This window comes from Felis catus, chromosome B2 (assembly GCF_018350175.1).
Source record: "Felis catus isolate Fca126 chromosome B2, F.catus_Fca126_mat1.0, whole genome shotgun sequence".
Taxonomy (NCBI): domain Eukaryota; kingdom Metazoa; phylum Chordata; class Mammalia; order Carnivora; family Felidae; genus Felis; species Felis catus.
In genome coordinates, this window is record NC_058372.1 from 151,785,973 (window position 1) to 151,910,000 (window position 124,028).

Sequence of the window (124,028 nt, forward strand, 5' to 3'; positions counted from 1 at the left end):
GAACAGGCCACAAGAAGAGAAAACAGCACAGGAACCAGGCACAAGGAGCTGCTTCTGGGGGGGCGCTGGGTCTCTGACCACCCTCCTGAGGGTCACCTGACTGCCAGGGCTAAGGCCACGACACCCTCCCTGGGACGACTGTCTTCCTCCCTTCCCTGAACCCTTATAATCCGAAGGCTGCCTCTTTCCCTGGTGATCTGAATGAGCCCCAGTGGTACAGGTGAGAGGTTCAGACCACCTCATGTGCTGAGGTTTTGTTTTCTCTTCACCCAGGCGTTCGAAGCTCCAGCCTCACACTGATCTGCTGACACACTCTCCTCTGTGCGATCTTTGGCACCCGGAACGAGTCTCCTTCGAAGCAGCCGAACAAATCAGCTCGAGGAGAGAAGGCCAAAACTTGAAAAAAATGAAACGCCTTTGAAAAGAAGTCAGAGAGGCTTGACTCATATAAATAACTTGCCTTTTCTTCTCCACTCAGAGGCTAGTGCGCGGGGGGCGCCTAGGCGGCTTAGTCGTTAAGGATCTGACTTAGGCTCAGGTCATGATCTCACAGTTCGTGAGGTCTAGCCCCGTGTCGGGTGAGCACGAGCCCCAGGTGAGCCCTGCTTCTCTCTCTCTCTCTCTCTCTCTCTCTCTCTCTCTCTCTCTCTCACCCCTCTCCCTTTCTCCCTTTCTCTGCTCCTTCCTCACTTGTACCTCAAAAAACAAAAAAGGCTGGTGCTTGGGGACCTCAGGAATGTTTAGGTGAACAGCATTGTTTGGGTGAACCCTGCTGTCCAAGCACTTCCTCCTCACAGATCTCTAATCTGGAACAGAATTAGAGAAAACATCAAGATACCTCTCTGACCCCAACAGCAAAGGCAACATAATTATCCATATCCTTCAACACCACTCTGAACTTAAGGTCTTTCTTTCTAAGTAGAGAGTCCCCAAATACACATGCACTGTCGGGAATTTTATGCCATTTGTTAAGATGTGACATTGGTGGTTGCCTCTCACTGCCAGAGTAGATGCATAATCTTCAGACAGCATTCCCACCATCAGGAGGGGGGATAAAGACCCTCAGGGCCTTTCCAACATCAGGAGGTGGGCGGTGGCTAAGCACACACACTTTGACACCCCTTAGCTCTTTGTCCCTTGGTCAATAACCCAAAGAAATGATGGAAGGTCCCCTCCAGAAACACCCTGAATGCCTTTCTTGCTGCTGGCTGTCCCTGTGGCTCCTGACTTCCCACCCAGGCTGTCTTGCCTCTTGCCTTTTTGCAAAATTTCTCATGAATTTCTGGACCTCCTTACAGCCTTACAATATATCTTTGTGTAAATTGCCAGACTCTGTTTCTTGGCTCACAAACTAAAGAATGGAATCAAATCACTCTCCACCCTTCTTGCTCAGGGCATCGTGCATGCTGTTTATCAGCTCCATTTATAAGTAGAAACTTCGAGAAGAACATCCTTGGCAGGTGCTGCTGGCCTTTGTTCATTTGCTGGTGCAGCCACTGCCCCACGTGAGTGGCGCCTCCTCCAAGCAGCCTGCGGCAAGGGTGTGCTTACACTTGTCTCTCAGGGCCCTGCTGTTTGAGGCCAACAATGGTCATGTGGTCAGGACTTTCAGCTGGGCTGGTATGTGGACGCTTTGATATCACAGGTGAAGACTTGTCTGGGCTCTTCCTCTGCCATACTCTCCACATCCCTGAAAGGGCATCTGCCCATCCAGAATTTTAGAAGACACCTGTAAAATTAAACCAACCTCTCTCTTTGAGAAGTTGGAAGATTAGAGAAGAAACTCTGGGGAGGGGTAGTTGAATATTTAACTGGGTTTGGTAGTGAAAAACCCTTTTCCACTAGAATGCATGAAAGATGCATCCAGCTCCCTTGAGATCCTCCTATGAGGTCCAGGGACCAGGACACAGCAAGGCAAGGTAGTCTGGGACCAAGGAACGTGACCTGTTTGTGTGTGGGTGCACATGCATGTGTGTGTTCATGTGTATGCGTGCGTGCGTGCACATGTGTGTGCTTGTGTGTGCAGTGTATGCATGTGCATACATGTGGGCGCATATGTGTTTGTTGTGTGCACGTGCGTGTGCACGTTCTCATATACACATATTCACACACATGGCCTGGAGCCATAGACAACAGTACAGCCCGCAAAAAAATAAGTAATTCAATTACAAAACCACTGGGCGTTTTTATAGTTTTCTAGTAGAAAAAAAATCTCACAGGAAGAGAATAGGCGCTTAGGCTTGAGGCAGAAAGGGAGGACAGAGCCAGGGCCAGAGAGAAACATCTCAAATGTGAAATAGATCTGTGGCTTCAGCACACCTCCTAAAGGTAGCATCCTTGCAATGGAAACCATGTGCCAGCTGAGCACGGCCGGCGGCCCAGGGAGCCAACCAGGCTCCTGTTCTTCGTGGCAGACCCTCCATGCAGGCACATTTGACAGAACAGATTCATAACCTGAGAGGAGCCAAGGCTTTCTGCTTTGAGAACCCTCCTACACTGCCTTCCACTTCAAAACTAGCCATCACCTTAAAACTGACAAGCCACTCACTCGTTCAGAAAGACCTCTAAAAAATCTTGAAGGCGGTTTGGGGCTGGAGGACTTGGAATGCCCAAAATGGCTGGAGCTGACTTTAATCCTGCCAGGACTTGGTCTTTTTACTTCCAAAACATGGACACACACATGGAGCCCATACGTGTCCTGCCCAGGTACCAAGCGTGGTGTCTCCCACTGTATTCAGCACCCAGAAGCATCTGCTGTGTTGAATGATGGCCTCACTCAGTTGCAGTCCTATTCAGTTGAAAACACCCAATAAGTATTTTAATTTGAGTAGTCTCCTATAGGACATGGATATGGTGCTCTCCCTGCCATAGCCAGAGTCCAGAAATCAAAGGGTAGAAGTGAACCATTGTACTTAATAGCCCATGTGACAACTTTTGCCGTCTGTCCCCTCAACTTGACACTGTGCTGGTCTGAAGTTTCTATTTCTCAAAAGAAGAACCAATAATTGTTCTAATGAATCAGAAGCTGAAGCTGCCGCCTGTCCTTTTGTGCTTCTTGTCCCATCGGATCAACAGGCAAAGAAAGGAGGCACTGTGCTGGCCGCCAGATGGAAACCCCATTGCTGCTGTGGGAGAGGAGAGCTGATGTCCGAACCCAGAGGGCTTTGTGCCCAATGGTAGAGGTCAGTGGAAAACCAAGTGGAAATGAATGTTTGGGTCATCTCATCATGGAAAGAACCCCATCAAGAGTTGAGAGCAAATGCAGGGTGCTCGGGTGGCTCAGTCTGTTAAGCATCTGGCTCTTGGTTTTGGCTTAGGTCATGTTCTGACAGTTCATGATTTCAAGCCCCACATCGGGCTCTGTGCTGACAGTGTGGAGTCTGTTTGGAATTCTCTCTCTCTCTCTCTCTCTCTCTCTCTCTCTCTGCCCCTCCCCTGCTCACTCTCTCTGTCTCTCTCTTGCGCTCAAATACATATATATCTGCCAGAACAGGGGTTACATCAGACACAGCTAGTTTATTAAAAAAAAAAAAAGAGTTGAGCACAAATGGAACACAGAGAGGAAAGTAGAAAAAGAAAATTATTATGAAAAAATAAATCTGGGCACAGAACTTATATCTTCACAAAATTAACTCAAATGGGTTGTAGGAATAAATGTAAAACATTTAACTATACAGCTTCTAGATGATGACGCAGGAGGAAATCTGGGTGGCCTTGAGCTTGGCAATGAGTTTTTAGCTATTTCACCTGAAGTGTGACACATGAAAGAAAAAATGGATGAGTTGGACTTTATTAAAATAAAAAACTTCTGCTCTCTTAAAGACACTGTCAAAAGAATAAAAAATCAGGTTATGGACTGGAAAAAATATTTGCAAAACACGTATCTGATAAAGGACTTGTATCTGAAATATATATAGCCCTCTTACAACTCAACAGTAAGGAACAAAGAACTCAATTTAAAAATAGGCAAAGATCTGAACACACACTTTACCAAAGTAGATACATATAGATGTCAAGTAAATATGTGAAAATCTCAACATCATATGTTATTGGGGGGTTGCAAATTAAAACAGCTATAAAATGCCACTACATACCTATTAGAATGGCTAATTTTTTTTTTTATTGACAACACCAAATGCTGGTGAGGGTGCAGAACAACAGAAACTCTCATTCTTCGCTAGTAGGAATGCAAAATGGAATAGCCACTCTGGAAGACAATCTGGAAGTTTCTTACATAGTAAACATAGTCTTTCCACACAATCCAACATACATACTCCTAGGTATTTACCCAAGCGAGCTGAGAACTACGTCCATCAAAAAAGCCTGCACACAAATCGTTACAGCAGCTTTATTCATATTACCTAAAACTGGAGGCAACCAAGATGGCCTTCGATCAGCGAGTGGATAAACTCTCTGTGACACATCCCGCCAATGGGATATTACTATGAGCTGTCACACTGGAAAAAGACATGGAGAAACATTAATTGCATATTACTAAGCGAAAGAAGCGTGACTAAAAAGGCTGCGTACTGTGCAATTCCATCTACGTGACATTCTGGAAAACATAAAACTGTAGACACAGTGAAAAATAGGTGGTGGCCAGGATTAGTAGGAGAGGGAGGGATGAACAGAAGGAGCACAGATTTTTAGGGCAGTGAAACTACTCTGTATGATATTGTAATGGAAGACACACTACATTATGAATTTGTCAAAACCCCTAGAATGTACAACACAAAGAGTGAATCTTAACATGAATTATGGACTTAGTTAATGATGATGTATCAATATTGCTTCATTAATTGTAACAAATATGCCACATTAATTGAAGATGTTAATAATAGGGGAAATTGAAAAACAATACTAATAGGGGACATTGAGTGGGTGGTAGTGGTGGGCTAGGAGGAGTAATATGGGAACTTTCTGTACTACCTGCTCAATTTTTCTGTAAATCTAAAATTGTTCTAAAAATAAAGTCTATTAATTTAAAAAAATGAGTAGAGCATCAGTAAGCTGTAGAAAACCTTCCCAAATCTGATGAAAACTATAACCCAGAAATGGGTTATAGTTCATGCAACTCAACCAATTCCAAGCACAGGGAATGTGAACACCATGGCACATCGTAAATGGCTTAAAACCAATTATAAAGAAATAATCTGAAAAATTGTCAAGGGGCGCCTGGGTGGCTCAGTCGGTTAAGCATCTGACTTCAGCTCAGGTCATGATCTCATGGTTCCTGGGTTCGAGCCCCCCATTGGGCTCTCTGCTGACAGCTTCAGATCCTCTGTCCCCCTCCCTTTCTGTCCCCAACCCCGCTCATGCTCTTGAACTCTCTCTCTCAAAACTAAACATAAAAGAATTATTTTAATTAAAAAAAATGGTCAAGACAAGGGACACCTGGGTGGCTTAGGCAGTTGGGCATCCATCTTCAGCTCAGGTCATGATCTGGTGGTTCATGAGTTTGAGCCCCTCAGAGGCTCTCTGCTGTCAGCCTGAGCCCCCTTCACATCCTCTCCCCCTCTCTGTGGCTCTCTCTGGCTTGTGCACGCATGTGCATGAGTGTGTACTCGCTCTCTCTCAAAAATAAATAAACATTCCAAAAAAGTCAAGAAAGACCCATAATGTTTAGAGGAAGAAAGTTATGGCGGCCAACTTCTTATCAGGAACAGTGTGAGCCAGAGGACAGTGGGTCAACATCTGTAAAGCTTTGCAATAACACTGTCACCCTATCATCCACGCCTATGAGAGCGCCTTTCAAAAGGGAAGTCAAAATAAATTGGTAGACGCACAAAAGATAAATGAATTCTTCAGCAGTGCACCTGCATATGTGAAGCTTCTCGTACACTTTCTCCTCCTATCTTTCTCCATGCTCACGTACTCTCACACGAACACAAGCACACACCTCTCTTGGGCCTTCGGTGGGTGTCTGTATGCAGTAATCATGCAATCATTTTATTGCCTTTCTGAATCCTGCCATTTCTCATTCACTACTATGCAAAGGACATCCTACACTGGCAACCTTTTCAAGGACACATAGTACTTCATGGTACACGTATTCCATCAATTACTTAATTCCTCGTAAAAAACGAAATCACTAAAGTTAACTGTGGCCTAGAGATAAATCACAGAAGAAAAAAACTATCAAAGTTTTGCATTTGCTTCCGTGTTGTTTATACATATGCTTGTATGTATTCATTATTTCCCCTTGTTTTTCTGTATTGTTTTATGTAAGAATTATTTATAGTGGTTTATTTATAACTGAAAAGTTATTTTCAGTTTACAGAATACTTGGGTGTGATTTTGCGCACACTCAAGTGAAACTTACTATTGCACAGGTAGGGCCAGTATCTAATGGCACTTTCTGTCTCACCCTTCTGGGAAGAGGGCGAGAACAATAGCATTGGTACAAATGTTACAGTTCTTGTGTGGAAATCAAGTACAGGTGAAGGGGACGAATGGGAGCTGAGTGGAAAGGACTGGACCAGATGCTGACCTTTGTGTGTGAACTCTTCTGCATTCTCTGCTGAAATTCTGGGGCCAACACTCTACAAACTGCACTTCCCAAGACTCAACTAACTTCTTCTACAGCAGCTCTGCTGCTGGGAGACCCTCAGGGGTCCGACAGGTGCAGCAGGAGAGGACAGACTCGCCTCGCTTTCCTATTTGCTCAGTGTTGCTGGAGCCCCAGCTTGCGTTCACCTTGGCCAGAGGCCCCAGCCCCAGGGCCCCACCCCTGCCCGCCTGAGTCTTCTGCCACAGCCCAGCCATTGCTTCTTTCCGTTCTTAATCTCTGGGTTCTTTCGGCTTCCTTTGTTTGCTCTGTCAGCCTGCCAGCACCGTGCAATCAACTCGTTGGACTTCCCTGTTTGAATCGCTGGGGTGGTTTCCACTTTCCCATCTGGACCCTGGCTGCCACGAATCCCATCTTACCTAAAGACTTAGAGTCTAACAGACGTCTTTGCATTCCAACCTTGGTCAAAGAGCAGAAGCTCCTAAGTATGGTCTCCCAGTCTGTGGGACGAGTGAAGGGGCATCCACACGGCCTCCCTAGTCCAGTGCCGGCCGCAGTAGCGTGGTGCCACCGAGCACTGCCTGACCATCACATTTACCTCTTGTCACTTGGGAACGTGGGTGTAGAGGTGACCCCATCCCTGCCTGCCTCCAAATGCTCATAACAGGTGAGTCCAGTGTATGCTAAGAAAGGCCCACCCAGAGGTGTGTGCTAATAATTTATGGGGAAGAGGAAGAGAAGATCAGAGCTTCCTCTGCACTAGCCCTCACTACGCCCCTCCCTGCTCTGTCTTCTCCTGGCACTTATCTCCTTGACACAGGATGCTTCATTTACTGTCACTGCCAACTAGAATATAAGGGACACACTTTGTGTGTTTCACTCACTAGCGCATTCCCGGCACCTAGAAGAATGACACACGGTAGATACTGAATAAAAATTTGTACAATGAGTCATCGGCATTTCCAAACAGGAGAGCAAAGGAAGGCAGTATTGTGTCAACAAGGTACAAGCAGTGTCGATAACAAGGTAGGGTGCATTGGGTAGGCTTTGGCAGATAGACTGAGAAGCCACACATCCATTCAAAAGGACACCTGGAAGGATGCTTGTTCACACAAAGTGGTTCCTGATGTAGCATTAAATAAAATTTAAAAATTTAAAAGAAAGGGGGCACCTGGGTGGCTCAGTCGGTTGGGCGTCTGACTTCAGCTCAGGTCATGATCTCACGGTTCGTGAGTTGAATCCCCACATCAGGCTGTCTACTGTCAGCCTGTCAGCACAGAGCCCATTTTGGATCCTCTGTCCCCCTCTCTCTGTGCCCCTCCCTCACTTGTGCTCTCCCAAAAATAAATATTTTTAAAAATTTTTAAAGAAAGTGTTTGCTGTCCATGATTTATTCTTTTTCCTGGAATATATCACCCAAATCTACTTTGGAGAACCGTCTCTTTTCCATCTGAGCTGTGGGTTTGGATGGACTGACTCTATCATCTGGAGTGGCTCCTTCACTTGAACCACTCAGCATCCAACTGGCTACAGGGGTGGGATCCATACCCAGTTTCAGAAAAGTGTCCCAGGGCTTCTGTGAAAAGGACTCCTGTTTTCTTCAGAAAGAGCCCCTCATCAGGCCCTCTGTCCTACCCTGAGTGGTGCATGATGACATCATGGCCACTTGCCTGGAACACCTGCAGAGCACACAGGCCGGGGGGCCACTCAGACTGCAGTGTGGACAGCTGGAGAGAAATCAGCTCATTCCAACCACTTGCTCAAGTGAACCCTACCTCTGGATGTTTCGTTGGTAAGCTAATAAATTCTGCTATTGTTTGGTTTTCTCTCACTTGGTATCAGAAAAGTCTCAAATGATACATGGGGCTCGATCCCATTTTGATTTTCTAAATATATTTTGAAATATTCAGTTACTTAAACTTGCTGTCTTCCCTTCCAATCCACTCTTCAGCGTCTTCAAACAGGCATCTGGGTGCATCCCTCTAGCTAGGGTGCACGGCGACATTCAAACCTACACAGCTGGAAAGGCACTATACGCTTGGGAAGATGATGATGGCTCGGATCAGGATGTTTGTTACCACAAGCCGTGTGTGTGTGTGTGTGTGTGTGTGTGTGTAGAAAATGTCAAGAGGAACATATAAGAAGGTTAGCAGTGGTTGTCTTTGGTTAGTATGTTGTATGGTTCTTTTTTAACTATATGTATTTTCTAATGTTTGTAGATAAACTTGTATTTTTCAGGTCATATTTCTGGGTCTCTGTCCAAATATATATATATATATATATCTCAAAAGTTTAAAAAGATTGGCCATACTCTAACCTCAAAAGGATGGTAGAGTACTTTCAGTTTCCAATTCCATTTGCTTAGAATACAAATGTATAGAAGTCATAATCTGGTGACTGTGGTGCTTAGCTGAGCAAACAGACAAGAGCCCAGATTCTGTTTCCAGGGTTTATATTCCATTTTAGCCTCAGATTTTATGCCTAAATTTTACTATTGTGAACAATATGAGAACTAGAAAAGAACCTTCCTTCTCAGAAGGGTGACAATATCTTCTGAATCAGAAATAGAGACACAGGGCGCCTGGCTGGCTCAGTCAGTAGAACATGCAACACTTGATCGCGGGGTTGTAAGTTTGAGCTGCATGTTGAGTGTAGATATTATTTAAAATTTAAAAAGGTGTTTGTTTTTTTTTAATTTGTTTTTAACATTTATTTATTTTGAGAGACAGAGGCAGAGCATGAGCAGGGGAGGGGGGGAGAGAGAGAGATACAGAATCCGAAGGAGGCTCCAAGCTCTGAGCTGTTTGTTAGCACAGAGCCTGACACAGGGCTCGAACTCACGAACCGGACCATGACCTGAGCTGAAGTCGGACGCTCAACCGACTGAGCTGCCCAGGCGCCCCAAGGTGTTTGTTTTTTTAAAGAAATAGGGACACATTTTATTACACTTGCTAAAATCATGAAGGTCTATATCACCTCTGTCCCAAGCTACCTGTGATTGTTTTCACCTAGTTCCCAGTGGCTCCTGTGTTTGGGGAGCACCAGGAGAGGGAAGGTCCGGAGGCTAGGGGCCACAGTCATCTTAAGCAACAAGGACGTGCAGAGATCTATAAACTAAGCAGGTCCCTCTCAGTAAGAGGAGCTGGGTGGTGCCTGAGACCAAGCTGAACATCTGCCAGGCAAACAAAAAGCAATGGAGAAGAACAAAGGGGAGGATTATTTTCCCTCAAGTTCTTCTTGAGGCCCAGCAGGCAACACCCACCCTCCTTCCTCGAGACACTAGACATCCCTGAAGGGCGTGCTGCTGGCTGCTGACGAGGGAAGAAAAACACAAAGCATAGGTGGAAAATTCAGGCAGATCCACACTGTTGTGATATTGGTTTCCCACATGCTTGCTGAACTGGGAGTCAGAATTCCTGCGGAATCATTTGGTTTGCATGTGGAACCATTGATCCCCAAGGACCTTGAAATTCAGTCAGTTAAATTCTTTTTATTTTTTATTTTTTTATTTTTTTATTTATTTTTTTTTTAAATTTTTTTTCAACATTTATTTATTTTTGGGACAGAGAGAGACAGAGCATGAACGGGGGAGGGGCAGAGAGAGAAGGAGACACAGAATCGGAAACAGGCTCCAGGCTCTGAGCCATCAGCCCAGAGCCCGACGCGGGGCTCGAACTCACGGACCGCGAGATCGTGACCTGGCTGAAGTCAGACGCTTAACCGACTGCGCCACCCAGGCGCCCCAGTCAGTTAAATTCTTACCCCACCTCTCTTCTATCCTTAAGGCCAGAAGTGGAGGAAGGGTGGAAAGTGGAGGTGCCATGGTGGGGCTTTGTGAAATGGACAGAGCTCAGAAACGTCACAGAGCTATGGCCATTAGTAACCCAAATGGCCCACAGTGGGAAAGCCCAGTCTGGTACCAGGTTCCCTAACTTTCTGTCACCTCCAGCCCTGTGAATCACATTGTGCTGGGCCCAGGGCTTCTGTGTGTATCAGATGCACAATCTGTCCCCTGGGGTTGGGAGCTTGGCAGCCAAGAGCCTCCTGATTTGACTGATAACAAACCTGAGTCACAAGGGAGCTCTAAAGTCCCACCACTGGCATGTAGCCAAGTTACACTGCATTACAAATCTACCAGCAAAAGTAGACCAAATGACATTATTAGGTGTGTTTGTGGGTCAAATGCTTATGGATCAAGTTTAGACATACCCACCACAGTGATTGGAAAGTATGTTCACAAATTCTTTGATATCCCTTTTGTGAAAAGGTAGAGTCTAATTCCTCTCCCCTCGAGTGTGGCAGGACTTAGCAACCCATTTCTTATGAATAGAAGGTGAGGCAGTGAAGGTATGTCACCTCCAAAGTATGTTATAGAAAGTTCCACGCATCTTCCTTGCTTGCTCTCTCAGAGGAAAGGCACCCAGTCACGTGGCAAAGAGCAGAGGCTGCCCACCCCTGGTGAAGCCTTCAGAAGACTTCAACCGGCTGACAGCTTTCTGCAACCTCATGAGAAATCCCGAGCCAGAATCACCCAATGAAGCCACCCTGCAGAGACTGAGAGAGTAAACTGTTTCTTATTTAAAGCCACTAAGTTTTCAGGTAGTTGATTATCCATCAATACTGGATTATCCATCCAATAATGGATGCATTTACCTGTGTCACCTGATGCCTATCGTGAGGTTCAATGACTGTTCAGGTTAAACTTAGATGCTGCCCTTCTTTTGGTGGGACAGAGAATTCACAGGTTCAGCAGAGATGCATTTTCCTTCCCTCGTAGGCACAGCCTTCACTTGCAGCTGGGGGAGGGGGGCATGTGACAGCTGTGGCCAGTGAAAGTGGTTATGCCACCTCCACACCTGGTTCATGGAAACTGACCACGTGGTCTCACTGCTGTGGACTGAATTATGTCCTCCCCAGGAATTCATATGTTGAAGCCCTAATCCCCATTGTGATGGTGTTTGGAGAGGGGAATGTTGGCAGGTAACTAGGATTAGTTCAGGTCACCCTGTAGGGCCTCTGTGATGGCAGAGATGGGAGAAAGGCCCCCACCCCACCACCCCTTTCAATGGGCACACATCGAGGAAAGGCCATGTGAGGACGAGAAGGCAGCCGTCTGTGGTGCAAGAAGAGAGTCCTCACCAGAACTCTGCTGGTACCCATTCCTCACCCCTTGCCTCTAGAACTGTGAAAAATACATTGCTGTCGTTTGAGCTGTCCAGCCGATAGTGCTTTGTTATGGCGGGCTAAGCTTACTACGATGGGGTCTTCCAAGTTCTGATGCTTCCTGTCTGCCAGCTGGACATTGAGACCCAGGCCAACCTTGAACATCATCATCAGCTTGGGTACCTGAATGGCGTGTGGAACAGGGACCCACCACCATTTGTACGACTGCCTGTTGGGTGTTCCTACTGTGAACCTCAACATGGACAAGGATGCTCCTGTTGCACTGACTCCCTCGGACTTCAGGATGTGCTTGTTACAGCAGCTAGGGCCGCCTTTCAGAGCAGCGCTACAGCAGTTTCCTTTGTATGTGTGTTCACAATAGGAAATCTCCGTGCCATTAATTTACTCCACTTGGCTGTGGTCTCAACTGTTGCACACCCAGAAAACAATAATATACAATTGCCTTGGGTGAGGGCCAGCTTCTTTTTCGGTACCAAGCATGCCAGTGCCTCTATATTAGCTCTGGGCAGTGGCTCTGGGGGGCATCTGTTTAAGTCTTTGGATGCCATCAGGCAGCTCTTGGTTATTCTGTTCACAGCTTAAGAAGATCTTCACTTCTCAGTGATGTCTGTGAATGCTGAATCAGAGATAAGACAAACACGAGCTTCTTTGACAGTGACTAGGTAAACTCTTTCTATGCTTTCTATCTGTTCCTGAAAGGATTGATTTCTTCCCTGCTCGATCAGGACGCATGAGAATACTCCCTCAAATTCTTTCCCTTCTCCTGTCATGGAGAAAGTCACCGGCACCCTCAGAAGCATGCAGCATTTGCATGCAGAGTTACAGTGGTTACAGTGCCCCAGTCTCTAACCCGAAGGCCCAAACTTCAGGTGGATATGAATGAGTTACTTGAGTTCTGTGCCTCAGTGCCCTCATCTCTAAAGTAGGGGTGACAATGGCACCCCCCTCACGGGGTATTGCGAAGATTGGGCAGACTGATGCTCGTACGGCAGGCAGTGCCCGATCCTTAACACTCAGTAGATGACTACTGCTGGTGCTATGATGGAGTGGGGGTAATACTATCCCCACCAAGGGACAAAGGGACCTGGGGAGTTCCTTTCTCATTTCCCATGTGAACCCCTCCTGCCTCTGTGCCTGTGCAGCCCTTCAGCCTGGCTGGTGGGCACAGCTCGCCTGGGCATTCTTCCAACTCTCCTCTGGCTGCCAGCTATAGATGCCACCTCTGACCTCCGGCCTATGACAGGACAGCTGCCCTCTCCCTGGTCACTGCTCCACCCAAAAATAGTTCCTGAGGGGACAAGGCCTTGCAAAACTCACTTTCTTTGAGACTGTTGAGTCCTGATAAATAGGGCTGGCCGCAGGGATTCATGGGAGCCCACCCACCTTTTCCCACTCCACCGCTTGTCCTGGGCTCTAGGTCCTGCCTTTTGTGCCCATTTCCAGTGTGGATGGGCGGGTGGGCAGGGGAAGGGTAGGCGAGAAGGCCGGTGGAGAGTGAGAATGCTTGGGGTTCAGGCATCTCAGACTTCCAGGAAGACGGGACTCACTGCCCTCACTCCTCCACACCCTGCCCACGGCCACAGTTTCTTCTCTGCTGTCTAAACACCACCGCAGTCCGCCTAACCCCTCTCTACTACCGTCCTCTCTGTCAGAGCCCACCCTGCACTCTGAATCCCTAAGTGCCGCTCAGGTGTTACGAATGACCAGGATGACGTCCAGACTTCCTGAAGATGGAAGCCCGGCCCTGCCCCCCACTTTCTCCCGATTCTTCTTGGCAGCTTGCCAGCCGCCGCACGCTCATGGCCTGTTTCTGCATGGCCACTCCTTTGGATACCTCTGCCGGGCCCCCGACTGTTTTATTTCTCCTCTCTCTTTCCCATGCTTTAAGTCCAGGCAGGACCTACATGGTTGTCTTCACACTATTAATTTTTCATTCCCCCCTTCTTTCATTTATTCAATAAACCGACAAACATTTATCTGGCCCCTTCATACCCGGATTGGAAAGGGAGGAAAGGCAGGCCACATGTCCAGCATTGTGCAGTCTAATGGAGAGACGAAGACAAATACAGAAACAAGCATAGAAATGAGGCAATGCCAAGTGCCATAAGCAAAATCTGAACACGTTCTGTGGGAGTTGAGAGAAGGCAGAACATGTTTTATTGACAACATCAGGAAAAGTTTTACGGGGCAGAAATTTCACTCATTCATTCAGCACATATGTACTGAGGACATGCTGTATGTCAGACACACAGGCACTGGGGACAGACCTGAAGCAAGGAACACATTCTGACTGGGTAGGGGTCTAGGGGAGAAGCTTGGCAGAGGGAATACCGGGCAGGGTGGCCAGTAGGAGCAAAATGAACCCGACCTAGGTTCTCTCCATCTACTGGCCATAGTGCCCTGCTTCTCCTGCCAAGGACTGCTGCTTCCCTGGTCATGCACTTGGATAAAACTGACCCTTGCTTCCCGTTCCGGGGGCCTGCCCACATCAGCCCGAGTTAGCCGGCATATCCTGTCTTCCTGGTCAGAGCGGCCGGTCCCAGGGTGGGCCTGTAAACCAGGTGGGGCCGTTGTGCCAGACACACAAAGAGCAAAACAGAAGTAAAGGGAAACCATCTGAGTGGCTCGACCAAGCCTTGCTGGGTATCCCTCTGTTTAGGCTGGTTTCTTTTTAACTTGCCATCTAAAAAATCCTCATAGAGTAAAGATAGCAAAATCCTGGAAACCGCAGATTATTCTAGATGGTAAGTAAGTAACAGCTGATGAACCTGGAAAGGTAGACCTCACCCTCACTGTAATAGCTCTTTAAATATAACAATGGTAGCTGATGCTAGTGGTCACTTAATACATGTCAGGTATAATTTTAAGCTTTTTATATTAGTGAATTCACTTATCCCTACAGGAGAAACACTTATCATTATCCCCATTATTTTACAGATATGGAAACTGAGGCAGGTAGGTTAAGTGACTTACCCGAGATGGCACCAGGAGTCACACCCTACATCTGACTGTGTCCCATGTGCAGTTTTCAAAAAACTATAAGAAGCTAAAAGATCTGCAGCCTTTTAGGCTTTGGAGTCAGACACCACCTCTTCCTCTTTTCAGCTGGTGTGACTTCGGGAGAGAATCTAATCTCTCTGAGTCGCAGGTTCCTCCTCTGCAGGACAAAGCAGGGCTGCTGTCAGGAGTAAACAGATGGCGTGTGTTTCCAGAGTTTAGCACAGGACCAGGTCTTCGGGCCCTTGGCCTTCCTTCAGTGTCCCTGTCTTCTGTTGTGCCCACTGTTACCCTGGAGGGCTCCTGGGGATGCCCCTGGGAGCTGTTTGTTCTTTGCTGATCTCCAGTGCTAATCATACCCAGATGCAGACCTGGGAGAGGCCAACCAGGATCACTTCTTGAAGAGTCTCCCAAAGAGAGCAGCCCTAGGCCGCCCCTGCCTCCCCTCATAACCCAGGACTCTTTCGGATCTGCTCCCGGACTGTGGCGGGGCTTCATCTCCTGATGCGTCCGCTGCAAGTGGAATGCAGCCATTGTCAGAGCCCAAGCCCAGACAATCTCCTGATGAGGCCGACGGATGAAGGCACAGGACTTTAGGTGGAAGTTTTCAGAGATCCGATTGTCTGTAGCTAGATGGCCTGGGTGCTGAGCTGGGCTGAGATTCCCAACTTCCCCTCTGTGAGGAAGTTCATGCGTACTGCTCCCCACCTTGTCTGAGGCCCCTCAGGACACAAGGAAGCCCAGGGCATGGGCTCACAGCTCTTGTGTAGGAATCTGGAGAGGCAGCTGAGAGCAGGGCAGGGTAGGAGGCAGCGGGCAGAGATGGAGAGAGCCAGACTGCGTGGTCTGGTGCGGTGGGAACATCCCAAGGATGGGACACACCTGCAAAGGCTTTTTCTTTTTAACTTTTTGTTTTGGGATGATTTCAGATTTCCGGAGACTTTCCACATTCCCTTCACCCAACTTACCCTGATGTCAAAATCTTATATAACCTTGGAGCTTTTCCCAAAACTGAGACTCAGCATTAGCTCAATGCCGTTACCTGAGCTCCAGACATCATTCGCTTCTTCCACTCACACCCCCTTCTGTCCCAGCACACGCCCAGTGTCCCCATCATCTCCTGTGACCGCTCCTCAGTCTTCCCTCGAAAGTCCCTCCATTTGGGCTTGCGTGATATCTTCTCATGGTTAGACATGCTGTGGGCTTCAGCAGGTGTGTGAGCACCTCCTGGTGCTGCTGCAGGGGCAGGCGTGTGATGGGATTTTGCTGCCTTCTCCCGGCTGAGATGCTGTCTGCCAGGATGTTCTGAGTGAGTATTTTTAACCTCTACCCTCCTGAGCAGGCAGAGTATCTACATGTATTATTTGGTGCTCAGAGGCTTTTAAAGTAACCACAGCCCTGTGTTAGGGCACCCTCTGAGTCAGACCGCTGCTTCTTGGAGAGAAGTTCCCGTGGAGCTGGGCCGCCACTTTGGCATTGTGGGAGAGCTGACAGGAGACAGACGTGGAGAAGTGGGGACAGGGTGTTGGCAGTATGGGGATAGGGTGCTCAGTGAAGAAGCTGAGAGAACCCCAGCCCACCCAAGACCCCCCTGCTGGCATTCCCCCAAATCCTGCCTGATCATCAACCCCTCAGGAAGGTGGTCCTTCCCCACATGACCCCAAAAACTCCTTCTCTGACCCTCAGTCCTCTAGAAAGCCCCCTGGCTTTCTAGACCCGTCTAGAATTTCTTCTGGATCCGTCTTCTCTATTCTGTTTGGTTTTCTGACTTAATTGCTCTCTCAGTTACTGTTATGGAGCCAATGTGCACAGAAGACATCCCTCCCAATCAGAACCAAAGCTCCACGCTGAGGGGGAGCTGTCTGGGATGGGATGAGGTACTCCCCTGACACTACCCCTTTTAGGGTTTCCAGACCCATTTCAAACAAGGGGGAGGGGGTCCCCCCACACACAATACCAAGCTATTCTCAGACACCACCATAGTGTCTAAGAATTCAATCTAGTTCTGACACTGTCTACCCAGAGACAACATCAGATCTCACAGGTTAGGGTTCAGTCCTACAAAACTGTCTTCCACCCCCAATTCAGATGCCAGTCACAAGCCCAGGCCTTTCCCTATGCTTTTGACCAGATGGCTATAAATTAGAGATTCCCAGGACCTCCTTCTTAGGCTCTTTTAATTTGCTAGAGCAACTCATAGAACTCAAGGAAATGCTTACATTTACCAGTTTATATAAGGGTGTGATAAAGGATAAGAATCAACAGCCAGATGAAGGGATGCATAGCACAAAGTACAGGGAAGGGGCATGGAACTTCCACGCCCTCTGCAGGGCACCACTTTTGCCACATCTCCACATGTTCACCAACCCGAAGCTCTCTGAACCCAGTCCTTTGGGTTTTTATGGAGGATTCATTATGTAGTCATGATTGACTAACTCATTGGCCATTGGGTGATCCAATCTCCAGCCCCTGTCCCCTCCCTGGAAGTTGAGGGAGACATTGGGGCCATGGGCCCCTGCCCTGAGATGGGGTCCAAAAGCCCCTTTCATTAGTAACAAGACACCCGTGTCACTCTTTTTGCTCTGAAGGAACCGTGGATGAAGACCAAATGTGTCTGAGAAATATATTTTGGTCATCTGAGTGATTTTTCATAAATCATCATATCATAAGTGCTGATAAGGGAGGGAGTCTGAAAACTACTCCTGGAGCAAGAGTTTTCCTCTAGCTTCTGATGGCGCTCATCTACTAGGGCATCCTGCCCATCCATTTCTGGACAAGGATAACTCTCCACCTAGAGGCTCACTGACAGCCAGGTGACTATATTTCCTGTCTACTAGCTCCCAGTGTGGTTTCATGTTCATGACATGGAATCACAAAGTCTCCTCAAAACCTACCTTGTCTAAGGAGCTGAGGCAGTCTGTCCATGTCACAGGCTGTGTAGTACAGATGATCCCCTGTGCAAACAGGTGCAGCTGGACCCACTCAAAAACCAACAAGCATTTGCCAAACACCCTGAATGGCAGGCAATAAGCGAGCAAGACAGATGAAGCCCTGCCCTCCTGGTTACAGTTGGTAAGGGGACAAGATTATAACCAACAAACATGTGAATAATGGCCCAGGTATCGACCAAGCCAACTATGAGGGTAGTGAGGAGATGGTATTTCAGAGGCCAGAAGAAATGAGGAGCACATAATGTGGCACCTTAATAGAGGAGTGAGTCCCTGGGACACCTAAGCCAACGCCCCTCCTTCCCTGTCTTCTAAGCAAGCTACACATGCACAGTGTCCCACAGGCCCATGGGGTCCCTGCTGGGAGAAGATGCCCAGTTTCCAGCCTGCTCTCAGTGGGCCTTGCTTCCTGGGATGGCCCTAGACACAGCTCTCTGCCAGGTGAGAGGGAGCCACACTGCCTTTTCAGCCTAGGCTCTCAGAACCCTCACTACGGACAACAGCAAAGGAGAAGCGTGTGGGTCTTCCCAATATGAGGCACAGCAGCCTGGGAGACCAGCAAGGGCTCCGGACAGAAGGCTCAACACAAAACTGAATACAGCTGACCATTGAGTAACATGGGTTTGAAATGCACAGGTCCCTTATACATGAATTTTTGTTGATCAATACAACACAGTACTATAAATGTATTTTTTCTTCCCTATGATTTTAATAAGATCTTCCTTTCTCTAGCTTACTTTATTGTAAGAATACAGTGTATAATACATATGACATATGGAATATGTGTTAATTGACTCTTTATATTATCAGCAAGTCTTCCAGTCAACAGTAGGCTACTAAGTAGTTAAGTTTTTGGGAAATCAAAAGTGATACACAGATATTTGATTACACAGGGCATGGTCTACCCTAACCCCACTTGGTTCAAGGGCCACCTGTATTTGGAAATAGTTGGCTAACCCACACACCACAGAAAGAGAACATGTCAGCTTCCAGAAGCATCCAGGTGGTGAAGACACCTAGGCTGCAGCACCAAACCCACAGCCTACTGGAGGGGTGAGGGGTGAGGGCTCAGAGATCCCCAGAAGGAGAGGGAGAAAGCATCTCTCTCCTCTTACCTTTAAGCCCTTTCTTTGCCTTCATCATCGCCATGACCATGTCTGTGAATATCTGGATTGCCAGAAAATCATGGCACTGAATTAGGTCCTTAGTAGCCAGATTCTTTAGGAAAATCTTTTTCCATTTAAACAAATTAAGTCTTTTAAAGAATCTGAAAAATGGCAAACAGTTCTGGATATAGGGTCTGTTGAGGCTGGAAGAAATGAAGGTTTCTTCCACTGGAGAGAGATTTGGGGGTCTTCACCACAGAAAATAGAGCACAGCTAATATCTGGGAAAAAAGACTATCATGCTCTGGTATTATTTTGAATGTTGATGACTTTTGGGTTGAGTTTTGCTCACTTGGTTTCATTTTTGCAGGGTCGTACATCTCTAAGCTGCTCCTCCCTTGAAACAAAGACTCTTCTAAGAGTTTGCAAGTTCTTTTCTACCCGCCCTCAGATTTGCTGGGATAGAGGACAAAAATGCCGAGGGGTTGGAAGCAGGAGATAGCCTGTACACATTAACTGCCTACCCAACAAAGGCCCAAGGGCAGCGGGTCAGTCCAGCACAAATGTGGGGAGACCTGTTTCAGCCTCAAGGCCCCTTGGCCAGCAGAAGGGGCAGAAAAGGCTCTGTCTCACTCTGGCGGATGATCCTGCCATACATGTCCAGCCTGGCAGACATTGGCAGGGTGCCTCTCTTATGTGAAATGATCAGACGCCTGAAGATATAGGGCCAGGCTCCAAGCTCCCGCTGCTCAGTTGGCTACAGCCTGGTGTCTGCGTGAGGAACTGTCACACAGCCAGTGAGGGAGTTCAAGGACAGCAGGAGCTGTAGAAAAGAAGCAGACACCCATCTTGGTGAAGTCAGGACTGTCCATTCTTCCATTCTCTTCAGAGGTTTTTAAAAAGGCTTTGGCCAGGGGCACCTAGGTGGCTCAGTTCATTGGGCATCTGACTTGGGCTCAGGTCATGATCTCATGGTTTGAGTTCGAGCCCTATGTCAGGCTTGGCCATTAAGTTCTTATTTAAAGTATGGTCTTTAGTCTGTACTTATATATAACTTTTTTAAGTTTATTTGTTTTGAGAGACAGAGAAACAGAGCACTGAGGTGGGGAGAGGCAGAGCCAGAACCTACCAGAGACAGACCAGCATTTGGGGGAGCAGTGCTGAGAGAGGAAGTGGGTGCAGTAAGACGTACAGGCAGAGGCTCTTCACTTGGGAGGCGATCAATCAATTCTGGTCATGAGGCATGAACTGAGAATAAGTCTAGGAAAAGAAGGAAGAAAAGAGTCTGAGCAGCTGCTAATTCAGCAGCTTCCCACCTTAAAATGCTGAAAATATCCCCGATAAAGTAGAAGGCTCCCTTCCTTTAAAAACATAGAAAATAGAGAATTCTATTTCATTAATATAGATTGAAGAAGTCCTTTCTATGAAAAAAACAAACCCAGAAGCTACAAAGGAAAAGACGGGCAGATTTGACCATCTAAACATTTAAAACTTCCCTCTGTGAAAAGACCACAAAAGTGAAGTTTAAAGAATGGCAACGGGAATGCAATATTTGCAAAGCTTGTACGAGATAAAGAATTAAGGGGCACCTGGGTGGCTCAGTCGGTTAAGCGGCCGACTTCAGCTCAGGTCATGATCTCGTGGTCCGTGAGTTCAAGCCCCGCGTCGGCTCTGTGCTGACAGCTCAGAGCCTGGAGCCTGTTTCAGATTCTGTGTCTCCCTCTCTCTCTGACCCTCCCCCATTCATGCTCTGTCTCTCTCTGTCTCAAAAATAAATAAATGTTTAAAAAAAAGTTTTTTTAAAGAATTAATATGCATGACATATAAATTATTTATATTGATAGGAAGAAGACAAAAGAAAAAATGAACAAAGAAAATAAGCAGTCAATTCATAAGAAACAGACAAAATACAAACATACACAAGTACATACATTTTTTCCAACATCCCCCTCAACTGATAATTGAGAGAAGCAAACTGGAGATAGATAGATAAATAGATAGATAGATAGATAGATAGATAGATATTTCCCATCGAGTCTTGTTATTTGCAGTAATTATGTTCTATAAAGTCAACACAAACCCTGAGTTACTGAAGACTAAGTCATTGTCCCTGGAGGAAATACATGGTTAGGTTCCTGGGAGCCTCTGGTCACATTGTCAACAACTAATCAACACATAACCCTGTTTTAGGTGCATTTCTGTTCAAGAAACCTTATTTAATATTTATTGTTGACTCGTGAATGTTGAGCTCACTATCAGCAGCCCTCGAACTCAGGCCTGGATAAACCATCTAGCAAGTGTATTTTTTCCATGAGGCACATCACAGCCTTTTTGTACTTAGGAACCGTAGACAGCACTTGAGCACTAGGCTTGGGGGCCACTTTAAATGGCAAAATCCCCAACAAAAAGCACAAAAATATGAAAACATGCGACTAACTAGGTGGCAAAAGGATGCCTCTTTCCAGTGAGAGTTGAAGAGTATCGCCTGGTTCCTTCCCAGCTGGGAGTGTGTGCAGGTGACTCACTCTCACCAGTTCTGTTCACATCCACTTGCAGCCACGAAAACATGCAAGTGTTGGTTATGGGGCTACAAATAAAGCTTAGCAAGTAGGCAAACACACAAACACAGCATCGATGAGAACTGAGGGTTGCCTGTATTCGTGAGTATGTATACATGTAGCCTCTGTGTATGTAAATCTGAATTTGCATACACACAACTCCTGGCTTCACGGGAGTTGTTACTGCATTGCTCTCATGTGCACTGTTTGTTCCAAGCACTGGGACAGAGGTGCTGCCTCCAAGGGGTTTGCTCTAATGGCAGAGACTGGTTATCTTCATGTGGAATGAACAAATGATTGCAGATGGTGCTAATTACTAGGAACAACATAATCTGTTTGCTGTGAAAAAGAACATTCACCCAAAGTAGCTGAGAGAGGTAAAAGCTGATACCTGCAGAGCTGAGAGATTTTCTATCAGCATGGAAATGTCTTATCTGGGAAGGGAGAGGAGTCTGGGCAGCCAGGGGCCCTGGGGACACAGAATGACTGGAGAGGCCGCAGATACTGGGATACAGTAGGTCCTGGGGGAATAGGGCTGTATGTGGGTGGTTAGTAGAATTTTAACTCATCATATAAATGTGGACTTCTTTTCAATGAAAAGACATCATGTAGTGTAATATCATTTTAAAAATTATATCACAAAAGCCAAGTGTTTTCAAGTTTCTTCAAGAGTGGCCTTATGAGCTCTGAGACACATCCACAGCCAGAAGACAGAGAGAAAAGGAGGAAGTACACAGGAATCCAAGGAGCAGCTAGTGAAATAAGAGAAAACATAGGGAATACGGCATCACCAAAGCTAAGAGAAGAGACTGCTTCAAAACAGAAGGCAGTGGTCAAGTAGGAGAATTCTTCACTAGATTTTGCCCAAGTAGATCAGTGGTGCCTTGACAAGAGCACTTCAGTGGATCAGGGGGCAGGAGAGAGGGAACAGGAAGGGAAGAAGTGGGACCAGCATTTATAGAAAATGCTTTTGAGAAATTTGAGTATAAAGAGGATCAAAGAAATAGTAGCTGGAAGGGAATTAGGGGACAAGAGAGGTTCTCTTGTTTCTTTATGATGGAGGATACAAGAGCACATTGGTTTACTGGTAGGAATGATCGGTTAGGTGCTGATGAAAGACCAATAGTACATGAGAGAAAAGGGAATAATGGAAGGAAAGTCCTAAACAATGTGAGAGGGGATGGGATCAAACACTCTTGTAAAAGAATTGATCTTTGTTAGGAGGACAGACACTTCTTGAATTACATCAGGATGGAATGAAGAAGGACAGGTGTAGATAGGGTTATAGATTTGGGAGTGGGAATAACAAGGAGGTCTACTGTGATATTCCACTTTTTTCAATCATGAGTGAGGCCTTCAGAGCAATACTAAATTGGAAGATGAAGTTGGAAATACAAACAGGGTCATATTAAATAGGACCCCATATGCCATGCCAAGTATTGTTCTAAATGCTAGGGAGCTTTTTAAAAACTAATGAAGATGCAGTGATAAGAAAATAATCAACTCATTATAAAAAATGAGCAAAAGATTTCGAACATTATTAGTCATCAGTAAAATGCGAATTAAAACCACAATGTGATACCACTACACACTTAGCAGAATGGCTTTAAAAAAAAAAATGTGACAATATCACACGTTGGTGAGATAGTGAAACGACAAGGATTTGTTTTTAACACTGACAGAGATGTTAGAATCATCTGGCAACAATTTTAAATCATAAAAATCCTTCAGCAGGCGCATCTGGGTGGCTTAAGAATCCAACTCTTGATTTTGGCTCAGGTCATGAGCTCACAGTTTGTGAGATCAAGCCCCACACTGGGCTTTGCACTGACAGTGTGGAGCATGCTTGGGATTCTCTCGCTCTCTCTCTCTCTGCACCCCCCCCAATAAATAAATGAACATTTTTTTAAAATGCTGCAACAAGAAATATAAACACACTGAAAATAAATGGAAAAAATACAAAATATCAGCCAAAAAAAGAATATATAAGAAGAATCAAAAGGAAATCTTAGAACTGAAAAAATACATTAAAGGAATAAAAAATTCAATGAATGGACCCAAGAGCAGAAAGGAGGGGAGAGAGGAAAGAATAAGAATAAGAAGACAGAAAAATAGAAATTATCCAATCTGAACAACAGAAAGAAAATAAGGAAAAAAGAAAGAAAAAAGGAACAGAGCCTTAGGGACCTACAGGACCATAACCAAAGATCTAACATTCATGTCACTGGAGTCTCAAAGAAGGAGAAGAAAGAGGGTAGGACATAAAAGTATTGAATGAGGATGAGGATGATGACTATTTCCCAAATTTAGCAAGAGATATAAATCTATACATTCAAAAAGTTAAGTGAACCCCAAACAGGATAAACCCAAAGAAATCCATGCCAAGACACATCATAGCTAAACTTCTAAAAATTAAAAACAAGGAAAAAATGTGGAAAGCAGCAAGAGAAATGAGACTTTACCTATCGGGGAAAACAGTTCAAATGACAGTAGATTTCTCATCTCTCATCAAGGAAGTGACACAACATTTTTCAATTTCTGAAAGAAAAGAACTGTCAGTCAAGAATCACATATCCAGAGATAATATGAAGGAGAAATAAAGACATGCTCAGATGAAGGACCAGTAAGAGAACTCATTGCCAGCTTGACCTACCCTAAAATAATGGCTAAGGAAAGTTCTCTAAACAGGTAGGAACTAAGAAAAGAAGGAATCTTGGGTCACTATATATATATATATATATAATATAGAAAGAGTATACAAAGAGACACTCTTAATTTAAAACAATATAGATTAATTAAAATCGAATTGTAAAAAAAAAAAAGGTAATCTACAAAAAAGTAAGAAAAAGAAAACAGAGAAAAAACACAGAGAGAGCAAACAGAAAATAAAAAATAAAATGTCAACTTATGCCCTAACATCAACAATTTATTTACTTGTAAATTGTCTAAACATTCCAATTAAAAGAAAGATTGGTAAAGAGGATTAAAAAGCAGTGACCCAACATTGTGCTCTTTAGAAGAAACCCACTTCAAATATAATGAAATAGGCAGAAAGTAAAAGGGTGGAAAAATAGATATTGTGCAAATATTAATCAAATAAGTGGTCATATTACTATCAAATAAAGTAAACTTTAGAGCAAAGAAAATTACAAGAGCCCAAATAAGTCATTATGTAATGATAACAGGACAAGTCCACCAAGAAGACACAACAATCCTAAATTTGCACACACCAAAAAACACAGCTTCAAAATATGTGATTCAAAAACTTTTAGAACTGAAAAAGAAATAGGCAAATCCACAATTATAGTTGGAGATGAGAACATCCCTCTCTCAGCAACTGATAAACCAACCAATAAGTTTTAATCAGTATTTATATAGCAGTCCTAACAACAACAACAGAATACATGTTTTTAGGTGCCCGCAAAAGATATACCAAGATATCTTGGAGGAAAAGGGAAAGAAAGAAAAGAAAAGACCTCAATAAATTTAAAAGAATTAGAAACATACACAAATATATGATATGCTATACATCATTTTTCTTTAGTTCAGTGTATTTGTTTTATTTCCCTTGAGGCTTCATAGATGAGATTTTCCTGTTATTTTTATGTTTTCTGTCATTGACTTCTACTTTGAGTCTACTATGGTTGGAGAACACATTCTGTATGTCTCAAATCAATAACCTAAGCTTCCACTCCAAGAACCTAGAAAAGAGCAAAAGAAACACAAAGCAAGAAAAGCAGAAAGAAGATAATAAGAGCAGAAATCAATGTAATTTAAAATATTAGAAAAAAATTAAAACAGAAACTACTTTGGGGTACATGGGTGGCACAGTTGGTTAAGCTTCCAACTTCAGCTCAGGTCATGATCTCATGGTTTGTGGGTTCAAGCCCCACTTCAGGCTCTGTGCTGACAGCTCAGAGCCTGGAACCTACTTTGGGTTCTGTGTCTCCCCCTCTCTCTGCCTCTCCCTACTCAAGCTCTGTCTCTCTCTGTCTCTTAAAAATAAATAAACATTGGAAAAAAACCAGAAACTCCTTTGAAAAGATCAATAAAATTGCCAAACCTCTAGCAAAATGGAGAGGGGGGGAGAGAGACAGAGAGACAAAGAGAGAGAAGACACAAATTACCAATATCAAGAATGAAACAGGAAATATCACTAAAGACATCAGACATCAAACGGAACATAGGGGAACACTGTGGACAACTCTGCACACATAAATATGACAATTCAGATGAAATAGACTAATTCTTAAAAAATCCAGTCTCCCACAACTCATTCAATATGAAATAGATCATTTGAACAGTCCTATAACTCTTAATATTGAATTTGTAATTTTAAAACTCCCCAGAGAAATCTCCAGGTTCGGATGGTTTTATTGGATAATTCTACCAAATGTTTAAAGAAGAATTAACACAAATTCTATACAATTTCTTCCAGAAAATAGGAGAGGTGGAACACTTCCCAATTAATTTTATGAATCTAGTATTTCCCTTATTCAAAAACAAAGACAGTACAAAGAAAGAAAGAAAGAAAGAAAGAAAGAAAGAAAGAAAGAAAGAAAGAAATTTGTCGACAAATATCCCTCATTAATATAGGTGCAAAACTCCTTAACAAAATATTACCAAATAAAATTCCACAATACAAAAAAATGAATTATACACCATGATCACGTGGGGGTTATTCCAGAAATGTAAAGCTGTTCAATATTCAAAAATAAATAATTTTTAAATATACTCATTTTTAGACTTATTAGATACTACAATAATAGAGACTTTGTGGGGTTGGCAGAGGGATAGACACAAACCATTAACATCTACAACATGGAATCCTACTCAGCAATAATTTAAAAAATAATCTCTAAATATAATTTAAATTATATCAATTATATGAAATTGTATTACTTTTAATTTGTTTTTTTTTAAGTTTTTTATTTATTTTTGACAAAGAGAGAGAGAGCGTGCACGTATAAGCTGGGGAGGAGCAGAGAGAGGGAGACACAGAATCTGAAGCAGGCTCCAGGCTCCAAGCTGTCAGCACAGAGCCTGACGCGGGGCTCAAACTCACAAACCATGAGATCATGACCTGGACCAAAGTCAGACGCTTAACCAACTGAGCCACCCAGGCACCCCAATATTAATTTTATTTTGAAATAATTCACAAAATTAAAAGGTTAAGAAGAAAAGTCATATGGTCATATCAATTGAAGTGAAAAAAGATTTGACAACATCCAGTATCCATTCATGATTAAAAAGTCTCAGAAAAATAAAAATAGAGGGGGTCTTCCTCCACTTTATAGAGAACATCTACAAAAAACCTACAGTTAACATTATACTTCATGATGAAAGACTAAATGCTTTCCCCCTAAGATTAGGAATAAGGCAAGAATATTTGTTTTCACTACTCTTACTCAACATAGTGCTGGTAGTTCTAGCCAGTGCAATAAAGCCAGAAAAGGAAATGAAATGAATACAGGTTGAAAAGGTAGAAATGAAACTGTACTTACAGACACAGAAAGTCCGAAGGAACCTACAAAAAGAAACACCTAAAACTATTCTTGGAATTCAGTAAGGTTGCCAGATACAAGACAAATATAAAGAAACCAATTATGGTTCTATACATTAGCTATGAATTCATGGACACCAAAAGTAAAAATATGGTACCATTTATAATCACTTTTAAAAAATTATATACTTAGGTGTAAATCTAACAAAACATGTACAGAGCTTGTATGCTGAAAACTACACCACACTGATGAAAGAAATCAAATATGGTCTAAGTAGAGACATATATGTTCACGGATTGGATTACTATTCAACATGGTAAGGATGTCAATACTCCCCAAATTGATATACAGCTTTAACACAATTCCTACCAAAATCCCAATAAGATTTTCTAATGAAGATAGACGAGAAAATTCCAAACTTTACATGAAAAGACAGAGGAACTAAAATAATTAAAATAACTGAAACAACTCAGAAAAAGAGGAATAAAGTAGGTGAAATCAGCCTCCTCAATTTTAGACTTATTAGATAGCTACAATAATCAAGACTGTGTGGGGTTGGCAGAGGGACAGACACATCTGTGAACGTCAACAACATGGAATCCTATTCAGCAATAACAAGAAACAAACTACAGATACATGCAATAACTTGGATGAATCTCCAGAGAATTAGACTGAGTAAAAAAAGTCAATCCCATGGGGCACCTGCGTGGCTCTGTTGGTTAAGTGTCCAGCTTTGGCTCAGATCATGATCTCATGGTCCATGAGTTCAAGCCCCACTCCGGGCTGTCTGCTATCAGCACAGAGCCTGCTTCTGATCCTCTGTTCCCCTCTCTCTCCAATCCTCTGTCCCCCTCTCTCTCTGCCCCTCCCTGTCCCCTGCTCACGTGCATACTCTCTCTCAAAAATAAAATAAATTTTTCTTAAAAGTCAATTCCAAAAGTTTACATCCTGTATGATTCCATCTATATAACATTCTTGAAATTACAACATTAGAGAAATAAAGGACAGAATAGCAGTTTCCAGGGGTTTAAGGAAAGGGGGAGGAGGAGGGTATAAAAGGACAAAAGGAGAGATCCTTGTAATGATGGAAATTTCTGTTTCTTGACTGCATCAGTGCACATCCTCGTTGCAAATTGTCATCATTGAAGGAAATAGGGTGACGCTGTTTCTTTCAACTACCTATCAATCTACAAGTACCTCAAAATAAAAAGGTATTTTTTTAAAAGGCTACATACTGTATGATTCTGTTTAAGAGATATGCTGGAAAGGGAGAAATTAAAAGAACAGAAAATAGATCTGTGGTTGCCAAGGGCTGGGGGTTGATTTTTGTGAGGAGAAGCAACTCTTGTCGATCTTGGTTGTGGTGCTGGTTACTAGCGGTATGCATTTGTCAAAACACATACAAATGCACCTAAAAAGAGTTAATTTTATTGTATGTAAATGTTTTTAAGTGAGTAAAAACAAAAGCCATGAAGAATTTCAAGGAGGAAAGTGGCATGGTCAGATTTGCATTTTAGGAAGATCATACCTGTTGCCCTGTGGGGCACAGAGGGGTGAGGCAAAGACGTGAAGGCCAGGAAATTGGTGAGGAGATTACTGGAGTCATCCAGGTTCAATACAAGCAGAGCCTGCACTAGGAACTAAGTAGCGATGGAGACAGGGAAGAGAAAATGGTTTCAATAACTCCTTGGACTCTTTTAGGACTGGATATAGAAAGATGGATTCCAAGCAAGTGGGTTTTTTTCATAGAAGTGTGTGTGTGAATCTTCTCATCCAGTGAACTAGTACGCAAAATGGTCATTTACACGTAGTAGATAAAACTTTAAAAGCCATGTGCTTGGGAAAACTGATTTTATGAGATGCTGAAAGATAGGGATCCAGGACTAGGATTTTATAATTTTAGTTCAAATACAAGGTTATTAAACACCAACTAACTGAAAAGAAAGTTTTGGGGTCTGAAAACAGCCAACATTTCATACTGGGTCATTTCCTCAATTTTGCACGTATGGAATTTTAACTGCTAAACAGAAGGTGACAGGAGCTGGTCCCAAATCGCAGGCCTGTAGGTAGCGAAGTGACCCCAAGGGACCTTAGGGAGTGGCCAGGGGCTGGAAGCCAGCCCAGAGAAAGCCAACAGGGGTGCACGTCTGGCCTAGTGGAGGGAGAAGCCAATTCAGGAAGGGTACTGGTCAGCTGCAAAGCATTGTATCCTAACCTTCTGTGGCAGCTGCTGCCTCCTAAGCTCAGAAACAAATGCTTAATTTGGAGATCAAGCTCCCGCTGGGATGGGAGGAGATGCTAGCTCAGTGGTTCCTCAAACTTTCTACCACCAAGAATTCTTTTCATCTTTTCCACTCCACCCCCACTGATCCACCCTGTGTTGGGTAGGGTTTTCCTACAACTAGATTTAGTTACAATACATTTTTCAAGAATCAAAGACATTTATAGTTGCCAACCAGAGTTTATCAAGAAACCACCAGGGGCACTTGGCTGGCTCGGTCGGTGAAGCGTCCCAATTCAGCTCAGGTCATGATCTTGCCGTTTGTGAGTTCAAGCCCGGCATCAGGCTCTGAGTCTGGAGCCTGCTTCGGATTCTGTGTCTTCCTCTCTCTCCTCCCTTCCCCTGCTCACACTCTTTCAAAAATAAACATCAAGAAAAAAAAAAAACTACTCAACTGACATGATTAACCAATTTAACAATATTTATTAAGCAATAATGGTGGACATGGGTCTGGAGCCAGGAGTGCAAAGCGGGTGAGGTCTCTGCCTTCTGGGATGATGGTGGACAGCAAGTGAGGAGTTACCCTCGGCAGAGAATCTGCACAAGAGGAGAGAGGACAGTGAATTAGGAGGTGGGGGTGGAGGGCAGGTGGGAGTCAGAGATGGCTTCCCTGAGGTACTCTTGAGCCAAAAATCAAAGGCTCTGAAGGGTAATTAAGAGTTTCCAGGCAGGTGGGAGCAGAGTGTGTGGTAGTCCCCTCTGAAGAGCAGGACTCCCATCAAGGCCAATTTCCTGAGGAGGTACTTCGTGTCAGGCTCTGGGCTGTGCACTCACACACATTTACTCTGCACTGGGAGGAAGTACTGATAGTACTCTCCTTCATGGGTGAGGAAACCACAGCTTCCCCTTGTCGAATACTTCTCCAGAGGACACACACGGCTTGGAAGTAATGGGATTGGACCCCAGAGCCTACATCCAGCAACCTGCAGGTGTCTCTGGGCAATAAGCAGCATGTGTTGCCAGAAAAGTGAGTGCGGGAGAGGGCACCACAATGTGCGTGTGGCTGGACCACAATTCCAAGGGCTTGCTCTGGCAAGCACGTGAGGGGCCGGTGGAGGTACAAACCTGAGAGGAGCTCCAGGACTGACCCCACTACTGTCCTGTGAACATACAAGTCTCCTTAATCCTTGGGCCCTATTTCATGTAAATGCCCAATTTCTGTTAGATTTTCCCAAATATTGCCTGGACACCCACTCTAACCTGACAGCTTGTAAACACCCAGGGACTCAATGGACATTGTGAGTTCCTCTTGGGGGCCAGATCCAGCCAGGCTGCTGAGTTAGCCCAGCTCTCTTTCTGGATGGAAATCCATATAAATTCGCTTCCAACCTAGAACTTTTCCTGAACTCCTCCCTAATTTGACCTCCTGGCACATGCATTTGTCACAGCTGTAGCCCAGTAGAGAAAGGGAGGGTGGCTGTAGCCTTGCCCAGGCCATCGGCCACATTTGCCTGGAATATCATCCCTATAGAAGCTGATTTTGGAGTGTAGTCATGAAGGAAACTGGGATAAACAAGCTTTTCCTTTTCTGGACAACTCTTTGAGATGGAATCTACTCCCAAAAGCAAGATGTTTGGTTTCTGCCCACATATTGATGTCTCATAGGCAACTTGTGGTCCCTACAATACACCAATGGAAGGTGTCCGTAACACCCTCGATGTTAGCTGCACCTTCCCTGGCACATTCACAAATCGATGTGACTTGTCACGTTCCATGTGATCCCTGGTCACAGAGGTGACACAACTTCAGTTTTAGGGAAACAAGGGGGAACAAAACACCTCGGGAAAGATAGTTTCAATCCAACTGCTCTTCATGTGGCACAAACATAAAATATAAATAGGTTTCCAACAGCTTTGCATAGATTGTGGGTATTTGATTCATGGCAGGCTATCAGGGGAAGCTCAGGACAGCCAGGCTATTTTGAGGCCATGCTCTTGGAGGACACCCTCTTGCCCCCACGAGCCGTTCCCCTGGCACCACTCTCAGAGAAGCTCCTGCCTGTGCAGCCCACAGTCTGACTCAGGGCAGCATTTCTCAAGACCTTTCCTTTTAAGGAGTCAGGGATCGGAGTCCCCGCTGCCAGCAGGGAGCACGCATGGCAGCTGGAGCATGAGGAGTCATCACTACGAATAGCCTGACTCTGAAGTTTCTAAAAGGGAATCCGGACCACCTGAGCCTCCCAGAAGAGGTACCGGGCACACTTACCCTGTGCCATTTGTGCCCGGGCCGAGCCATGTACATAAGCTGGAACATGAAGGGCATTTTGTAAGACATTTCAGCTGGCAGGTTAAATGTGTCCCACAGCTGTCACTGAGGCACTCTCCCAAAAATAGTCCCAACACAGAGAGAATCGAAATAATGGCAGAGAGGAGATGAGACTAACAGTGCATTATTACTATTACCCCATGAATAAAACATGTAAATAAAGGTGTTGAATGCAGGGGCTGAATTGTAAGAGGGCTCACAAAGCAGGCAAGTGGATCAAAGAGGCTGGGATGTTTGCTATTTGAGGAAGAAAGCGACATTTATATTACTAACACAGAGCAGGAAAATGAGATAGAGTGGACTGTCTTTTCAAAGCAAAAACAGGGGCACCTGGGTGGCTCAGTCGGCTCAGGTCATGATTTGTAAGTCATGGGTTCGAGCCCCGCGTCGGGCTCTGTGCTGACAGCTCAGAGCCTGGAGCCTGCTTTGGATTCTGTGTCTCCCTCTCTCTCTGCCCAACCCCCACTTGCACTCTGTCTCTCAAAAATGAACAAACATTAAAAAAAATAAAAAATGGGCGCCTGGGTGGCTCAGTCCATTGAGCATCTGACATGGACTCAGGTCATGATCTCACAGTTCATGAGTTCCAGCCCTGCATTGGGCTTGCTGTTTTCAGCAAGAGCCTACTTCGGATCCCCTGTCCCCCTCTTTCTCTGCCCTATCCTCACTCATGCTCTCTCTCAAAAATGAATAAACATTTAAAAACAAAAAAAACAAAAACCTTGGCAGAAAGGCTCGGCCCTGAAGAAGAAGCTGAGACCTTGTAGCCTAGGGGAGTGGCCTGGCAGATGAGATCCCCATCCCTCCCTCCCCCCAGCTGCTCTTGCAGAAGCCAAGAGGCGACCCTCTCCACCCCCCATGTGGAAAGAGGCATCCTCCTGCCTGAGGGGGAGGCCATCTGAGTCTGAAACCTATGATCTAATGAAGACTTTTGGCTTCAGAAACTGAAGCCTATCTGAAAAATCATTAATGTGGTGATATACATCATATCACAAAAAGTACCTATCACAGTACACTGCTGTTTAACAGAAATGTGTCTAATTTGCTCATCTAAGCAAATTAGTAAGACTCATATAAATATCTCTTGCTGTTAGTGAAAAATTGAATTGAATTTGATCAAGCCTCTAAACCCACCAATTTACAAGAAAAGACATTTATAGAAACTACAGAAATGCAATCAGTAACGTTCAGAAAGCAGAGAACTCTGCAGGACAAACCACCTGGACTCTTTGACAATGAAATTTCAAGGGAAAGAGAGAGAGAGAGATTGCTTTCTTTCGCTCCAGACTTGAATGAACTATAAATAGAAATTTGTGAGACAATCGAGGAAATTTGAACATAGACTGGATATTTGATTAAAGGATCATAGTTAATTTTCAAAGGTATGATTGCGATACTGTGATTGTACTTTAATATATGGTCATTATCTTTTAGAGGGCTGAAACATTTACAGATGAAGTTACAGGATTTCTGGGATTTGCTTCGAAATAATCTAGGGGGTGGGAGGGAACGAAATAAGGCTGGCCATGAGTAGTTATTGAAGGGGGTGAGGGGCACATAGGGTTTCACTGTACTGGTCTCTCAACTTGTTTTGTGTCCATTTGAAATGTTCCATAATAAAATACATGGATGAATGGATGGAAAAAAGGATGAATTCAAGGAAAAAAATAGCTTGTACTTCATAATAAACCAAAGCATGCTGTCACTTCAGATGATAAGCAAAGATAAGATCTGGCCCTCTAGGAAATTACTTAATTTAGGACAAACACATCGGCACCCATGCCCACAGCAATGGGAAGTGTCAGAATAAGAGGGCTGAAGTATCAGGAGGGCCTCGCTCCAAACTGGCTGTACATTTTGAGCCACTGAACAGCCACTTAGGTTTTATCTACTGCAAAATTCCAAAATTATGTTTCTTATAGAATTACGAGAGACATGGAACAGTGTAAATTTATTAAAGGGATGAAAGTAAAAATACCTCCAAACCTACACCAAACTTCCTGATAAGTTTTGCCTGGTAATTGCTTCCCTCCAATTCGTGAAAACTGTAAGAAGGAATGTGACATTATTCCAAGCTTCCAATGGAGTAAGAAAGGCATTGGTCATTTTTCCCTAACACCAGTCTTTTCTGAGGGAAATTCTACACCCTTCAGTATTACTTGCCTTGTTAGAATTTTGTAATGTGCATAAAGGTTAAAACTCCGTTCACCTTCATGAAACTCAAGGAAAGTCAGAATTTTCTGTGGTTTTCTCCAGACAACCCAGAGGCTTTGTGCATATCTGTCTAAAAAGCCTGGGGTTTCAGTTCCACAATCCAACAGATAAATCAGACTGTTCTTCTGCCCAAGCCCCCATCTAGCTGTCCAACAGTCTTCCCATGCAGTAGGCAACACCAGCCCTTTGCAGTGAGCAAGTGAGCAACCCTCCTCCCAATCTTGCCCCACACACTGCCTGAAAATACTTGTGGCTTATGGAGGCACAGCTCATGAAAACAAGTCTTTATTTCTTACTGCTTAGGAGATGATCGGGTATATCTATCGACTTCATTATGGCTGGTTCAAAGTGAGATACTATGTCAAACAACCTGATTTTTCACCAACTCAAACCAAGCTACCACCTAGATTTTTTTTCCTATTAAGTTGATTACTATACTGCATCTACGATTAAAATAAAATATTTTGAGAAGTTTGGCAAAAAGGGAAGAGGAGTGGGGTGCTTGGCTGGCTCGGTAGGTGGACCATGGGACTCTAAGTCTCGGTCACGAGTTTGAGCCCTTGGGTGGGTGTGGAAATTACTTGTAAAAAAATGGGAAGAGGAGTTGTTAAATTTAGAATTCTAAATTACAAAGCTTTGTCCTAAAATTAAAAATAAATAATAAAAGTCGATTACAGAGGTCTATAAAGACACCCACCCATATTGGGCCATCCCATTGTATTAATCGGGGTGCTTTCTCTACTGCATTACGATTTCATTTTTCCACAAAGTCATAATTGTGGCACACAAACAATGTCGTATTCTGTTGATTTTCAGTTAGTGTTCTGCCCTAATATTCTGCCATGTTACATACAAGGACTTCATAGGTACCACTTTTAATGACAGGATAATATCCCATGTAATGGGTATTTCATAAGTTGTCTAACCATTTCCCAACTGTTGGTTATTTAAGGAATTTGAAACTAAAACACCCCCTCTTGTACCAGGTTTTTATTTACCCAGATGTGCCACATGTCACCACCAGCAATAGAGCTGCTAATTGATGAGCCCCACACAGACCGTCTTCTAGCCCTTTCCTCAAAGACAGCTATCAGCATGGCACAGTAAGAAGCCGTGGTTTCAGTGCCAAGGAGTGGCTTCAGTGTCAAGGCTTCAGTCTCCTTCTGAGGCACAACACAAGAATCACCAAGCTATGGCTTCTTTCTCAGAAAGAATCAGAAGTAGAGTGTCCTTTCTGTTTAGCTGGAGGAAGCTCCTTCCCGGATACCTGCACTGCTCCCTGACCCCGCAAGACCTTTGCCTGTTTTGTTTTTCTCCCCAGCACTCATCACCTTGTAACTGCAACACACTATAACTCTGCAAGATACACTTTCTATTGTGTTGGTTGTCTCATTTTCCCCATTAAAACACAAGCTTCTTGAGAGGAAGATTGGAGTCTATTCTGTTCAGGGCTAGAACAAGGGCTCTCTGTTCTTGTCCTCTGTGCCTTTCTCTAGGCCCACATCTTCCCCTCAGAAATGCTGGCCTCACTAGAGTCACCGTAATTAGCTTTCAGGAAAAGTTCTGAGGAGCTTCACAGGGAAACCCCAAATGGGGAATACTTTATGACATGTACGGGTTTCAGAGCCTCAGAGTCCAGGAGCAAGATGGCTGGCAGGTCTTCTGGAGGTCTTCCCCATGCCTGACAAGGTTCTAGAGAATTCGTAAATAGCAATGCTCTCAGGAAGCAGTAAGAACAGAGCTGGTAAGGCCCAACAGGATGGCTTCCTGAGAAGCTAACCAACATCTTCGTGTTTGTAGATGACTTTTCTTAACATTGTAAATGACAGGGAAAGCGGCAGCACTACACAGATGGTCAGCAGTGTCCTTACCTCCTAGGCCACTCCTGTGGTTCTCAACCACCAACTGTAATAGTAAATGAAAACTGCCAATATGAGAGAGTCAAGGACATAAACAAAATCAGAATCCAGTTTTAGTTTTTGAAATAATTAAAAATAGGGGTGCCTGGGTGGCTCAGTCAGTTAAGCATCCGACTTTGGCTCAGGTCATGATCTAGCAGTTCGTGAGTTCAAGCTCAGAGCCTGGAGCCTGCTTCAGATCTGTGTCTCCCTCTCTCTCTGCCCCTTCCCCGCTGATGCTCACTCTCTCTCTCTCAAAAATGAATAAACATTAAAAATTTTTTTACATAAATAATTAAAAAGAAATATTTAGAAAGAAAAACAAAATTAAATAGGGACTCCTAACAAGTCTATTACAACTGTTAATATTTCAAAGACAGCCCTGAATTCAAATCTTTGGTCAGATTCTACATTATAGCATGATTCAAACTTTGGTTAAGGAAATACAGTCATTATAATTACAGACTTTCTGGGGCACCTGGGCAGCTCAGTCAGTTAAGCGTCTGCCTTCGGCTCAGGTCATGATCCCATAGCTCGTGAGTTCAAGCCCCACGTCGGGCACGGTGCAGAGTGTGGAGCCTGGAGCCTGCTTTGAGTTGTGTCTCCCTCTCTTTCTATCCCTCCCCCACCCCTGCTCTCTCTCTCTCTCTCTCTCTCTCTCTCTCTCTCTCTCTCTCTCAAAAATAAATAAACATTAAAAATTTTTAAAAAAATAAAATAATTACAGACTTTCCTTTTATCTCTAGGGCAGGTCTCTCTTGGACTTACGTGATTTCTATTCTGAACAAAAGAGAAAAAGGCAGGATTACCAGTGAGACACAAGAAAAATACATTTACTCCTAAATGAAAGCAGTACAGACCAACTCCTTTTAAGTCAAAGGCGTTAAGTTAAATGTGAGAAAAGCAAGTCTTCTCTTGCATTTTCTTGGGATGTAGTTGAACACTACTCAAAGCAAGTAACTTAGAACTTTGAACTTAGAACTTTGCTAATCAAAGATCAAGCTTCCTCAAGCTTGTAAGTCTGCTTGAGGACAAAGTGGAAAAATTTGTAGAAAAATTCTATTATCAGCATCCTTACAAAATCCTCAACCAAGAATTTCAATGGCATTTATAGACTTGAGTCCTTAGATCATCATAACATCAATGTTCATTTGAAAGGAATTTGCTGAAGTACAAGACACATGAGGACTCGCTGGTGGCAGAAAACAAAGAAAACCCAGAGAGTGAGAAATCAGTAGAATGAAATGAATACTGAGTCTTAATCTCATTTCTGCAGCCAGTCACCTGGTCACCATAATAAATTTCACCAGTCACCCCATGAATCCGTTTCCAGAGGAATTCTGTGTTTTGATTTTTGTCTCTCCAAACCACAACCCTTCTCCCCCCTTCTCTCTCCCTGAAACATTCCTCCCCCTCCCATACACACACAAGACCTCCGGCAGAGTTTACTACCTACCAACCTTCTGGTTTATCCCTTTTAGTAGACTCCTACCAATTTTGCTGGGTTCATCCCACAGACTCAGCAAAGTCTGTGCACTGGCAGAGCACGGGCCAGCAACCTGCTTCTTTGCAGATCAGATCTTCTATGGCAGGGTGGCTTAGACTGGGCAAGCCAACACTGCCATCTGGCGGCCCCTGAGAGAGTGACTGATGCAGATCGGATCTCCGTTGAAGAACCTGGGTCCGACCTCTTCCCTGGACCACAGCCAACTCCCTGCAGAAAAGGCAACAGCCAACTTTACTGCAGAAAAGGCACAGGTTGTGGGTCTGCTTGAGGACAAAGTGGTAGGAGATCACACTCTAGATCACCTATACTTCCTAAATCAGCCCATGGATATCAATCCACACCCCATGTTGTGCTTTGAATGGAGGTTTTCCCATTACAGAAAAATACTTTTCAAAGTTGATTACATACTCCAACGAGCCACTCAGACCAGGGAGAGCCACACGGACAGCTGATCTCCTCCTGGAGGGTAGAAGAAAGCACATGTCTGTGAAGCATCTTCAGGACAAAGACACTAGGCACCCATTCAGAGGGGGATCATGGCCTGCACAGTCAGGGCCTCTCCCTTCTTTGGACATCCCAGACTCACCACCTCCAAACTGTACACACTGTGAGCGCTTCCCCATCTAAGAGAGAAAATAAGCCCCAGGATGTTAACAGACAAACCCCAGTGATCCTGTGGGTGATACTCCCTTTAAACCATTTTCATAACCTCTGTTCTGGTGGAAATCAAGCTAATGAGCAGAACACAAGGCTGTGAGGAGGTTCTGTACCTCCAGCTCACCTTGCCTTCAGCCTCCCCCAACAGTCCAGATTGTCCATGGACACAGCTGCCACCTCCTCTGTAGAAGCAACAACTTGGGAAGGAACCTGAAGCTCCTTCCCAGTTTAGGTGCAGCCTGCTGCTGGGAACTCTGGAGGGCTGGCAGGTGAGAGATGTAAGGCAATGGCCATCCTGCTTTGTGTCCACCTCCGGGGGCCTGGGCAGCACCTGGGCTCAGCACCATCAGCTCTTGTCTGACTCATTCTAGCTTTCCCCAGCTGCTGGGCCAGGTGAGCGTTTAGCCCAGTCCCTTGTCCCCATCACTGAAGTTGGACATCTGAAGGTAGTGAGACTGACACAAGTGTCCTCATGGCCCCATTTTGCAGGTTCCAGTCTGTTCCTGTGTCCCCCACTTCACACTCATTTGTCCCTCCCCAACAGCCCGCACCATGGATTTTAGGCTCCGGCACCTCACACAGCCCAGATCTACCTCCTCTTAATTGCACTTACAGGTCAAATACTATAATAAATCCTGTACTATGTCTCCTATGATTGTTTCTGATTGAAAGTGTCTGAAGAGGAGTTAAGGGAGTTTTTTAAAATTGCGGGTATTTAACTTAAAAATACAGGTCCAGCTCTGAGACTAGGAAAATGTCTTATGGGGTGCCTGGGTGGCTTAGTCGGCTGAGCGTCTGACTTCGAGTCGGGTCATGTTCTCACAGTTCGTGAGTTCGAGCCCCGCATCGGGCTCTGTTGACAGCTCAGAGGCTGGAGCCTGCTTTGGATTGTATCTCCCTCTCCCTCTGCCCCTCCCCCTGCTCATGCTCTGTCTCTCAAAAATAAACATTAAAAAAAAATTTTTTTTTAAGAAAATATGTCTCGGGTGCACCCAGGAATTAGTTTTTACCCAGTGTTCTACATAATTCTGATATAGGAGATCCCACCCTCTGAAAGGCACAAGTAGAGGAAAAGGAGATCTAGAGTCAGAAAGCAAGTTAATGAATTTTCTTGGCCATGAAAGGCTCTTCTAGGTATTAGGTACAGAAAGGCAAGGGAAAAAAAAACAAAAAACAAAAAACCCATCGGGGTAATAGTTGAGCCATTTTGGTAATAAGGACACTTTCCACTAATTGGTCCATATTCAAGTAGGCTTGCAGTCGGCCTCATAGCCTGTTTTTAATCTCTGCAATTCGAGAAAACATGCTTGTGTATGACACATGAAGGCATGAGTGGCACCTGCTGGTCACAAGCTTAGCTCTGAGCCAGGACAACCCCACTGGGCAGTTCCGTTGAGCAGACTTTGGAAAAATATTTCTGCCCTTTCTCATCATTAAACAAAAAACATATACACAACATTCCAATTCAGTGTGTGTAAATCAAGTCACAGTTAACACATACAAAGAGGAACAAGCACTGTTTTCCCACAATTCCTAACATTTTCTGATTCTCAACCCCCTTTCATTCTGTGCAGCAGGCAGAAATGCGAATCTGACGTATGAAGGGAAGTCTTGACGTAATGGCAGCTTTTTCACCAGAAACTTAAAGCCTGACTAACTATAAATTAAACTCTAATCTACCAAAGTGCTAAAAGGCTGCCTTTTTCAGACGAGGTATTGTGGTTAAATGATCTATAAAAGCCACCCAAACAACTAGAGTTAGCTCTGGAAGGACCCACGTGCCAGCATATTCTGGACAAGGTAGTATTAACTGCAGCCTCCTTCAAACACAGGCCTTCAAAGGAGACCACATTCAAGGTGTAGAGAATTACTAGGTTAAAATAATTCATACCGGAAGGTGAGAAAAAGACATCATGAATTTGGAAAACTTCCCCAGAAAACTTTGGAGGTGAGGATCTTATACAAAGTTCCAGGCACACAAATCTATATAATTTTAAATAGTGGAAAGTTGAATCCCAGTATCAATGGAACATCCTTTGAAACAAAAAAATACAACTAGTTTATATAATTGTAATGATTAATGTTATATTAACTTGGCTAGATCACAGGGTGCCAGATATTCTGCTAAGTATTTTGGGATGTCTGTGGGGACTTTTGGGTGAGATTAGTTAGCATTTACACTGGTACACTGAGTACAGCCGGCTGCCCTTCCCAGCATGGACGTGATCCAATCTGCCGAAGCCACGAACAGAAAAGGTACAAGAATCTGCTCTCTGCCCAAACGCGGAGCCGGAACAGCCGTCTTCCCGGTCCTTGGAGGCAGGGCCCCACCACCGCCTCTCCTGGGTCTTCAGCTTGCAGGTGGCAGATCAACAGACTTCTCAGCAAATGTTAAAATATGTATCTCATAGGAGTTTTTGGTAAGTCCAGTTCTGAACAGGAGGCCAACAGGAAAATCCTGTTGTTAATATGCCACAAAACCAATGACACCCCCTAGGTTACACCATATCATCGGACTTGTTCACACCAAAGAAACTGCTCCAGCATTACATGTAATGGAGATAAAATGTATTTTATATTAGCTCTATCAAGACTTAGGTCTCAGATTTAACGTATTTTTTAAATGTTTATTTTGAGAGACAGCACAAGCAGGGCAGGGGCAGAAAGAGGGAGAGCATCACAAGCAGGCTCCGCATTGTCAGCACAGAGCCCGACGTGGGGCTCAATCCCAGGAACTGGGAGATCATGACCTGAACTCAAACCAAGAGTCAGACGCTCAACTGGCTCGACAGAGCCACCCAGGCGCCCTTCGGATTTAATATTCTTAAAGTGTTTATAAAAATTCTTCCTGATTAGTGGCTAAAGCTCATTTAAGGGGCTATTTACTTTTGTAATTTTCTTCTATGCTGGTTGATTTGCAGATTTTTCTCCCAGTCATTTCAGACCGTTTAACATCCCCAGGGAATATCTTAAGATCTTCCATTTCCCTTTACATTCATTAATAAAACTGATAAAAGCAGTGGTTTAAAGGTAATCTACCCTTTAAAGAGAGCTGGGTGGACTTTATAATCAATTCCAAAAACCCTCTGCATAAGATAGGCTGGCCATCACGCAATGATAAGCTGATCAAAACAGTCATCTTTTCCAGATTAATTTCTTGCTCATAAATATAAGGAAAAAGTGACATGACCTGTTTGGACACCCGTCTGGCTCAGTTGGGGAAATGTACAACTCTTGATCTTGGGGTCGTGAGCTTAAGCCCCATGCTGGACATAGAGCTTACTTAAAAAACTTTCTTTTTAATTAAAAAAAAAATAATTAAAATACAAAAATAGCTCTGGAAGACAGAAAAATATGAGAAGAATGAAGAAAAGGAAAGGAAAACGAAATTATACTTTCTAGATTTGTCCTGCTTAGAAGAATTACTTCAGGTTTTATTTAATACACCAGTCCAATAGTTCCAGGATACAAAATTAACCAGTTGTGAAGTGATTAATGATAACAGCACACAAATCAATCCTTCCTCAGGGGAACGGTCTCCTCCCTGATGCCCTCCTTGGTCACGATGCAGATTTTGAGTGCATCCCCAGTGTACACGTCCCTCTCTGCCGCTGAAATGAAGACATCTTTCACAAGCCGCATGGCTCTGTCCAAGGACAGTGGGACATGCTCCACATTCTGCATGTTCTTAAAACCAACCTGGTGGGACAGGAAACTTGAATGAGGCATCACGTGACAGTACAAAGGTGGTTCAAGCCTCCCCAGTGCCTTCACGTAGCTAAGGATTCATCATGAATACATCACATACATTTAAAATATCTCTCAACTGAAATGCTTCCAGACCTGGCTAAATTATACATTCCTAAAACCTGACAAATGTTCACGGAGACAAAGCTGCTGCTCCTGAGAAGCACACATCACCTAGAGAGGTGGACATACGAAAGCAGAGTACCATTATACAATGTGCTACCACTAAGAAAAACAAAAAAGAGCCACGAGAATCCCTAGCAGCCATAACTAAGTCTCCCTGAAGAGAGAGGCTTCGTCAGAAGACACACTTGGGTACAGAGTGTGAAGGATAAACCAGAGTCAGAGAGGAGTAACACTCCAGATCCAGGGCGTGCTATGCCCAAAGGCCTGGTGACGGGACAGGCCCACCACACCAAAGGTCTAGGTGGAAGCGGAGTGACGGGTGATGAGGAAGATAAGTAATATGCACGAGTAACTGTACACACATATTTCAGAAACACAAAGAAGTAAGCTTGGCGGCAGAAAGGATGATGGGAAATGCAGGCCTGATTTCAGGCAACGGTAAGAGGAAAGGGGGCAAATTAAAAATGTACTTGGAAGTTAGAATATAAAATCAGGTGACAAACAAATGGTGAATGTGGGGAAAAAGATATTTGCAAGTGCTTCAGGTAAGGTGGCAAGAGGAGAACTGAAAACATGGTCGACCGTTGTAGACACAGGAGACCTGGAAGTCACGGTGTCAGGGGAAGACACTACAGAGTAGGTGAGAGGCCACAAGAGAGCCAGCAGAACACAGAGAGACAAGAAGGTCTGGGTAGGGCAAATCAGCCCACCGAAAACAATAGCGATGCACAAGAAACCCTTGATTTCTCCACTCTCCTGAGCCGGTGAACAGAACTCAGAGGAAGGCACTTTGTGTTAACGTCACAGCAACACGGATGCAGTCTCCTTACCTGGTTGTCGAGCAGGGGCTGTAGCATGGCACTTGCTGAGCCTCCGGCCTTGAAGGAGTCTCTCTGGTAGGACCCTACTGGGTCAAAGCTGTACACAGCTCCCTTCCCTGAAAGAATAAGACAGTTTCCATAAGGACGCATCCTGACTACCATCCCAAATCACGGTAAAAATAGATCCAGTGGGACACAAAGTGGGACACAAAACGGACTATGAACTTAGCTAAAATTTCAGCCACACTCACTGTTAACCCCGCAGTCTGCTCGCCTCCACTCACAAGGGAGTCAGAGGTACACCTGCCCACTCTGGTCTCCTTATGGCGTGTTTGACACCCGGAGCTTCAGGCTCTCGCCAAGCTGACATGGCCAATTACCACCCAGTGGATCCCAATATGTATGTGGTCTCACAGGCACACTGGTTAGCAGTCATAGGTCCTGCTCTGAGTTCTGCACCAAGCTCCTCACCACATTCCTAAAAAATGCTATTGTCGTTCTAGCATAGACGTGAGTTTAAAATTCTACTACTGTTGAATGTGAACGGTCACAAGGAAAACTTACCGTGTGTTTTTAAACAGTAAGCACCTTTAGCATCAACACCATAAAAAAACTGATTTAATACAGGAAAATTTTCAGAAAAACACAAATGCCACATGCAAAAAGTTAGTTCTGCCTAAAACATAAACATTGCTTTGTACTACCAGAGTTAAGAATCACTTTTGCAAACAAAACACAACACCAGAGTTTGAATGTACCCATTCTTTTTTTTTATATATACATTTATTTTTGAGAGACAGACACAGAGTGCAAGAGGGGGAGGGGCAGACAGAGAGGGAGACACGGAATCCGAAGCAGGTTCCAGGCTCTGAGCCCAATGCGGGGCTCGAACTCACAAACCACAAGATCATGACTTGAGCTGAAGTAGGATGCTTAACCGACTGAGGGACCCAGGCGCCCCTGAATGTACCCATTCTTAACAACAGTTGCAGAGTACTATCAGTGTAAGGATAAATGGGCCTCTCAGGCTCTCCTGAAGCGTGCATAAATTGCTATGCCTTTTTAAAGAGCAATCTGGCAAGAGAATCTATCAAAATATAAAGCATGCACCCAATGACCCAGTAACAATCTAACTTGTAGAACAGGATATACCTATAAGAAGGCTTATTCTGTCTCTCTTAAAAGAGCAAAAATTTCTAAGCAACCTAAAATCCATTAGCAAAAACCGGTATGGAAGAGGAAGACGGGACTGGGGACATAACCACAAGACAATGTAAAATGAATAACTCTATAATGTGTATAACAGAATCCTATTTCCTATTACAGGCATAAAAAAAAGCAATAAAAAAAAAGCATATAACATATTTGTATAAGCACACAAACAAGTATGGCAAGATAAACTGAAAACTGTAGTTATCTTCATGCGACTGAAGGCAAGAAAAGAAGGGAATCACTTATATGCTTAGGTACTGAATCTGTTACAAAGCACACGTGTCACCGTAATTTTTTTTTAAGGCCTTTTAAAAACAGCTGTGTTTGGGGGGGGGTGCCTGGGTGGCTCAGTTAGCTGAGTGTCTGACTCTTGGTTTCAGCTCTCAGGTCATGATCCCAGGCTCATGGGATCAAGCCCTGCATCGGGCTCCATGATGATCGTGCGGCCTGCTTGAGATTCTCCCTCCCTCCCTCCCTCCATCTCTCTCTGCCTCTCCTCTCCCCTGCTTACCAGTGCACACACTCTGTCAAATAAAAGAAACGAAAAATTCCCTGTGTTTTGGGTGTGAAAAATCAGGGATCATTTGACGAGGTATGACTTTAAAGTGATATAACTGATCTCTAAAACACATTACACCAGAACTGAAGCACCTCAGTAGCTCACCTGGGAGATGTGGGATAAGGACAGTCTTCTTCCTACCCATGGACATCTGCCACCCGTAGCTCTGTGTAGTTTTTCTGTTGCACAATTACTTACAATTCTCTGCTGAGAAGGCAGCATGTAAGGTGCTGAAGTCACTCAGGAGACCCCCAGGTTAAGTGTTTTTGTTGGAAGCGAGCTTGGGACAAGATTGAGATCACAGTGGGCAGTTCACTAACTTCAACACACAAAGAAAGGGACAGGAAATACAAAGCCAAAAAAGAACAACAATCTCTCTCAGGAGGCCAACAGGCCACAAGTAAAACGAGGCCCAAAAATTTCAACTAAAGGCAGAACCAATTTCAGAAAAACCATACGCCACGGAGTTGAGAAAAACAAGAGCAGAATAAGTCGAAGACCAGAGTTTCAAAGACCTTCCCACTTAGCAAAGGCAAAAGAGACTTTTGTAACACGAGAGCAGAATGGCATGAATCTTATCTGTAGAGTGCTTTTCCTCACCAAAATAATTCTTTAAAAAAGCACCATGGCTTCAATGTAAAAAAATAAAGTCAAAACAAGTGCTAGAAAGAAAACCTTGGAGGTGGGAGTCTAACAAAGTAGGACACTCAATGCCACAAAGAAAAGACCAACAGATTGGACCACACGAACTTCAGAAAATGCTGCACAGGTAGACAACCCCCAAAATGTAAGAGACGAAGAACATTCTTGGGAGGCATCCACCACCACGGATATTACAGAGTTGACACAGTTAGATGGCATGCTTATAAATAATTTTTTAAAAAGACTAACCTGCAAATAAGGAAATAAGCAAAGGTTAATACACAGGTCAGTCTCCAAAGAAGAAAAGCGAAGATCAAAAAACACAAATAAATGCCCAACTTCAGCACACAAAAATTACATGTAAATTAAAATAATAAAATATTTATTGGGTAAAGATCTTTAAGAGTAGTGAGGATGCCCAAAGAACCCCAGGTACTCATGCCCCTGCTGCCAGGAGGGTCCACTGGTGGTCTTTTCCGAAGGGCAAACTAGTGATGGCATCAAAATGCCAAAAATATATATCCTCTGACCCAGACACACAACTTCTGAGAATTTTTTCCAGGGAAGTACGCATGGTTGAAAAAGTATACAAATATATGCTAATTTGGATGTAAGTTTAAAAAAATAAAATTTAAAAAAAAGAAAAGAAAAAGTATACAAAACTGTACGTACAAAGACATTCATCACATCGCTTAGATTAAGGAAACTGGAAACCGCCTAAATGACCTGCAGAGGACTGGGAGGCAAACTGCAGTGTAGCTGTACCCTATGCAAGTCACTGAGTCATTACGCATCTTTATTCACTAGCATAAAACGATCTCCATGACAATACATCCAACATAAAGATGCATACACCACATTCTACTTGTAAAGTGCACAAACATGTATGACTACCAAGATACCTGTAAGCAGGTTTACTGGAAGTTTAATTGTAATTAACTCTAAATATAGGCTTTGAGGTGATAACTACTTTCATTTTTGTCTCTTCCAGTACTATTTGAAACTTCTGCAACTACTATTGTTTTTGTTACAGAAAAACTAAAGCCATTATTACTTTTGGGTGGAAAACTTTTTAAAGTATGACTGCAACTAGAGAGTTAAAGGCACAGAGGTCCAAGAAGACAGCTACTCACCTGGCTATCCTGAAGGGCAGCTGTTCGATCCAGTGTCCTGAAGGGTAACTATTGATCCCACCGTCCTAATTTAGCCGTTGACCCCAGTGTCCTGAAGGACAGCCAATGACCCAACTACCCTAAAGGTCTCAATAAAGAATACTGCTCTCCAAGTCTCCACCTCCACAAAAAAGAAAAACTGGAAACAAGGTCCCAGATACCCTGGACTTGGGGACACCTGGCATATGTGCAGTCTGGGTACAGGGCAGTAAATGGAAAACTGTCAGGCCAATACCACCCTTTACTCAGATTTTGGCCTACCACTCTTCAATAAGAATGAATGGCCAAAAATCAACGGAAATTTGAAGGAAGACTCCAACATAGAAAACAGAAGTCAAAAATAAAATGAAAAAAAATTAATCCGATAAAATGCGGAGATCACAGGAAAATATCAAGGGGAGTACATCTAATGAGAACATACTTAGAGAAAAAAAATAAGGAAGCCAGAGAATTGGAAAAGTTCTTGGAAATTAATGACAGCAGAAGTAAGAATGTAGTACAGGATAAAATCTAAACCTGAGGAAATCTTCAGAGAAGAAAAAGACAAAGGGATGGACAATATGCCAGGGAAGAATTATAATAAAATAGAAGATCACAATCCAGGTGATTGTCGAGACAGTGGGGAAGTGAACAGGAGAAGACACAAATAGGGAAAAGATCTTGTACAAAGGGTATCACTATAAAATTGCAGAACACCAGAATAAAAGCAAAGTCTCAAAACAAGTTCTCCGGATTTCTTTTTCCAGAAATCTCTTGAGAGAGACACACCACCAAAGCAAGGAAATAAACCAAGAAAACAGGAAAGCATGGTAAAAGCTGAAGTGTCTTGGGGGAACAGACAAAAAAGACTGCTTTGCTACACAAATTCCTCTAAGAAGTGAAAATAAATTTCAAGGACAATCAAAGCAGACAAGATTATAAAAGACAGAAATGCCTGACCAAAACATCAGAGAACAGGGCTTTGAACTCGAGAAACAGATCAACCCAAACCTTAGCTTTGCCCTTCAGTAGATGTAAGTGTTCCCAAATTAGCCTCTGACTCTCAGTGAAACTCAAAGGACATTGTCTGGCATGCTAAAATTCAATGATAGCTATGACTAATGTTGCTAAAACCTGAATTTATTGATCTAACATTCAAGTCAGACATAATTTAGGTGGAAAAAAAAGTGTCCAGCAAGCTGGGCTAGGCAAGCTAATCTGTGGCTAGAATTTAACTTGTTAAGGGTAATGAATTTTTATTGGCTGTTTCTATGCTTTATATTCTGTCTTACTTTCAAGGAAGGCTGAAAGACTCCAAATAAATTGTCACCCTAATTTGTCTACATCTAAACCATGGTGGGTAAAATGACCAGAGTGCTCTCGGGGGCCATTTATGTGGGCAGCTGTTAAGACAGAGGGAAAACAAAGGAAGAGCCCATGGAACAGAAGGGACAGGAGGAAAAGTGGGGAGAGTAGGAGAGGAGCCCAACTCCCTACTATCCAGAAAGTTTTCCTCTCTGTAGAGATATTTCAATACGTTGTTCTCAGCCAAACATCTCTAGAACTTCTTTCTTCAATGGACTACTGTAAATGGTGGCACAGATCTGTCCTGAGAGATAGTATAGCATCTAGTTGTTGGAAGCAACCGAAAGTCAATCCAAATGAAACCTGGTGAAAACCATCCGTGTCCCTGCTGCGTAATACAGCTTTAGATCAAAAACAGGATGGACATGTCAAGTAATGAGACTGATTTTCTTAGGCCCTCCTGTTCTGACTAACAGAAAATCAAAGAGGTGTTTCAGAATGTTCTGAAAACACTGTTGGAAATGCATACATTTCTTTTAAGGCATCAGTGTTAACAACTTAAGTCAAATACATTTGTTATGTAGAATCATAAGGTCAAGCTCCTCCAAGTCAGATTTTTTCCACAAGATTAAAATGCTAATTATCTACTACTAAACTCCTGCAAGATATTCAGTAAACAGTAAAGGAACAGCATGCCTAACAGTCATTATTAGAGTTTTAGTACACAACCTGTGGTGTGTCTTTGGATCATCTCTTTATTCCCCTTTAAGCTTCAGTTCCTTATTGCTTTAATTAACAGAAAATAAAAGTGTTGGGCAAGATGCTATTTATTATTCTTTTCAACTCTAGAGGGAAACATACATATCTAAAACATGCCACCCCCCTTCATTTTCCAGAACGAGAATTCTACCTTCTTCATCCAGTCCCCCGATGATGTTGTAAACATAGTATGGAAAGAAGCGCCTTGAATAGAGGATTGTAGACAACATTGCAGCAATCGCCCCCGTAGTCATGGTCTTGTTATTGGAATGCTTATACATCTGCAATTATTAATGAAAGTAACAGGCACGGAGAGGCAGAATATATTACAGACGTGAACAAGGAACTGTAAATTAAAGGATGAATGCAAATCTTGGTGAAACGATGTCTATTTCTTTCAAGAACACACAAACATACTAAGACAAAATAATAATCTATCGTATCATGCCATTTTGGGGGCTATAAAAATTAAGGGAAAGAATGCTAAATTTTCCTCAGTTGTCTGATTTAAAGACTCTATTCTCCATGCCATCCATATCTCAGGAACTGCTAATTCAAGAGCAAATGCACACATAATATGTTTATACAGTGACCTGGGAGGGTGTTTTAAATCTAGCTCTCCTTTACTCTGCCTCTAGACCAGGGTCAGCAAACTGTATAGTCCATGGACAAAATCCAGCCCAACAACTGTTTCTGCAAATAAAGCTCTATTAAAACATATTTTTTGATTACATATTATCTATACATCCTCGTGCATTACAACAGCAGAGCTGATAGTTACCACAGATATCAAATGACCCATAAAGCTGAAAATAATTACTATCTGGCCCTTTACAGGTAAAATTTGCTGACCTTTGATCAGACCCAGATAGAAGTCCTTCTCTTTGCAAAGGAGGGATCTATGAGAACAGAAGACATGAGGGCAGGACCCTTACTCTGCATGATTCTAGTACAGGGAAGTGGTCCTGCTCCTTAAAGTGTCTATAGTGGAGACCAGAAGTATCCAAAACAAACCTTTTAGTGATTTTGAATCCTAGATTTATTCACTCTTAGGGAATCCTAAATTATCCAATAGAGAAATTCTACAAAAATTTCAAACATAAAATGAGTTCACCAATTTATCAGCCACATAGCAAACATCTCCAAAGATTTACCTAAGAACACAGACCAAAATAACAATAGCTAAATACGGAAAATTAGAAAAAAATCTTCATTTCATTTCAAAATCAAGCATCAACAGTATAATCACTGCATCATTTATATAATAACACATGAAAGAGAAATTTCAAGGATTGTGTAATTAAGTTGAATTCCCTGCTCCTTGTTATACTTTGTTAACACAACACTATTCTGCTGGTCTGTGTACTTTTGTACTGTAAGTTCCATCTGCAAAATATGCACCAGAAATCGAATAAATATGTCAATAAATGTAAATCAATAAAACTTTCAATGTAAAGAATTTAAATAAGTATTAACAATTGATCAATACCAAATGAAATCATTTCTGTATTTTACTGAACAATTTTGAAATTATTCCAAAACAGGTATCTGTTAAATTTACTACATACTCCAATACCTAGGACATCATTCATAAGTGTATACAATTTCAAGTGTTATTCACTAATAGGCAAACATAGAACGTGACCACCTCTGGTAACTTCTTCATGTACCAGGTTGGCCTTACCAACTACATAAAATTATGACACATAACCTAAAAAATTAAATCCTACACCAGCCCTGCATTTTTGCCAGCTAAGAAGAGTTTGCATTTACTGGTTATTATTACAGATAAAATCCATTTTAATATGGTTTAAATTACTCCTATCCTACTCTCCTTGAAATTATTTGTTACATGCTGTTTAATATACACGGGCCATAATAAAAATCAAGACGTGCCTTTACTTTTATTAAGAGTCAGTCAGTACTCCTCTGTTCCTCACACCGTCCCCATCTCGCACAGAAGACATGGAGGCAGTGACAGTGTCAGCCCCTTTACAAACTGTAGAACAGGCTGGTTTGCCTCCTTCCTCACTTCCTCCTCATACCACCCTTTTCAGCTCTTCCGCCCCCATCTATTCTATGCCCAAACTTCCTCAGCTGGCTGTCGACTAAAGCCTACTAAGGTGTTAGGTGGCGACAGCTTAGGTTGTGCCTCTCATCCAAACTCCTGACTTATCTATTTCTATTCCTGCCCGTGCATCCTGTCAACTAAGAGTCCAATGCTTGAACGAGGGAGAGCACGTCAGTTGATGGTGTTCCAAACCAAGCACCTGTCTAAAAGCTTGCCTCCTCCACAGAATTTTTGTTTTTGAAGGAAGATTATCTTCAGAAGAAACCCTGACCAGGCTATCTCCATAAGAGTAGAGAACCCTTTATACTGTACAGAGATTTTAAATACCCTGCAGTTTCACATTACGCTACTTTAATGTGGCTATCATTTCATTAACAGTATCATTTCACTTCTAGAACAGGTTATGGTTTCACCTGCTAACTTAGAGCTTCTCCAGCTATTCTGAGTGACAATCTAATAAATCATTACTAACTTTGTAAAGTACAGACACGTAACAAAAGTATCTACCTTTAGTCTTGCTTCAATAATCTTTGTCAGGGTAAGACAGTCTCCATGAAACCCGCTGCATCCAATGACTGTTTTGTCTGTTCTGTAAAGAGCACATTTCAGGAAACTGGGCTGGTTAGATAGTAAAGTAAAACATGTCTTCAGCAATTTTAAATATAAAACCCCTATTCCCGTTATTCACCAAATGGTAACAGGACTAGTTAGCACTTTGTTGTGTGGGGAGGGCAGTGTCATCATTTCATACCTAAATAAATTATAGGTGAATCAAAGACTTCCAGAAAAATTAAAGTATGAATTGCCTAAAGAAGACATAGGTGATACAATCTTGGGCTGACAGCCACCTATTTAAATATGATACAACCCAATGCTTTCACAAAAAAAATTTCATAAATTTCGTCAAATTAAAACTTTTATAGAGAAAAATGATAAAGTAAAAAAAAAAAAATTGTAATAGATATGACCAAAGTCTTATATTAACTTCCTTTATCTAAAAGGGTTCCTACAGGGGCACCTAGGTGGCTCAGTCGGTTAGCATTCAACTCTTGATTTCAGCTCAGGTCATGATTTCACGGTTGTTTGGATGAAACCCCACATGGGGCTCTGCACTGCCGGTGTGGAGTGTGTCTGGGATTCTCTCTCCCTCCCTCTGCCCCTTCCCTGCTCGCGCGCACTAGCTCTCTCGCTCTCTCAAAATAAATAAACACTTAAAAAATGAAATAAAATGACTCCTACAATCAAAAGCATTAACACAGTACATCATGGTATATAATGTACAGCATGGTGACTATAGTTAATAACACTGCATTGAATTTTTTTAACTTTTTTAAAAGTTTATTTATTTTGAGAAAGAGAGAGATCAGGAGAAGAGCAGAGAGAGGAGGAGAAAGAGAATCCCAAGCAGGCTTCACACGGTCAGTGCTCAAACTGACAAATCGTGAGATCATGACCAGAGCAGAAATCAAGGGTCAGATGCTTAACTGACTGAGCCACCCAGGCGCCCAACATTGTACTGAATATTTCAAAGTTGCTGAGAATAGATCTTAAAAGTTCTCAAGACAAGAAAAGATTCTGTAATAAATATGGGGACAGATGTTAACTGGACTTATGGTGGTGCAAAATACACAAATATGTAATCATGTTGTACACCTGAAACTACTGTTACATGTCAATTATATCTCAATTTAAAAAAAACCTCGCAATGGAAAGATTGGTAAAGTTATAGGAGTCATATAAAGAAAGACGCAAGTCACCATAAATGTATGAAAAGAGCCTTCATGTCATTCACAAATCCAAATCTACACAGGTGATGATTTCAACCTGTTAATAAGGCCTAATGCTAGTGAGGGGTTGTGGAAAATGGGTACTCCCCCTGTTTTTAATGTTTATTTTTGAGAGAGAGACAATGCAGGCAAGGGGCAGAGAAAGAGGGAGACAGAGGATCTGAAGCAGTCTCTGTGCCGACAGCAGACAGCTGGATGTGGAGCTTGAACCCACAAACCGTGAGATTATGACCTGAGCCAAAGTCGCATGCCCAACCAACTGAGCTACCCAGGCACCGAAAATGGGTACTCTTAATAACTGGGCAAAAATATACATCAATTTAACTTTTTAGAAGGGCCATTTGGCAGTATCCAGTAAAAATTTACGTGAACGTCACTTTTATGCAATAATTCCATTGCTATAAATTCATCCCATCAATCTACTCACATAAATTTGCAAAGATATACTATAGGCTTACTTGTGAAGTATACATAATATACTATAGGCTTTCTTGTGAAGTTACATATTATGTTAATGGCTCTCCAAAACAAAACAAACAAAAAACAATTTAATGCCCACCACTGGGGAAGTGATTCAATTTTGGTTTATCCATACAAATTCAACCAGGTCTCAAAAATTCCTAAATCTTAATATCAATCTATAAGGAAACCTACACCAGTTTCATCAAGAAACATAGGAGAAATCACATGATAAACTCTTCCTTTCAGATATTTATGAGGGATTCATACAAACCATATCTGTCCAACTAGAGGGACTAATGACACCTCTGGGGGCATCAACATTTCCTGATCTATCCCTACAATCAACCTCACTGCACTCAGTTAAAGAGCTCCAAGCTCCCATAAAGCTATACTGCCTTTACTAACAAGATGGGTTAATAATACCAATAGGGTAGGACAAAATCTTAGAGCTTCAAGATGCTTTTCCCAAATCTTCACATATATCAAAGGAAGGGGTGTTTGCATGCAAAGAATAAAGTTAAATGTAGAGTCTCAAACAGGTGGGCAAGAGGCAAGTTTGGCTCTAAGTCAGCCCACAGGGTATGGGATTAAGTGCAGACAGGCAGTTTTAGCTCTATGTATGATTTAAGGCTAAAGACGGATGACAGGGAGACATATGAAATCACTAATGTTGTACCTATCTATATACCTAAAGTACTGCATAAAAAGTAAAAAAAAAAAAAACAAAAAAACCCAGGTATTCCCTTCAGTAGCACACACACTAATACAGAACATTACAAAGATGAACAGAACCTTACAAGAGAATGGTATTTGTAAAGTTATGTTCTTAAATTTTATCTGTGACATTTACTACTTTCAAATTATAAAACATCTTAGAAGAAAAAAGATAGCATGGATGCACTATGAATTAAATATCAAAAGATGGAAGAAGAATACAGGAAGAGAACTGGGAAGATGAAAACCGGTATTGATTGTTCTTTAGGTAGGGTGTGCGCTAGCCCTGGACCCAGGAAAGAAGCCAGAGTCCTCTTTACCTACTTCTTATAGCACAAGGCCCTGTCCAAGGTACCCAAATCCCATCAATCCATTCCTGTTACAATTCAGGCTTAAAAGGCTCTTGTGGCCTAATTTAGGAATTAACCACCAACTGTAACAGTTCCCAAAAATGTCAAATACAAACTATTGGTCATCAGTGCATATGACTTCACTTTTATGTTTTAGAAAAAATATACCTGGTCCTTAAGACAGTGGCTCACAGATATAACTGCTTAGGATATGGCTAAATTAAACATTTCAGGTTAAAAAAAAAAATGGGAGATTTAAAAAACATGTAATGGATTAACAGATAGAAAAATACAAAGCTATGTGATAAAATATTTACAATATTATAAATATTTTATAGATATTTTATAAATAAATAAAGCGTTATAGTAAAATGCTAATAATAAAAGCGATGTGGGGACACCCGGGTGGCTTAGTCGGTTAAGTGTGCAATGTCGGTTCAGGTCATAATCTCGCAATCTGTGAGTCTGAGCCTCACATCCGGCTCTGTGCTGACAGCTCATATCCTGGAGCCTGCCTCGGTTTCTGTGTCTCCCTCTCTCTTTCTGCTCCTCCCTGCTCATACTGTCTCTCTCTCAATAGTAAACAAACATTAAAAAATTTTTTTAAAACACTGCATATCATATTAGGGAATACTAATTTAGAAAACTGTTTTCTAACAAAAATGCAAACTAAGCTCCAAACAGGCAATCTAAAAACTCATGAAACAAACTGTTTAGAAGTGGAATCTCTTACAGCAATAAATCATCACAAGGTGCCAGGAAGTATGTCCTTAGAAATATTTACTTACAGTCTGTAACACTTGGGGCTGTCCCTGGTGTGAATTGAATATCCTTCACTCAATCGAGTGTCAGAAGCCACAATTGAAAAATCTTCTCCAGCGATTGCCAATACAGTCCTGGGAGGGGGGGGGGGGGGGGGGCGGACACAAAAATTAGTGAATACTTGCGGATGGTAATACTACCTCTCTAGAGGAGAGCTCTTCATAGCACATTATTGGACAAAACCCACTAGATTTGAGCAAGAGCAGGACTCAGAAGAAAGTAGAAAGATCAGTGGGAAAGGATCCCTGGCTATAAGTCGTCTAGGAAAAAAAATTTAAGTACTCCCTAAAAAACAACACAAGCCTAAGTCAAAGCGTAGGTCACTTCGCAGAAGGTAACAGAAAAACCACTGAATTATCATAACATCATCAAAAAATTAAATACCTACTTGTGCAAGGTACTGATATCACAAAACAGGGCCATGAGGATCAGGTGTAGACAGTGGTGCCACACCAAAAGCTCTCTGAGCTCAAAGGACTTAATGCTTTTCATTTTTTATCCAAGTCCTTATTTAGTATCTACCACTCAGTGGACACCCAAATATCTGTTAGAAATGAATGAACAAAGAACAAACTTTCTCCTTCGTGGCTGTATGATTTATGATTCAGTTTACTGAAGAGGCTAGAGCATGAACTCCCAAAGCAGTCTGTCCAGTTCTAATTCTGGATCTCTCACTTATTAGATATGAGACTGCGGGTAAGCTGTTCAACTTCCCAAGGCATCAATGTCCTCATATAGATCAGAGATCGTAACAGTAACTACCTTACTAGGATTCCGCAAGAATTAAGTTAATAATTACAAAGCCCTTTTACTAGTACCTGAAACATAACTGGTCCTCTAGTGTTAGCTATGATCGCTATGGCATAGATATATGAGGCAGTAGATTGTGACCACTGAGAACCTGGGCTCTGGAGTTACTGGAGACCTGTCCTTGCCACTTCCTAACTCTGTGACCTCAGACAAATTATCCAAGTTTGAGTTGTTGGTAGTAACAGTTCCTGTGTTACAGGATGACTGAGTCAAATGACACAGATCACATAAAGCACCTAGCACAGTACCTCACAGAACATAAGCAATGAGAAAATGTTATCCATATTTTTACTGAGGTGGGATCTGCACTGAAGTTCTGAAGTGCAAAAGGATGGCATTTCAGGTAACGTGGACAATGAATAAAGGGAAACAGGTAATAATACAAATAAACATTCAAACAACTTACTAAGGTGTTCTGTGTGAACTAGTGGAGGAACATAAGGCTTATGTGAGGGACATGGGTCTGACTTGAGAAAATCCCAAATGCCAAACTAAAGATTTTGGAATGAGAACAGTTACATTTGCAAAGTGAAGTTTTAAGAAGCCACTGTGACAGGGGCGCCTTGGTGGCTTAGCTGGTGAAGCATGCGACTTCAGCTCAGGTCATGATCTCTCAATCAGTGGGTTCAAGCCCCACATGAGGCTCTGTGCTGAGAGCTGAGAGCCTGGAGCCTGCTTCAGATTCTGTGTCTCCCTCTCTCTCTGACCCTCCCCTGCTCACACTCTCTCAAAAATAAGTAAAACATTAGAAAAAAATTTTTTAATAAAAAAAAGAAGCAACGGTGACAATAACATAGTACGTGAAAGGGGATGAAAGCACTGCTCCAATAAGACTAATGCAATAGCAATAGAAGGGCGCCTGGTGGCTCAGTTGATTGAGTGTCAGACTTGATTTTGGCTCAGGTTCGTGCGGGTTCGTGAGTTTGGGCCCCGAGTCGGGCTCTGTGCTGACATCACGGAGCCTGCTGGCAATTCTGTCTGCCCCACACCCCCTCTGCCCCACGCCCCCTCGTGCTCTCTCTCACGCAAGCTCTCTCGAAATAAAACAAACAAAAGATATGGTGCGTGTTAAAAAAAAAAAGACTAATGCAGTAAAAAGGCAGCAGTGGTACTGGAAGAAGTGGGGATACTGAGGAAACACACAAATTGTACATGGTTTTTCTAACTACCAATATGCGACAGAAGTGGGAAGAGCAATTGTGACATCCAAGATTTTAAACTTGGTGGAGCAGCACAATGGCATAATTATGAGCATAAAGAAGGAAAGGTAACTGAGAGGAATAATTAGCTAGCTTTTTGTTTTAGTATCTTGAGTTTTGATAACAGGAAAAAATTCAGGTAGAAATGTTTCATTTAAGAAGCCAGAAAGGAGGAACTCATGAGAGGTAAACCTAGAGAAACAGATTTGGGAATTATCCTTCTGCAAATGAGATGTGAGTGCTAATAATGGGATTGAACTGCATTTAACGAGACAGTAGAAAAAGGACATGGAACTAAGCCTTGTTCTGCCAGAGCAAAGGCTGCCCATGAGCCAGCAGCAACAGGCGCTACAGAAAAAGAAGACTGAAGAAAGGTAACTTAATAATCACAAGGTCACAAGTTACTAATGTGTAAAGCAGTAATGGCTGAAATTGGATTACAAGGGGTTAAAGAGTAATGAGTACTCTACACACTGGAGAGTCATTCTTACAACTGCCTCACGATGTGCCTCCCATCTTGGGACGTAACTACTTCGTTATCACAGAAAGCGTTTAGAAGTGCAATGGTAAAAGCATACATAAAATCAGTGGCCAACGACGAGCTATGGATTCAAGTCCTGGCTCAACTGCACACCAGCTTTATGACCAGAGCAATGACAAGAGCCCTGGCTCATTTGTAAAAATGGAGCTAATACCACCTAACACTCCGTTATCCTGAGAATTAAAAAAGGGAACTGCCTGCAGTATACAAAATGCTTTTCTACAGATTCTCCCTCTAAACTATGACTAGCTAAGAAAGAGAATGAAATCTGGGCTCAAGAAGTCGAAACACCACACTGTTCAAACACCACACTGTCCCTCGGTGGCAGAAACGAGGCTAAAATTGGAGACTTCCACTCTCTTTCCAACATATTTCAAAAGTCTGCATTAAAGTTTCAAATCCATAAAGACATGATTAATTAACATGGTTATGTCCAAGAACCGTCTGTTTGTTCAAATCGGGTGTGTGTACAAAGTTTAGTTGGTAACCTACAACCACTGCCTCAATTTAAACCTCTTCATTGTTAACAAGTCCTAAACGCAGGGTCCTTCCACATTGCTAGTAACACTTTTAGCCTACAATGAAGGAAAAGTACTAAAGATAAAGCTAATTTTAAAAACACAACTTGAAGGTAACATGCAAGAGTACACATATTAAAGGGTCCCTCTTCTGACTTTTTTTTCCCCTGAACTTAAGCTTAAACTTAACTTAAAAAAATATTTTAAAACTGTAAAATATAATATTCATATAAGGGAGTGCATAAACACATGTGAAGATTCACAAATGGTTACACATCAATAAGCCTAGTGTTGCCGGGGCTGGAAACTCCATCCCATAGCCCAAACAGGTTCTTACCAAGCTCTCATCTACGAAACTAAGTCTAGTCAACCAACGCTGCCTTCCATTTAAAACAACAGAAAACGATTAAGCTGTTTGATTAGAATCATCAACTGCAGACACGACCGTGCATCCAACGACAGTGGCCAACCAATCCTAACTTTTTAACATCAGGCACTAAACCTGTCGCCTCGCCTTTGACATGCGAAACCTACTCAGGCCGTAAGAGGTTAGGCCCATTTTTAAACCTCCTTCGTAGCAGAGCCCAGGTTTCAGTTTCTATCTTCTGTCTCACTGCAACAAAGAGCAGGCTATGCACAAGTGACCGGCCTGCAAGGTGAAGCACTTAAGGCCAAAGCTGCCCCTCCGCAACCCATGGAGAGGGAGGCTTGCGGTAGGCGGGGAACGCGGGCTCGGCCGCGACTCCCAAGGCTCCAGCAGGCACGAAGGCGGTAGGGATTGAAAGGTCGGCTCTCTGGTCTTTACCCTCCGTTGAAAGCGTAGGGCGAAAAGCGCATCTCCAAAGGGCCGGCGGCGCTGTGGGGCTCCACCGCCAGGTCTCTGCCGGGTCCCCAGCACCCCGCGGCCGTCGACAACATCGCGCTGCTCCGACTGCTGCTGTCTCACGGCGAGATGGCGCCCAGCCGGACGTCCCGCCGCTTCCGGCTTCTCGCGGCGCCAGCTCTGGCCGCTCTATCTCGCGCCGCTCGTTGGTTGCTCCCGTCGGTAGCCGGGCGCCCCCTATCCCAAGGAGGCGGGACAGATTTTTTGTTGTTTTCCTTAGAAAGGTTTCTTTCCTAAGAAAACATTAGAATTTGCGCCTGATGGACAAACATTTTAAAGTCTTACCATACAAAAAAAGTTGGCAAAACTGTGGAGTAGCGGAAACTCGAATGCTGTATGGGAGTATAAGTCGGTGCACCCGAAAAGGGAGTGGCATCGCTTGGCGGATTTGAAGATGCATACAGCTTATGACCCAGCAACTCCCGGCTTAGCTGTATATCGTCCTCACCAGAAGACAAGTACAAAAATGTTTTTGTGGCATTCAGTGTTCTTCATGGTTCCAAGTTGGAAATGAGCCAAATGTCCGTAAACAGCAGAGTGCATAAACCAATTGAGGGTTATGTCACAACAAAACAAAGAAACAAACAAAAAACAAAAAAAAAAAAAAAACTAACCAATTTCAACGAGAGGAAAGATACAGCAACGTGGATGAGTCTTAGAAGGTTGAGCAAAAGAAACTATGTTACATAACTTATGAGTACACAGTGAGTAGGAAGAACCTGTTTGGACTATGGGATGGAGTTTCCAGCCCCGGCAACACTAGGCTTATTGATGTGTAACCATTTGTGAATCTTCACATGTGTTTATGCACTCCCTTATATGAATATTATATTTTACAGTTTTAGAATATTTTTTTAAAAAAACAAGCAAACAAGCAATTGGTTCTTTTAGGATGGACCACCTGTTATATGCGTGCAGTTTGGGAACCACAGAAGATTTTTGAAAAGCACTTGCTTAAATAAAAATTTCCCCAAGTTTTATTGTAAACATAGGATAAAACAGGATTTTCTTTGATGGTTATGGACATAAAAGTATTATACTTATTTAGATTCTGTCCTGGATCCAAAAACTTATATAATACATTTCCCGTCCTCATGGCAACGACAACCTTACTGATTATATAAAGTACAGCTGACCCTTGAACAACACAGGTTTGAACTGCATGGGTCCACTTATACCCAGATTGTTTTTGATACAGTTTAGTACTGTAAATGCATTTTCTCTTATTATTTTCTTAATAACATTTTCTTTTCTTAATTATAAGAAATACAACATATAATTATAAGAATACAACATATAATACATATAACATATAAGATATGTGTTAATTGACTTTTATGTTATCAGCAAAGCTTCCAGTCAACAGTAGCCCGAACAGTCAAAAGTTATGTGTGGATTTTCATCTCTGTGGAGGTTGGCGCTTCTAACCCCTGCGTTGTTCAAGGGCTAAGAGTACAAAGGAAGCAAATTATAATACAATATATGATTATGCCTAAGTGAGCCATAGGAGAGATGAAGATACTCTGTGGTCCAGCCAAGCATACGGAAGTGAAAAGACTAAGAAACAACTACCCATACTCTTGAAACTGCCTTGGCCCCTCCAGCCAACCTAGTAGTCTTTGAACTTTATCAAGCACCCTTAGCCTGACTGATTAACCTTTCTTTATCTGTATGTCATGCATTCTTTCCTAGAAAGAACAAAGCACTTCTGCATGTGAGGAAACGGAAACCAGACCCCCTTGCACAACCTCTGAGCACTGCAATAATATCTGTAGCTGGCACCATCGGGGCTGCTCGTAATCAAGAAATATTATGGACCACTGCACTCCTTTTACTGATTACTTGCCCTAAATTCCTTTAAAAATCCCTGGCAGAACCTCTTAGCTGGCCTTTGGACAAGAGTTCACCTTCTCCCCAGGTGGCTGGCCTCCTGAAGAAAGCTCATATTCCTTTCCAATCAAAACTCATCTCTTGAGTATTGGCTTTTCTTTTCTTTCCTTTTCTCTTTTCTTTTCTCCTTCCTTTTTAAAATTTTAACTAGCCTCCAGGCCCAATGTTAGTGTTGAAATCACAACCCCGAGATTAAGAGTTGCATGCTCTACCAACTGAGCCCACCAGGTGCCACTTGAGCATTGACTTTTCAAGCCCTGGGCAGCCAAATTTGGGATTCACTAACAAATTTTGGCAAGCCATTCAGGAACCAATGCCCCCGTGGCATCCGGTCCCCGCCCACCCCCCCAGGGAATCCTAAGGCAGAGCAGAGGGCCACGGCTTCCTTTTAGTTTCCTGGGCTTGTAGCTTGGAGGACCGCAGGAGGTTAGCTTCTCAGGCCTAGTTGGTCTCCAGGAGGAAATCTGAGGGATCTGTCCGTACAGCTGATGAGACTATTTTTGTCTCCGGGAAACTCCCTGATGATTCCCGAATGACGCTAGCTGCCAATTTCGCTTTTTGGTTTGACTGGAAAGGAAAGGAGCATTTGGGGGACTTGACAAACTTCTGGACCGGATAAGTCCATCGGAGTGCCTGCTGATGCAAGTTTCTCATTTGTGAAGCATTGGGTGCTTTTGTTTCATTGTCCATGTTTTTTTGTTTCCCATTAGAAAGTCACAGCTTTCAGGAGAAACTAAAAGGGACTTGAATAATGATCAATTTATTTGGAATTTGGAACAGATCTGTTTTGGTGTGTGTGCAGGGGGAGGGGGTTGTGTTATGTTAAATGTGTGTATAATGGGAAATTCCATTTCTATCCCACCAAATAACCCACCTGACTGAATTTTGAATAAGTGAAAGGAATATAGGCAGGAACCTATGACTAAGAAGAAGGTGATCTTTTACTGTAACACAGCTTGGTGGTCCATGTACCATTTAGAGATGAGATGGCCACTAAATGACTCTCTTGGGTTCCTTCCTCCCATTCAGTTGCCTCCAAACAAGGGGTCTTGGTTTGGTTCTCTTAGGAAGCCATTTGGGAGCGCCTGGGTGGCTCAGTCAGTTGAGCGTCCAACTTCGGCTTGGGTCATGATCTCACAGTTTGTGTGTTTGGGCCCCGCGTCGGGCTCTGTGCTGACAGCTCAGAGCCTAGGGCTGCTTCAAATTCTCTATGTCTCCCTCTCTCTCTGCCCCTCCCCTGCTCGCACTCTGTCTCTTTTTCTCTCTAAAATATAAATAAAAAATTTTAAAAAAAGGAAGCCATTTGGTTCAGTTAGTGAAACTCCAACTTTGGGGGCGGAACCAGAAACTAGGAAGTGTTCAGTTCGATTGGTGAAGCCCCCAACTTTTAGGAAAGAACAAATGCTAACGGAGATACTCTGGGCTTCATTCAATCATAGTTGTGTGTCTGGTGTGTTCTTTCTCAACCTTTGCCCAGGAGGATTGGGAATACACCTTCTCTTCCCAAAGAAGGTCCATTAGGACGTAATTTAAATAAAAGGTACAGAGAGCTGAAAAGCAACCAGACAAAAACCCTGTTTTTCAGGAGAGAGAGACAAGAGACAGAGAAAAAAGGGATGTTACTCTAAACTTTGAATCTGCCTCTGGCCTTTCTGGTGGCACCTTAGCACCTCCGCCTCCCCCTCCCCCTCCCCCTCCCCCTACTCACATAGCTGGCTCCTTTACCATCCTTGGTGCCTGGGGCATCGTCAGCTTCTGCTCCTCCTCCTCCTTTCCTTATCAAGAAGCAAAAAGCACCCTGAGCCGTTGGGCCCCTCCTGTGAGGTTCAAGCTAAAGCACCTCCCAAATTCCCATGGAGGGATCCAGGGACTCCCCAAACTTAAACCACTTACCTCAGATTTCCCCACAGATGCCTCAAGTAAAAAGTGACAGTGGGGAACAAATTAATTGAATTTTAGTGGACACAGGCACAACACACTTGGTATTAAAGCTAATTCAAGGTTGGGGCGCCCGGGTGGCTCAGTCGGTTAAGCGTGCGACTTCGGCTCAGGTCATGATCTCACAGTTCGGGAGTTGGAGCCCTGCTTGGGATTCTCTCCCTCTCTTTCTCAAAATAAATAAATAAAATTGAAAAAAAATTTAAAAATAATGAAAGCTAATTCAAGGTTTTTGGTTTAATTAAAATAGACATGCTTTTGGAGTTATCAACATGGGATATGACACAGATAATCAGCTTTTATTCTACCTGAATTTATTAGTTAAAATCATGTTGTATCAGTTGCAATTTGTCAACAAAAATGACTTAAAATGATGGTTGATTTTGTCTGTCTCAAAGTTTTCCTAATTGTTAAGAACAAGTAGTCTGAATAAATAAAAAAGTTTATAGCTTTCAAAATTTTTGGCAACCCAAAACTTTAAAGTTTTTCTAAGTTAAATGATAAATTGGGTTGAACTCATTAGATATCTAATTCTTTTCCAAATGAGATAAAGTACTGAAATATTTACTAAACATAGGCTTATCTGTTTCTGGCTCCTTCATACAGAGAAACTAAAGGTACTTGGGTCTGCTAACAAACACAGTTCATACTTAATTGAAAGAGTGTACAAAAAACATGTTTTTAGAAATTATGAAGGTGTTCATAAATTTGCCATCTAAAGAATCTTAGTGTAACAGACAGTTCACAATTGGTTCCTACTTAATTTTCACTGGAGACTAAGGTTTCTAAGAGTTAAAATTCTTCTAAATGTCAGTAAGACTGATGGAAATAAGGAAAGCAACTCTGTATGTAGGAAAGTAAGAGATGTGTAAGAAAGATATAAGAAATGAGATTACATTTTTGTTGAGGTAAAAGTAATTTTGTCCTAAAATGAGACTGGTTATTTAGACAGAAAAGGCTTAGGACAAAATCTGAGTGAAAAAGAAAAATTGTAGGTTTGTGAAGGGAAAACTTTGGTAAAGAATTTTATTTGTGGTCAAAACTAAGATTGAAATGAATGGATTCTGGGGCACCCAAGTGGCTCACTTGGTTGAATGTCAGACTTTTTATTTCAGCTCAGGTCATGATCCAGAGGTTGTGGGATCAAGACCCATGTCAAGCTCTGTGCTGATGGTGCAGCTTGTTTAAGATTCTCTCTCTCTCTCTCTCTCTCTCTCTCTCTCTCTCAAATAAAATTAAAAAAAAGACATTTTCTTCGACTGTCAGTCTGTTCTTGATAAGAAAGTATAAACAAAGTTTTTTTTTTCTTTATCTGCACAGAAAGTTTCTATGTTTGCCTTTATCAGGTCTTTGATTACTTAAGAGAACTACAACTTCCCAATATTAAAGGAGGTAAGTTTTGCTAACAACTATTTAACTTCTGTGTAGAATCTCTTATTGCCATCTTGGCTAAATAGGTAATAAAGGGTGCTTGCCTGCCTCAGTCAGTAGAGTTTGTGACTCTTGATCTCCAGGTTGTAAGTTCTGGCCCCACAGTGGGTGTAGAGATTACTTAAAAAATAATTTTTTTAAAAGATAATTATATATTGAGTGTTATGATAATGATCCTATTTAGGCATGTGCTTTAGAACTTTGAGGGTTTTTTTTTTTTTTATGTTTATTTTGAGAGTCAGAGATAGAGAGAGAGCACCAGCACATAAGCAGGGGAGGGGCAGAGAAAGAGGGAGAGAGAGAATTCTAAGCAGGCATCTTGATGTCAGCTCAGAGCCCAATGTGGGGTTTGATCTCATGAACCTAACTGTGAGATCATGACCCAAGCTGAAATCAAGAGTCATATGTTCAACTGAGTGAGCCACCCAGGTGCCTCTAAATAAGTTTTTTTCATTAATTAGGATTGTTTATTTGGTATGTTAAGCGACTTGGGAAACACTGTCAAACAAATGATGATAAACCTTGCTTGAAACATTGCTGATTCTCTAATGTTTGCTTTTCCACATTTAAAGAAATTTTGTCTTAAGGTATCTATGCCTTATAGAAATATGATAAAATATTCATTTGTGAACATATTGAAACATTTAACTTTTCTCCCTATATGAACCTTCCTGAATCCAGAAACTCTCAGTGAGTATTCTTTCTTTCATGGCAATTATAATTATTTGCATAAGTTCAATAAAAATCTGTTCTCCCTGTAACAGGACACTGTGGGAAATATTGGTTATATTACCAAGGTTTTGAGTAGAATGTCATATTTGAGAAAGACATGAATAGATTCAGATATGACCAGGGAGCTTTAAGGAACTAGGATTGAGTTTATAGAGTCAATAAAGCTCCTTGGAGATATTCATGGGATACCTTGCTTACAGAGTTCTCAGCAGCCTTACTAGGTGAGTAAAGAATGTCACTTCCTGGAAGGTGGAGGAAACCTTAGAATATTTGGGCTATCTCAAGAAGAGGAATTCACCCAAATCTACAGGTATTACAGGCAAATCTGATGGCAAGTTATTGGCTTGGTATCTGGCCTCAAGTCTTATTAAAAGTTCAATCTAGAGATTCCTTATGAAAAGTTCTAGCAAAGCAATTTTGTATTTTTTGTTTTGTTCATTTGTTTGTTTTGGCAAGCAAGTTTTTAAAATTTTTAAAAATATTTTAAAAAGTTTTCCTTTCATTTATTTTGAGAGAGAGAGATAGAGACCAGGGGAGGGGCAGAGAGAGAGGAGAGAGAATCCCAAGCAGGTTCTGTGCTGTCAGCACAGGCTCCGTGGAACCATGAGATCACGACCTGAGCCAAAATCAAGAGTTGGGTGCTCAAATGACTGAACCAACCAGGCGCCCTGCAAAGCAAGTTTTAAAGAATTTATATGGTCAATCACTATTCTTGCTGAGCTTATGTAAATAATCAGACCAAGTCTGTTAAAACTAGACTTGTTTTTCAAATGAATTAGTCTCAATTTGGCTATCTTTGGAAATTGCTGGAAGCCGAGCTACCCAGCCTGAGTGGCAAAGCCTGGGCTGTGGATGGATTGGTGACTGCAGGGCGGCCCACTGACAGTGAAGCTTCTTGTACTCCCGCTTTTAGGTAATTTGGCCTTAAAAGTACCTGGGGTATTGTCTGTTGGGGAATTGCCCTCGGCAGACCCCCTGGGGAAAAAAAAACCATTAGGGAAGAAAATAAGGTTCTGCAAGAAATTGTGCGACCTTGCGTTTAGCCCTTGCCATTCCCCATGGAGGCTCCTCTACTTGCAGGAAGGATAGCCTCATTCATTTGCCAGCAAAGATGGCCAACGAAGGAGAGACGTATGGATTCGAAAGCCCCACTCCGGTAACTAAGGAGTGTATCTATGGACACAGGTCACTCTGACCCCTGGGCCCACTTGGCCCCCAGGAGGCATTCCAGATGATGATTGAACCTGGTCGGTTAAAGTACAGAATGGTTCATAGGTTCCTAGGTGCATTGTCTCTCTGAGAATGTATAAGGCGTGGGTTCCTAAGGCCCTCTTGGCCCCCTTCCTGGCACCTCGGACCCAGGCGAACACTTTTGTTCTTCAAAACCACGAATGATTCAGGGAAACAACTAAGAGGTCGTGTCCCTGTAACTGTTCCACTTGAGGTGTTGAGAGATAAATGACCTTTCGCGAAAACAGCAAAGCAAATACTTCATAAATTATAGATAAACATAGATACATAATAAAAACAATAAAAGAAATTAATCAATAAGCAAAGGGCAAGAGGGAACGTATGAGAAAACAATCATGTTATTCCTTATGGGGTAATTATACAAAGGAACGTTTTCAAAATTAGATAATGTTAGAAAAACATAGATGACGTATGCTACAAGGAAATCACTAGCATATATAATGCCACGTTTACTGCAATAAATTGGCCAGTTCAACACACTGCTGTTGTCTGTGTCCATTTTTATTTTCGTTTTGTTTTATTTTCACTTTTTCGCTAATGCCACTCATCCTTTGGAAACCCCTGGACCTGCTGGAGCCGGACTCCGGCAGGAAATGAGGGTGACTTTAGGAAGAAAAATTATGTTTCAATAACACACCTTTGTGGATGTTAAATTCTAGTCTGATTGTCTTTGAGTGTTTGTTGTTTGCCTAAGCTAGACAACTTGAGGTAAACTTCAGAGAGATTGTCACAATAGCTCACGTATAGACAGTCTTTGTGCTTGTTGCTCTGTGAGGATAATAACAAGCCCCATGGGCATATAATTTGAACAGCGGACATTGGGATGGACTCTTCAACAACGGTTAACTCAACTATCACCTTGACCAATTCTATGTGGCTGGGATGACAAAACCATTCTTTTGAAGCTGGAGCTCACCCCATTCCATGGGGTTAACTGTGTACTTGTGGAAATAGTGGGTGGCCTCGCTTTTTCTTATGACTGGATTGGATGATGCGCTTGGGGATGCCCTTATCTCCTGGGACAAGTCATCTCCCCCTTGACAGCGATTCCTGGCACATCAAGTAAAGAAGGCCTTTTGATGGTTTTATACCTTACCATATTTGTCCCAGGAGCTACCTTTATTGATATAAAATTGCAAGTAGAGGCTTTAGCCAAGCATACAGCAGCCACCTTTAACCAAACCCGACGTGCAGTCACCCACAAATTTGAAATGTGGCTCTCCAAAACCGAATGGCCTTTGGTATCCTGACTGCAGTACAAGAAGGCACCTTAAGGAGAGCTTAAGGAGGCTCTCATTAAAATAGAGTGTTGTGTATATACTCAAAAAATGTAACTGAAGTCATGAAAGATTTAAACACATTACCACTATAGATGCCCTAGCTCTAGATCCTTTTAGCAGTTGGCTAGATTTAATTCCTTCCAAATGGAAATATACCCTATTAAACATTGCTATATTTCCTGTTCTCTTTCTCTTCTGTTGTTTGACTTTTTGCATCCATCAATCAGGAGCTCATGCTATTCATACAAACTTGGAGATGTCTTTAGCGTCCCCCTCAGTGGAAATGCCAGAAACAAGATTCTCCCATCCTGTAAAAGGCTTTATTCCAAAATCCCTAGGTGGTCCCCAGTCAGCAGGAAGTAGCTACAGAAGATGGACCTTCACCCTGAATCTCATAGATATGGAATGATGAAATGGACAGTGGGAAACTAAAGCCCCTTCAAGCCCTTCCCACCAACCTACTAGTCTTTGAGCTTTAACAAGAACCCTTAGCCCAACTGATTGACCTTTCTTAATCTATCCATCATGCATTCTTTCCTAGGAAGAACAGAGCACCTCTGCATGTCACAAAACAGAGACCAGACCCTCTTGGACAACCCTGGGCACTGAGGAACCACACCCCTTGCACAACCTCTGAGCACTGCGATAACATCTGTAGCTGGCACCATCCATTCTGCTTGCAACAAGAAATATTATGGACCACTGCAATCCTTTTACTGATTAACTGCCCTAAACTCCTTTAAAAATCCCTGGGCCAGGGGACGCCTGGGTGGTTGTTGGTTAAGCATCTAACAGCCCAATCTCAGGGCTCATGATTGGGCTCTCTGCTGTCAGCGCAGAGTCAGCTTGAGATCTTCTGCACCACCCCCCCCCCCCCGCCCCCACGCGAGCGCGATCGCGTGCTCTAAGGTGAACATTAAAAAAAAAAAAAAAATCCCTGGCCAGGCAGAAACCTCTAAGCTGGCTTTGGATAAGAGTCCACCTTCTCCCCAGGTGCCGGCCTCTTGAACAAAGCTCATATTCCTTTTCAGTCAAAATCATCTCTTGAGTATTGCCTTTTCAAGCCAGGGGCAGCAGAATTTGGGGTTCGGTAACAGTCTCTTTGTGGCAAGTGTGACAAGAGTGCATAAAATGGTAGTAGCAGAAACAAAATAGAATTGAACCTGTAAACCAGGCTGTTTTTTTTCTTTTCATTCTCCAAGTTTGAAAACAGCTAACATGCGCGGAGAGTTTACCATGTGCCTGGCATTGCTCCTGCATTTCCTTAATCCATCTCACAACTTCCTTAGAGGGTGACTGTTACTATTATTCCATTCTACTAACTGAGGCGCTGAGGTCGGGTAACTTGCGGAAGGTCACACCGCTAGACTTCAAAAAGTCAACATTTGAAAATCATTATCTTGCCTCCCCTCGGCAAGGACCAATCAGAAAACGTTCTGGTCCGGCGGCTCACCCCCTAGAATTCCTGGGGAGCTCAGCCCGCCCCTTCTTTCCCTTAAGCCAAATACCCAGCGGAACTGTTGCGGAAACAGCGGAAGTGACGGAGTGCCCACACTTCCCATGGCCGCCACTCCAGTTGGACAACTGGCTGAAGCCTAGGATGGAAGAACTGGCGGAAGTGACATTATCAACGCGCGCCAGAAGTTTAGTAGGGTCGGGAAGGGTCGCCGTGGCGGGCGCCTGGGCCGCCTGTGGCTTAACTTCGTTTTCGCGGCCCCGCAGTGGTCTCTGCAGGGACTCCAGGTAACAGCCCCTTTAGCTTTTCCTCTTCTCTGAGGATTGGTGCAGAGGCGACCACTGCAGCGAGGCCCTGGGGCGATAGTGAGGGAGACGCTGAGTGGGCACGCAGGCCGCGCGGGGGCCGCTCCTCCCCGCTCGTGCCGACGCCGCTCCGGCCTGTACCGGCCGCCCACCCATCCCGGCCGCCTGTCCCGCCCGGTGCCCTCATCTGCTGTGCTTTAACAACGGCTTTCATCGTGCGAGTTCGGGTGCAGGGCTCCGGGAGTGCCCGGGACACAACAGTCCGGCACATCCAAGACCCGGAGTTCTGTCCTGCCATCCTTTTCTCCTCGTTGATGTTGGAGGGCAGATTCAACCTGGCCTTTGTCCTCCTTTTTTTGCTATCAGCAGGAATGGCTTTGTTATAAAGTTGTGCTTGAGACTTTAACGTTTTGTCAGAGGCTAGAGATTTCCGGCACGATAGAGCGTAAGCTGTAAATACACAGCGCTTGGTTTACAAGGCCTAGCTGTCTAGGCCCCAGGCCGTGTGCTTTTCTAATTTAAAATTCTAGGTAGGCTTCTGTGTGAAAAATAATACGCTTGAATGGTTTATGCAGACACTGGGGGGCAATGCAAAATTAACTGATTCTTTTCCCTTATCTGTGATTGCCTTTTAAAAAGATCAAATTTGATGCTTCAATTTCCAAAATATGAACACACTCTGCAAACAACTTTCTTTTCAAAGGATAAGTTAGTATTATAGGATAAGTTATAAGTAATAGCTAACGATAGTAGTAACTAAGTAGGATTAAGTTAGAAGTAATAACTGTGGTTTTAATGGCACAGGTGAGTAAAAATGGTCGGTGCCATCACTGGCAATGAGGGCTGACCTCTGAACAATCGTAACATCGGCCCGGACCTAGTGCTGCAGATTTCTTATGTAGACTCTGAGTTGCACTAAGGGGTCAGGAGCCACCAGTTTTGGAGAAAGCTCTTGTCATGTTTATGAGTGCTTGAAATCCTGCTCTCATTATTTCTTGCTTTAACCATAGCAGTGACTGCCTTAAGGTGAACTTCCAGCCTCTAGTTTTATCTCTTTGAATTCATCCACACTTGCCAAAGTAGACCTACTCATGCTGCACTTCAAAATCTTGTCGCTGCTCTTTTGCCTATGTGATATGTAAAACCGGTAGATAGTGTGACCCCACTTACATTTGCTACCTCCTCTCCAGAGCTTGTTGCTTGCATATTGCATGCTTTTGCAGTCTTTGTCTCCTTGTGCTTGGTCTTTTGCCTGCAGTGCTGATTTGTAAATTCCTGCTTACCTTGCTAGACCCAAGTCCAGTGATCATGCTTTGTGAACACATTCCCCTTCAGGACACTTGGCAGTTGCTATGTCTTATCATCCACAGCATGTGTGCATTTGTTCTTGATGACCTACTGTATGCCAGGCATGGTGCTAAGACATTGGCGAGATTCTGCACTCCAGGAACTTGGCATAGTACGCCTCTGTTACAGCACTTAAGTTTTGGAGTAATTATTTGTATACCCTTCACATGGAACTCTTTGATGCTAATGACTATTTCCTCTTCATATTTGCATCACTTCTATTGTTATTATAGGATAACAATTTAAAAAATATAATTTTATTATATCTGACATTTTCTGAACCAGAGTTTTTTGGTTTTTTTACCCCCCTTTTTCAGTGATGAGTATGTAGGATATATAGTCTTTGGTCCTTTGTCTTGTCAAAGTGATTGATTCTTTCATTCATTCAACAAATATCTGAGTGCTTACTTTGTACCAGTACATGTTTGAAGCTCGTGTGTGTCTTTGGTATATAATTTGTAACTTTCAGACCAGCAAGTTCTATATGTGCCAATATCTTCTTAGATTTTAATGTTTAAACTGAAATCTACCAATAGCTAACATTTATCTTGGGCTTACTAAGTGATAACTAGATGCTGTTCTTGATATGTTGATGAGCCAGTACTGTTTGACTCTAGTTCTCAAAGCAACTCTAATCAAGGTAAGGAGCCATCTGAACTAAACTCAACAAAAGGTCTTTCAGTAGTCACTTGATTCTTTTTTCTAAAAGAAATAAAAAATGTGTAGCCAGTAAAGAAATGATGTGTTAAGGAAAGCTAGATAGAGGCATAGTTTGTATTTATGTGTTCTAAAGAGGTCAAGTTATTGCATGTATAAAAACATGTTTTATTTATTTCTGTGTCTGTACATCTTCTATCACAGTGTTGTATTCAGTTAGATTGGGGCACCTGGATGGCTCAGTCAGTTAAGTGTCCAACTTTGGCTCAGGTCGATCTCATGGTTTGTGGGTTTGAGCCCCATGTTTGGCTCTGTGCTGATGGTGCAGAACCTGCTTGGGATTCTCTCCCTCTGCCATCCCTCACCCCCTGCCCCCCAGTAAATAAATAAACTTAAAAAAGAATAAAACAAGGCAAGAATGAAGCAGTATTTTTAAAAAAATAAATAACTTAGTAGATCAATAAATACCACGTTAAAGTATGTTGGATCCAATTCACTGTTTATTGAAATTAACACCTAAGACATTGTGGAGGATATAAAACTGACTGGAATATTTAAAAACCTCAACTTGGCCCAGTAGCACTCTGTGCACAGCGCTTAATACATTTTTCTACTCAGGGTCATCTGGGTGGCTCAGTCGGTTGAGTGTCTGATTTCAGCTCAGGTCATGATCTCGTCGTTGGTGAGTTTGAGCCTCACATCGGGCTCTGTGCTGACAGAGCCTGGAGCCTGCTTCAGATTCTGTGTCTTCCTCTCTCTCTGCCCCGCCCCGCTCTGTCTCTTTCTCTTTCAAAAATAAACATAAAAAATAAATGTTTCTACTCTGATTTGACAGTTTCCTTAGGAATGTGTTTTCTCTGAGTGTTTTTTCCCAAAAGTTTTTTTTGTTTCTTTGTTTGTTTGTTTTAGTGTTTATTTATTGGAGAGAGAGACATAGAGTGTGAGCGGGGGAGGTACAGAGAGAGAGACACACACACAGAATCTGAACCAGGCTCCAGGCTCCAAGGTATCAGCACAGAGCCCAACTCGGGGCTCGAACCCACAAGCCTTGAGATCATGACTTGAGCCGAAGTTGGCCGCTTAACCGACTGAGCCACTCAGGCGCCTCGATTTCCCAAAAGTTTTTAAATATTGATTATGACACCTTATTTTTGAACATTCTAAGTATTAAAAACTAAGTTTTTAATGTTTATTTTTCGAGAGACAGAGAGACAAGAGTGTGGGCGGGGGAGGGGCAGAGAGAGAGGGAGTCATAGATTCTGAAGCAGGCTCCAGGCTCTGAGCTGTCAGCACAGAGCCCCATGTGGGGCTTGAATTCCTGAACTGTGAGATCCTGACCTGAGCTGAAGTCGGACTGAGCCACCCAAGCACCGCTGAACATTCTAAGAGCATTTAAATTAAACATGTAATAAAACACTTTTTGTTCTAGTGGTAGTTTTGCATGCGGTCACAATAAACATGGGAGGGAATAGGATTTCAGCATTATAAGGTTAAAAAAGTATATTCCAAAATAGCTTCATTGCTTTTTTCTAGTTTTTTGTGTAATTATGAAACTGGTTCATAAAAGACTGTACAGCTTGTATTCTTACATTAAACCTCAAACTTTTTTCAAAGTGGCGTTACCGTTTCTTGGTGTGCACGAAGACAACGCAAGCAGTTGAGGAAATTGCTAAGAAGTGTGTACTGGGGATGCTTTAGGAAGAGACTGAATGCCGAGGCGAGTTCCAGTCCAAAGGTGTTTAATTTACCAAGAAGAAAGTGAACATCATGGATCAGAACAACAGCCTGCCACCTTATGCTCAGGGCCTGGCCTCCCCTCAGGTAATACAACTGGAGGGAGGGTGTATATGGGACAGAGTCTACACTGTTAGAGGCAGTAGAAAAAGAAAGGAAGGGAATTTAACCATCTGTCGTTGAAATTGATTTATCTGATTTTAAGCCTCTTACTTTGTTGAAACATTGTATTAGGCTTTGAGTAGGCTTGATAGTGTTAAATTTGAGGAGTTTATTTGGAAGTTAAAATGTGTATTTGTCTGTAAATCTTAATCTTTTGATAAATGTTTATGAAAGTGTTCCATGTGACTATCGGGCCTTTGATTTTGAAAGTAACTTTTGCCAAGTTATTTTCTGTTTTTAGCATTTCTTTTTTATGTTTAAGGTTCCAAATAACATCTACTTTTAAAAAATTAACTCATGATAAGAACACCCACTTTAGGTGTGTTTTGATAATTGTGTACACCTGTGTGTATACAACTGCTCTGCTGATCGAGAGCTGAAGATAGTTTTGCTTAGCCTAGAAAGTCATACAAATGGAACCATACCAGTATGTGCTTTTTTTGTGTATCTCTCTTCTTTGCCCAATATAACATCTGTATATCAGCAGATTCCTTTTTATTGCCGAGTAGTACTCGATTGTATGGATGTACCACATCTTGTGTATCTACTCTCTAGTTGCTGACATTGTGCGTGTTTTCAGGTTGGGGATATTATGAGTAAAGTTGCTGTAAACATTTGTGAACAGGCTTTGTGTAGACTGTTTCTGTCTCTCTTGGGTAAATACTTATGAGTGGGATTGCTAGGTCTGTGGTAAGTGTGTGTTTCACTTTATAAGAAACTGCCAGACCATACTCTAGGTCCACCAGCAGCAATGTGAGAGTTCCGCTTGCTCTACATCCTCACTGACACTCTAACTTTTAGCCATTCTAGTGGTTGCTTAGTGCTGTTTCTTTGTGATTTTAATTTGCATTGTCCTGATGACTAACAATCTTGAGCATCCTGTCAATGCTTATTGGCCAGCTAGCTGCATTATTTTCATTTGTAGAATGTCCTTCACATCTTTCGCCCATTTTTTTAACTGGCTTATTTGTTTGTCTTTTATTGAATTGTAATTGTTCTTTGTGTATTCTGGATACAGGTCCTTTCTGAGATGTAGGTATTGTAGATATTTTCTCTCAGTCTGTGGTGTGGCTTACTTTTTAATTTCTTAATGATATCTTTCAAAGAGTAGAAAGTCTTAATTTTTCTCTGAAGTCCATTTATCAATTTTATTTCAGCGTCAGTGCTTCTGTGTCCTAAGAAATCTTGGTTAACCCAAAGCCTTAAGGATTTTCTCTTTCTGATAAAGTTTTAGCTTTTACATGTGTGATCCATTTTGAGTTCATTTGTATACGTGACATAAAGAAAGGCAGACCTTTCAAAACCTCACTCTTTTTAAAGTCACATAACCTGAATTTTTTCTAGCCAGTATTTTACAGATGTGAGTGATCAACGCAGTATGATCGTACCTATACTATTAGGGCTGCGGTGTATGTTTGACCCTCCTCCTCTCATACTCTTTCTGCCACTATGTTGATGAAACAATTTAACATAAACCTTAGACAATTTTGGTTTATGCTTTCTGCCAAAGAAAGTGGTGGAAGTGGGAGAGGATTGTGGCTCCTTTTTGGATTTTGCACGCATTTGAGCATCTGACGAAAACTATGGATTCCTTGATGCAGAAATACTAGGTATACTTTGAAGAGGTTCACAGAGTCACTGCAAACTCTGCAGGCTCTATGGGCTCTGTAGAGTTGGTGCTGGGTGAGGGCATTAGACTGGCTCCTAGAAAAACTTGGCTGTCATTGTGGCTTCTCTGCTGGTGAGACCTGTGGTCTTGGGGAAGTCCTTTAGCTTCTCCTGGTGTCAGTTTTCTTGTCCTTAATGTGGGAAGAACATCGAGTTTTTCCTTTCCCAGAGGGCTGTGATGAGATAAATTAATTATACCATAAATTATATATTAATAAATATATTAAATTAATAAATGTGACAGTATCTGGAAGTTAAGAAGCATTCAGAAAAATAAATTGATATTATTCTGATAGATGCATTGGATTTTCTTGATATAAACTTTTTGTATATGTGCTGCCGAAGCGAGCACAATATAAACTTTTTGGAGAGCAAGTGATCCACGTTTTTGAATAGTATTCTAATAATTGTCGTCATTGTTGCTAACACTTCAGTATCTTCTGCGTGCCTGTCATCGTGTTGAATGTGTTCAGTGGCGTCTCTGGGGTAACTATATAATTTTTTGGCCAAACTTGGACAGATACATTGCGAGTGAAATGGGGAACTACCCAGGTAGTATGCCAGGATAATAGTTCAAAAGCATGGGCAGTCGCTCCAATCATGTCCTTTATACTTTCTAGCAGTATTAGAACATCGTTATCCTGTTGATGTGCCTGAACGGTTAAGCAGCTTCCTTGAGTGTTCACATGTAATAAGTGGCAGGGTTGGATTTCACACCCGGGTGTCATTCTAAATAACCAGGCTCTTACCTACTGTGCTATGGTGAAGAAAAAAGTGATGTGTGTAAGGACAGCAAATGCCTTTCTGTTATGCATCATGACTCCATTTATATTCGGAAAGCATCTGTCTTTGTACATCTCACCTCCTCTTCTACCAGACAGGTGCTGGAAACAATACCAGCTGGCCTGACTTACTGTCCTCCTGACCTTCCACAGGGTGCCATGACTCCTGGAATCCCCATCTTCAGTCCGATGATGCCTTACGGCACAGGACTGACTCCACAGCCTATTCAGAGCACCAACAGTCTGTCCATCTTGGAGGAGCAGCAGAGGCAGCAGCAGCAGCAGCAACAGCAGCAACAGGCGCAGCAGCAGCAGCAGCAGCAACAGCAGCAGGCTCAGCAGCAGCAGCAGCAGCAGGCAGTGGCGGCCGTTCAGCAGTCAGCATCCCAGCAGGCGACGCAGGCGGCCTCGGGCCAGACACCACAGCTCTTCCACTCACAGACTCTTACCACTGCACCCTTGCCGGGCACCACTCCCCTGTATCCCTCCCCCATGACCCCCATGACCCCCATTACCCCCGCCACGCCAGCCTCTGAGAGCTCTGGGATCGTGCCGCAGCTGCAGTGAGTACTTTGTGTCTTTCCCTTAACCCAGAAGGGCCTCTTGCGGCGGGTGCTGCTCTTCTTTGTTTCAGACGGATTGAGTTGTTGAGGGGGTGGCACTAGTGGTCATCGTATGTCTAAATTTGCTCTTGCTCTGTCTCCCACAGGAGAAAGGATGCGAAGTTGCCTCAGTGAGTCAGTCCCCTTAGTAAAAGGCTCTCCTAACATCGCCGCATATTGGGTAGATTGGGTAGCTCGCGTTTATGTCCTTGGGCCAAGCTATCAAATTGTTGTAGACATTTTCCTGCAGCTGATTTGCTGAATCAAGCCTTACATGGTCTCTTTCTCTTTGATGTTTTCTTTGGGAAGGGAAGATTAGTTACTTAGTTCACAATGGTCCTTGTTTGTCTTCATTGGTTATTATAAGGGCTGCGTATAACTCTTTGGAGAGCTGTGTCCTTTCCACAAGCTGAGAATGTCTGTTCTTGCCCTCAGTGGATTTTTCTGTATAAATTAAATGGGTCCTATATGTATCAGAATTGGACGCAGGGTGGAGGTAGGAAAAAAGTCCTGAAAAATACACAAATATTCTCTTGTATCTATCAGTGTGAAGTACATAGCTTTTGCTTTTAGGAAGCATGGCCAAAGTGAAGGGTCATTTGCAATAATTAGTTCACCAGCCATCGCTGGTCATTTTTGTCACTAAGTAATATTTCATCGTAGATCCTGTTATCCAAATCTTGCCTCAGATTTTTGATCTGATGTGATTTTAAAAATCAGATGATTTTCATTTTAATGCTTTAGAGAGATAATCCCTTGTTAGTTCACGTTTGTCAGCAACATTCCCTGGTGTCTTGCTTGTCTGGCTTTTATGGCCATTTAAGTTTTTACCTCTTGTTTAAATCATAAGTTATAACCAGTTGTGATGGGGTGTTTGTTTCATCTTGGCACCTTAACCCTTCTGGTATTCCACAAAGCATCTAGTCAGACACGTTACTGAGTTTCCATATTCATTAAGAACGCTGGTAGGTTGGGAATTCAGTGGCCTCTAAATCCTACAAGCTTATGAAGACTTGGGATAGATAATCAGTGAAAATATATAAGAACACATTTTTAAGGGGCGCTTGGCTGGCTCAGTTGGAAGAGCATGCGACTCTTGATCTTGGGGTTGTGAGTTTGAGCCCCATGTTGGGTGTATAGATTATTTAAATTAGTAAACTTAAAGAAAATCATACATTTTTAAGAAGAATTCTGGGGAGGTGGCAGAGCCAAGAAAATCCCTGGACCGAATGACTTCGGTGAACTCTACCAGACATTTAAAGAAGAACTAATACCAGTCCTTCTCAAACTTTTCTAAAAAATTGAGGGAACATTTTTTAACTCATTCAGTGAGGCCAGCAGTACGCTGACACCAAAGCCAAAGACACTAAAAAGTCTACAGACCGGTATCCCCATTGATCATTGATACAAAAATTCTCAAAAAAATACTAGGAAACATCATTAAGCAGCATGGTGTAAGATTATTCACCATGACCAAGTGGGATTTATTCTTAGAATGAAAGGGTAGATCAACATACAAAAATCAACCGTTGGGGGCGCCTGGGTGGCTCAGTCAGTTAAGCATTCAATTCAATTTTGACTCAGGTCATGATCTCACTGTGAGTTCGAGCCCCTCATTGGGCTCTGTGCTGACAGCATGGACCCTTCTTGGGATCCTCTCTCTTCCTCTCTCTCTGCTCCTTCCCTGCTCATGCTCGCGCTCTCTCTCTCTCTCCCCCCCTAAAGTAAATAACCTTAAAAAATCAACCACTGTAATATACCACAACAATAAAATGAAAAGAAAACTGATACCTCAATTGATGCAGAAAAAGAATGGACAAAATTCAACACCCTTTCATGGTAAGAACACTCAACAAAATAGGAAAAGATGGAAACTGCCTTAACATAGTAAAAGCCATATTTAGAAAACCATAGCAAACCTAATACTTAACATTGAAAGACTTAATGCTTTTCCTCTATGATCAGGAACAAGGGAGGGACAACCTCTTTCTCCATCTCTTTCTTTTTTTCTTTTTTCTTTTTTCTTTACATTTATTTGTTTTTGAGAGAGAGAGAGACAGAGAGAGACAGAGCACACATTGGGGAGGAGCAGAGAGAGAGAAGGACACAGAATCCGAAGCAGGCTCCATGCTCTGAGCTGTCAGCACAGATCCCGACGCGGGGCTCGAACCCACAAACAGATCATGACCTGAGCTGAAGTCGGATGCTCAACTGGCTGAGCCACCCAGGCACCCCGCTCTTTCTCCATTTCTATTCAACATAGTACCAGAGCAAGACAAAACAAGGGTATCTAGAGTAGAAAGGAAGAGATAAAATTATGTGTTGGCAGATGTTATGATGTTATATGTAGAAAATCGTAATGAGTCCACAAAAAAACCTGTTAGCTATAATGAGTTTATTTAGCAAAGTAGCAGGATACAAAGTTAACACTTGAAAATCAGTTGCATTTCTGTATATAGACAGTGAACAATATGAAAAGAAAATTACAGGTGTCCCTGGGTAGCTCAGTCGTCCTTGGGTAGCTCAGTCGATTAAGTGCCTGACTTCAGCTCAGATCGTGATCTCACGATTCGTGGGTTCGAACCCAGTGTTGGGCTCTGTGCTGACAGCTTAGAGCCTGGAGCCCACTTTGGATTCTGTGTCTCCCTCTCTCTCTATGCCCCTTCCCTGCTCACACTCTATCTCTCTTAAAAATAAACATTAAAATTTTTTTTTGAAAAGCAAATTACAAAAACAATTCTGTTAACAAGATCAAAGAGGATAAAATACACTAAAACCTTGAATTGTGGGTGACTTGTTCTCTGCATGTTTCGCAAGATGAGCAAACATTTCTAATAAATTTTAACTTGACAAATGAGCAGTGTCTTGCAATAGGAGTAGCATGTGATGCTGAATGTCACATGATCACAACCTAGCCAATGGTTCTTGAAATTTGCTTTGATATACAAGTGCTTTGGATTACAAGCATGTTTCTGGATTGAATTATGCTCTCAAACCAAGGTTTTGCTGTACTTAGGAATTAACCAAGGATGTGAAAGACGTATGATGAGAACTATAAAACATTGCTGAAAGAACTTTAAAAAAGACATGAAAAGTGGAAACACATCTCAGGTTCATGGATTAGAAGATTTAATATTGTCAAAATTTTAATATTGCCCAAAATGATCTATAGGTGCAGTGCAATCCCTGTCAAAATCCCAATGATATTTTTTGCAGAAGTAGAAAAAATCATGCTAAAATTCAAATGGAATCCCAAGGAACTTTGAATGGCCAAAAACAATCCTGAAAAGGAAGAGCAAACCAGAGGGCTCTCACTTCCTAATTTCAGAACTTACTACGAAGTTTCAGCAATCAAAACTGTGGTATTGGCATAAACACAGACATATAGACCAATGCAGTAGGATAGAGAGCCCAGAAATAACCCTTGCATATATGGTCAAATGATACTTGTCAAGGGTCCCAAGACTGTTCAATGGAGAAAAGATAGTGTTTTCAACTAATGGTGCTGGGACAACTGGATATCCACATGCAAAAGAATGAAGTTGGACCCTTAGCTAACACCAAATAAAAAACTAACTTAAAATAGATCAAAGACCTAAGTGTAAGACCTAAAACAATAAAACTCGGTGCAGAAAACATAGGACAAAAGCTTTGTGACATTGGACTTCACAATGTTTTCTCAGATGTGACACAAAGGCATGGGTAACAACAGAAAAAACATAAAGTAGACTACATGACAATTTTAAAACTTGTAAAAATTTTTTTTTAAAAGAAAACTTGTATACCAAAAGACACTGTTCACAGAGTAAAAATGCAACCAACAGGAAGGGAGAAAATGCATCCCATAAAGGATTATTATCTAGATACTTAGAGAACTACTAAAACTCAACAATGAAAACCAAAGAGCCTGATTCCAAAAATGGGCAAAGGACTTGAATAGACATTTTGCCAAAGAAAATACACAAATAGCCAATAAGCACATGAAAGGATGCGCAACGTCACTAAACATTATGTAAATGCAAGTCAAAACTACAATGAGACCACCTCATACCCATTAGGATGGCTATTATCAAAAATAGTATAACAAGTGTTGGGGATATGGAGAAATTTGAACCCTTATGCACTGTTGCTTAAGAAGAAAAAAATACATGTAGCAAATATGTGACTAAATTTGTGGTAGACGTACCACAACTTGATTATTTCTTAAGTAGAGAAATGCTAAAGGCAGGTGTGTATATAAAATTAATTGGAAGGAAATAGGTGAGGTAGAAATGAAAACATTCATTGGGTTGATCATTTTTTTTTTTTTCTAATGCTCATTTGTTAATTGAGTGAGAGAGAATCCCAAACAGGCTCCATGCTGCACTCGATCTCATGTACCGTGAGACCATGACCTGAGCCAAAATCAAGAGTCAGACACTCAACTGACTGAACCATGCAGGCACCCCTTGGGTTGATTATTCCAATTGGCCTTACAATTGTCTATTAAAGAACACAGCTTGGAGCACCTGTGTGGCTCAGTCGGTCTGGCGTCCGACTTCAGCTCAGGTCATGATCTCATAGTTTGTGAGTTTGAGCCCCATGTTGGGCTCTGTGCTGACAGCACAGAGCCTGGAACCTGCTTCAGATTCTGTGTCTCCCTCTCTCTCTGCCCCTCCCCTGCTCATGCTCTGTCTCTGTCTCTGTCTCAAAAGTAAATAAACATTAAAAAAAAGTTAAAAGAGAAAAAAACACAGCTATCCTCTTATCCAACCCAGTTGTGAGCCATCAAGTTTCCAAACTGTTGCATTTTGACAGGACAGGAACCAAAAGCAGCAATGAGCTGGAAACAGCTGGAGATGTATTTGCAATCTGGAATCGGTATTCATACGACAGTGATGTCCCATGCCCGTGCATGATGGTTTATGGGCAATTAGTGTCATTCAAAGGGCAAATAAGGGCTTCGTTCAGAAGGCTAAGGCATGGCTCTGCAGATAGATGGACTCAAAGCCTGGCTACCACTTAGGAGCTGTGTTTATCTGGAGCAAGGATCCCATTTTATCTGGAGCAACCATGCCATTTAAGCCTCAGCTTCTGCATCTGAAGATGTGAATATTAATAGTTATTACTTCATAGTGCATTGTAAGTATTAAGTGGTGTAACCCATGTAAAATGCTCACCATGGTGTGTGGTAAACATAATAAATGTCAACAATGTAAATTTTTTTTAATTTTAATTTTTATTTATTTTTATTTAAAAAACTTTTTAATGTTTATTTATTTTTGAGAGAGAGAGGGAGGGAGAGAGAGGGAGAAAGAGAGACAGAGCATGAGCGGGGGAGGAGCAGAGAGGGAAACACAGAATCCGAAACAGGCTCCAGGCTCTGAGCTGTCAGCACAGAGCCTGACGCGGGGCTCGAACTCACAAACCGTGAGATCATGACCTGAGCTGAAGCTGGACGCTCAACTGACTGAGCCACCCAGGTGCCCCAATGTAAAATTTTTTTAATTAAAATTTAAACTGACCTAATTACATTGTTCTAGTAAAAGAATCAGATTTCTAGATAATTATCTAACACTTCATCCTGTAAAAGTTAAATGATCATGCTTTCTTTTCAAATTTCTTGCAGAAATATTGTATCTACGGTGAATCTTGGCTGTAAGCTTGACCTAAAGACCATTGCACTTCGTGCCCGAAATGCTGAATATAATCCCAAGGTCAGAGCAATTACAATGTATTTCAAACTATAATAATACAGGAATTTGTTGTTAAAGGTCCCTAGACCAAAACGTGTTATGCATAAGTTTGTTGATACCAACCAAATGAGGAATTAAAGAAAATTGTGTATTGTTTTTTATTAAGAGACCCTAGAATCACAGCAGTCTACAAGATAAAGTACTAAATTTATTTACCCATTGTGATGGGGATCCTGTGACATTAAAAAACAAAATATGTGGTATGATTTCATTTATGTTTTGAAAACCATATAGAATGGAATGATACGCTGTCTGGAATTTACTTGAAAATAAAACAATTAGAGAATTGGGGAAGGGCACATGGGTGAAACAAGATAGGCCAGAAGTTAATAATTGTCAGGGTTGGGTAATAAGTACAGGGAGTTTATTATATTTTTCTATGTATAACTTTTGAACTTTATAATAAAAATATTATGGGGTAAAAATACCTATGATACTTTTTACATTAACATAAGCAGCCTGAGTACATGGTAAGGCTTTTGTCTCTGCATTGGTAGATAAGTTGTTTTTTAAAAAAATTGTAAATATTTGCATTCACAAACGAATGGACATTCTTCAAGGACTAGACAGACCAGGCCTCTGAGTGGAGATGATCGGATTGAAGAAGAGCTCTCGGGTAGGGCCCTGTAGAAGACAGTTCCCCTAAAGTGGGAGAATCTATTAGCGTGCTGTTTACTTTCATACATGGGGAACCACTATTAAACTGGTTTCGTTTAACAAGGGAAAAATAAGATGTTATATAAGAAAAAAAGAGAAGGCAGAAGGACACACTTGAGAATCTGAGTATTCTATTTGACAGGCTATCTGTGTCAGTGTCTGTTTGTGCCTCTCAGTTTTTCCAGATTACCGCCATATCCTTTACTGATGTCCCTTGTTCCCCCTTTGGTGAAACTCCCAGTCTAGGTTGCCCATGCGGATTTGACTCCTTTTCTTATGTGGTGTCATTATTTGAATGTCATCTTGAAATAGTGTCCAAGTGGCAGCATGTAAGCTTACCTGGATGTTAGACAGTGGAGAAATATCATAAGAAATAAGTGAAATTCACTTCATACATCCAGTATTTTTTAGTTTGCTTACACCTAACCAGAAAGATTAACTCCCCAAGAATCAGCTTGGTCAATTTTAGGAACGGAAAGTCTTTTTTCTCAACTTATTGATTGTTCTGTTCTGTGCCTCCCTGCGCCCCCCAAGTATTTATCCCATTTGTTAACAATTGTGCCAATACTACTTGGCTGGCCAATAAATAGTTGAGGACACTTTTATTATCTGGCTCTGTTTTAGCCAGTGAAGTTATGATAAAGCATTTGTTAGGTGAGTGGTTTCATTTGTTGTTTGAGCCACAATCCAGAAACTTCTGTTTTAGTTTGGGAACTCCTGGTCAGGGTAGAGATCTCATACACTGGGTGAAATCATGTTCTTGTACCACATTTTGTCAACAGCACAAAATGATTAAACACAAGGGGAAGAAGTGAGAAAGAACAGGCAGTATATATACCAAGTGTGTTGTCCTATCCTTGATTCCAAGCTCTTGGGAGGAAGCTGTATTTTCAGGAGTCATCACTTTCTGGAGGTCTTTTAGTAGATTCGGGGTCAATCTTCAGGCAGAACCCATGCCCAGTTGGATTCTGAGTACATGCAAACTGGGGAAGTTATCCATGTGTCTAATCCTGGTGCTTGAGAATGGTATTTCAGTTAGAGTCTCAAATGTTTTCTTCTACGCGGTTTGAAGCTGACTTTCACTGATAATCGCTTTCATGTTTCTGTCTGCTGCCTGTACATCACCTAGAGATGTGTGCGGTGATGTTTTCTTTAGAAACATGACTTACCCATAATGGGGCATGCGACTGTGTATATGACTGACATTGGTTTGACCAGGGCAGGTTTCTTATGCTATCCAAAAGTTTGCATTAAGTCACTTTGCTTTCATTGAAGACCTACATTAGTGCCTGTTTTTGCCAAAGGAAAGAAATCTGAAGAGAATTTCTGCTTTTACAAAATGGTGATTGTTCCTCACTTTACTCCATTTGGGTTTATGAAAGGTTTCACAGGAACACTCTACTTTTCAGTAGCAGGGGAAACCTGTTTTTGACAAGACCAGGATATATCAAGGTTGGGACAGTTAGTGGGAGCCAGGCCAGTTTTCATGCATCTTTCAGGAACAGTGTCATAGGGTGAGAATTTGCAGGGATTTTGGGGTGTAACACCCTGTCATTAGGGCTAGGATTGTAGGCCAAGAAAAATAAAACTCTTTTTGGAAACTTGGACTGTTTTAGCACTTGCCTTTTAACAAAGGAAAACTTCAGTCAACAGGAGAACTATGTACATACTATTAAACGGTGTATCTAAATTTTGGGCACTCAATCAAATCTAAGAGGAAGTTCAGAGCCTTGCCCTCTATTATGTGAGAACTGAAGATATGGCATTTCTCAGCAGCCTTTTGAACTTCTCAAGTTGAATATCCCCAATATTTTTGTAAAATTTGAATCAATGTACGTATTTGTCTTTTTTTTTTTTTTAGTGTGGCTTTTTGTGTGTGTGTGCATATGCATAAGTATTAAAACTTGAGGATGACTTTGACACCCAACTATTTTGAGATATTTAAATAAAACAAAGAGAAAGACAATGACCAAGTTTCTGCCTCCCTCCTCAACCAGAAAAACTATATATATCATTGTGTCGTCATTGGCAGCTAACCCTAGTAAGAACTGCATGAGTTAGAGAAGCCATTTTCCTTAGAGTAGGCTGTACAATCAGAAATCAGAAATCAGAAGTCTGATTTCTCTAATAAGTCATTAATTTATTTTTAATGTTTTAATTGGAGATAACCAAAGAAAATAGACAACTCTTATTGTCCTAATAACATAAACCCAAATCTTATTGAATGTTAATATTTACTCATGAACCTCTAGTAAGATAACTGTTTTAGTAGAATGAGCTTTTGTAACAGAATATATCTTATAACAACATTTAAAAGTTACGCTGTATCAATGTAAAAATATTAATGTAAAATATACCTTGATTATTTTAAATATATGAGTCGTTATTGAATGACTTATTCTAGGATGTATCATCAGAACAAAACAGAATGAAGTAGGTTTAGATTTATTTTCATAGTTTACTAAAATACGTTTTTTTAAGGAAAGGGAAGTAAAGTGGCTGGGTTTAGGTTGGAGTAGTATTTAAGAGTTACATAGAAAGCAGACAAAATACTTTTGTAGAAGTGTAGGGGTATGTTTGTCAACTGAACCAGGTAAGTTGGATAAATATATGTTAGCTGTACATTGAGAAAAAAGTTAAGTGATGGTCTTGGAGTGAGTTTCTAAATCTCTGTCTTTTATATACAAGTGAGAATGATGTAGCCTAGGTAGAAATGTCCAAAATAAAAGTTGCTGTAATAACTGTCTAAGAAAGAAAATGACTCCTTTAATTATTGAGACTTTTTGGTCTGCTTGGTTGAGCTAATTAAAATTTGGAGGACATCAAATATGGCTAATTATTTTAGAACCGTTTCTTTTTACAGTAAGAATAAATCTTTATGGTTGCCCAGTAGCCATTGAGGAAACCACAAAGATACTTCAATGTAAAAACAGTTCTTTTTTTTTTTCAATTTTATTTTATTTAGAGTGAGAATTTAAGAAAGAAAATGGAAAAGCCAGAACTGTTGAACTTTTCATCATTTAAAGCATTTTACCTTTGACTTTGAAATGTAATATCAGCATATTAAGTTAGACAGTACATATCTAATGTTGAATTTTTGAAGGTTAACACAGAAACCTGAATTTGTAAGGTTGAATTTGTGATAAACTGTAACAATTTCCTTAATAAGAAGATAAAGTGTATATTTATTATCTGTTGTGCCTCCTATAGTCTCAACCATTTCTATTAGTTATCTTCAGCCAGAGCGATTCAATGTTGTGTCCTACGAACATAAGGAAAACTAGCAGGTAGATAACCAAGAAATGTCTTGCTGTCTGTTCATCGGTACACGTCATATGTCCCTTTTTTAATTGTTTAAAGTGGTAAAATAAACATGTATATCTCCATTTGTCCTTCCACCAAGTAATAGAATGGCTCTTATATAGCATATAAAAATGAAAGTAAAGGCTAAATAAAAACTGTTTATTGGCCAGGTTTTTATCTTTATCTTAAGAAATTATGTAAATATTAGACATTTTTAAAGTATTTTTCTAAAATCCCAAGGTAGCTAAGATCTGGAAGTAACCATTTATGCACTGTGGTAAGCCAGTATACAGGGTGTATGTAGCATTATAATAATTAATTTTTTATCTATTATTTTATTTTGGATACATAATTCTACAATGTTATAGTCTCTAATGAAATGATATTATTTGATCAATAAAACCAGTAGAGGGAATTTAGGAAATGCAAGGTTAGGCTTTTCTGGGACTTGTACAAACTAGAATGTAGTGCTTGTATTTTTGCATGGTGGTAAAATCTGCAGGAAGACAGAGCAGTTTTAAAACTAAAATTGCAAAAGGAATCTAACTTGTTAAAGAGCTATCCTGATTAGAAATACATGAATATTTCTTATGTAATCATCAGATATTAAAATTTTAGAGTTATTTGCAAGTAATTTTTTGCTTTTTATCATGGAAACTAGTAATGGAGGCCATTCATTCAACCCACAGCTGAAATATGTTCCCCTCGAGTTACGATGTTAGCAGTAAAAACATTGTTAAAAAGTCGAAATTAAAAATAAAAAGTTTGATTTTTTTCTTAATTTGCAATTTTATGTGTTGATACTTTAATACTGTTTCTAAAAGCTAGCTGGAAACAGAAGGTCACTCCACTACATATTGATATGTTTGTAATTTGATTTACTCCCTCTGGAGGTAGAAAAGGTTTATCAATCGATTTGCCAAAAAAAATCAGTAAGTTAACAGTTCTAGAAGCTAGCAAATATAAGGTAGAAACAGAGGCACTGATATTTATTAAGGACGTAATTAAAGTAAAATTTTTCGCAAAGATTAGTTGTTGCAATGGTGTGGAAGAACACACAGATCTTGGTTCAACGTACTCAGTAGTCACTGTATTCTGCTCCCTGTGCAAAGAAAAGCATGCGTGCTGCCCGGTGATGTAAGAGACCCATGTATAGGAACATGTGCCAGGGATTTTGAGAACTCTCCATTTTACCAGTCGTGACATTCATTGTCTTACTCTCCTAAAGGAAGTCAGTCTGGCGTGACCTCATTAACAATTGTCTCTGACCATTTTAGCGGTTTGCTGCTGTTATCATGAGAATAAGAGAGCCCCGAACCACTGCACTAATATTCAGTTCTGGGAAAATGGTGTGCACAGGAGCCAAGAGGTAGGTTTAAGGAAGTTTATTCTCCTGGTTGTACGTTACCATGGTTACTCAGTTGCATTTTATGTGTCTTTGATAAAATGGAACATCCAAGCTGTTACTAAGAATCCCTTTATGTAACAAATTTTATGTATAACACAAATTCATCCCCAAGTGAAAACAAATTGGTCACGAATCACAAAATTTCCGAGCAGATGGTGTGAGAGTGTATAGATCTGCTTGGCACTGGCAGTGGGACAGACCACGTGTGTTCGTCATAGATGCCCGCTGCTCCTTGTTGTAAATAGGGTTCATCATGAGAGTTAGGGTTTATTCAGGTCTTAAGATGTCTACCCCTTTCATAAATGCTATTGCCTATATTCTGCGTCTGTTTGAAGTGATCCTGTCTGTGAAGGTTAGTGCTCTGGGGCCTTGGCTGTAAACCTTGTCTTACAGAGTCCACGTAATTGGTAGAAGGCAAAGGTTGGAGCAAGATTAGTGGCATCAGCTTCATAGAGCTTGAATAAGTGAAGTAAATTAAGCTCTTAAAATAAAAATTAATATGACTTGGAGTTGTCTACACACCAAGAGGGCTGCAGATGTTTTTGCTTAGTCTGAACTTTGAAGTTGTCTTTTTTTTTTTTTTAATGTTTGTTTAGTTTTGAGAGAGAGAAACAGTGCAAGTGGGGGAGGGGCAGAGAGCTAGGGAGACACAGAATCGGAAGCAGGTTCCAGGCTCCAAGCTGTCAGCACAGAGCCGGAAGTGGGGCTCGGACTTGTGAAACAGTGAGATCATGACCTGAGCTGAAGTCGGACGCTTAACCCACTGAGCCACCCACGCGCCCCTGAAGTTGTCTTTAATGAGGGGAAGGCCATTGGTGTGGACACAGTGGTTTCTGATCTCCTGTGTTGCCTTTTTCAGAAGGCAAGGTGTGGGTCTCTCCCTGGCTTCCACATAAGTCTTCATTTCGGAGTCTTGCTTGTTTTTTCCTGGATGGGTCATCAAAAGCTTCTGGCTTATCAATAAATGCTGGGTGTTTTTTTCTTTCCCAGACATGCTATTCATTCACTGTTTAGCTGTCTTTATCCATTTGCTACACACTGAATACTGGGTATCTAGTTGCATGATTATTTTATCAAGATAGGAATCCACAAATAAATTTACTTTCCTCAAGAAAAAAAAAGCATTGCAAGTATGTATGTTTAATTTCTGTTATCCCTAACCCTTGCACTTGAGAGTCTTTTGCTTATGATAGTATTATTGCTTTTATTTTGCTTTTCTTACATAGGCCGTACATTACTAAGCCATAGTTTTATCCAACAGATGAGTTATAGGAATGGATAAAGAGAGATTTAATATAAAAGAAGATACAATTAGAGTATGCATTATCTAAGTATAAATCTCATTAATATTTTCCTATTAAAATGAAATTGTTAATTTTCACCTTAGGAATTTGTAGGCTAAAATATAGTAATCGTAATGATCGTGGTGATGATGAGATGTTCCACATCTGTAAAATCTGGGCATATCAGTAGTCTGATGAATTGAATTTTGAATTCAGTAATTTTGAATTTCGAATAAAATTTTATTTTAGCTGGCTTTGACTATGACTATCTCACTTTTTCTTCTCCCTAGTGAAGAGCAGTCCCGACTAGCAGCAAGAAAATATGCCAGAGTTGTACAGAAATTAGGTTTTCCAGCAAAGTTCTTGGACTTCAAGATTCAGAATATGGTGGGGAGCTGTGATGTGAAATTCCCCATAAGGTTAGAAGGCCTCGTGCTGACCCACCAACAATTTAGTAGGTGAGTCTGAAATGTATTGTGATTGCCTTTGGCAACAATTCACTTATAATCTGTGTAAACATTCATGATAAAACATACACAGAACAGTCGGTATGTAAGAACAAGGGATGTACTGATAGATGTATTGAATGTTGAAGTTTCTTCTTTCTGTCTTGGAAAATACATTTTTCTCACCATTCTCCTACCTCCCATTTCCCTTATTGACATCCACAACTCCCCTTGACTGGGATGAAATTGGCTCCCTGTTATTTTATTGCTCAATAAATGCATTTTAAATGCATGAATTAAATCCACAACCTGTTATGTCAACTCTTGTCCCCAGTTGTTTGAATTTCTCTAGTGAACATTATACGAGCTGTACCAGTAAAGTATAAACTTGAGTGAAATGATTATTATTTCCTCTTACTTTCCCTGCCACCTGCAAGGCCACTGCCCACTTCTCCAGCCTCTCTGCTCCCAGCACCGCTTAGACTTGCCCTGCCCTTCTTGGACCAGGGCTCTTGGTCCAAGTTTTATACTTGACACCTTCTTGTTATACTTTTCACCTAGGAAACTCCCACTGGCACTTCAGATATCCACCCAAGATCCCACTTCCTCAGAGAAGCCTGTCCTGCATTTCCCAGTAGGTTAACCACACACATCGTTACTGTTTTCAGTCTGTCTGAACTGGGAGCATGAGGCTGCTATGACATCAGAAAATCCAGACTCATTAGAAATAGAGTTCGTTGGTCTTCAAGTGCACATGACAGGTCACCCTCACTGGCCTTAAGTTCTTTCCTGTGGGTTGGCCTCGCAGTGAATTTGCCGTTTAGTCAGTATTTTCCCTGCGCAGGTCCTCATTTTACCTGAAGCATGGACAGCTTTTAGTTTCTAAACTGTTTTTGTCATTTTCCTCCTAGTTACGAGCCCGAGTTATTTCCTGGTTTAATCTACAGAATGATCAAACCCAGAATTGTTCTTCTTATTTTTGTTTCTGGAAAAGTTGTTTTAACAGGTAAGTTGTAACAGGAAGTAGTATCCAGAGGTTTGCAAGAGTTTCAAGAACAGCATTTTCTCAGTGCTGAGAAGTAATTTCAGTTGGCTGGCAAGTGGTGAAGACACCTTTGCCCCTCTCTTCTCCTCACCCTAACACTCTGATGGGAAACATACGCACCAAGGGGGTGAGAGCAGGGAAGATGGCCATTACATTGCTTAAGAGATGGCATTTTAAGCTGGAAATCCTCCTGTAAAGCTTTGAGATTCATCTGTGTCATTTGGAGACAACAGAGGGAAGTTTAGAAGAGCTTGCTTAAAGGCAGCAAGTGGGAGAATAAGATTTGATCATTCCTTCTGCACTGCTTGGGTCACGAGCTGCTCAGGTGACAAGCTGGTGCAGGAACTAACACTGGTCACATGTGGTGGACTGCAGGGCAGGAGGCTGGAGTCATCTAGGGCACTGTTTTGTGGCTTAAAAAGCCATTTTAAGAAAATAGTACTTTAAAAACAAAAACAGGGTTGTATCAAGGGATTCCCTCATTATTGTTCTAATGTCTGCATCTGTCAGTCTAACTGGGCATGGAGAGAATTGTGCTTGTGGTGTTAAAGTAATTTTACCTTTTAAACATGTTAAGAACAGCTATTTCAGACTCCTCTCTTCTCTGACTTGTCTTCATAGGTGCTAAAGTCAGAGCAGAAATTTATGAAGCATTTGAAAATATCTACCCTATTCTAAAGGGTTTCAGGAAGACGACATAATGGCTGTTAATGTACTCCTGCCTCTGCACCCACTTGTTCTTTTTTTAAAAAACAAATCAGTTTTGGTACATTTAAATGGTGGTGTTGTGGAGGGTCCCAGTTTGGTGAGAAGATGGGCGTTCTGTGGGTTGCAGCACCAGGTGAAGCTCTCCGGCGTGCACTCCCCGTGGCGATGCTGGGAAGTGGTCTTCTGCGCAGAGAACACTGCAGCATTATGTAAGTTGCTCGTACTGTGCTGCTGTTTGAGTTGTGCTGCCTGTTTATTTATATTTAGATTTTAAACACATACTGCTGTTGACAAGTTGGTTTGAGGTACAGAACTTCAAATGTTAAAGCCACCTGTGCAGTTGATTGGACTTTTTCTTTTAATTTCTTCCCCATAAACCAGTTTTTATATTTCTACCAGAAAAGTAAAAATCTTTTTTAAAAGCGTTGTTTTTCTAATTCGTGACTCCTAGGGGTTATTTTTGTGCCAGACACATTCCGCCTTTTCAGTATTGCAGGACAGAATAGATGTATTAAGGAAAACAAATGGCTGTACATATTTTTCTTCCTTCGGAGTACTCTGTACAATAAATGCTGTTTATAAAAGTGTTAGATTGATGTTATAAATGATACCTTGTAAGATTCATGTGACCATACTGGTAAAGTTTGTATTTAGATATAATTGCCTGAAACCATTTCAGTGTGTGCTTGCTTGCTTGTTTGTTTCAGTCAACATTTCATTGTATGTTGCAGTTTTAATGGAAGAACTACCTGAAAATTTAAGGTTGGTCACGAAACATGTATTTATGATGTTCCATAAATTGAGCACTTCCTGTTTCCCAGATACATTGCCTGTAATTCTCACAAAACCTGTAACTAGGTTTTGTTCCTCTTTGTTAGGTGAGGAAACTCTGGCCTCAGCTGAGGGATGAGGCATTTGTCCCAGGTTACATAGCCAGTGAGTGGCAAAATCAGGCTCCAGGGCAAAGTCCTTCAGTATTAAAGCTGGGGTATGTGTACAGCCTAGTGAGGTGTTTTTTCTCATGAACATTAGCTGGAAATTTGTAAGTTCTTGGGTGTTCTTGCTGGAGTTAATTGTAAAAGTATATTTTCAAACAGTTCAGAGGCATATAATCAGAAAGGAAAAAGTTCTTCTGCTTACTGCCCCGGGGTATCTCCCAAGCCCCATTCTGTACAGGTCCTTTCCTTTTGGGGTGCTTTTGATCCCATATTTAGAAAATACTAAAGCATATGTTCAGTTTTATATAGCTTTGCCTTTTTTTCCCCATCAGTAGGTCATAAACACATTTCCATGATAGGGAGTCCAATGGCATCACAAATGTATGACATCTCTTAGGTACCATTATGTATTTACCTGTTTCCTTAATTATGGCCATTGATATCAGTAATGTTAAGGATCATTTGGAAAGACGTCTATCCAAGAAAGAAATCTCTCTCCACGTGTAGATCTTCTCTTAGATTCTTCAGTAAAGTTTTATAATTTTTTCATATAGGGCTTCTACATTTCATAAAAATTAATTCCTAAGTATTCTCTGGTTCCTATTAATGAAAATTTTCATTACATTTTAGTTCTTGTTGACATATCTTCTTCCTAATCACTCTTCTGAATTCTGAAACTTCTACCTGTGAGACACCGCACACACAGATAGCCTAACAAATATGTCCAGCACAGTGTACTCCTCAGTAGACACCCCTGCAGCCACCACCTGGAACCTTGTCTGTGTCCCTGAAACCCCTCCTTCTGCTCCTGCCCAGCCACAGTGCCACCCACCAATAGATGTTATCTCGAATTTTGTAGTCATCACCTAAATTACTAATATAGGGCAGTCTTCCATTAAAAAAAATTTGGTGTTTTTATGCACATATTCCTTATATTCCTCTTCCATCTCTTGTCCTTAAAATTTACAGACCATTTAGCTGGTAGTTTCTTTCAGTATATGTTTTGCTATTTTCAAATTCATGGTGTTATTCAGCCTGTTCTTCTGTTCTCTATTTCCTGCAAATGAGTAGCTGCATCCAGACAGAGGCTTGATACCTTTGTAAAGACTACAGAAGTGCCATGTTCTTTTGTTAGGAGTCAAGTCTCTGGTGTTCTCTCTTCTCTCTTTTAACATTTGTTTATTTTTGAGAGACAGAGCATGAGCAGGGGAGGGGCAGAAAGAGAGAGGCAGACACAGAATCGGAAGCAGGCTCCAGGCTCCGAGCTGTCAGCCCAGAGCCCAACGCGAACTCGAACCCATGAGCCGGGATATCATGACCTGAGCCAAAGTCAGACACTTCACCGACTGAGCCACCCATGTGCTCCATTTCACTGTATTTTATACACAAATCTTTTTTAAATATAGGTACACGTATAACATGGGCTAACAAGCCAGGACTTGCTCAACTAAAATTACAGTCAACTAGCCAAGTAGTCGGTGACATTAACAGATGGTGTAACATCCAAGAAGATGCACTTAGGGCGGCAGTGCCATTTCCAGGCCAGCGGGGATAGGTGTGGGAGAATATGAACCAATGTAGATTAGCTGTCGGTCTTCAAGCACTGACCAACAGCAATGTCCTTCATGCTTGCTTTAGTCCTGGGCTGGCATCACTCCTGTTCAAAGACGTCACTGTAAAGCACTCGGGGCTAGGAGCCTTAGCATGGTTAACAGATTTGGCTGACCTCAGGGCCTTCCCTCAGGCTGCTGTGTCCTGGGCTAGATTTCCCTAGGGAAATTCCAGCGCCTCATTCCTACCTCCTGCCTCGGGTTTACTTCCCACGTGGTACTGAGATAGAGGGGAAGACCATCATTCTTGCCTTGCAGTCTCTTTTGAGCAGTGCTGCTGGCTGATCAAGGTTGTTTTGAGGTAGAGCTTCTCTTCAAATTCAGTTGAAGTCCTCACATGCACCAGCCTATTTTTCTCATTGTTCTGGACCTCTATGTATACTAGAGCCTGTCTGATTACCAGACAAATCTCTTCAGGTTTTACCCAAATAATTTTCTCTTGGTTTTAACACTGCAAATTTTAGGAGGAAAAACACTCTAACAGATTGTCTTAATTAGGCAATTAACCCACTTTTATTCAAGTAGAAAGAAACAAACACAGGTAAACCAATCACTTCACTTAGTCTTGCCATTCATAGTTAATTAGTTCACACCAAGTATGTACCTTTCCAGATTTCTGTGAACAGAAACATATAAAAATACTTTTATAAAGTATATGAACATACTATGAATATCTTGGTGTCCCTTTAAACCTGTATCTTATTTGATGTGCATATAGGTCTGTATCATTACGATTGCATTACCTTCTGCTATAGGAATACACCAAAATTTATTTACTTGTCACTGGACATTTTTGTTTCACTAATATTTACACATTGTAAACTCACCAAAAACAACATCTTTGTCTCTGGTATAATTATTTCCTTAGGATAAAGTCCTAGTAATGGAATTGCAAGGCCTAAGACAGTATGAGCATTTGTAAGGCTTTATGATGTTGTCTTTAGGGTGTATCTGTTATATCTTGCTTCCAGACAAATTCCTCTGTGTAGCCAATCCCCAGTCTGCAGCTTTCAGCACAGGTGAAGACAGCCACAACACCCCAATCGACACTCCTGCCCAGAGTGTCGGCCTTCAGGTAGTTGAGCAGCTGAGGCATGACCTGAGGAGAGGATGACACAATTAGGTCTGTTTTCAACATACCTTCCTTGCCAAGGTGATAGGGATCTTGGGTGTTTCAGTCTCCGGCTTTGACACTAACTTAATTAATTTTGGATATAGTTTTCACAATTCATTTTTTTACTCAAGAAACAAGTATCACCTACCACTTTGTAAGGTTAGTAAATCCATAGTACAAGAGCGTTTCTACCCAACCCAAATGGATTGTGATAACAGTTCCTTTTGAAAACCCATCTTCATGATTCTATCCATTTTTTCCCTACCAGATCCAAAAACCCTAAACTGAGTAGGGCCTCTGAAACACTTCCTGTCACCAAGTACAAAGGCCTTAAGTGCCAGAACAAGAAAAGAAGGTATATTTAAAATTACAAATGTAACAAAATGGAGACACTAAAAATGATGATTTAACCATACTGAGAGGTGGGGAGGGGTGGTGAAGATGATAGAAGCAACTGCATTTAAATCCTTTTTATTGTACAAGTCAGTCAACGGATAATGTCTAAAAACTAATAAACTGACAAGTTATCAGAAAAAGCACATTATTTAGAAAGAGAAAGGACTACCAGATAAAACAGTAAAAGACATTTCCCTCCAGGGAACAAGGTGGGACCAAGGTGTCCCTTAGGTGGGACAAGGCACTTGCTGTAAATAACAGGACCCATGTGCCTATGTTACTTCAGTGAAGTTTTATAGCATTTAATTACATAACCCAGGGTGACTGTATATTAGAATACTTTTTGAGGTCATACCTGGAATTCAAATATTCTCTTGGCACCACAGGGGCAATCTGGAATATCCTTTTCTTGAGGGATATTTTCACCAGAGATCCAGATGGGTGCAATCCCTCTGCCATATCTGAGAACCTAAAATCAATCAGGATCATGTTCAAATCACAAACATCTCACCTAAGTCTCCCTTGGTAACATGTGCTTTGATAATCTGGAGAAACTCTGCACATGCTCCTACACATGAGTTCCCCTCACTCATCTGAAACACAGTGAGGTTCCCTCACCTCAGACCTGGCACCATTAATGCTTTCTCAGTGTCATCATTTTAGCTTATCTGACTTGGGTTATCAAAATCGTATTTCATAAAAGATAATACGGTTAGAATCGGAATCCTAAGAGTATTTTGTGTAGTTTCTGAATCCAAAATGTAGCCCAGAGTTTGTGCTTACTTTCACACAGATAAAATGAACCTGTTTTAAACTCAGTTAAAAATTTTAAAGGGACAAATGCCAAGTGAAACACTTGTTTAGATAAATACCACAGAGATAAATTTCATTAGCTGTTATACATCAACGGAGTGGCCTTCCTGTTTTGTCACAAGCATATACATTGCTAAAAACTACCTTCTCAGTGTTTAGGACCCGGGTCTGTTCTTCCCATGATCTTCTTCCCCTGGGTACTTGATTCAGTGACTGCTTTATAGGAGTTTAGCTGAGTTTCCTTCAGTGATTTAGGTTTATGGTGAATGTCTTTAAGAATGATGTTAATGGAAGAACAGAGATGAAGAAGAGAAACGTCTGCTGAGCACTTGCTATGTGTCTATACCCTCCCTTCATCCGCACAACCACCCTGTTTTTTCACACTGGAGATGGAGTTACATCAGAGCTTATAGTGTAACTCAAGGATCCAGGACTCTCGCCAACACCAAAGCGCATTTTTCTTTTCACAAAACCAGGGTTTGTGTTACATGTCATGTTGGTTTCATAAGCAAGAGTTCCCTGTTGGACACATGGGCAAAAATATTTTTCCTTTCTGCCACTGGTGCAAACTTCTTGCATCACAGGCAGTATCTTACTCATCTGCTATCTCTGATCCTTTCTTTAGACTATAGACCCTACATGATAAACAGGACAACCTGTAGTCTTTCAGTAACTACTGAAAGGATCAGCAGACCATCTGTGTGAAGGATTCCTGTAAGAAGACCCTAGCTTTATTGTAGTTATCTCTTCTCAGGGATTTTACCCTGAAAAGAACACAAGAAAGAGTTGTATGAATTCTAGTTTACCTGTTCTGGCTCAAGGGCTATTTTAGTTTTAAACTTCTGGAAAATTTTATCTTCCCTGGATTCATGTTTCGCCATGGAATCCAATTCCTCCTCAGGTACTTCACCTGAAAAATCATCAATGTAACTGTTAGGACAATAGGAATAATCCCCATGGCCTGACATCTTCCACATGCCGAGGAAAGGAAATTTCAAACAACCAACTTAGTGTTAAATTGGAGTGAAGGCCAGATGTTCCCACAGGCTTTCCCTGAACTTTTAATTCATTGAAGTTGGTGCTTCAAGACCATCTGACTTTCCAGGCACTCCACTTTACTGTGTAGGTTCCTAGTAAGTACCTCTCTTTAAAGCTTCAAATGAAAAGAACAGACCCATGTCCTGGGTTTAGGACTTGTGTCCAGCAGAGATGACAGGACACCCAACAGATATTGACCCTTTTATTTTCACTACTGCCCTTTAGGCATCTGGACTCTCCCTATCTCTTCGTGTTTCATGCATTTTTCCCAGCTGTTATACTCATTCAGCCATCACAAGCTCCCTGTTGACCTACCCACTTGTTCCTCACACTCCTCTCCTGGAATCCCAGCTATCTGAACCACTGCTGTCCTCAACAGAATTTAGTCTGTGTTACATGTACCAAAGAATATTTTTGATATCACCTGAATATGAACTATAAACCAGTAAGCTGATATTCTAAAGTCTATTTAGATTCTAAAACCTCCTTTTGTAGTGCCTAAGGGCTCAAATTCTGGAGTCAATATCATGTGAGCTCAAACTACAGTTCTAAAACTTTAACAGCTTCGGTTACATGACCAAACAAATTACATGGAAAACCTCAAATTCCTCACTGCAAAATGAAGTACAGTTTCTAACTCTACTGCTTTCAGGATTTTAATGAGATCACACACAAACAGCCCTTGATACAGACTAAGTGTTGGATAAATGTTGGCTACTAATCTGTCTCTTACGTATTTGCTTTGGCCTAGGCACTACACCTAGAGTGTGTTCATCTCTAGATAACCTGTAAAACTGCGAATCTGAAACCGGCCACACGAAAGAGAAACATTTAAACGACCCTGGTCACCTGCCAAACACTAAGCACTCTCACTTATTTGATCTCGATCTGAGAAACATATCTTGGATCCAGAGGAACGTACCAAGTTTCAAGCATCTTGTGGAGCCCTACCCAAATGACCACGTGGATACTTGCCCTGACATGTCTTTATCAGAACTAGAATATATCTGATACATATGCCAAGGAGGGGAGGTACAGGAAGTATATTTTCAAATGATATAATATTTGAATAGTATAGGCTACATACTCCAAAGTGGGTTAACTTTTCCTATCAGTACTTACCTCTTTTCTTGACATACTGAGCCTTTTCTTTCAAGCATTATATTTAATCACTTAATGAATAAAGGTTCTAAAACTGATCCCTTACCCATGCTTCCTATAATTTCTGATTCATTTTCTTTTTCAACAACTTCAGGTGTAATCTCATCTTCTGTTTCTATTACAATTTCAAATTCTGGAAAAAGGAAGTTGTGGTCTGGAATTGTTCTGTCCAAATATTCTGAAACAAGAAAAGGTAACTAGCATAATTACTAGTCATTTAGTTTTATAGCGGGTCTAATAATTTCCCATTTCTCAGGCATATTCTATGTAGTTAACATTTTTGCCAAATAAATATATGTAGTTCCAGCATTTCAGGTTATGGGTCATAAATTAAATGCCTGTATTGAGGCAAGCGTGGGACATAACTGAGTAGGTGGGACGTCACAGTTCCTTTCATAGAGCTGTTCATATCACCAGTTACCAAAATTTTGGAAAAGTATCATACTTTCTTTAATCTTAACTTTTATCCTCACAACAAAAAACCTGGGTTGACAGATGCTATGAAACGGAGCTGAAACTTACAAGAACTGACTCACCTGATTGTGTACAAGCCTGCTTATGTCCCAATCTCCAGTCTAGAGTCTGATGCTCCTTACTGCAGTAATGTGCCTTGTGACATCTGGAGCATGTTTTGGGGCCTAAACAGCCACAAACTCTGCAGAGATGAGCACCAGACTTGAGCTGGAGGCACACAGACTCTCCTGTCTCTGGAGGAGGATTCTCAGAAGGTGGTTCATATGAGTAAAAGTCATTTTTCCTGGGTAGCTGATTTCTAAAAACTATAAGAAAATGAGAAGAGATGTTGTAAATACCGTAAGTAAAACAATACAGCAATCCAAATATTGGGGACTCTGGTCCACACAGGACTGAAAAGACCACAGGTTTTGATTTCAGTGATCTTATTTTCCGAAAGGGGAGAAAAGGGAAAAAAAAGTGAAAAAGAACAAGAAACCAGTTTGGTACCCACAGCAATTTGAATTGGATCTTTGGGCTTATTCAATATAATTAAATAATGAGACTAACAGTTAAGTTACATTGATTCTACACAAATATGGAAACGTTATTGGGCCCAGCTTTCTAAAAAACAATTTTCATTATTTCAGTATAACAACGCCTACTTCGTACCAATCGATTAAATTCAAAAGCTGGGGCCCAGAAGGCGTGAGGAAGCTGAGCGGGGCGGGGGGCGGGGGCCAGGCGCTGCGCTGGACTCTCCACCGCCCCCCCGCCCCCTCCCCCCCCCCCCCCCGCCGCCCCCAGGCGCTGCCCTTCGCATACATGACCCGGGCCCTGGCTCGGGAGCAGCGGCCGCTCACCGCGCAAACCGGCGCAGCACGGCGGCACCCGGCAGCAGAAGAGGAAGAGGCAGCGGTGGAAGGCGTCGGCTCGGTTGGGCAGCGGCGCGTAGAGCTGCAGTAAGAAGGCCAGCGGGCGGCCGCACAGCGCGCAGGCCAGCTCCTCTGGCCCCGGCAGCCCGGCAGCGCCCAGCCACGCCGGCCGCCCGCCCACCTTGCTTGGGAACTGCTCGCTGCGCAGCCGCCACGCCGGCGCTGCTTCCACGAAGCCCAGCTCAGCCGGCCCCGCGCTGGCCACCGCCATGCAGCTGGACAGACCGGCCACTCGCACGCTCGGACTGTCTGGCCGGAAGGCGGAAGTTGGCCACCGGAAGGCGCGCAGAACGGCGAGTCAGAAGCGATTGGGTAACAAGGGAGAGGAGGCGGGACTAAGGAAATAGCCCGATGTAAGCACGCTCGGTGAGACCCTAATTTCCGGTCCCCTGAGGTGAGGGTGGGGGTAGCTTTTAGGGATTAGGGGTTAGGGTTAGGGTTAGGAATTTATCCTAATGAGCCAAGAGGAGGTGTGTGCAAGTTCACCAGCTGGTTCAAGTATTTCAACTGTGTCCTTGGTTTTGGTTTTTTCCTCTGCCCTGCTCTTTGGACTTGTCGGCCATTGCCACTTCAAACACTGAGAGTTTTATTTTTTTAAGTAAAAGTTTACAATAAAAATTCAACTAGAAATGCAACAAGTCTGAAACTGCAATCTACAAAAGTGAAAAGGACCATGGAGCTACTGTCCCTGCTCCTTTTCTTGCAGCAGCCTGCCACCTGCACGTGGCAGCTGACACTGGGAGCTGCCTGTGGGCCAAACCCCAAAACCTGCTCGTGCGGGGCCAACGTCTGGCCATCCCATTATCCTGGGCCCCTTCTCCTGGCGCCATGAGGATTTTATTGGCTGTTTCTTGTTTAAATCTCAAGGAGGCATGAGCGAATGTAGGTGGGATTCAGCTATGGGATTCATCCCAGATGCTTCTATTTCTAGTACCTATCTTATAGCAAAATTACATCTAACATTTCCTTTCTTTTGAAAACAAGTTTCCTTAATTTTATTTAAACTTTATAGAGTTAAAACATATAATGGGGTGCTTGGGTGGCTCAGTCGGTTAAGCCTCCAACTCTTGATTTCAGCTCAGGCCATGATCCCAGGGTCATGGAATCGAGCCCCTCATCCAGCTTTGAGCTGAGCGTTGAGCTTGCTTAAGATTCTCTCTCCCTCTCCCTCTGCTCTTCCCCTGCCTGCTCTCTCTCTCTCTCTCTCTCTCTCTCTCTCTCTAAAACAAAAACCACTAAAACCACCAAACAACCATGAAACATAACAACATTCTTTCATCTTAGTGTTACCTCTTTAGTGTTATTTTGTTTTCAAAAGCACATCTTAATCATTCTTGGATTCTTAAGCAAATAATTAAGTTCTGTTTTACTGAAAGGAAAAACAATATGAGAATGTTTATTTTTAAAAACTGCAATCTTGAAATTGAGTAAGCAACATCCCTTCTAAGATTGGGTATTTGTAGATATGAATTGAGTTGTGAGGGAGAAGAGCTAGTCTATTCTCTGTCCATTGAGGCTAGGGAAGAGTGAGAGCCCCGCTCATGGGTAAGGTAGCTTTGACTTCTGGTTAGGTCCACAGTACAGGATATGTAAAAGCAGATTGTTGAGTGACGGTTTGCTTCATGCCAGTGACAACCTGCTCCAACTCAATTGTTCTTAGCAAACTTTTCTTTCCAGCAGTGGAGTCCCAGGCTTTTTAGGGAATCCCGTGACTTTTCACACCACAAGTTTGTCATACATACAATTCAAGCATATGAAGATGGGGTAATGCCAGAGACACTTCTTCAAAACTGAAACCCATTTGTGAGATCTGTTTCAGTTCCTACTGTAGACACCTCTTTTTTTATTATTAATTACCGAAAACATTTAACTTGGAATCAATTTATTATGAATTCTAGCATATTTTTAGTGGACAGATGTTCAAATCTGTGCCCTCTTTACCCTGAATTACTGTCAGAATGCTTGTAGTCTATGGTTCAGCTTTAGTTTCTGTCTTTATTACAATGGATCTGAAAACATCAACTTTCATCTCAGGGATTGATACGACCTTTACTCCTCTGTCTTCCTAAGTCTCTGAGTGGATGTTCTCCAACGTGATCTTTTTGGTCCTCATGCCCCCTTCCTACCCCTCTGTTGAGGTACACACCTCCCCCTGGATATGATCTAGCATCTCCCAAACTGTCATCTCAAGGCAATGTTTTTTTTTTTTTTTTATGAGTCTTTATTTTGCTAAGGTTCAGATGACGTTCCCTGTGACTCACTTCATTACCCCCAAGTAAAAGGAGCAAGCCAGCAGTTCAAATCTTACATGTTGCCAATATTGCAGAATATCTGCATTGAATGAGCCCTGGTGAGTATGAGTCATTTTGCTGCTGAACACACATGCTCCCACACTGCCCGCCATTGGCCTCAGGTCACCTAGACACTAGACTCTTCCACCTACAGAAGGGAATTTACAAGGACCACTTAATAATTTTAGGTCTATAAAGAGCAAAAGGTGTTTTCCTAAAACACTGAGGAGAAAATGAGGCTTAGCAGAAGAACTGCCCCTAGGTCACAACTGCAGGACAGTCTCTCATTGTGTATTATTGGTGGGAATGGCTAGTTTGTCCTTTGGAAGCCACCAAGAACAAGGACTCTTTGAACCAAGTCTCTACTCAACTCTGGACAAAAAATTGGCATATTTGACATCCTCACCTTTGTTTAGGGCCTTTAGTGGTTTTGCACAGCCATCACAGCCCCGAATACGCAGCCAGACATTTGAATCTCCACAATCCACATTGGACCTGTCTTTTGGAGTCTAGTTTCTCATTATTCTCACTTGATATTCCTTATTTGTTGGGCAGGGTCAGGGGCTAGGGACTGGGTCAGGGTCAAGGTCAGGGTCTTGGTCTTGGTCTGGGCCTTACATTCTGGGTCAGTGTCAAGGTTGATATTTGGGACAAGGCCTTGTTCTGTGTCAGGGTCAGGGTTTGGCTTTATCATAAGTGGCCCCCTTCCCTATCTTATGTCTCTTCTCTGTTTCTCCTCTTTCTGAGCCTCTAGGATGTACAGGACTCTCACACATTCGGAGTTGATCTGGGGAGCACTGGTTTCTTGCCTCTCAGTCTTGGGCTCTAAAAAAAAGAGTGAAATATCCACCTGGTCACTGACTGTTTCAAATTCAACTCAACTCTGATCATGGATTGTGAATAGCCTCAGAGATCATGCAGGATCCTTCCACTGTCCCTCCTGGGAAGGGTGCTGCTGGCTCCACTCTGCCTGGGGGTTCCCAGGTTCCAGCACAGCTCTGACCCATGAGGGCACTCAGTAGACATACGTGGTTTTATATAGGATGAGGTGTGGTGACTTACCAGCCCCCTTCTTGTGGGCTGGTGGGGCCCTCCTGGCACTGGGTGGATCCTTCATCCCATCTGAGTGATCACCAGTAGATAATCAGGTTTCAGACAGGACAACCATCCAGGCAGGCATCTGTGGTCCTTCAGCTCAGGGCAGCCTGGCTCCTGACAACCCTCGTGGCCCATTACTGAGCTGACTGTGCTGCTGGGCAACTTAACAGGTTCATAGGCAGTGTAGACAGTTCCAATGTATGTTTTCATTCCCAGCATCTGTGTGGTTGAGACAAGCACCTCCTCCCTCACTCTTAGCCTGCCAAGAGCTGTAATAAACCTCCAAATACAGAATGTGGCCCTGGCTACAACGGGCATACAGCAGACCGGCTCTGCAGTCCTTTGGCCTCCAGATTGTAGTATAAACCTTTGAAATGCATACTTGTTAAGAATCAAGGAAATAGGAACAACTGTGTCTCCTAGTGAGTAGTTTCTCACTGAGGCTGTGGGGTCTCAGAGAACCACATGCATGACCCAGGGACTGTGGCCTCCAGAAAGCCTGCCAACTGGGGATTTCATGCTGTGGAGTAATCCTTGGGTCTCCTACTGCTTCACTGAGCAATAATTTCCTTACTATACATTTGGTCTCTGCTCTTTGTAAAGGAGAGAGAGGAGACTGTAATATGGACCAGTTTGTTCGTTGAGAATGGGTGATTAATGTGGTCAGGGGGCAGGTGTTACTCCTGGGCTCCCTCCTTCCAGGGACACGAGTGAGGTCTGTGTGTCTTCTAGTCTCTGAGACTTGAGGACCCAATGCCCAAAGCAGGAGCCTTGAGTTTACCACCAACAGCAAAGTTAGTTTTTCTGCAGCTGGAAGAGTGTTTTGCCATCGTGGGAGGACAGCAAGAGCACTGGATGGACCACTGCAGTCCCTGGCCCTAAGTGAACCCCTTCCTTTCTTGGGCACAGCAGATTACAGTGCTGTGCAGTTGGCCATCAGTGATGTGGAGTTTGCTGCTTTCCCAACCTGGCATCCATTGTCATGCCCAAGTCCAGTAACTTAGCTTGCCTTTGGGAACTACATCTCGCTTGTCTCCCATGCAAACAGTTCCAGAGGGCAGCCCCCACCTCCCATCTGCCTCAGTGTTGGGCACATGATCCAAGTCTAGCCAACCCCATCTCCATCCTCTGGGTGCTCTGATGACTTCAAGGATGAGAATGTGACCCAAGCCAGGCCAAAGATACTTAACCACATGACTTTTCAGGGATCCTAAGGGAAATAGAAACCTTTCCCAGTAGAATGGACAGTGAGTGGGTGTCAGCCTGGAGTTGCTGGAGGCCCCAGACACAGTGAGAGAAACCTCTGAATGGAGCCCTCCCAAAGGCATTTGGCAGGATGGAGGTTTGGAGAGGGTCCAGGTCACCCTGGGAGAGTGTGAGCCCCTGGGCCTGCCAGATCCAAACCCATTCCTAACGTGCTTCTGGCAAGTATTACTTTATTTCTACCATTAAAAAATACTAAGTTATTTTACCTCAGTAAGTATGTTCATTTGCTTGCAATTCAAACAGTCATAGCTGACACATCAGGATCAATAATCCCTGAGCCCCTCTGTGCACACTGTCCTCACTGGGTGGGCCATGGCTGGGATGATGAAAGCTCTCATCTCCTCTAGGTTTCCAGTCTGATGCAATAGGTTTCTCTTATTTGACCTTTAATTTCTCCTCTCTTTCTAGTTTTCTTCATAATTGTCACAATTAATGAGACAATATTAATGTGTTATTTTAACTGAGGTCTATAATTTATCCATGTTCCCTCTGTTCTACCTTTTCCTGCTCCATGACATGTAGTCAGCATGTCGTTTTGGGCTTTTCTTTGCTGTGACAGTTTCTCAAACTTTTCCTTGTTTAGATGACCTTAGCAGTAGTGAGGAAAACTGGTTGGGCATTTAAAAAAATGACTTATTGGTTTTAAAATAAAAAAAAAACATTTTAAATATTTTCCTGGTTTTGTAATTTGTTTCAGGAGGAGAATTTAGTGGTCCATCACTTACATATATAACACCCAATGCCTATCACAAGTGCCCTCCATAATACCCATCATCCATTTAGCCCACCCCCCACCCCACCCCCCTCCAGCTACTCTCAGTTTGGCCTCTAGTTAGGAGTCTGTTTTATGGTTTACCTCTCTCTTTTTCTCCCCACTATGTTCATCTATTTTTTGTTTAGTAAGTTTCACATGAGTAACATCATATGGTATTTATCTTTCTCTGGCTTATTTTGCTTAGCATAATACACTCTAGTGTCATCCATGTCATTGCAAATGGAGGCATTTTCATTCCTTTTTATGGATGAGTAATATTCCATTGTATATACATACCACATCTTCTTTATCCATTCACCAGCTGATTGACATTTGGGCTCTTTACATAATTTGGCTACTGTTGATAGTGCTGCTATAAACATCGAGGTGCAAGTGCCCCTTCAAATCAGTATTTTTTTATTCTTTGGGTAAATGCCTAGGAGTACAGTTGCCGAGTCGTAGGGTAGCTCTATTTTTAACTTTTTGAGGAACCTCCATACTGTTCTCCAGAATGGCTGCACCGGTGTGCATTCCCACCAATAGTATAAAAGCTTTCCCCTTTCTCCCCATCCTCCCCAACTTCTGTTGTTTCCTGAGTTGTTAATTTTAGCAATTTTGACAGGTGTGAGGTGATATCTCATTGTAGTTTTGATTCGTATTTCCCTGATGATGGGTGATGTTGAACAACTTTCAGTGTGTCTGTTGGCCATCTGGATGTCTTCTATGGAAAAGCGTCTATTCATATCTTCTTCCCATTTCTTAACTGGGTTATTTGTTTTTTGGGTGTTGAGTTTGATAAGTTCTTTATAGATTTTTGGAACTAGCCTTTATCAGATATGTCATTTGTAAATATCTTCTCCCATTCTGTAGACTGCCTTTTAGTTTTGTTGATTTTTTTTCTTCACTGTGCAGAAGCTTTTTATCTTGATGAGGTCCCAATAGTTCATTTTTGCTTTTGTTTCCCTTGCCTCTGGAGACGTGTCTAGTAAGAAGTTGCTCTGGCTGAGGTCAAAGAAGTTGCTGCTTGTGTTCTCCTCTAAGATTTTGATGGTTTCCTGTCTCACACTTAGGTCTTTCATCCCTTTGGAATTTATATTTGTGTATGGTGTAAGAAAGTGGTTCAGTTTCATTTTTCTGCATGTTGTTGTCCAGTTTTCCCAACACCATTTGCTGAAGAGACTGTCTTTTTTTCCATTGGATATTCTTTTCTATTTTGTTGAAGATGTGGACCATATAGCTCCGGATCCACTTCTGGGTTCTCTATTCTGTTTCATTGATCTGTGTGTCTGTTATTGTGCCAGTACCATACTTTCTTGATGACTACAGCTTTGTAATATAGCTTGAAATCTGGAATTGTGGTGCCTCCAGTTCTGTCTTTCTTTTTTGGGTTTGCTTTGGCTATTCAGGATCCTTTCTAATTCCATACACATTTTAGGATTGTTTGTTCTAGCTCTGCAAAAAATGCTGGTGGCACTTTGAAAGGGATTGCTTTGGATGTATAGATTGCTTTGGGTACTAGAGACATTTTAACAGTGTTCTTCCAATCTGTGAGAATAGAGTGATTTTCCATTTCGTTGTGTCTTCTTCAATTTCTTTCATAAGAGTTTTCAGAGTACAGTCTTGTACCTCTTTAGTTAGGCTTATTATTAGGTATTTTATTGTTTTTGGTACAACTGCAAATAGGATCAATTCCTTGATATCTTTTTCTGCTGCTTAATTATTGGTGTATAGAAATGCAACAGATTTCTGCATGTTGATTTTATATCCTGTGACTTTGCTGAATTCATGTATTAGTTCTAGCAATTTTTTGCTTGAGTCTTTCAGTTTTTCTACATAGAGTATCATGTCATCTGCAAATAGTGAAAGTTTGACTTCTTCTTTGCCAATTTGGATGCCTTTTATGTCTTTTTGTTGTCCGATTGCTGAGACTAGGACTTCCAGTACTATATTCAATAGCAGTGGTGAGAGGGGGCATCCTTGTCTTGTTCCTGACCATAGCAGAAAGGCTCTCAGTTTTTCCCCATTGAGGATGATATTAGCTGTGGGTCTTTATATATGGCCTACATGATGTTGAAATCTGCTCCATCTATCCCTATTTTGTTGAGAGTTTTTATCCAGAAAGGATTCTGTATTTTGTCAAGTGTTTTTCTGTATCTATTGACAGGATCATATGGCCTTATCCTTTCTTTTGTTAATGTGGCATATCACGTCAATTGATTTGCGAATACTGAACTAGCCCTGCAGTCCAAGAATAAATCCCACTTGATCGTGGTGAATAATTCTTTTAATGTACTGTTGAAATTGATTTGCTAATATTTTATTCAGAATTTTTACATCCATGACCATCAGGGATATTAGCCTGCAATTCTCCTTTTTGGTGGGGTCTTTTTTGGTTTTGGAATCAAGGTAGCGGTGGCCTTATAGAATGAGTTTGGAAGTTTTCCTTCCGTTTCTATTTTTTGGGAACAGTTTGAGAAGAATAGGTATCAACTCTGCTTTATTTTATTTTATTTTATTTTATTTATTTTTATTTTCTTAAACAATTTTTTGATATAATTTATTGTCAAGTTGGCTAACATACAGTGTATACAGTGTGCTCTTGGTTTTGGGGGTAGATTCCCATGATTCACAGCTTAATACATCACCCAGTGCTCATTCCAACAAGTGCCCTTCTCAATGCCCATAACCCATATTCCCCTCTTCCCCTCCCCCCCCATCAACCCTCAGTTTGTTCTCTCTATTTAAGAGTCTCTTATGGTTTGCCTCCCTCTCTGTTTGAAACTATTTTTTCCCCTTTCCTTCTCCTGCGGTCTTCTGTTAAGTTTCTCAAGTTCCACATATGAGTGAAACATATGACATCTGTCTTTCTCTGACTGACATATTTCACTCAGCATAATACCCTCCAGTTCTATCCGTGCAAATGGCAGGATTTCATTCTTTTTCATTGCCAAGTAGTATTCCATTGTAGATATAAACCACATCTTCTTTATCCATTCATCAGTCAATGGACATTTAGGCTCTTTCCATAATTTGGCTCTTGTTGAAAGAGTTGTTATAAACATTGGGGCACCTGTGCCCCTATGAATGAGCACTTATGTATCCTTTGCATAAATTCCTAGTAGTGCTATTGCTGGGTCATAGGGTAGTTCTATTTTTAATTTTTTGAGGAACCTCCACACTGTTTTCCAGAGCGGCTGCACCAGTTTTCATTCCCACCAACAGTGCAAGAGGGTTCCCGTTTCTCCACATCCTCGCCAGCGTCTGTTGTTTCCTGAGTTGTTAATTTTAGCCACTCTGACTGGTGTGAGGTGGTATCTCAATGTGGTTTTGATTTTTACTTCCCTGATGATGAGTGACATTGAGCATCTTTTCATGTGTCTGTTGGCCATCTGGATGTCTTCTTCGGAAAAGTGCCTATTCATGTCTTCTGCCCATTTTCCCCTGGATTATTTGTTTTTCAGGTATTGAGTTTGGTAAGTTTTTTATAGATTTTGGATCCTAACCCTTTATCCGATATGTCATTTGCAAATATCTTCTCCCATTCCATTGGTTGCCTTGTAGTCTTGTTGATTGTTTCCTTTGCAGTGCAGAAGCTTTTTATCTTGATGAAATCCCAAATAGTTCATTTTTTGATTTTATTTCCCTTGCCTTTGGAGACGTGTCAAGCAAGAAATTGCTGCAGCTGAGGTCAAAGAGGTTTTTGCTTGCTTTCTCCTCTAGGGTTTTGATGGTTTCCTGTCTCACATTGAGGTCTTTCATCCATTTTGAGTTTATTTTTGTGTCTGGTGTAAGAAAGTGGTCCGGGTTCATTCTTCTGCATGTCGCTGTCCAGTTTTCCCAGCACCACTTGCTGAAGAGACTCTCTATTCCATTGGATATTCTTTTCTGCTTTGTCAAAGATTAGTTGGCCATACATTTGTGGGTACATTCTGGGTTCTCTATTCTGTTACATTGGTCTATGTGTCTGTTTTTGTGCCAATATCACGCTGTCTTGATGATTATAGCTTTGTAGTAGAGGCTAAAGTGTGGAATTGTGATGCCTCCTGCTTTGGTTTTCTTTTTCAACATTATGTTAGCTATTTGGGGTCTTTTGTGGTTCCATACAAATTTTAGGATTATTTGTTCTAGTTTTTAGAAGAATGCCAGTGCAATTTTGATTGGGATTGCATTGAATGTGTAGATTGCTTTGGGTAGTATTGACATTTTAACAATATTCGTTCTTGCAATCCATGAGCATGGAATGTTTTTCCATTTCTTTGTGTCTTATTCAATTCCTTTCATAAGTTTTCTATAGTTTGCAGCATACAAAACTTTTACATCTTTGGTTAGGTTTATTCCTAGGTATTTTATGGTTCTTGGTGCAATTGTAAATGGGATCACTTTCTTGATTTCTCTTTTTGTTGCTTCATTATTGGTGTATAGAAACGCAATCGATTCCTGTACATCGATTTGTATCCTGTGATTTTGCTGAATTCATGGATCAGTTCTAGCATCTTTTTGGCGGAGTCTTTTGGGTTTTCCATGTAGGGTATCATGTCATTGCGAAAAGTGAAAGTTTGACTTCTTCTTTGCCAATTTGGATGCCTATTGTTTCATTTTGTTGTCTGATTGCTGAGGCACAGACTTACAACACTATGTTAAACAACAGTGGTGAGAGTGGACATCCCTGTCGTGTTCCTGATCTCAGGGGGAAAGCTCTCAGTTTTTCCCTATTGAGGATAATATTAGCTGTGGGCTCTTCATATATGGCTTTTGTGATGTTAAGGTATGTTCCTTCTGTCCTGACTTTATTGAGGGTTTTTATTAAGGAAGCATGCTGTATTTTGTCAAATACGTTTTTCTGCATCTATTGAACAGGATCATATGGTTCTTATCCCTTTCTTCTCTTAATGTGATGTATTGCATTGATTTGTGACTACTGAACCAGCCCTGCAGTCAGGAATGAATCCCACTTGATCATAGGGACTAATTCTTTTGCGTGTGTGTGTGTGTGTGTGTGTGTGTGTGTGTGTATGTGTGTGTTTTAAGTATAACCTTTATTTTTAATACATTTATGCAAAATGTTTGAGGATTTAACAATTGGCTTCTGCTGGCTCTAGCACACCATGGATGGATAGTTAAATAAAGTTGTAGAGGTTGAAAGCACAGAAATTCATAACTTATTACTATGCAGGGAAGGAGGGGAAAACAGTCCAAAATGATTCTTAAATTTTAGCCCTGAATAGCAAGGAAAGAGAGAGAGGGAAGAGCAGATTTGAACAGAGAAGATGCTGATTAATCTTGGAATTTATTTATCTCTAAAGAAACTTGAGGGTGGCTTGAAATATAGGTCTCCACTTATGCTCAAAGAAAAATCTATCACATTAGGAATCATCTGTTTGAAGATTATTGCTGAATCATGAAGGGGAATGAGAGAAATGAGGACAGAACTTTGGGGATATTGTCTACATTTTGGCGTCTGGCTAAGGTATGTGAATTAGAGAAAGAGATACAGATGGAAAAATCCAGAGAAGCATGAGGATTATCAGTACAGGAATTAAAAAGAAACCAAGGAGGAAAGGCTTTTTAAGGAATCTGCATTTAGGATTGTTGAACACTACTAAAGGAATGTTGTCCAGGGGTGGGCCACAAGAAAGGCACCATTTTTTTTTTCTGATGCAACTGGCAAAAAGCAGTGTGAAGCAATGGCAACACTATCGAATGTTGTGCTAAAGTTTAACATCTCACAACTTACAATTGAGCCCCTCTTCAGCCATTTACTATTAGCTGTGGGACTTTAGGGCAACTCCCAAATGTTATAAATCATAGAAGGGAAAAGGGAACTGACAGACATTTGCTGAGTGCCTCCTGGGAACCAAGCACTGTGTTTGGAAGGCACTTTGCTGGCATCTCATTTACCATGACAATATATGTGAAAGTAGGAAGTTCTTCAGATGTAAGGTATTATTTATTGGAAATATGAAGAGAAAGGGGAGAACATCTTGAGGGGGTAGATTAAAGCAAGATGTTGAAAGCCTAATCTTAAATGATCCTGCAGTGATGGTATTACAATTTTCTCAGCATTAACATGATCTATTCCTTTTGTCAGCTTCAGAGTTAGAATTTTAAAATGCAGTTTGCATCCACAAAGTAAATGTGTGTTCCTTTGTGTTTGCAAACACTTGGCATGTTTTTTTTCTTTTTTCTTTTTTTAATTTTCTTTTTTCTTTTTTTAAATTTACAAATTAGTTAGCATATAGTGCAACAATGATTTCAGGAGTAGATTCCTTAGTGCCCCTTACCCATTTATCCCATCCCCTCTCCCACAAGCCCTCCCATAAGCCTCAGTTTGTTCTCCATATTTATGAGTCTCTTCTGTTTTGTCCCCCTCCCTGTTTTTATGTTATTTTTGTTTCCCTTCCCTTATGTTCATCTGTTTTGTCTCTTAAAGTCCTCATATGAGTGAAGTCATATTATTTTTGTCTTTCTCTCACTGACTAATTTCACTTAGCATAATACCCTCCAGTTCCATCCACGTAGTTGCAAATGGCAAGATTTCATTCTTTTTTATTGCCGAGTAATACTCCATTGTGTGTGTGTGTGTGTGTGTGTGTGTGTGTGTGTGTGTGTGTATGTGTGTGTGTACACACACACACACACCACATCTTCTTTATCCATTCATCCATCGATGGACATTTGGGCTCTTTCCATACTTTGGCTATTGTTGATAGTGCTGCTATAAACATAGGGGTGCTTGTGTTCCTTCGAAACAGCACACCTGTATCCCATGGATAAATGCCCAGTAGTGCAATTGCTGGGTCATAGGATAGTTCTATTTTTAGTTTTTTGAGGAACCTCCATACTGTTTTCCAGAGTGGTTGCACCAGCTTGCATTCCCCATAATTCTTTTAATATACTATTCATTTGATTTGCTGGTATCTTGTTGAGAATTTTTGCATCCATATTAATCAGGGATATTGGCCTGTAATTCTCCTTTTTTGTGGGGTCTCTGTCTGGTTTGGGAATCAAGGTAATGCTGGCTTCATAGAATGAGTCCAGAAGCTTTCCTTCCATTTCTATTTTTTGGAACTGCTTGAGAAAGATAGGTATTAACTCTGCTTTAAATGTCTGGTAGAATTCCCCTGGGAAGCCATCTGGCCCAGGACTTTTATTTGTTTGGAGATTTTTGAAAACTGATTCAATTTACTCACTGGCTATGGGTGTGTTCAAATTTTCTATGTCTTCCTGTTTGAGTTGTGGTAGTGTGTGGGTGTCTAGGAATTTGTCCATTTCTTCCAGGTTGTTGGGTTTGTTGGCATATAATTTTTCATAGTATTCTCTGATAATTGTTTGCATTTCTGTGATGTTGATTGCGATCTGTCCTTTTCCATTCATGATTTTATCATTTGGGTACTCTCTCTTTTCTTTTAGAGAAGTCTGGCTAGGGGTTTATCAATTTTGTTTATTTTTTCAAAAAAACAGCTCTTAGATTCATTGATCTGTTCTACTGTTGTTGTTTTTTTGTTTTGTTTTTTTTTGAATTCTGTATTTATTTCTGCTCTAATCTTTATTATTTCTCTTCTGCTGGCTTTGGGGTTTCTTTGCTGTTCTGCTTCTAGTTTCTTTAGGTTTGCTGTTAGATTTTGTATTTGGGATTTTTCTTGTTTCTTGAGATAGGTCTGGATTGCCATGTATTTTCCTCTCAGGTCTACCTTTGCTGCATCCCAAAGAGTTTGGACTGTTGTGTTTTCATTTTCATTTGCTTCCATACGTTTTTTTAAATTTCTTTTTTAAATGCCTGGTTGACCCTTCATTCTTTAGTAGGATGTTCTTTAACCTCCATGCATTTGGAGGTTTTCCAAACTTTTTCTTGTGGTTGATTTCAAGTTTCGTAGCATTGTGATCTGAAAATATGCATGGCATGAACTCAGTTCTTTCATATTTATTGAAGGCTGTTTTGTAGCCCAGTATGTGATCTGTCTTGGAGAATGTTCCATGTGCATTCAAGAAGAATGTGTATTCTGCTGCTTTTGGATGAAAAGTTCTGAATGTGTCTGTCAAGTCCATCTGGTCCAGTGTATCATTCAGGGCCATTGTTTCTTCATTGATTTTCTGCCTAGATGATTTGTCCATTGTTGTAAGTGGAGTATTAAAGTCACCTGCAATTACCGTATTCTTATCAATAAAATTGCTTATGTTAGTGATTCATTGATTTATATATTTGGGTTATCCCAAATTGGGTGCATAAGCATTTATAATTGTTAGCTTTTCTTGATGGAAAGATCCCGTAATTATGATACAATGCCCTTCTTCATCTCTTGTTACAGTCTTTAGTTTAAAATCTAGTTTGGCTGATATGAGTGTGGCTACTCCAGCTTTCTTTAGACTTCCAGTAGCATGATAGATGGTTCTCCATCCCCTCACTGTCAGTCTGAAGGTGTCCTCAGGTCTGAAATGGCACATTACTGCTGGTGGGAATGTAAACTGGTGTAGCCACTCTGGAAAACAGTATGGAGATTCCTTAAAAAATGAAAAATAGAACTACCCTACGACCCAGCAATTGCACTACTAGGTGTTTATCCAAAGGATACAGGTATGCTGTTTCAAAGGGGCACATGCACCCTCCATGTTTATAGCAGCACTATCAACAGTAGCCAAAGTATGGAAAGAGCCCAAATGTCCATCGATGGATGAATGGATAAAGAAGATGTGGTATATATATATATATATATAGACACACACACACACACACACACTGGAGCATTACTTGGCAATGAAAAAGAATGAATCTTGCCATTTGCAACTACATGGATGGAACTGGAGGGTATTATGCTAAGTGAAATTAGTCAGAGAAAGACAAAAATAATATGACTTCACTCATATGAGGACTTTAAGAGACAAAACAGATGAACATAAGGGAAGGGAAACAAAAATAACATAAAAACAGGGAGGGGGACAAAACAGAAGAGACTCATAAATATGGAGAACAAACAGAGGGTTATGAGAGGGGCTGTGGGAGGGGGGATGGGCTAAATGGGTAAAGGGCATTAAGGAATCTACTCCTGAAATCATTTTTGCACTATATGCTAACTAACTTGGATGTAAATTTTTTTTTAATGTTTATTTATTTCTGAGACAGAGAGAGAGAGAGAGAGAGAGAGAGAGAGAGAGAGTGAGAGGGAGAATGAGTGGGGGAGGGGCAGAGAGAGAGGGAGACACAGAATCCATCTGAAGCTGGCTCCAGGCTCTGAGCTGTCAGCACAGAGCCTGATATGGGGCTCGAACTCACAAACTGTGAGATTATGACCTGAGCCAAAGTCGGGCACTCAACCAACTGAGCCACCCAGGTGCCCTTGGATGTAAATTAAAAAAAATAAATAAATTAAAAAATGGCATATAGATGGATGTTTTTTTTTTTTGTTTTTTTTTTGTTTTTTTTTTTATCCATTCTGATACTCTATGTCTTTTGTTTGGAGCATTTAGTCCATTTCCATTCAGCGTTATTGTTGAAAGATATGGATTTAGTGTCATTGTATGTTTCATGCTTGCAGTGATGTCCTTTGTAGTCTTTGCAACATTCCACTCACAGAGTACCCCTTAGGATCGCTTGCAGGGCTGGTTTAGTGGTCATGAACTCTTTCAGTTTTTTGTTTTTTGTTTTTTCGTTTTTGTTTTGTCTGGGAAAACATTTATCCCTCCTTCTATTCTGAATGACAGCCTTGCTAGATAAAGGATTCTTGGCTGCATATTTTTCCTGTTCAGCACATTGAATATTTCATGCTACTCCCTTCTGGCCTGCCAAGTTTCAGTGGACAGGTCTGCTACTACCCTTATGTGTCTACCCTTGTAGGTTAAGGCCTGTTTGTCCCTAGTTGCTTTCAGAATTCTCTCTTTATCTTTGTATTTTGCCAGTTTCATTATGATTTGTCAAGGAGAAGATTGATTCCTCTTATGTCTGAAGAGAGTTCTCTGTGCCTCCTGGATTTGAATGTCTGCTTGCTTCCCCACACTGGGGAAGTTCTCAGCTATTTATTCAAGTAAACTTCTTCCCCTTTCTCTCTCTCTCTCCTTCTGGAACTCCTATGATATGGATATTATTATGTTTCATGGAATCACTTAGTTCTCTAATTCTCCCCTCATGGTCTTGAGTTTTTTTTATCTCTCTTTTTCTCAGCTTCATCATTTTCCATAATTTTATCTTCTATTTCACTTATTCTCCCCTCTGCCTCTTCCATCCTCACTGTCACCACATCTATTTTATTTTGCACCTCATTTACAACATTTTTTAATTCCATCATGGCTATTTTTTAGTTCCTTGATCTCTGCAGCAATAGATTCTCTGCTGTCCTCTATGCTTTTTTCAAGCCCAATGATTAATCTTATGACTATTATTCTAAATTCTTGATCAGATATATTGTTTACATCTGTTTTGCTCAATTCTTTAGCTGTCACTTCTTCCTGGAATTTATTTTGAGGAGAATTCTTCCGTTTCATCATTTTGGCTAGTTTTCTGTCCCTTCTGTGTTTTAATAGCTTGTTATGAATCCTGCACCTGTGAGTACTACTATATTAAAGAGGGGTCATGCATTATCCAGGGCCTGGCCCTTCAGGAGGTGTTTTTGGCATGTGTTACATGCTCTCCATTGTTGTAACTCTGGTTGCTTTATCTCCCTACTTGTAGTGATGGTTTGGACCCTCCACCAGATGTGCTTTGATTTGTTCATTAAAGTAACCCTGGGAAAAAAATAAAAAAAAATGGTGGTGGTGGTGATGGAAGAGGCCTTTTATCTCTCTCAAAGAGAGAAATGACAGACGCAGGGAAAAAAAAAAAAAAAAAAAAAAAAGAAAATTGACCAGGCAGAGAAACTATACAGCTTGATCCAGAGAGAGGAAAATAAAGAAGGAGATATAGAACAGGTATAAAGATAATAGATTAAATATGTGTGCTTAAACAAACCAACAACCAGAATCACCAGACTAGAGAAGGGAAGAAATAAGAAGATGAAAAGGAAGAAAATATAGATATATATATAATAAGAATTGTCCAGGAATTAAATCAGGAAATGCAAAACCACTGGGGGCCTTGGAACTAGTGGCTGTGCTGGTTTGGAGGAGGGGCTGTCTAGGTGGTCAGTGTCAATCTTGCTCCAGTAGATACACAGTTACCAGGCAAGAAGGGGCGTGGTTTGGTGTAGGCAGGTCCTGCCTCCACTGTGGCCCCTTGTCTGTTCCCTGAAGCCCCACCTTGTTGGTGATGGGGAGAAAAATGGCGACACCCCAGTCTCTCCTTCCCGGACTGGGTGTCCCAAACCATTCTGTTCAGGTCATCCTCACAGCGCTGCATGGGTATGAGTGGGCTGTTTGTTTTTTGTTTTGTTTTGTTTTGTTTTGTTTTGTTTTTCCCACTCCACTGTCTCCTGTGCCTCCGTGGCATTTGTCTGGGACTCAAACCCCAATGTCTTAAAGGATCCCACTCTGCATACCCCAGTGCCAGGGAGGTGCCACTCTGTCCTGCTGATAAAGGGTCTCTGGCTGTCAGGCGCAGTCAAGGTCCTTTGTCCTTGGAACAGCTGTATACCTTTTTCCCACAGCACTCAGGAAGGGGATTGCTTTCTCCCATTGTGGACTGCACATCTGAGCTAGTTGCCTGGGGTGCCTGGGGCTGGCACCCCAGGTGTGTGCACAGGGGCAGCTGGCCCCAGTCTGGAGGAAGCTCCACAGTTAGAAATTGGATCTTTCTCCATTTTTTTTCTGATCTTTGGTCTGTGGTTTTTCTCTTGTCCAAATACAATCCTACACTTCCACAGCCTGTCTTTCTCTTCCTTTGGTTTCTCTGCAGAAGGGAATCCCTCTCCTCCATGCCTATGCCGCCCATTTTATCTCTTCCAGTTCGAAATCATGCACTTGTAGCCCTCCAAGTTGTCCCTGTGGGTCCCTGGAGACGTCTCTGTCACTCTGCAGCCTGGACTCTCGGAATTCCAAGTCCTCTGGCCTCAACACCACTATGTTTGAGGGAGGAGGGAACTTCAGGTCCCCCTACTTCTCTGCCATGTTGGATTCCTGTCTTCTCAACTCTGCTTTAAATGCCTGGTAGAATTCTCCTAGGAAGCCATCTGGCCCCAGACTCTTATTTGTTGGGAGATTTTTGATAACTGATTCAATTTCTTTGCTGGTTATGGGTCTGTTCAAATTTTCTATTTCCTCCCACTTGCGTTTTGGTAGTGTGTGTCTAGGAATTTGTCCATTTCTTCCATATTGTCCAGTTATAATTTTTCACAGTATTCTTTTATAATTGTTTGTGTTTCTGTGGTATTGGTTGTGATGTCTCTTCTTTCATTCATGATTTAATCTATTTGGGTCCTTTGTCTTTTCTTTTTGATAAGTCTGGCTAGGGTTTTGTTAATTTTGTTAATTCTTTCAAAGAACCAGCTCTTAGTTTCATTGATCTGTTTACTGTGGGTTTTTGTTTGTTTGTTTGTTTGTTTGTTTATAGATCATTTATTTCTGCTTTACCCTTTATTATTTCTCTTCTTCTGCAGGCTTTGGGCTTTATTTGATGTTCTTTTTTATAGCTGCTTTAAGTGTAAGGTTAGGTTGTGTATTTGGTACTTTTTGTGCTTCTTGATCTAGGCCTAAATTGCAACTTCCCTCTCAGGACTGCCTTTGATGCATCCCAAAGGTTTTGAACTGTCATATTTTCATTTTCATTTTCATTTGCTTCCATGTATTTTTAAATTTCTTCTTTAATTTCCTGGTTAACCCATTCATTCTTTAGTATATGGTTCTTTAACTTCCATGTATTTGAGGACTTTCCAATTTTTTTCTTATGATTGACTTCAAGCTTCACAGCATTGTGATCTGAAAATGTGCATGGTATTATCTCCATCTTTCTGTATTTGTTGAGGGCTGATTTGTGACCCAGTATGTGATCTATTCTAGAGAATGTTCCATGTGCACTGGAGAATAATGTGTATTCTGCTGCCTTAGGATGAAATGTTCTGATATCTGTTAAATCCATCTGGTCCAGTGTGTCATTCAAAGCCATTGTTTCCTTGTTGATTTTCTGCTTAGATGATATGTCTATTGCTGTAAGTGGGGTGCTAAAGTCCTCTACTATTATTTTATTATTATCAATGAGTTACTTTATATTTGTTATTAATTGATTTATATATTTGGGGGTCTTCAAGTTGGGGGCATAAATATTTACAATTGTTGATATTCTTGATGGATAGACCCCTTAATTATGATATAGTGCCCTTCTTCACCTCTGGTTACAGTCTTTGTTTTAAAATCTAGTTTGTCTAATATAAGTATGGTACTATGGCTTTCTTTTGACATCCATTAGCATGAGAGATGGTTCTCCATCCCCTCAATTTCAATCTGCAGGAGGCTTTAGGTCTAAAATGAGTTTCTTGGGGCGCCTGGGTGGCTCAGTCAGTTAAACGTCCAAATTTGGCTCAGGTCATGATCATGGTTCATGGGTTTGAGCCCTGCATTGAGCTCTGTGGTGACATGTCAGAGTCTGGGCCTGCTTTGGATTCTGGGTCTCCTTCTCTCTCTGCCCCTCCCCCACTCATGCTCTGTCTCTCTCTCTCAAAAAAAAAACATTCAAAAATAAAATAAAGTAAGTCTCTTGTAGGCATCATATATATATGGATCTTGTTTTTCCATCCATTCCGATATCTTGGAGCATTTAGTCCATTTACATTCAGTGTGATTATTGAATGATATGAACTTAGTGCCACGTGTTACCTATACAGTTGGTATTTCTGGTAATTCTCTGGTTCTTTCTAGTCTTTGCTGCTTTTGGTCTTTTTTTTTTTTTTCTTCACTCAAAGAGTCCCCCTTAAAATTTCTTACAGGGCTGGTTTAGTGGTCACAAATTCCTTTAGTTTTTGTTTGGGAAACTCTTTATCTCTCCTTCTATTCTGAATTTCAGCCTTGCTGGATAAAGAATTCTTGGATGCATATTTTTCCCACTCAGCACTTTGCATATATCCTGCTACACTTTTCTGGCCTGCCAAGTTTCTGTGTACAGATCTGCTGTAAACCTGATCTGTCTTCCCTTGTAAGTTACAGACCTATTTTCACTTGCTGCTTTCATGATTCTTTCCTTGCCTGTGTATTTATTTGCCTGTGAATTTGACTATGATATGGTTGATACCTTTCTTGAATTAGCGGGAGTTTTCTGTGCTTCTCAGATTTTTGTGTACTTCCCCAGTTTAGGGAAGTTTTCAGCTATAATTTGTTCAAATAATCCTTATGCTCCCTTTTCTCCATTTTCATTTTCTGGGACTCCTATGATATGAATGTTATTACATTTTAATAAGTCACTGAGTTCCCTAAGTCTGCTTTTGTGATCCATGACCTTTGTTTCTCTCTTCCTTTCAGCTTCATTATTTTCCATATTTTTATCTTTTTTATCACGAATTCACTCCTCTGCCTCATGCATTCTCCTTGTCATGGCATCCATTTGGGTTTGTTTCTTGGTTATAGCATTTTTAATTTTAGCCTGACTAGATTTATTTCTTTTATCTCTGCAGAAAGGGATTCTCTTCTCTCTTCTATGCTTTTTTCAAGCCCAGCTAGTATCCTTATAATTGTTGTTTTAAATTCTAGTTTAGGGATCACTTTTGGGAAGATGGCAGCGTAGGAGGACGCTGGGCTCACTGCGCGTCCTGCTGATCACTTAGATTCCACCTACACCTGCCTAAATAACCCAGAAAACCGCCAGAGGATTAGCAGAACGGAGTCTCCGGAGCCAAGCGCAGACGAGAGGCCCACGGAAGAGGGGCCCCTCCTGAAGTGGATCACCTAAGAAGAAGCGAGCTAAGCCTGCCCCTCCTGCCCCCGTGCACCTTGCCTACCCACTCCAGCTAATACGCCAGATCCCCAGCATCACAAGCCTGGCAGTGTGCAAGTAGTCCAGACAGGCCATGCCACCCCACAGTGAATCCCGCCCCTAGGAGAGGGGAAGAGAAGGCACACACCAGTCTGAATGTGGCCCCAGCGGTGGGCTGGGAACAGACATCAGATCTGACTGCGGCTCCGCCCATCAACTCCAGTTATACACCACAGCACAGGGGAAGTGCCCTGCAGGTCCTCACCACGCCAGGGACTATCCAAAATGACCAAGCGGAAGAATTCCCCTCAGAAGAATCTCCAGGAAATAACAACAGCTAATGAGCTGATCAAAAAGGATTTAAATAATATAACAGAAAGTGAATTTAGAATAATAGTCATAAAATTAATCGCTAGGCTTGAAAACAGTATACAGGACAGCAGAGAATCTCTTGTTACAGAGATCAAGGGACTAAGGAGCAGTCCCGAGGAGCTGAAAAACGCTTTAAACGAAATGCATAACAAAATGGAAACCACCATGGCTCGGATTGAAGAGGCAGAGGAGAGAATAGGTGAACTAGAAGATAAAGTTATGGAAAAAGAGGAATCTGAGAAAAAGAGAGATAAAAAAAATCCAGGAGTATGAGGGGAAAATTAGAGAACTAAGTGATACACTAAAAAGAAATAATATATGCATAATTGGTATCCCAGAGGAGGAAGAGAGAGGGAAAGGTGCTGAAGGGGTACTGGAAGAAATAATAGCTGAGAACTTCCCTGAACTGGGGAAGGAAAAAGGCATTGAAATCCAAGAGGCACAGAGAACTCCCTTCAGACGTAACTTGAATCGATCTTCTGCACGACATATCATAGTGAAACTGGCAAAATACAAGGATAAAGAGAAAATTCTGAAAGCAGCAAGGAGTAAACATGCCCTCACATATAAAGGGAGACCTATAAGACTCGTGACTGATCTCTCTTTTGAAACTTGGCAGGCCAGAAAGAATTGGCACGAGATTTTCAGGGTGCTAGACAGAAAAAATATGCAGCCGAGAATCCTTTATCCAGCAAGTCTGTCATTTAGAATAGAAGGAGAGATAAAGGTTTTCCCAAACAAACAAAAACTGAAGGAATTTGTCACCACTAAACCAGCCCTACAAGAGATCCTAAGGGGGACCCTGTGAGACGAAGTCCCAGAGACATCACCACAAGCATAAAACATACAGACATCACAATGACTCTAAACCCGTATCTTTCTATAATAACACTGAATGTAAATGGATTAAATGCGCCAACCAAAAGACATAGGGTATCAGAATGGATAAAAAAACAAGACCCATCTATTTGCTGTCTACAAGAGACTCATTTTAGACCTGAGGACACCTTTAGATTGAGAGTGAGGGAATGGAGAACTATTTATCATGCTACTGGAAGCCAAAAGAAAGCTGGAGTAGCCATACTTATATCAGACAAACTAGACTTTAAATTAAAGACTGTAACAAGAGATGAAGAAGGACATTATATAATAGTTACAGGGTGTATCCATCAGGAAGAGCTAACAATTATAAATGTCTATGCACCGAATACCGGAGCCCCCAAATATATAAAACAATTACTCATAAACATAAGCAACCTTATTGATAAGAATGTGGTAATTGCAGGGGACTTTAACACCCCACTTACAGAAATGGACAGATCATCTAGACACACGGTCAATAAAGAAACAAGGGCCCTGAATGAGACATTGGATCAGATGGACTTGACAGATATGTTTAGAACTCTGCATCTCAAAGCAACAGAATATACTTTCTTCTCGAGTGCACATGGAACATTCTCCAAGATAGATCATATACTGGGTCACAAAACAGCCCTTCATAAGTTTACAAGAATTGAAATTATACCATGCATACTTTCAGACCACAATGCTATGAAGCTTGAAATCAACCACAGAAAAAAGTCTGGAAAACCTCCAAAGGCATGGAGGTTAAAGAACACCCTACTAACGAATGAGTGGGTCAACCAGGCAATTAGAGAAGAAATTAAAAAATATATGGAAACAAACGAAAATGAAAATACAACAATCCAAATGCTTTGGGACGCAGCGAAGGCAGTCCTGAGAGGAAAATACATTGCAATCCAGGCCTATCTCAAGAAACAAGAAAAATCCCAAATACAAAATCTAACAGCACACCTAAAGGAACTAGAAGCAGAACAGCAAAGGCAGCCTAAACCCAGCAGAAGAAGAGAAATAATAAAGATCAGAGCAGAAATAAACAATATAGAATCTAAAAAAACTGTAGAGCAGATCAACGAAACCAAGAGTTGGTTTTTTGAAAAAATAAACAAAATTGACAAACCTCTAGCCAGGCTTCTCAAAAAGAAAAGGGAAATGACCCAAATAGATAAAATCATGAATGAAAATGGAATGATTACAACCAATCCCTCAGAGATACAAACAATTATCAGGGAATACTATGAAAAATTATATGCCAACAAATTGGACAACCTGGAAGAAATGGACAAATTCCTGAACACCCACACTCTTCCAAAACTCAATCAGGAGGAAATAGAAAGCTTGAACAGACCCATAACCAGTGAAGAAATTGAATCGGTTATCAAAAATCTCCCAACAAATAAGAGTCCAGGACCAGATGGCTTCCCAGGGGAGTTCTACCAGACGTTTAAAGCAGAGATAATACCTATCCTTCTCAAGCTATTCCAAGAAATAGAAAGGGAAGGAAAACTTCCAGACTCATTCTATGAAGCCAGTATTACTTTGATTCCTAAACCAGACAGAGACCCAGTAAAAAAAGAGAACTACAGGCCAATATCCCTGATGAATATGGATGCAAAAATTCTCAATAAGATACTAGCAAATCGAATTCAACGGCATATAAAAAGAATTATTCACTATGATCAAGTGGGATTCATTCCTGGGATGCAGGGCTGGTTCAACATTCGCAAATCAATCAACGTGATACATCACATTAACAAAAAAAAAGAGAAGAACCATATGATCCTGTCAATCGATGCAGAAAAGGCCTTTGACAAAATCCAGCACCCTTTCTTAATAAAAACCCTTGAGAAAGTCGGGATAGAAGGAACATACTTAAAGATCATAAAAGCCATTTATGAAAAGCCCACAGCTAACATCATCCTCAACGGGGAAAAACTGAGAGCTTTCTCCCTGAGATCAGGAACACGACAGGGATGCCCACTCTCACCGCTGCTGTTTAACATAGTGCTGGAAGTTCTAGCATCAGCAATCAGACAACAAAAGGAAATCAAAGGCATCAAAATTGGCAAAGATGAAGTCAAGCTTTCGCTTTTTGCAGATGACATGATATTATACATGGAAAATCCGATAGACTCCACCAAAAGTCTGCTAGAACTGATACATGAATTCAGCAAAGTTGCAGGATACAAAATCAATGTACAGAAATCAGTTGCATTCTTATACACTAACAATGAAGCAACAGAAAGACAAATAAAGAAACTGATCCCATTCACAATTGCACCAAGAAGCATAAAATACCTAGGAATAAATCTAACCAAAGATGTAAAGGATCTGTATGCTGAAAACTATAGAAAGCTTATGAAGGTAATTGAAGAAGATTTAAAGAAATGGAAAGACATTCCCTGCTCATGGATTGGAAGAATAAATATTGTCAAAATGTCAATACTACCCAAAGCTATCTACACATTCAATGCAATCCCAATCAAAATTGCACCAGCATTCTTCTCGAAACTAGAACAAGCAATCCTAAAATTCACATGGAACCACAAAAGGCCCCGAATAGCCAAAGGAATTTTGAAGAAGAAGACCAAAGCAGGAGGCATCACAATCCCAGACTTTAGCCTCTACTACAAAGCTGTCATCATCAAGACAGCATGGTATTGGCACAAAAACAGACACATAGACCAATGGAATAGAATAGAAACCCCAGAACTAGACCCACAAACGTATGGCCAACTCATCTTTGACAAAGCAGGAAAGAACATCCAATGGAAAAAAGACAGCCTCTTTAACAAATGGTGCTGGGAGAACTGGGCAGCAACATGCAGAAGGTTGAAACTAGACCACTTTCTCACACCATTCACAAAAATAAACTCAAAATGGATAAAGGACCTGAATGTGAGACAGGAAACCATCAAAACCTTAGAGGAGAAAGCAGGAAAAGACCTCTCTGACCTCAGCCGTAACAATCTCTTACTCGACACATCCCCAAAGGCAAGGGAATTAAAAGCAAAAGTGAATTACTGGGACCTTATGAAGATAAAAAGCTTCTGCACAGCAAAGGAAACAACCAACAAAACTAAAAGGCAACCAACGGAATGGGAAAAGATATTCGCAAATGACATATCGGACAAAGGGCTAGTATCCAAAATCTATACAGAGCTCACCAAACTCCACACCCGAAAAACAAATAACCCAGTGAAGAAATGGGCAGAAAACATGAATAGACACTTCTCTAAAGAAGACATCCGGATGGCCAACAGGCACATGAAAAGATGTTCAGCGTCGCTCCTTATCAGGGAAATACAAATCAAAACCACACTCAGGTATCACCTCACGCCAGTCAGAGTGGCCAAAATGAACAAATCAGGAGACTATAGATGCTGGAGAGGATGTGGAGAAATGGGAACCCTCTCGCACTGTTGGTGGGAATGCAAACTGGTGCAGCCGCTCTGGAAAGCAGTGTGGAGGTTCCTCAGAAAATTAAAAATAGACCTACCCTATGACCCAGCAATAGCACTGCTAGGAATTTATCCAAGGGATACAGGAGTACTGATGCATAGGGGCACTTGTACCCCAATGTTCATAGCAGCACTCTCAACAATAGCCAAATTATGGAAAGAGCCTAAATGTCCATCAACTGATGAATGGATAAAGAAATTGTGGTTTATATACACAATGGAATACTACGTGGCAATGAGAAAAAATGAAATATGGCCTTTTGTAGCAACGTGGATGGAACTGGAGAGTGTGATGCTAAGTGAAATAAGCCATACAGAGAAAGACAGATACCATATGGTTTCACTCTTATGTGGATCCTGAGAAACTTAACAGGAACCCATGGGGGAGGGGAAGGAAAAAAAAAAAGAGGTTAGAGTGGGAGAGAGCCAAAGCATAAGACTGTTAAAAACTGAGAACAAACTGAGGGTTGATGGGGGGTGGGAGGGAGGAGAGGGTGGGTGATAGGTATTGAAGAGGGCACCTTTTGGGATGAGCACTGGGTGTTGTATGGAAACCAATTTGACAATAAATTTCATATATATATAAAAAAATAATATAAAAGGATCCAATCTCAGAAAGGGAATGATTCATTAAATACACAACTGTGTATATAAATTTAATCTTATTTAGAAATAAAGGCATTTTAAAAATCCAGAAAAAAAATAAATTCTAGTTCAAACA

At 41.7% G+C, this 124,028-nt stretch overlaps 3 protein-coding genes and 1 long non-coding RNA gene across 8 annotated transcripts; 1 reads left to right on the forward strand and 3 right to left on the reverse strand.

Moving 5' to 3' along the window:
* Positions 1-19,786: 19,786 nt before the first annotated feature.
* Positions 19,787-38,494, reverse strand: LOC102900422. 3 transcript variants are annotated; one of them, XR_440397.4, is made up of 4 exons: positions 37,378-38,494; positions 36,955-37,176; positions 36,231-36,242; positions 29,489-29,622 (listed from the first exon to the last, which is right to left on the reverse strand). It is a non-coding gene; the product is annotated as an uncharacterized LOC102900422 (long non-coding RNA). The 3 variants fall into 3 exon arrangements; XR_006598529.1 differs by lacking the exons at positions 29,489-29,622; positions 36,231-36,242 and adding an exon at positions 19,787-20,002; XR_002157737.2 differs by lacking the exons at positions 29,489-29,622; positions 36,231-36,242; positions 36,955-37,176; positions 37,378-38,494 and adding exons at positions 19,787-20,002; positions 23,763-23,905.
* Positions 38,495-41,033: 2,539 nt separating this feature from the next.
* On the reverse strand, positions 41,034-58,198 carry PSMB1 (proteasome 20S subunit beta 1). Its single transcript, XM_003986715.5, has 6 exons — positions 58,028-58,198; positions 54,121-54,228; positions 50,527-50,608; positions 48,100-48,229; positions 42,330-42,436; positions 41,034-41,325 (listed from the first exon to the last, which is right to left on the reverse strand). Exons 1-6 carry the CDS (start codon positions 58,138-58,140, stop codon positions 41,140-41,142), a joined length of 726 nt encoding a protein of 241 aa, XP_003986764.1. The 5' UTR covers positions 58,141-58,198; the 3' UTR covers positions 41,034-41,139.
* A 10,013-nt stretch (positions 58,199-68,211) lies between these two features.
* Positions 68,212-90,598, forward strand: TBP (TATA-box binding protein). 3 transcript variants are annotated; one of them, XM_011282689.4, is made up of 8 exons: positions 68,212-68,370; positions 72,007-72,213; positions 74,892-75,301; positions 80,949-81,036; positions 86,313-86,404; positions 88,017-88,184; positions 89,084-89,178; positions 89,839-90,598. In XM_011282689.4, the coding sequence occupies exons 2-8, from the start codon at positions 72,160-72,162 to the stop codon at positions 89,916-89,918; spliced, it is 987 nt and encodes a 328-aa protein (XP_011280991.3). In that variant the 5' UTR covers positions 68,212-68,370; positions 72,007-72,159; the 3' UTR covers positions 89,919-90,598. The 3 variants fall into 3 exon arrangements, with proteins under 3 accessions (XP_011280991.3, XP_011280992.3, XP_019687105.3); XM_011282690.4 differs by lacking the exon at positions 68,212-68,370 and adding an exon at positions 68,434-68,918; XM_019831546.3 differs by lacking the exon at positions 68,212-68,370 and adding an exon at positions 69,030-70,375.
* Positions 90,599-92,963: 2,365 nt separating this feature from the next.
* Positions 92,964-98,653, reverse strand: PDCD2 (programmed cell death 2). The gene is made up of 6 exons (XM_023254632.2): positions 98,312-98,653; positions 97,532-97,774; positions 97,042-97,173; positions 95,603-95,706; positions 94,339-94,452; positions 92,964-93,572 (listed from the first exon to the last, which is right to left on the reverse strand). The coding sequence occupies exons 1-6, from the start codon at positions 98,592-98,594 to the stop codon at positions 93,414-93,416; spliced, it is 1,035 nt and encodes a 344-aa protein (XP_023110400.2). The 5' UTR covers positions 98,595-98,653; the 3' UTR covers positions 92,964-93,413.
* Positions 98,654-124,028: the final 25,375 nt, after the last annotated feature.

What these genes read in the sequence shown, in the direction of transcription:
- PSMB1 (XM_003986715.5), bottom strand. Translation starts at nt 58,140, where the DNA reads ATGTTGTCGACGGCCGCGGGGTGCTGGGGACCCGGCAGAGACCTGGCG. An exon ending in TTATTGAAGCAAGACTAAAG is followed by an intron (nt 48,230 to 50,526) that starts GTAGATACTTTT and finishes TAATAATTGCAG; the next exon opens with ATGTATAAGCATTCCAATAA. An exon ending in AGCCCCTGCTCGACAACCAG is followed by an intron (nt 41,326 to 42,329) that starts GTAAGGAGACTG and finishes CTGTCCCACCAG; the next exon opens with GTTGGTTTTAAGAACATGCA.
- TBP (XM_011282689.4), top strand. Translation starts at nt 72,160, where the DNA reads ATGGATCAGAACAACAGCCTGCCACCTTATGCTCAGGGCCTGGCCTCC. An exon ending in GGGATCGTGCCGCAGCTGCA is followed by an intron (nt 75,302 to 80,948) that starts GTGAGTACTTTG and finishes AATTTCTTGCAG; the next exon opens with AAATATTGTATCTACGGTGA. An exon ending in ATGCTGAATATAATCCCAAG is followed by an intron (nt 81,037 to 86,312) that starts GTCAGAGCAATT and finishes TGACCATTTTAG; the next exon opens with CGGTTTGCTGCTGTTATCAT.
- PDCD2 (XM_023254632.2), bottom strand. Translation starts at nt 98,594, where the DNA reads ATGGCGGTGGCCAGCGCGGGGCCGGCTGAGCTGGGCTTCGTGGAAGCA. An exon ending in GCAGGCTTGTACACAATCAG is followed by an intron (nt 97,174 to 97,531) that starts GTGAGTCAGTTC and finishes TTCTTGTTTCAG; the next exon opens with AATATTTGGACAGAACAATT. An exon ending in AGAGAATATTTGAATTCCAG is followed by an intron (nt 93,573 to 94,338) that starts GTATGACCTCAA and finishes TCCTCTCCTCAG; the next exon opens with GTCATGCCTCAGCTGCTCAA.